The sequence below is a fragment of the Parasteatoda tepidariorum genome, chromosome 5, assembly GCF_982258835.1.
Source record: "Parasteatoda tepidariorum strain Cologne lab strain chromosome 5, Ptep-v5.0, whole genome shotgun sequence".
Classification (NCBI taxonomy): domain Eukaryota; kingdom Metazoa; phylum Arthropoda; class Arachnida; order Araneae; family Theridiidae; genus Parasteatoda; species Parasteatoda tepidariorum.
The window spans coordinates 97758392-97902570 of NC_141759.1; the positions used below are offsets into that span (position 1 = coordinate 97758392).

At 29.4% G+C, this 144179-nt stretch overlaps 3 protein-coding genes across 3 annotated transcripts; 2 read left to right on the forward strand and 1 right to left on the reverse strand.

Annotated features, from left to right (window-relative positions):
- Window positions 1-13063: 13063 nt before the first annotated feature.
- On the reverse strand, window positions 13064-77641 carry Myo95E (Myosin 95E). The gene is made up of 25 exons (XM_043044185.3): window positions 77545-77641; window positions 65118-65180; window positions 61890-61936; window positions 59384-59447; window positions 57800-57813; window positions 55834-55918; window positions 53670-53776; window positions 51036-51183; window positions 49810-49928; window positions 47350-47436; window positions 45255-45320; window positions 43641-43745; window positions 41770-41832; window positions 38350-38544; window positions 37499-37613; window positions 37170-37291; window positions 34058-34125; window positions 32005-32221; window positions 29936-30085; window positions 21189-21320; window positions 19441-19547; window positions 18462-18597; window positions 17161-17313; window positions 15109-15236; window positions 13064-13825 (listed from the first exon to the last, which is right to left on the reverse strand). The coding sequence occupies exons 1-25, from the start codon at window positions 77639-77641 to the stop codon at window positions 13702-13704; spliced, it is 2712 nt and encodes a 903-aa protein (XP_042900119.3). The 3' UTR covers window positions 13064-13701.
- Window positions 77642-77813: 172 nt separating this feature from the next.
- Window positions 77814-82583, forward strand: LOC139426404 (uncharacterized). Its single transcript, XM_087162923.1, has 3 exons — window positions 77814-78023; window positions 79611-79799; window positions 82492-82583. The coding sequence occupies exons 1-3, from the start codon at window positions 77858-77860 to the stop codon at window positions 82581-82583; spliced, it is 447 nt and encodes a 148-aa protein (XP_087019049.1). The 5' UTR covers window positions 77814-77857.
- A 29978-nt stretch (window positions 82584-112561) lies between these two features.
- LOC147809891 (uncharacterized) lies at window positions 112562-116734 on the forward strand. Its single transcript, XM_087162924.1, has one exon. It carries the CDS (start codon window positions 112562-112564, stop codon window positions 116732-116734), a length of 4173 nt encoding a protein of 1390 aa, XP_087019050.1.
- Window positions 116735-144179: the final 27445 nt, after the last annotated feature.

A 144179-nucleotide genomic window follows, 5' to 3' on the forward strand; every position in this document is an offset into this window, starting at 1 on the left:
TCACAGTAAGGTGCTCCAGGTCCCAGAGATGACTGATCAATATGCATTCTGCACTCGACTCGCACCGACCACAGTGCTAACGTAAAATATCCCCAGTGTTAGATGGACCATGAGTTTGATTAACTTTACAGCTGGGCTAACCGTGGGAGGCAATTGCAGGTTAGTTCCATCAAAAATTCTCCACGTATGCTAGTTTTTCCCAATGCTTGATCCAAGAGCTACCTTGTCTTCTGGGTTGGACTTAAGTTTACAAGGCAATGGAGTTGAACATTGATAGTTGTAAGCTCGGAATTGGATCGGCTGTTTATAATATAGAAGTTGAATTTTATAGCAGACTGAAAATCCAAAATTACTATCTTTTCGACCCAATATATTAAAGTAATGTTGTATTTATATTATGTCAAAATGTGAGACGTTATGACCATTATTTGAAAAAAGAAATGAATAAAAATATTACTTACCTTTAAGTTTCTGATATCTGTTATGCTTTCCGTTTCTATACGCATGCATGCATATACATAACATATTCAAATGATTACATTTCCTTGTCTCTACGCTTTCAGAAATGTCGGCGATAAAATATCGGAATTTCACCATTACAACTGACATATTTATGACCGCACACTAAGCATTTGTAGTGAAATTGCAATTTGAGTTAGAGGTGGCCGTTATTCAACGTGGTATTAGTTATCTTGGAATAGTTAAATTTTTGTATGTGTTCCAGAAATAATACGTTACTTGATGAATAGTTAAAAAGTGACATCGAAAACTCATAGGTGGCTTAACATTTTGAAGTAAAATTCAATTTCAAACTTGTTCTTTTAAACTTTCAAAAACTTTAGGAGCAATAGTTTTAATTTGTCTGGAAGATTGGTACAGGGCACAAAAAAATTCTGAATAACTTTTATTCTATCAACTGAGTTTTCACGTACAACATACCAAAATCTTAGTGCAGTGAATTCAAATATGCTAATTGAAGACGATATTTCAAAATACGATATTGGGAAAAACGCACATTCTCTGAAAAAGCATGCATTTTGTTTTCCTCATAGTTGAATTTTTGACTACCAAAATGTAGCCTTAAAATGGAAAATAGTGTTCCAATTGCTCAATCGTTGATATTTTGGGTTTTTGAATGTCAATTAAAGACTTTTTTTGCCTATTGCGACATCTTTGGGATTCTTTAAGTTTGCAAGCGAATGTAAAACCGCTTATAAAAATGTAAAAGCACGGAAAAAATAATTTCTTGTATTTATTTATCATTTAATTTATTAATGGACAAAACAAGTTTTAATATTTAGATAGAAACACTGTGCATTAGTTAAAACTATGTAACTTTACAGGTCAAAATAAAAAGTTTTTTTGTATGAAATTGGTGGAAAAGGTTTCGAGAAATAAAAAATTTAATAAACTGTTTCAATTAAAGTTTTGCAACTGACGAGCTAATTGAATGCTAATTTTAGTCACGGATTTTATCATTTCGAACTAAATCGTTTAAAATTATCTAAAAATTTGTATACTGGGATATTCACAATTTTTCGATCATCTGTGAAGTAAATAATGGTACACTTCTAATAATAACACATCTAAACCAACTCAATTTTTCATATTTAAGTCATGCTATTTCTCACTCATATCAATAAAGTTTAAAGCTTTTAGTTGTTTGAAGAGCCGGCAATAAATTACGAACGAAAATTAATATTTTGGAACACATTATAAACAATATAGCGATAAGCTTGTAACTTTTGTCAATTACGTTAGTTATTATATGCAATCATTGCACAAAATTAACGGAAATATTAATCCTAAATATTAACGGAAATATGGCCAGATTTTCTTGAAAATATAATTTTTTTGACTTACGTTCTCTTACTATAATTGCTGAAATATTCATTAAAATTTTAAAAAAAATTAAGAATAAAATTAATTAAAATTAATAATAGAAAGATTATTCTAAAATTTGAAAATAAATCGCAAAAAAAATGTTGTTGTTAATTTACGTCGCACTAGAACTGCACAATGGGCAATTGGCGACGGTCTGGGAAACATCCCGGAGGATGATCCGAAGACATGCCATCACAATTTTGATCCTCTGCGGAGGGGCAGGCACCCCCGCTTCGGTAGCCCGACGACCTGCGCGCGAAGTCGAGCACTTTACGGTAGCACAGTTTAACGAGGACCAATACCGCAGACTGTTCCAAGTGGTCACTCACCCGCACACTGACCGCAGCCAGTGATGCTTGACTTCGGTGATCTGCTGGGAACCGTGTCTTAACGATCAGTCCACTGCGGGACGCAAAAAAATCGCGCAAGAAATGAGTATTTTAAGTAATCCTTTCATACTGCGCATGCGTTGAAAACATTTAAAAAAGTTTTTTTTCTTTATATTTTGTTTATAATCGTATTAGGTAAGTTATGAAAAAAGTCCGATTGAATATCTTGAAAATGTGAAAAGTTAGCGCAAAATTTCTAAGTAGTTTTTGTTAGTTTGGAAATTAAACTTTGAATGGTAAGGGGTTTTACACAAATCTAATATTGTTCTATTAAACAAGATTTATTAAAAATGAGATCGGTATTATATAGGACCGAACCCTATTAAATTATGTTATATTTCACATGTTTTATTTGCTACTACCATCTCATTTTGTTGTCCGAATCATCATTTGAGAGTATTATTATTTGCTATTAACTTTTGTTTTTGTTACAAAATGGTATTTGTGGAAAAACCCTTATCATTTAGAGCTTTCAATAAAAAAGTACAAAAGCTACTTAGAAATTTGTTAGAAACTTTTTAAATTTTCAAGCTATTCAAATCGAGCTTTTTCATAATATATGATATACGATTCTAAACAAAATTATGAAATGATTTGTGTAATTGTTTTTTGCGCATGCGCAGTAAGGGATTTCTCCTATCGCTATCTTGTGCAATTTTCAACGAATTTTTTTTTCAAATTTTAAAAGGATATCTTTATTATTAATTAAAAATCACTCATAAAATTTTATAATTTTATTAAATTTTCACCTCAGAAAGAATTTATGAAATTAAATAAAATTTTAGCATAATTTTTTATTAACAACAAAAATATTATTTCGAATTAGAAAAATATTTTTTCTCTTTTGTAAAATAAATAAAAATTGAAGAAAAAACATTTCGGATGTGTATAAGTTAGATGAAAATAGATGAGAGATGGCTAATTTAAACATTTCCGATTTTTCAATGTATTGCAACAGGATGTAGTTTTGCAGGAAGCAGTTTATCGATTTAGATAGAGAATTAATTGGCTTTTTGTGACAACAAAAAGAGAGCATTAATTGGCTTTTTATGACAACAATAAGCAAGTAAAATTTTAATGATTATTTTATTTATGGATCAAATAATTTTCATGAATTAAATATTCTGTTGTTTTTTTTCCGTGTGTAAATTATATTTTTTTCAACTGGCTGGACCTTTAAAGAACATATATTGTTCAATTTTTGTACCTGAGTATAAAAAGAGGAATTCTATTGCAAAGAAAGGGTATAAATTTGGTGGTCTCAACAACTATAGAAAAGATCAGTGTTTGGAGTATCGGGCAAATATATACCGGGCAATGATACTTGACCTTAAAAAAATATCAGAGTAGGATATAACGGGCAGTGGCACTTAACTAGACCTAGTATGACTAGACCTTTGGTAAATGTCCGAAATATTTACTAGGTCTAGTTAAGTGCCACTGCCCGGTACATCCTACACTGATGCTTTTTTAAGGTTTAGTGCCACTGCCCGGTGTACATTTGCCCGGTATACCCTACACTGATGTTTTTTTTAAGGTCAAGTGCCATTGCCTGGTATATATTTGCCGATACTCCAAACACTGATGTTTCTTCTAATCTATCGTCAGTAAGTATTAAAATATTGAATAAATGTAATTATATCCACGAATAAATTAATATCAAATTGGATGTAATAAATATTTCGGACATTCACCGAAGCGACAATGTGATTGTCAACATTCACCGGTGAAAGTCAACAACCACCGATTTCGGTCATTCACCGTAACATGCGCATCATTTACATAATAACCTCATCAGGACGTTTATTTCATACTTTATCTAAATAGCATCCGGCATTATACAGAATGCCTAGGCATTATATGCAATGCCTAGGGAAGGTATGTAATACTTCTCATATTTCATACTTTGCCTAAAGGCGTCAGGCATTATATATAATGCTGGCGTTTCATACTTTGCCGGTAATATCTATACTATTTTTCTCCATTTTTAGCAATATGAAAAATATACATTATGAACTGTAATTATGAAACACATTATATTTTATTAGTAAATTCACACTAAATAAAGAACCAAAATATTTTTTTTCGTTATTTTATTAGAAAATTAATATGAAAACTTCTTCATATAAATAACTTATTTAAGGAGGGTAAACTGTACACTTGGTGCGAATTTCTACATAACTGTACAAAAAACCATGCCAACGGGATATTTTATTTCAATTTTGCATTCAATATATAACTGAAACATCTTATACTTAAATGGTTTTAATTTTAAACATATTTCAGTTTAGTAATTATTTTTTTTTATAAAACTTTTATTTTTAAAAAAAATCACAAAAGTAACGCTTAGCTCAAATCAGATAAATATCAAACACTAAGAGTAATTAAAATTAAAATCAAAACATAAATAAAAGGGATCTGATTTTGATCAGATTTATGACATTGTTTGTGACGTCACTTTGAATACGCAGTAAAAACGATGAACTAGATCCATACTTGATTTTAATGAATTTACATTTAAAAACTTCTATAGCTATTATACTTTTATTTTGAATAAATTTCTTAAAAATAAAATATTATGCACACATTAAATTAATTAAAATGAAAGTAAAGAAAATAAATAATTGCAACTTACAATAACTATAAATAAAGAATACATAAATAAAAAACTCGTAACGTAGTATAAAGTTATTCCTATATCAAAATAAGAATGTAAAAATTACTGAATGACTAATTAATTATTTTTCTATCAAAATAAAGTTTCATATAATTTTAAAATAATTGTAACGGCAATTAAAATAAAATTTAATATAACTTCGAAATAATCATGACTGGAATTTCAATAAGAACGGGTATTTGTGGCACTGTTGCGCGGGTTATGTTGCTCGCCTCCGTGACTTTGGTTCACAGGTGCCCAATGGGTAACGATAAATAGCAACACTTCTGGCATCTCTAAGGCGAAGAACGAAAGTTCAGTGCCTGCCATTATTGAAAAAAAAAAAGAATTTAAATAAATATTTTAATCAGTTATAATTCAAAGTTAAATATGTTTCAGAAATAAGCGCAATTAAATCATTACAAGAAAATAAAAGTTGTGGAATGTTAATTTTGTTTTAAAAGTTTTATTTTTAATTCGCAAAAAATAATTAAAAAATATTTGTTGAATTCCTACACGATCAGTCAAATTTTGAGTTCAGAATATCAATGATCAAACTCCTCTTTCAAGCAACATTTTGAAAAAAATTATTATTATTATTCTTATAGGAAATTTCTTTTGTTTAAATATGAACATTGGCAATTATTTTCGTTTTGTGGCTATAAAAACTGTTATTTTAAACTAAAACCTTCAAATAAATTTTATTTTAAGTTTATTAGGGTTTTTTTTCTGATAAAAGAGTATTTATAAATCTTTAAAAAACATTGTTTACCGGAGTTGAATTTTTGTCGATTTCGAATTGGTGTGACGACATAAACTAGTGAAAATGTAAATTAAGGCAAACATTGTTTTTTTTAAACGAAATCTCGGAATTTTCGCCCATTTCGTGATAAATAATGCAGTTTGAATATCATGCTAATTATATTTGTAAAAAAAGGGGAAAATAAATATTAAAAAATTTCAAATGATCTGATGCGCAAGTTCTTGTTTAGCAAAAATATTGTTCTATATCGTACAGTTAATTAGAAACTTAAAACGTATTATTTAAAACTTAGACTTGTTGTTATAAATTTCAGTGCTTCATTTTCAACCTTTAAGAAGGAAAATGTTTAAGTTTGCTGATCAAGGATAAAAGTCTTAAGTTAAAACAACTATTTATAGCTAACAATGATTTTTGTGTGGGGAATGAAAATAACATGGCGAAGGTAAACTTGCAGTTTTTATCATGGTTTTGCAAAACTTTGTCGCTAGGGAAAACAAAAAAGCCACAGTTTAAGTGCATTATGCTAAACTATATTGTCTTGTCACCAAGAATTATCTACTCTTTAAAATGGACAAATAACTTGAATATTTTAAAAGTTATCATTTTGCTTTTAAAAAAAATCACTAATTCGGCAATATTTTCCATTTTAGAAAAAAATTATCAAAATCACCGCCTCATTTTCATTTTTCGCAAATTTTTATAAGATCAGATAATACAATACTGGAGTAATTTTCTAAATATTGAAAAAATTAGACCAAAAACGCTTTTAATTTTCACAAAACGGTGTCTTTTCTCCACATTGACGTTTTGCGCCATTTTCAAAGTAAGCATAGACTACAAAGTAAGCATAGTTAGATAGGCTTAACTTGACCTAACAGTTATGAGTAACTGCTGCAAACTCATAATACTTATGAAATTGCATAATTTTATTTTTGACTACCAACCTATGGGGTCTCATTCGGTCCTTAATAAATAGATATATAATTCTCGATGTGTGTCCATAGAAAAGTATCTGGGATTTAGAAGGAACAAATAATTTTAATATTTTAAGTCATTAATTTAATTTTAAAAATTGCTAATTTACCGAGTTTTTTTTTCAGCTAGATGAAAATTAATTTAAAAATAATTTAAAATAATTAAAATAATTAAAAATAATTTAATTAATTTAAAATAATTTAAAAATTAATTCTGATTTTTTGCCATGTTTTGTAAACCTTGGTAATGCAGTTACGAGTAATTTTATAAATATTAAAAAAAATATAACCACAAGCGCTTTTATTTTTCCCAAAACTGTGGCTTTTCTCCATATTGACGTTTTGCGCCATTTTCTTAATAAGCATAGACTTTAGATGGGCTGAAACTGACCTAACAGTTATGAGTAACTGTTGCAAACTTGCAATATTTATGAAAATAAAGCAGAATTTTATCTATGACATTTAACCTTACATTCACCGTAAAATAACCAATCTGATTTAAGACTAAAATTTCGGGGCCTGTCCTAGTAATTTATGTTGTTGTTGTTAATTTACGTCGCACTAGAGCTGCACATGGGCTATTGGCGACGGTCTGGGAAACATCCCGGAGGATGATCCGAAGACATGCCATCACAATTTTGATCCTCTGCGGAGGGGATGGCACCCCCGCTTCGGTAGTCCGACGACCTGCACGCGAAGTCGAGCACTTTACGGTAGAACAGTTTAACGAGGACCAATACCGCACACCCTCGGTCCCTACGCAGACTGATCCAGGTGGTCACCCACCCGCGCACTGACCGCAGCGAGTGATGCCTGACTTCGGTGATCTGCTGGGAACCGTGTCTTAACGATCAGTCCACTGCGGGACTAGTAATTTATGTAATAATTGAATAATTTAACTTTATTTTATTTAACTTCTAATGATGTAAGTGCATTAATGAAAATTTGCCAATTTTTCTCCTTTTGTTTTCTACTTACAACTGTAAGCCTCATGCTATACTTTGTGGTGCATGAGGAGTTTTAAGTCGTTTAAATAAATAAGAAATAAAAATGATGTAAGTGCATGCAAATTTCGTAGTTTATCAAATATTAAATTTATCTGATTTGAGCCTATGAGCATTCTAAATAAGCTTTTATAGGATTTAATTAAATTTAAAGTCTATAAATTAAACTCAGGAAGTATATATATATATATAAACTATAATACTGCTAATATATAAATATTTGGCAACGCGCACCACTTTGATGTTTACAGCTATATTAAATTAGGCTGATCTATAACATTAATAAATGCATAGTAATTGCTTAACAGTCTTCATAAATTACTATTAATATAGATACTATGTTATTCACCGAACCACACGTTACAATTAATTTAATGAATAATTGTACTCAATTGAAACTATAATTTAGGTATAAACAGTCAAAATAGAAATGTCGCTTAAAACAATGATAATGAACAGTCATAATTAATTCAAACATCGAAATTAGATATCGCACTAGCATTTGAGGTTCGTCTTAAACCAAAATGTTAAACTAAAAAAAAAAATACATCAGTCATAATATATGAAAAATAAAAACAAATTATGTATCAGCAATCAAACCTGAAAGGGGGTTAAAATCATTTGTAAGATTGAAACATAATACAAACTATCAGTCATAATTCATTAAAATGGAATAAAATTTAGATATCATTGAAATTGTAAATATATTTCAAGTAGTTTTTCATTTTAATAAAATAATCTGTAAGTCGGAAAGTAGTGATAGTTAAATTCTAAATATGATTAAAATATCAATTGACTTAAATAATTTGTTGATGAAAAATAAAATTTGCAAATCAGAAGTTATAATTAATTTAGAAACTTTTAAAGTAAATCAAATTAGGTACAGAAATATTAACAGAAATTGTTCGAAATAGTTGAAATGTGTTTGAAGTGAAGAAAGTTTCATGCTATTTGATTCAATATTTTTAATAATTTAATAAAATAAATATAAGGATTAAATTAGAATTTTAGAAGGAAGCTTGCTTATAAACACTTAAACAAAGATGATATTTAGACGTTTTAAATAAATTCAAAAGCATCAAACTCATTAAGAAAATCCTCGTTATTTAAACACAAACAACAGCAATATGTTTTTTGTAAAAATAAGTTTAAGTTTATTAATTAAATAAACTGTTCTGAATGAACAATCGTTTGAACAATCATATTTTTTTTTCAGTTTATCCTTTTTTTGTTTTAAGAAATAAGTATTTAAAAGTATTTAGTATTTAAAAGTATTTCATATTTATATTTGTTCTATAAAACCTTTTAATATCATGATGAATTTACAGAAATGGATTTAAAATTATAATTTAAGTAATGAATAATAGCATAGTGAATAGTATTTACAAAAATTAGTATTTATATTTTTATATTCATTTTACAACTTATCGTTTTTTTATTTTATTGATAGTCTAAATAAATAAAAAAGACAAATACATATAAAATTATATTAAATTAGTCATCATAACTGAAATTTTAACAAATGTTTCACTATATAATAATTGCTATCATACGAAAAAATTAATAAAAATACTGAGATAATTATAATAATTTGAGCATTTATTAGGAAACGTCTAACAGCTTCTAATCATTTGATGCTTTATTTAAACTTTATTAATTGCTATCAAAGAATTTTTGAAATTTGGAAAATTATTTAAATAGTTATCGAAATTTTTAAAAATTTAAAATAATCTTAAAATAAAATTAATTTCAATTATGACTGATAATTTAAACTCAACTTAACTTTAGTTTTGATAACATTCAAATTCACAAATATTTTATTCTATAATCAGGCAAAACAAGAATACATAAAGTTGTAAAAAAAGACTAAAAATATGCACATAAATTAACTAAAAATGTTCAAAGACATGACGATAATTTACTAATGATATTATGTTTATAAGATCCTCTCTTTTTAATAGTTTTTGACCATTTCAAGTGTTAAAACACAAACAATTTAGAGTTCTACATAATTATGTAGTTTTCAAATGAGAAAGAAATACATCACACTTTTTATTTTTAAAAATAATCATTATGTATAATGGAAAAATGTATTGAGCATTTTGATTCAATTTGATTAAAATAATTTAGTTTCTACAATTAATATAATGATTTAATAGTTTAGTAATAGAACAAATTTAGTTGAAAAATACAAATATTTCAAATACTAAAATGGTATAATTTATTCATTAAATAATTTCTCCATAAAATGTTATTTGGAGAAAGCGATCAGTAAAAAACTCAAATAATTAAGTTTTAAACAAATAATTCAATAATAATACAAGTACTTTTGTTTTCTACATAATTATGTAGATTTTAAAGTTAAAAAAAAAACACAACATCACATTTATTATTTTAGAAAATAATTACTATTTATAATGGGAAAAATGTGTTGAGCATTTTGATTAAACTAAACAACAACATATATAGAGTGTCTTTGAAAAATAGATTATTTGGAGATCGTCTCCAATAATTTAAATTTGTTCATCAGTCACATTTTATTACTTATTTAAACCAAATAAACTCAAAAGGTGAAATATCAGGAGACGTCTCCATGCCTCCAAATCACAAAGACACCCGTAGTCACGTGGGCATGCTATAAGCATCAATTCTAAAATAGTTCTTATAAAATGTAACAATCTCCAACAACAAGGAATAATATGCAAAATTCCTTGAAATTCAATAAACAATTTTTTCGTTAAGAATTGCTATATTTTTACTTTTCTAACTTTCGAATTTAGAAATAGCAAAGCCAGCATACCATAGCAAAAATCAATTATTTAAAAATGGCACAACACTTTCGACAAACTTATTTGATCGATTGGCAATTGATATTAATTTTCGTTTTGATCTATTGCTAGTCGATATTAATTTTCATTTTGATCTCTTGTCAGACGATATTATTTTCATTTTGATCTCTTGTCAGACGACATTATTTTCATTTTGATCTAATGCCAGTCGATATTATTTTCATTTTGATCTCTTGTCAGACGATATTATTTTAATTTTGATCTAATGCCAGTCGATATTATTTTTCATTTTGATCTATTGTCAGACAATATTATTTTCATTTTAATCTATTGCCAGTCGATATCAATTTTCTTTTTGATCTATTTTCAGTTGACATTAATGTTCAAACATTAATGTTGATCTACTGCTAATCGATATTACTTTTCATTTTGATCGATTGACAGATGATATTAATTTCTATTTTTGTCTACTGCCAGTCTATATGAAGTTCCGTTTTTATCTATTGTCAATCGATATTAATTATAAAGCTCAACTGTTTCAAGTCGGTTCCGCATTTATTTGTTTATTTTTTGTCTTATTACCAGTTGGTGGTATTGTTAATTTTGTTCATTCATCAGCTTGTTTTAATTTTTATTTCATCTATCATTGTTATTACTCCATTCGTTACAGTTTTATTTGTTTACAATCGTTAAAATTTTGTTAGTTTACATTCGTTACAGTTTTATTTGTTTACAAACGTTGCGGTTTTATCTGTCTGCAGTGAATTTGAAATTTTTTTTTTCATATCAGTGATGCTTTCAGCCAAAACATTTTTTTCCCAAAAAATATTTTTCATTCGTTACTTTTATGTATTCACAGCATTTTCTTAATACAAATATTGTTCGTATCTATATTAATGACATTTCTTCATGTACTATTTTATCATTTTTAAAAACAGTTTTTTCAGTTTAAAACTTTTTTTAATGCCACTATTTGTAGCAGCTATTTTTTTGTACTCTACTTGCACCAGTTTAGAGTGTTATTGAAAGTTAAAACAGCATATTGTATCAGTTAATTTTTTCGTTAGTATTAGTTATTTCTTTCATTTTCTAATTTTTTCCTGTTTAGAGCGTGATTGAAAGTTTCAAACAGCATATTGCATCAATTATTTCTTTCATTCACTACTTTTTTTTCCCGTTTAGAGCGTGATTGGAAGTTTCAAAATGCATATTGCATCAATTATTTCTTTCATTCGCTACTTTTTTTCCCGTTTAGAGCGTGATTGGAAGTTTCAAACAGCATATTGCATCAATTATTTTCTTTCATTTGCTACATTTTTTTCCTGTTTAGACCACTTTGAAAAACTAAGACAGCGTATTGCATTAGTATGCATGCTTTACTATTTCTATAACTCGAAGATCTAAATTTGATATATTACGCATTCTTCTCATTAAATTTTACAGTTTAAAAATTTGTTCTTCGCTTCTAAAATGTTTCACTTGTTATCTTTGGCAGTGAAGTCAACGCCTGTTCATTCATATGGGAAGAATGTATGGGTAAATATTAAAGTGATGTAAATGATCACCCATATTAATATAGTTTATTTTTTTACTAATAGTAAACATACTTTTCTCTAAGTAACGCATTGCAAAGATTAAGAAGCAGAAATCAATATTGTGTCGTTTTATCAAAACTTTTTTAATTATTACTTTCCTATTAAATGAATATCTGAAAAAAAATTATATTAGGTACAATTATTATATTATGTCAGTTCCACGAATACAGTAGTACATTTACAACGAAAATGCTTAAAACTATTTTATAAATTAGTCATACAATTCAAAATAATGGTACAATGATTTTTAATGTTACAATAATTGGTGTAATGTACGTATACTTTTTCAGTATTCACTTTTAATGTTTTGTCTCTAAATTAATTTTAAAACACATTCAATTTCTCTTAAAAATGTCTAAAAATGTTTAAAGTTATCATAATTATAAAGAGTAAGAACTATTACATTTCTTTGTTCATAATATGTTATAGCAATTATTCATATTATTAAAAAAAGAGAGTATTAATGCACATTGATTTTGATTGGATAAATTTAAATTTTAGCATTTATATTTGTCACGCCTATTGACTTAGAGATATTTAAATTAAAAAAAAACTATAAGTTTTGTGGAAAAACTGTTTACGTTAACAATTAATTGTTACTTTTAATTATTGCTTTATTAATTTTATTTTTCTTAATTAATTTATCAAAATGTTCATTTGTGATAACTTAATAGGAAAATTTTTATTCCGGAATTAATGGTAAGATCTTAAACTTTGCTGCATAAAGAATGTTTACGATATCAATTAATTATTATTTTTAATTAATCATTTATTAATGTTATTTTTCCTAATTAATTTATTTAATATTTGTTCGTGATTAGCTTAATATTAAAACTTTTATTCACGGATTAATAACAAGATCTCACGTAAAGAAAAACAATAACTATAGTTTATAAAACAAAATAACAATAATAAAGACATTAAATTAAGTCATAATCGTTTTACTTATGTGTGTACTTTGATAAATATAGATTCCCATAAAATAGGCATTTAAAACAGTGAAAATAAATTTTTTTTGACTAAAAATGTTTTAATATGTATTTATAATTTTACTGTATTCGTGGGATGTCTGTTGTAGAACAATACTGCCTGTAACAAAATACCATAGTGATTTACAACGTATATATGCTTTTTTATTGATAACATGCAACAGTCATTTTCAATAAATCGCTAGTTGTCATTTTAAATATCTCAAATTTTTTATGTACAATATGTATTAAACTTTTTTTATTCGTCATTATACTAACTTTAAATTTCAGAGCACCAAAATTCAATCTCTATAGTTATTTATCATATTTATTTTTTTCCCTAAAAATTGCTAATTTCAAACCCGAAGGTCTTGAGATCCACCATTTTGTTTTCTATGTAATTCCCTATTCCTCCACAGGAGGGCGCTCTCTCCAAGCGATGTACATTTTGATTTGCAAACCGCTGGTTCACTCATGTAGAAGACGTTTAACTGCTTGGTTGCAATAAAAACAGATGGAAATATTGAACCAGACAGAAATTGGTTTATTCCAATAGCGATGGGATGTTTTCCTTTGAAGAGGCTAACTTCACGTTCCGATATTCGAAACACTGCCCACATTTATGGAACATTGGTTGGTTTCATCTGTTATATTAGTAGAACTATACCAGGATTTCTTCTCATAATACTACCTCCATTCGGTTACCTCGTCTGTAGATCTTGACCTGTCCAGGTTGCACTTCTGGTAGACCGGAACATTTAAATGCTAAGACAACGTTCTCTTTGCCAAAGTTGGCTTCGAATCTGGGGAAAAAAAAGAAAACGGCATCACATAGGAACCGAGTAATTGAGGATTATGATTTCTAAGTAAGATGTACTTAAAAAAACACAAAATATGACTATATTACTTTAATATGACTTTGTTTACGGACAAAATTTTCGATAAAAAGTAAATTTCGGGCCAAACGTCATTGCTCAAAGATTTTCTGAGAACAATGTATGCTTTTTATGTCTTGAATTACACCTTTGGAACTGACTATATTTTTTAAAAAAATGTTTTAAGTTTAAAAATGTATGAAACTTGCCATTGCAAGTGATAAACACCGCGTAATTATTAAAACTAAATGGTGTGGAATAAAATGAAAAGTAATGTAAAGAGATAGTTGCTCATTTTTTGCGCTTGTTTTGCTATAACTAGTAAGTTTGTAGATGGGCATTTTGTTTCAGTTTTTTTTATCTATAGGTAGGACTGCAATACTAATTAAAGTAGTTGTTTTTATGTTTCCTTTTATTAGTATTGAGGATCAAATTATATAAAAAACATTTTTAAGAATTTTAAAAAACAGCAACTTTTCTATGGGTTTGCACGAAAAATAATGAATAAAAGTTTGCGCATAATTTATAAAAACGGAATTTATATAGTCCAAATATTCCAAGCATTTCATATGAAATTTCTCTTAAAAAGCATTGTGTGAATTTCTTATAAATTTTTTAACGAAAGCAGATGAAAAGTTGGTGTTATTCGACTAACAATAGTAAATCCAAATAAACCACCAATTTTTCATCTGCATCATGGAAAACTTTTATTTTTCAACGTTTTAAAATCATTTTATTTTATACTATTCTTCTTAGGACTCATTAAGTTTTTGAAGAATTAAATTGTACTTAATGGTTATCATGTATTTACAGTTCTAAGCGCTTTTAATAATTGATAACCACTTTTAGTAAAGCTTTCTTAAGCCTGTTTTTCGAAAGTACTGAAAGTACTGTAGTCGCATGAAATGTTTTTTTGTTGTTGCAAATAATATGCTATTTTTATAAATGATGTGAGCAATAGTTGCTAATGACTGTTAAATCGTATCTTTCATTAGTCAGTTCCTTCTACGTTTATTCTGAAAATTGAGCAAAACGTCAATATGAAGAGGTCAATATTATTTTATGGTAAGATAGCATAAACAGTTTAGAATGTTAGCGTATATGCAAGTGTAACACCATTTAATAAAGATTTTTCTTGGTGAAAGAGATTCGAAAAACCATGTTAAAGGAGGAATCATGGCATCGTTTAATAAAGGATAAATAATACTTACTCTGTGGCGACATTTATTTCTGGTGGTTTCCCAGTGGCATTCTGGATGACAAGAAATAGTTTGGTCACTATTTCTATCACGTGACCCGTTTCAAACAGGAAATCGCCCTTTTTTCGTGTAGCTTCCGACTGTAAAGAAGAACGAAAGCGATAAATTATTTTTATTCCCTTTTTAATGTGATTTTTTTTCTTTCAGAATAACTATAATTTTAACTAAACAAAAATAAGAATTTCAATTTTCCAATGAATCAAGATAATTCATCTTATAAATATACAAAGTAGTAAATACCAGAATTAAAAGGATAACAAAAACATTAAAACTATTGAGGTATGCATCACAACAACATTCTAGAAAAACTAAGTAAGCACTTTACTAGAAAAGTAATTTAAATAAGCTTTCCTTATAATAAACCAATATGAATTCTGACAGTCATGTCTTTTAACACTGTAAAAAATTCCGGATCAAATTAAGGCCAAAAAGTACTGGTATCCTAAGTGCAGCATCCGTAAAACTTATTTCACTGTAAAATTAATTTTTACCGTAATATTCGTGTAATGTAACTACAGTGATTCTGTGATTGTACAGTAGATATTATTGTAAAAATTACAATATATCAGACTTTTTCCGTAAAGTTTTACGATAAAAATGGATTTCACAAAAAGAAGTACTGGTACCCAAATCGTGGATTTTTCTTCAACGCAATTTGATTCGAAATTTTTTTTTACAGTGCACACTACTTTCTAATAATTAAAAAAAAGTAATTTATTATCACTATGAGTATTCTCCTGTCTCTTTACTTAATACATATTTTTTGATTTCTCTTCAGATATAAAAGTAAAAAATATAGACATAAGAGCTCACAAATTAATAGTTAACCGGAGAAAAATAATTGTATATATAATATCTGACAAATCACAAGTGAAGAAGGAAGGTCAGAAAACCCCAAAGCCATTATAATTGCTGGGAGAAAAAGTAAGTTGCTTATGAGAAAAATCTCGAAGTTTCATAATGTAATCAATGGCTTGGATTTACACTCTGCTTACCTCAGTAATGATTCGTAAGATTTCGAAATCGCTTCTTTGTTTTTCTCTTTTAATTTGTAACTCCTAAATTACACCCTTTTTTCAAAGTGTATTTTTTAAAAAGCATTTTAAAAATGGAAGTTAAAGGAGGCCATTTCAGAACACCCTACCTAAATAAGAAACAATATATGCTCCTCTTTTAGTAAGACCACTTCATCATTACTAACTACTAACTTACATTACTAATTACTAACTCATTACTAACTCATTACTAACACATCATTAATAACTAATTACTAACTCATAACGAACATTATTATAATGTGTCATAATGCCGAACATCGCTTCAATAAGAGATTGTAACAATAAATGAAATACAAATCAAAATATACCATTGCAATATTATTAACTACGGATATCATTAGATTACATCCATTAGTTTAAAAAAAATATAGACAAGATTTTGTGGTTCAAACAATAAATCCCTGCATTTTAATTAATTCTCTATGTATATAGTATTAGAAAATGAATAGAGAAAAATTTACAAAAGCACTATATCACTATCAACGTGTCTTATTTAAATGAAAATTTATTTAAAATATTAATCACTTTTTACAGGAAACCAAGAAACATATTTTGAATAACTTAGTAATATATAAAAGTAACATCTAATAGACTTATAATTACAGATCGGAAAAGGAAAGCGGGAAGATTGTCCATAAAAGAACAAAGCCATATCCGGAATATGCCAGGCGGATTTTTAGGTTAGATAGTTATAGTGGAAAAACAAATACCAACAAGATCATAATTTTGTGGCTGAAACAATGTAATTTCCCTACACTTTAATTAATTCTTTATGTGTATAGTATTAGAAAATAAATAGAGAAAAATAGCAAAAGTACTATATCATATATCAGCATACTTTGTTTAGATGAAAATTTATCAAAAAATATACGGCGTCGTTTTTAGGAAACTAACAAATATACTGAGAATATTTTAGAAGTAAGATCTAAAAGTAACATATAATTACAGATCGGATATGGAAGACGGCAAGATCGTCCATGAAAGGACTCAGCGATATCCGGAATATATCAGACGCTGGAATACGATACTTGATTTGAAGCGTCCGCTGGTCCATCACCAACATAGCGCTCGTGCTCACAACAAACAAGGTTTGGAGGCACTGAAAAAGAAAAGAAAGAATAAAATTCAAAAGTAGCTTAATCTTACAAAATTAGAAACAAGAATTAATGTAGGATTTTCTTGAAACCCTGGTCTTAAACGACTTGAGTGATCCATACGCCCTTTGATGAAAAAAGTTTCAGGAAATATATTTGTCACGTTTTTTTAAATATTATTTTGCATTAATTTTGTTCAAAATAAGTGAAAAATGTTACGTTTAGTATTTTTATAATTTATGGTTAGGAAATACAGTAGGAAACACCGGTATTTTTTCTGCGCTAAAGGTAAATTCTTACAAACACCTCTCGCTCAAAAAATTATTTTTCAAATTTGCACTCACTTGTAGTTTATTTAGATCAAAAAGAGACAGTTAATCATCATTGAAATATTTTTAATTTACAAAATCAATTATTGATAAATTTTTGAATATGAATTTTTGAATTATGATTTTATATTTTAGCACAGATGTAATTCCGACAATCTAGTAGTTTTTCCTTATCTGTCTATTAGACTTATTTAAAATTAAATTTTTTTAAAGCTATGTAAAAATTACCTTACAATTAATCTTTTTTACTATTATTATCTATTATATTTATTATCCTCTATTTCGACTATTATAATTTTTTTCGACTAATCTTTGGATAAACTAATTTAATAATTGTAAGCAAAACTTTTTCCATTCGCTGACAAAGTTGTCAATATATAGCAGAAAACGTAAAAAATAAAATTATTATTAAAGTGTTTTAACTTGGGACCGATATCCTGACTAAACAATTCTAACCATATTTCCCAGATATCGTGGTAACCTCTAAATTTTGGGGGTAGAAAAATCAGTTCTGTCGAAAAAGATACATGTTTATTCAGAGAAGGTAAGTTTTCGTGTCTGATTTCGCAATTTAAAATATCAACTGCACTAATTTATTAACATATTTGAGGTCACCCACTCGAATCATTAAGATTAGGTCCTAGAACGTAAAGGTCCGATCATTAGATCAAAAGTTATTCGGTTTTTATTTGGGCACTGCACATTATGAAGTGCAATAAATTGGCATTTGATGACGAACTATTGTCAAGCGGAAAATTATTGATCGAATTATTGTCATACGAATTAAATTATTTAAGCACACTTTAAATGAAATGATTTTTTACCTTTCCGCTCGCGCGAGCGATTTTGTTGATGATGTCCGCGAAAACCACGTACTGGTCACCTGTTTCTTGGGCTATCTTCTTCCATTTCACATTATGACGTAACCGGACATAATCACCTCGAAATGGATGGGAGACACTGAAATTACAGAATAATATCTCTTTTAAACACATACCTATGAAAGAGTACTACAGTACTCTTCGGTAGAAATGTATTTTGACACAAAATTCAAGGTCTACACAGAGAAACAAATCGTTGGGAAATTAACGTAGTGTGTGGTAATATTCCTGTTTGGAAATTACAATAGAACATCTTTTTAACCAGAAAAATCTGAAAATTAAAAAGTTGGGATACTACAGTACAGGTAAATTTCTGGTAAAAAAAAGCAATAATTCTGGTAATAAAAACAAAAATATACGGGATTTAAACCACTAGTTTGCTCATTTTGCCTTTAAGATGTTAAGAGTTTACTTGAAATTCTGACCTTCTTATTATTTCTTGAAAATAAGAACTCGAGTTTAAAAATTACAGCTATTCTTCGTGTACAAAGAGATAGGTACAAATTATAAGTATTTTTATGAATTCAACAAAAAACTTATTCCCCAGCGAGATTTTTTATTTAAAATATGTATGAAATATTTGAAAATATTTATGACAAAAATAAAAGCAATAAATTTTATGTCTACTTGTCAGCGTCATATCATTGACTGTAGTTGAACTCGGGGGGTGCTCTGATAAAATAAGGCCCATAATTTCATTAATTTATTGGTATTAACAGTTTAATTCTTGAAAATAAGTAATCGAGTTTATAAATTATAGCTATTATTAGTGTACAAAGAGATAAATACTAACGATATCCTTTTTTTAGCCTTACTTCAAACTATTCAAATTTTATAAATGCATGGAAATACGTTTTATCATGGAGAATAATTAAACATGGAAATACAATTAATTACGGATATACACTTAAATAATTTTTACCTTTTGGGATAGGAAGTTTTTCTGTCTTTGAAGATTAAACTGGCAGTTACTTTTTCACGCATTCTATTCCTGGCTGTTTGATCAAAACGTAATCGATACTTGTTACACTGCCAAAATAAACAAATAAGTAAAGAAAAGTAATTTAAGGTTAATACAAATGAATATTGGACACGTTGGACTGAGTCAGAATTATATCGCCATACAGATTTATAAAGGAAGGTTAGGAGAGAGCTTCGTTAACTGCGTTTCACAGATTGACTAGTTCACATGGGAACATTTGAAGTGAATATAAAGTTGAACTAAGAAGGATGCGTCCAGGACAAAACCAGTCAAAGTATTTAGAATTTTTTGTGGCCGTGAACAGTCGTACCATTATTTTACTTATGTCAGACAGAGTGTCGTACATTTTTGATTACCTATAGAAGTAATAGGTCCATCTACAACAATAGCAATAGACCGACAGCAGCAATACATTCATCAACAGCAATTGATCGGCAACGATAATACATTTATTGGGATTACGGGGTTTGCTATGAGTCTTGGCCCATCCGATATTGATGTAATGTGAATAAAGAAAAAAAATTGAATCTCTTGAATAACATTTGATCTAATGATATATTTTTACTCTTCAAGATTCGATTTCAATAGATTTAGGGATAATTTTAAGTTACGAAATCCGAGACAGAAACGTATTTTCTCTGAATCAGCATACTTTTTTTCAAGGGTTTTAGATATGAAGGGTATTGGCAATCTGGAAAAAAGTGGACCATATATTTAAAATTTGATTTCTTGAGGACTGTTCGGCCAATTTCGTTCAAATTTTGAATTTTATCTTTTGAAATTATACATCTCTGAAATTTTATAGAAATTTGTATGCCATATAATTCTAATTTTTTTCGATTATAATTTAATAAAATAATTAAATACAGCAAATAATGATAAAATAGAATAATCCTCAAATGTGGAATCGTCTTCAGATAAACTAATTTTATAATTGTGTGTTTAAACTCCTATAATCACTTAAAAAGTTAATGGGGTATTGCAAAAAACTCAAGTGAAATTACCTTTAAGAACTGGGATTTCAGACCGCACTCCTGCAATTATTTTGACCATATATTCCAGATTGCATTTATCCCCAAATTTTAAGGGATAAGAATCTGAGTCCGTCTTAAAAGGGTATGTTTATTCAGAGAAATTGCGCTTTTGCTTCTATTTTCGAAACTTACCATATCATCCCAACTAATTATCCTATTTATGGTTAGGGCTTCCAACCATTAAGATTTAATATCAGTATATGAAAACTCGATTCTTAGATCAAAAGTTATTCTGGTTCTTTAATGCTTTGCGCATTGGACAAACTGCACAATAATTTTTACTTCATTCGTTCTTAATGTCTTACAACCTTTGCCCCTAGTCTATGTTCACCATAAACACTTCTGACGAAGTATTTTCGCATCATGTCTGCTCACTGCCACACACACACGCAAAAAAAAAAAAAACGTTCTTTGCATTGTTCTCTACCTCGGAACGACTTTACATTCAATTTAAATGCTCTCATGCTTATTAATTAATAAGCTATGCGCAATCTACTGTGTACTCCTCCTACCTTGATTTATAATTTTAAAGAGTGGCACAAATATCGTTAATCTATTATGCACTATATTGCGTGTCCATTTTTCATTTGAGCAACTTTTACAATGTATTTTCTTACTTCAGAAATGAGAAAATAAAATACTGAGAACACATACTCTCCACTTATGGTACAATTTTCTGAGATAGTAACTTGTTTCCTGCAAACAGCGGGGAGAAGGTGGCCATTCTCGGCACAAAGGTGATTCTGAAGGCAGGTGCCTAGCTAGCCACAGCAGGTATCGTCGTCTCTGTACAAAAATTAACACACAAAATAAAGAGTAATACATTGTACACATGCATACATCATGTCCTTGTAGCACTATAATTACGATATGGCACGAAACCAGTCATTTTATATCTTTATGGATATCTTAAGATATTGTTAATATATCACAATGTATATGGTTTCGAAACATGTTTTATGGTTATTTAATACTTATTGTAACTTTGAATGTATTCATAGATGGTGCAATTGTTATTGTATCACAATTATGTTTCATGGTTGTTTAATACTTATTGCAATTTTGAATGAATTCATAGATGGTGCAACCGTTATTATATCACAATTTATATGGTTTCGAGATATGGTTTAAGGTTGTTTAATACTTATTGTAATTTTAAATGTATCCTTAGATCGTGCCAAAGTTATTATATCACAATTACGCTTTATGATTGATTAATATTTATTGTAATTTTGAATATTTTCATAGATTGTGCTATTGTCATTATATCACAAGTTATATGGTTTTTGAGATATGTTTTATGGTTGTTTAATAATTGTAATTTTGAATGTATTCATAAAAACATCGCTGTAACTATGCTTATTGTACCTTAATTGTATTACTGTACATTATAATTACGATGTGAGACTACATCTGTAAGTTAACACCTCCTTGGATATTTGTTTTAGAAAAATTTAGCAGTCATTACGAGGCAGAACTTATCGTTTCGAAATTTGCTAGTAATTTTGTAATTTTTGTAAAATTAATTCTTATTGTCTTAGTTAAAATGACATGGTGGGTGAACTATTCTGAAATATATGTATAAGTTATCCATGATGTGGATAATTCATACATATATATTTGAGTACACACACACACACACACACACACACACACACACACACACACACACACATATATATATATATATATATATATATATATATATATATATATATATATATATATATATATATATATATATATATATATATATATATATATATATATATACATATATATACATATACATACATATATATACATACATATATATACATACATATATATACATATATATACATACATATATATACATACATATATATACATACATATATATACATACATATATATACATACATATATACATACATACATATATATACATACATATATATACATACATATATACATACATACATACATATATATACATACATACATATATACATAGCGACGGCAAATTTACCGAGCGACGGCAAATTTAACGGATAGTAGACTTATGTTCCATTGTAAAAAGTTAGAGAAAAAAAAAAGAAACTTACTAAAGTCAGTATCCTCTAAATATAATATGGATAACATAGCACCTTTAATTTGTTATTGACTAATATTCACATGTTTCAATATCTGTTTTACAAATTTTTCTTAAGTTAGTTGCAATTCAATATTTCAGTTTTTTTATATTGTTCTTTCTTTTCCTTACATAATATTTGCCTTTTGGGATATTATTCTATCGAAATTGATATAATTCCTCAAGTTTTATTTTTATATTTTAATTTAAGAAGTGTGATATTATTCTTCCTTAGTTTGTTATAATACTTTTTTTTAAAATTTGCTGTATTATACTTTCTACGCTTGTTATACTTTATTTCAGAATTTGTGATGCTTAGGATATGTTAACATGATATCCCTTTAGATATATAATGTAAACGCAATATAAATTTAACGTTGCGTTTAGAGATATAATTATGATATGCACCTTATCTCTCATTTAGTACATCTGAGATATGCAATTTCTAAACTAAGCATATTAACATTATATTTCGAGATTTATGATGGTATCCAATTTAGATTTGCACATTTCATTTCTGGAATTTTGATACTAGTTCTGTTTAATTTATTTCATTTTATTTTAATATATTTTTTTACCAATTAATCTTTATTGGTGAGTTAAATTATATATTACTAGTGGGCTGTGCCCCCTGCTCGCTAACGCTCGCCAACCCCCAAAAATTGCTACGCAATCTTATAAGGTTTGCTTCGCAAACCAAGCTCGCTTCGCTCGCTACTATCTTAGGTACATTGCAAATGCACAAAATTCTAAGAATTCAAAACAATCATTCAAATCCATATAACAACTTTTTCTTAAAGAAAAATTACATCTTTTTAGTAAATACTAAGTCATTAAAATAAATTTGAATTCAAATAAATGACATGTAATTTGTTAAACCTATTAGAAATGTGCTATAGTATAAAATCTTAAGATAAAATTTCGAAAACTGATATCTCTTTAAAAAAGTTAAAAGTTTGGCTATAATTAAGTCTATTAAAAATTGAAATAAGTGAATTGCAATGGAAAAACCTGCATAAACAAAACATTGAATTTCGGAAATCTCATTTGGTGAGAATGTCAAAAAATTGTCAAAAAATACAAATTACTCTTGTCAAAAAATACAAAATAAACTGACCTGAAATAAAACTCCAAGGACTTCGAATCAAATAATTAAGGAAACTACTATCACGTTTAATATAAAAGGAAGATTTATTAACTAAACAATGAAATTACAGCATCGCAGTTCCAAAAAACAAATCTCACTCTCACTCAAAAAAAACAATTTACATTCTAATTAGTCACCATAGCAACCTAGAAACTCTTCTCGCTACCATCTATAAACTGATATATAATAAATAAATTATTTAACAAAAAATACGATGCGCATAAGCACATACTATTTTACACTCTGGTTATTTCAGTTTCCGTTTTTAGAAGCGCTATAAGTTGAGCCACCTAAGCTAAATTTGGCATGTGACATTTTTAGCTGCAATCATTGGTTGATTTTCTAGCGTTGCCATTCGGGGAGTTGTAATGAGGCTTTTTTTTATCGCCGTGTAAGAGAAATATATATATATAGATTTTTTATAAAAATATGCGGTATTATTTCATTTCTGGAATTTTGTTACTATTTCTATTAAATTCATTTCATTATATTTTAATATATTTTTCATCTATTAATCTTTATTGGTAAGTTAAATCATATGTTATTCCTTATAAATATGTGGTATTATACTTCATAGAATACTGGTATGAATTCTTTTTAAACTAGGACTGACTTCTTTCAAGATTTAATATGATAATGATATTTTTTGCTACTTAGGACATGCAAACGTATGCAAACATATATGTTATAATTTTAATGAAAAATACAATAGAAAATCATTAAAAAAACTTACTTCTAAATTATTTTAAATATATAAAAATAACAGTATTACATTTGCCTACTACTACAAACGAAGGAGCAATGTAAAGTATGGAACTACAGTACAAAGTAGCATGCAAATGTTAATCAATGCACTACGTAGGCTGGAATGTGGTTAGAATTTCATTTGAAAATGATAAAGAATAGTAATAAATCAATTGTTAAAATTATGAAAGAAAATAATTATTTAACAATAAGTAATTAACAGTTATTTTAGAACAAAAAATGTTTAGGTATAAAAAAACAGTCTGTAAAGTTATATTATATTGAGCTGGTATTTGATTATAGTAACTGCTAATATGCTTTTAATTTAAAACTGAAAAATATAACAAGCGTATAAAATCTTACTGCTAGAGAGGAATTCTATTATCTTAAACAATGTTTTGGAAAAAGAAATGTACAATTGAAAAAAAAAATAAGGTCATTTTTAAAGAAATTGACTGACAATTTTAAATTAATGTAAAGCAAATGGTTTTATCAACGACTGAAAGAAGTTTCAAAACAAACTTTTGTTTTGCAATTAAAAGTTATTTTGATTTGTTTACTGGGCGCATTCTTTAATTTCATGTTTTTACTATCAGTCATACGATTGCAATTAAATTCTTACAATGCTTTCTTGACAAGATAAATGTCAATGTAACTGTTTTTTTTTTAAATTTATTTTACTATTATTTCTTGATGATTTGAAGTATTTTGTGTTATTTATTTACGTACAGGGTGGACAATTGCTATGAGTCAAACACAATTTTGTATCACAATTTTTTATGATTACTAGAATTAGTGAGCCAAATAAAGTTTTTGTATGAATATACATTAATCTATGAAAACCCGATGTCTAAAATTCAAAAAATGAAATAATGATAATAAGATAATAATTAAGGATATAGAAATGCACAGCTTGCAAGTTTCTTGCCTTGGAAACTACGTTTTCAAATCAACAATTTAACAATTATTTACAAATTTAATCAGCAGATGTCGCTGCTCAGTGAGAAAAACTCTTTAAGAACCAAAATATGCAGCAACAATATGGTGCAATCAAGGTCAAAGTGAAAATATACAAGTGCAGGTATTTCAGAACAGTCTGATAAGCAAGAGAAAACGTTGTCTTATAATTTTTAGTTTTCTCAGTTATTGGTATTATCTAATAATGAACTTCGTAACTAATTTTTGAAATTGGTAAACATGAACTTTCTTGTTTCCTCAATAGAAGGCAACAAATTGTTCATTTTTATAGCTTTCCGCTTTTTTTCAAAAATATAATTCTTAAAATTGTTGATCATTTTAAGGAATACCCGATATATCCGGAATTTCTAATTAACCAAACCTAAGCATGTTCTGTGGGCCGCATGGTGGAGCGCTACGTCCAAACTCATGCAAATAAAAATTCGTAAAATGTAGTTTTGAAAGATCGTACCTTCAATTAGACTTCTTAATAAGGCTATGATCTTGAAGGGAATAAAATATTTTACTTTAATTTAAATTTTTAGATATAAATCCTGATTTAACAATCAAGTTAAATTTTTAGACATAAGTCTTGATTTAACAATCAAGTTAAATTTTTAGACATAAGTCTCGATTTAACAATCAAGTTAAATTTTCATATATAAGTCCTGATTTAACAATCAAGTTAAATTTTTAGATATAAGTCCTGATTTAACAATCAAGTTAAATTTTTAGATATAAGTCTTGATTTAACAATCAAGTTAAATTTTCAGGTTATGTTTGAATTATGTTATTTAGTTCATTTTTAGATTTTATTTCAGTAGCAGTTACAAGATTTTACTTGCGGTAAAATTGCAGATGCAAGGTTTCGTGTTGAGGAATTAATTTTGCCAGCTCTCCGAAGTGTGTGGAAATAAAAATGAATCCAGAATATTATATTAAAATGAAATCAAATTAGAATTCTGGTGGGTAGGGATAGTGAAATAAAAAAAGGGTGTGTAACGGGGTTTGGATGTTCTCACCTTCCAGCCTAGGTAGGCGCCCCAGACGACGTAGAAGGCCCAAAGTGTGGTTGGTCCACTTCGATCCAAGGAAGAACTTCCGCTCTCTTCAAGTTCCACGGAAAACTTTTGTCAAGACAGTAAAAACAACACCACATTGCACTTTGAAGCCAGTTAACTGACACACATTTTCCACACATTCCATTTGCACATTTCTAATGGGCAAACACTCACAAACACATGATTTATTAAAAACAATAATACAGACTAGTTCCAATTTATAATCTAACTCACTGTGGCTCAGAGAATAAAGTACTCCCTTCCCAAGCAGGCGGTCCAGTTTTGAATTCCAATGATGGCTGATTGATGAGAATTTGCTTCCGGTTGCTAATTTGCAATCTAGCGCTCTTTAACGACTCGTTCACTTTTTTGCAGATTTGCCCCTTGGTTGTTGTTGGTCAGTTCAATGGATAAGGCACTCCCCTCCCAATCAGGTGATCCATATTCGAATCCTAAAGATGGTTTATTGAAACAAATTTGCTTCCGGCAGTTAATTTACAATCCAGCGTTTTTTAGCGACGCAATCGCTTCTTTTTTTTAGTAATTTTTGTGGAACATTGCAAGCAGAAGAGCGGGTCGTTAAACACCACTGAATTGAAAAATCGCCTGCCGGTACGGTCTACCTCAGAGCTGACTAAAAATATCATCAGTGATAGACGGATTAAGTCTTCGCATCGGGATAACCTTAGGAGATTTTCGTGTTTTCCCTTTTCATGTAACTCAAATGTGGGTTAAAAAAATAGAAATAAAAAGAGATTTATAAAAAAGAAATTTATTCAGTTTATTACCTAAAATTAATTTGATTTTACGGCTAATTTTTGTGGAAATAAGTTCGATGAGATTTTCCATTTGTCCGTCTGTTCTTATAAATGACCAAATTTATAAATTCTATGATTAAAACTACTAATAAACTCAATGAGAGCTGATCAAATAAACAAAAGCATAATGCATACGAAATTGCTTTCCAGTGTTGGCCAATCTTCTGACCTACATTTATGCAACAAAGCCCTTCATAGGTATTTTTTTTTTGTCCCGCAGTGGACTGATCGTTAAGACACGGTTCGCAGCAGATCACCGAAGTCAAGCATCACTGGCTACGGTCAGTGTGCGGGTGGGTGACCACTTGGATCAGTCTGCGTAGGGACCGAGGGTGTGCGGTATTGGTCCTCGTTAAACTGTGCTACCGTAAAGTGCTCGACTTCGCGCGCAGGTCGTCGGACTACCGAAGCGGGGTTGCCATCCCCTCCGCAGAGGATCAAAATTGTGATGGCATGTCTTCGGATCATCCACCGGGATGTTTCCCAGACCGTCGCCAATAGCCCATTGTGCAGCTCTAGTGCGACGTAAATTAACAACAACAACAACATAGGTATTTTTTTGTATTCTCTATCTGCAGACGACAGCTCAAATCACAGTTAGGAAAACAGCTTATATATAGTTGAGAAGTTAAAATAGCATGTTAGGGAAGTTAGTGGGGAGAATATTTCCCTAAGCCTTGTAAAGGGTTAACTGAAGCAAATGAATTTAAGGATTTAAGATAAAAAAAGTAAAAAAAATGAAAGAGCGAGTGGTTACCCATTTTGTTCATTTGTTCATTTCATTCATAACCATGCACTACAGCAACTAACACATAGAATATATCGAATGGGAAACTAATAACTAATTAGCATGCAACTACACATGGCATAATCAATACACAGATAAAATAGTAATCAATAGAAATAATATATAATTGCTTCAATCAGCAATAAACATCACTTTTTTTCTATGAAACAATGTAAGTAGAGAAAAATGGTTTATTTTTAAAATTTTTTACTAAGCTTTTGTACTATTAGATTTTATCTTTAAATAAGAAAAAAAATCTTTATATTTTTAGTAGAAATAATCTGGAAACGATTATGTATTATGTGTGGAAGAGGTGTTAAGGCAAAAATTAATTTCTAATTATAATTTTAAATACTGTTCATTTTAATTTGGTGATTAATGTCTCCGTTTGCATACGGTAAAAACAAATTTTGTTGAATTATTATGTCCTAGTATTTCTAATTTGTATGAAAATATCAGACAAAGATGAAGCTTCCAAAAATTTAAATAAAAGTATATTTAAGTATTAAACTACAAATTAAACAAAATAAAAATATTTTAGTTATTTTTAAATGTTGACAATTTTTAATAAATATGTTTCACATTACATTTAAATAAATATATTATTTCTTTCTAATAACAAGTCAGTAGAGAAAACTAAGGAATTTATTTTATTACTTAATAAAATGGATTTTCGGATATAAATATTCATTTTACTTCCTTGTCCAACCTTTGAATCTTACTACGAGTTTATCTCAATTGAATAAATACGGATTTCATGATTATGGTACTCTATACTAACATTCCTCATATTATTTAATAATTTTATCTTTTTTTTGCGTCAGAAATACTTTCTAGCATCCTTTATTTCATTACGTCAAGTTCGCATAATTGCAATTTGTTAAAACTTTAATTTAACACAAACATAACTAAAACTGGCTTTTGCTTTATTCGTAAATAATCCCGATATGTTCAATACTAACAAATTTTATTTACTTCTCAACGTTCATGATTTTTCATATTGTCACAATCAATATGTACTCTATATTTCTCTACCAAGATTTTTTTTTAAATTAAAAGATTATCATTTTAACTTCCATTCAAAGATTCATTGCAGCTTATTTAAGAATATTAAATTTTAAAAAAAATTATTTGATTAATTTAAATACTCATTACAGCGAAAAGTTTATTAATTTTTAATTATTAATAATTTGAAAACTATGCCGAAATACTATTTTTATTAGTTATGTATCATGCTAATATCCATTTTCCATGTTCTTTTCCTTTTGAACGATTATAATATTTACGATTATAGTATTTTTTTTTTTGCGTTAGATTTGCGTTTTTTTGTGCATCCCTTATTCCATTACTTCGAGTTCGCATACTTACGATTTGTTAAACTTTCATTTGACACAGCATAACTACAATTAACTTTTGCGCTATTCAATAATGTGTAAATAATCCCGATAAGTTCAATAGAAAGTCATTTTACTTGCTCGTCAAAGTTTATGTCTCGTACATCGTCACAATAGTTTTGTACTAAACTATCATATATTTCTTGATCAAAATGGTCACTTTTTAATTAAAAAATCTATCATCATTATAAAATTGTAGGCTATTTAAGAATATTCAATTTAAAAAACTCATTAATTAGTTTAATTTAAATATTCCTTACAACGAAAAGTTAATTAATTTTTAACTGTTAATATTTGAAAAATATGTCGAATTATTATTTTTTATATTTGCTAACACTTGTTTCCTATTTTGTTTCGAAACGGATTCGATAATAGCTTACCTTCCAAGCTTGATAATTTGTTGCTAACATGATTTGGCTTCTTCTCATTTGAAGAAAGAGTCGCCTGTGTACCCATCCGCGGAACAACTTCTGAATAAGTGTGGCCAGCTCGTGAAGGCTCTCTTGCCTGAACTGCTCAAGTTCATACAGCTGAAACATGTTCATTCATGTCAACTCAAATTGAACGAAACTTCAGTTGTTTAAGAAACTATTATGGAAATAGTCGCAAACACTCTAAATTATCAAGACCCTCAACACGAAAATAGTGAAAACAAAATAAATTTTAAAGAAATAATAAGGGAAATAAAATGGTGAAAAAAAAACGCGGAATCCGAAGTGAACGATGGCGGCTTTGGAAAGTTAATCCAGACAAGATCATCCATATCCAGGCCGAGCAAGGGTTTGAAGAAATTATGTCATTAACAAAATAACAGGCATTGATATAAATCATATAAGAGATCAGAAGAATAAAATGAGCTGATGTGACAGGGGAGGCGAAAATTTTTGCCTACGATCGGATTTAACTTTATGCCTATGTTTTTTACGATATGCGACGTTCGATGCTTTATCGAATTATTGACGAAAGATATACCTTTCTTATTCCAAATTAAATAACATGACAGGTTTGCCCAATGTAGCTAAATTTGCATTGGCCAGGTATGTGGTAAATGTGCCAACTACTCACACAGGCTAATAAAAGCTTTAGATTAATACTTTATTGGACTTTACTTTGCACTTATTACATCCTGTATTCGGGATGGTATCGTTTCGACAAGCTTCTAGAGTAATTTTAAGTTCGGCGAAACCATGCATTGATCACGAAGATCCTGTAGATTAAATGAAATAGGATATTGCTGTTGGATGAAACTTTTCATCAAACATTTTCCGTTCAGTTAACTTGGATTTTCAAAGCTCTGTCGCCAAGGAAAATAAAAAAGCCACAGTTTAAGTTGTGCCATACAATCGAAGTATTAAATATATTGAAAAAATATATTGTGGCTTAACTACCACTAATTCTTTATTAAATACTATATACATTTATTTATTAAATACTAAATAAATAAATACTAATTCCACTATTAAATACTAATTCTTTAGTATATGAAGTAAATTAAATCCCTAATAATATCATGTTGCGGTGAAAAATAATTTAGGCTTTCGAATGGACAAATAACTGTTTTAAAAAAACTGCCAATTTGGCGACATTTTCCCACCTAGATAAAAATTATCAAAGTCACTGCCTTGCTCTTAGTGTTTGCAAATTTTTATGAGCCCAGATAATGTAGCATTGGAGTAAGATTTTAAGCATTAAAAAATTAAACCACAAATGTTTTTCATTTCTACAAATCTGTGGCTTTTCTCCATATTGGCATTTCGGAATAAGCTTAGATAACACTAACTTTAGATAGGCTAAACTTGTCCTAACAGTTATGAGTAACTGCTGCCTACTCAGTTATGAAAATAGCATATTATTCGCATATGACGACGAAACCTTCGCTCCTTGACGTCGGGGAATGTGCTGCAAGTCAGACTGATGCTCAATGACGTTTCTGGCCAAAGGCATTGCAGCATTATCGTTACCTTCGAAGTAAAAATGTAACATTGCAGACTGCGTTTGATGTGACAATATGAACTAGTGTTGTATGGGTTTTTGTTTGCTCTCAAGATACACCAGGGTACCATTTTCATACCAGTCCCACATCATGATACTCTTGTCAGTCCTTTACATAGTGTGAAAAGGTGGGTTCTCGCCAAATTCGTAAGTACGAAACTAGATGTAGTGTTGATGAATATGAATCATCAGCAATCAGAATAAAACAACAGAGTCGAATAGACCAACAGTTATTTCTGCTTTCTTTTTTTTTGGGTAATTTCAAAGGCTTCTTCGTTATCCCTAAACGAAATTTTAAACTAGCACAGTCATGATGATTCAATAATGTATAAATAAACACTCTTGCTATGTTTTAATAAGCTTTTAGTCCTGAAAATTTATTTTTATAAATAATTATTTGCTCAGAAATGTTTCAACTAGTGTACAATATTGAACGTTCAGTAAGAAAACTACTTACAGTCTTGCTGTGTTTTAAGAAAACCTTAGTCCTGCCGAAACAATATTCGGAGGTATGGACGGGAAGGTCTCTTAATAGGTGGGTGACCCCTTCAACTGGCAGGCCGGACCAAACTGGCCACGTGTGGATGGACAGCATTTTGTACCGCTGCAGAAAAGATTCGTAGTCTTGGCGGTGGGCGTAACCAGCTTTACGCATGCGCGTCGTCTCCAGTAAGCTGTGGAAAAATAAATAAATAATTGAATCGAAATTCCTTCTATCATTAAATTTATTGTATTAATTTCAATTAATTAGAAACAACTAACCTTGTTAACACGTGGTATTAAGCAAAATTATCAGTCGAAAGAGAAAATAGAGATAATAAATTTGTTTGTTAATGCAAAATACGTGCTTTCAACTTCTCATATTATTTATTTTTGGAACGTTCAGCTTATTTTTCGTTGGTTAAAAATCTACGAAGTTGCGATAAATAGTTAGTTATTAAAGATTTCATTCGAGTTAGTTTCATATTTTTTTTTAATTTATTGCCGATAATAATTATATATAATCTAAAATAATTTCATGATTATGATTACAATTATTTTACATTTATTTTATAACGAATAAAGCACTCCTTTTTACGGATATAATCGTGTAAGCTGATGAAAAGATTATATCTTTTATTTTCCGGATTGTTATTAATTTTTTCCCTTTTCAATAGATATCAGGAAAATCCCTCTTCGTTTTAGAAATGAACCCTGTGGTGTTTTGAGAAACTCTTCAAAAGAATCACTTTAAATTTCTAATATCAATAGTTTTTGGTAATTTAAAATTTTTAATTTTTTGAAAAGGTGGACACATTTTTTTCAAGTGTCTAATATTAAAAATAATACTACAGACTAGTAGCCAGTAACAAAATTCCCTAATTTTTCTCTTGTATTGAGTAACGTCAATTTTTTAATTAATCTCAATTAAATTACTTTATAATATTTATGACACCCACCAGTACTTTTTTTATATTTCCCACAAGCATTTTCTCTTTAAATTATTATTTTATAAGTATAGAGGGCTGTTATAAGTTTAGGATTGATATTATCACACTATTTAAAATATTGGTTTATTTCTTATTAAATATTTATGGGATACTTTAAGTCCTTACATAATGCAAAAAAAAAAGAAGCAAATTTGGTTTGAATTTTAAAATTAAATGCCAGACGTGACATAAAACTAAAAAAAAATAATAATAAAAACTGAGATCAATCAAAAATATTTAGTTGAGAAAACGTGGAGTTTAAGTTATAAAGAAACCAAGATAATATGGCAAATCAGTTCTTGAAACCTTACCCTGAATTACAATTTCACGCTGATATAGTAATCTCATCGTATATACTTTCATCGATCCAATTTAGAGTTTACGGAAACCAATGTTCAACTCCTTGTCTTCTGGATCAAGTATCGGGAGAAATCACCTTCGCGGTGGACTTTTTGATGGAACTAACCCGGATTTGCTTTGCATGGAGAAGAAAACGACGAAAACCTATCATGGTTTGCCTGGCTGTAAGGAGACTCTAACCCATAATCCGACTTCCACGGAGAATATTTTACGTCATCACGGTGGTCGAGCACTGTGGTCGAAATTCGTATCGACCAGCTATCTCTGGGATACGAACTTGGGTCACTTTATCGGGAGACGATCAATCCCTCCTCTGATATTTGGTAATATTGTAGTAAAATAATGGGTGCTTAAATAATATTAAAATAACGCTATACTGTAAAAAATTCGGATCAAATTATGGTAAAAGGTGCAGGCACTCAGAGTGTCGGTACTTTTTGCCGTAAAATTCATTTGCACTGGAATGTGTTACAGAAAAAACAAATTGATGTACCGCAATTGTTATAGTAATAATTACATTAAAATCACTGAAACACTGTAATTAAACAAATAATGCGGCATAATATTTTATAATAAAAATGGATTTTACCGATGATGCACCCAAAGTGCCGGTACTTTATATCGTAATTTGATACGGAATTCTTTACGGTGCAGTTTGAATGCTTGAAGACATCTACTTACCCTAAATATCTTACTTGATGCTGCACTAAAGCCATTTCAAAAATCATAGGTTGTTTGAGCTCGTTCGGCTGAAAATTTATGAAATGTCTTAAAATTTATGAAAACTAATAACAAAATATTCATAAACTATTTAAATTATCTATATATATATTTCCGTGAAGCACCGAAATCTGGAGGGTCTCGACTTTCACCGATGAATGTCAACAATCACTTACTCACTTTGGTGAATGTCTGAAGGCATTATATTATTTCAATATCTGATCAGGATAGTTTAGGAAAAACATCAACGTATAGGAATACTGTAAAGTTTATCCTGGTCAGTAACCACGACTGATGTTACTCTTAATCTATTCTAATAGAAAAAAAAATATCGAATAAGTGTTTAAATGTTAATGAATAAATTATCATCAAATTACACCGAGAAAAAAAGTTAGGTCAAAATTACCAGAATATGATAAAATGTACCGTATTTTTGCCTTTATGGGAGCATTAAGAAGCTCGTCAATTTTTACGGCTTAGTATAATGATACTTTAGTAAGAAGTTTGGTAAATTTAACAACAAAATATCGTTTTATAATGCTTAAAAAATATGATAAAATTTGGTAATTTTATCGTATTATCTTAGATTATCACATAATAACCATTTTTTCGTTAAATTTACTCCTAACTTATGTATTTTTTTACAAAATGTGAGGTAATAAGAAATATATTTTGGAAACCAAAATTTTCGGCAAACCGTATTACCATATGAAATGAAAAAATATCGAATGAACGATTTAAATACCGCATATTTTAGTTTTATTAACCAGAATTACGTTTTTTTTCATAATAAATGTCATTACCATGCAGTGAGGTAATTTTACCAGATTTTTTTTCATCTGTGCAGATCCAGCATATATTTACAACATTTACAGCAGTGACTATGTGATTGTTGGAATTCGTCGAAGAAAGTCGACGGTCACCAACTTTGGACGTTCACATCAGAGACATACATATTTGATGAACAAATTAATACATAAACAAAAAAAAATCTTAATTTAAAAATGTATAAATATTAATGAAATCATTTCAGTTCATATGATCTGTTAAACCTAAATTGTAATCAATTTTTGAGACATTTTTGGACGCTGAGTTAACCGAAATTAAATTCTTAACATAAAAAAAAAAAACAAATCTATAAGATAAATACAAATCTGAGAAAAAAGTTACGAAATTATTACACGGTTATGTTAAATTGCTCGAACAGACAGAAAGTTGAAAATTAATCAGATTCAGAGGAAGATCGGGACATCAGAAAATCATTAATTGAGAATGAAAAAACAAAAATCTCAAAAATCATTTCTTCTTATTTTATCTATTTTATCTTACCATAGCAAGTAATGCTATAATTTTAATTTGAAGTATTATTAAAAATAATTTTCTGCACTTATTTTATTTCATTGGAAAAATAGAATTTCATACTTGTGGAGAAAATTGTTTTTAACAAGCGTCAATCTTGCGTTCGACTTGTATATCAGATCTACCTGTCACCGAAAAGCATTGTAAAATTTATCGATTATATTGACCATATTGACAGCTAATGAATCATAATGCATATTTTTCGTAATACATCAAACTAAAAATAAAAGCATTTAATTTTAAGCATATTATGCTTTATTCATCGAAAAAAAAAACAGTTGCAAAAAATAGGTAGAATAAAAAAAATATATATACAAAAAATCTGTACTGGTCAATTACTATACTCAAATTTGGTTTGAGTTTTTAACTGGTTTTTATACGGGTCTATGGATTTTTAAACATTACAATGTTTCGAACAAACTTATATATCCTTCAGTTCCTCTCACTCGTTTATTCACTCGCTACATCGTTTATTATTCCAAGATATCGTATAGCGAACTTAATGAAAAACTTCTGGTAGCCCGCATTGCAAAATTGCGCTGTTTCAGCATTAAATGGCTGCAGAATGAAAAATATTTAATATTGCTGATTCAAAATCGTATGAATTTCATTTCATATTTGCACCACTTAACGATCTACGATCGTTTCGTTCAAAATATTATTTAAATCGAATTGTTAACATATATTATATATTGCCGACCAGGTGGCCGAGTGGTTATCGTGCCTGACCGCGGAGCCAACGGTTGCGGGTTCGAATCCGCTCTGAACATGGATGTTTCTTTCTCTCTCTGTGTGCTCTATGTCCTTTCTCCTTTGTGTGTGTGATTGTGTGAATGTGATCCGTCCTATAAACGGGTTTGTGGTTGTGTGACGTGGGCGACGCTGCTCCACCGCCGTGGCTTCGCCACAGGTGCACACTGGGTAACGAGAAGAGAGTAGCAGTCCTGGCATATGAGGCCAATGGGACAATACATCTCAAGTGCCCACCATTAAAAAAATATTTAACATACAGGGTCTTTATAATTAAAGTTCCATTTTGAAATGGCTATAAAAATAAAACTACCCGGCCAAATGTCATCAAACTTGGTAAATGTCTATAAAAGGTCATGGGATTATAGTTCCCGCAAAAAAAAAAGTTCAAAAATTCACCACCAGCGGAGAATGGCGCTGTATGCAATAGTGTTAAACAAATGTGAAATATGCAAATTTGTTTTACACGTCATGAGACTTTGCAGTTATAAAAGTGAGTCGCCTTGTCTGAGCTGTCAGTGTTCTGAGTCGACAATGTCTGTTACCATGCAAGACCGTGCTTTGCTCGTGAAATGCTACTATGAATGCGACAGCAATGAACGAAGGGCTTTACAAAAGTTCCGTACTGTAAGAGGAAAACGCCGAGGTCCAATGACACCGCAAGGTTTACGGCAAATTTACGGTAAAAGACGTGTAAAACAAATTTGCATATTTCACATTTGCTTAACACTATTGCATACAGCGCCATTCTCCGCTGGTGGTGAATTTTTGAACTTTTTTTTTTGTGGGAACAAAAATCCCATGACTTCTTATAGACATTTACCATGTTTGATGACATTTGGTCAGGTAGTTTTATTTTTATAGCCATTTCAAAGTGGAACTTTAATTATAAAGACCCTGTATATTTTACGTATAGTCTATATAAAAGTTTAATATAATATACATAACACATATAGTAGCATACCTTTATGCAGCGAACATAGAGGGCGTTCCTTCCTTGAAGACTTTTCATAAGTGCACCAATTGAGATCCGAAACTGGGTAGCGGTTGTGGCAGGCCTTTTAAGGGATGTCCTTCTAGGATTACCTGTAAATGATGACCATAATTATATGGGGGCACCATGAAATTGTTCAAGTCATAGGCTGAACAATATCACTAATTAAATTGTCATAATTTTGTGATCGTAAATTGCAACTAATTTCTTGCACTGTTGGACGATTCGTATAAGTGCCAGTGGAAATAAAGCACCGTTTAAACAATAAATGAAATAAGATAGTGTATACGGAGGAATACCTTCAGGGAAGAGTGTTTTGAGTAAAGGTTGTTCTGTTCGGTACATGGCTTGGGAGAGGTCTCTGTGTAGAATATCGTTGTTCTTGTCAATGAATCCAGTCACTGAGTATGTCACCTGCAAAAAAGTCACTTAATATACAACGACCCTCGTGCCAGAGTTCCATATTATGTGATTATTAAAAGTGAATTACAATGTTTGCCCAAACGATATATGAACACATGTCATGGCTTCAGAAATACACTAGTGACAGCAGTGCTGCTATTTAGAGTTACAAAAATAGGAAATGTGCATTGAAGATTTCATATAACTGAATAACAAATTCGCTAACAAAATTTAAAGTGAGTGTAAATTCAATTCGAGTTGAAAATGGATGGGTTCAGGAAACAACGCCCAATAGCAATATTTCTTTAGCATAAAGCGAGCAAAATGCAGACATTTTTTGCTAAAAGTATAGCAAGCATTGTCAAAAATGTAGTGAGAGCTTTCGTGAAAAGGACTCATCGTTTTCGGATTTGCCAAACCACAGACCAAGTCAAACAAGCACGTCTGAGAAGAAAATGTTTTTTTTCTATCTTTGCAGTTAAAATTCGTTTTATAGCTTACTATTTTTTACACTTGGCCACGCATCTCATTCTAGCAAAACTTTACAATAACTCTTAATGCTGTCATACGATCTTGTTAATCAAGTATGCGTAGTCTGTGTTGTTATCATTTTACCTTTATACAAACTCAGCCCTGCATTGTGACGATGCTATTGCTACTGTATTTCTGATGCTATCATGAGTGTTCACATTTCATTCGTACGATCAATATATTATTATTATAATTTTAAAAAAAAGGTGGTACTCACTGCTCCAGCATAATGCCTAACCCTAAAACTGTGGTGAGGGAGTGTGCTGTCGGCTATGAAATTCCTGCATCCCCGACTCTCAAAGTAAGGGTTGTCCTGGCAGGCCTGCGTCAGCTTGTATAAAAAGGTCTCATCACTGACCGGACCTGGCCGAAGGCACTCTTCGTCCAGCATGGCCAATATGCCATGATTATTCTGAAGCAAGGAAAATACATTTTAGCATTGGAATTAACCCTTCATAATTTATAGTGTGTGTAGGTGCCTTGAACAATATCAGAATTAATTAGTTTACAATTTGGATTGTGTCAATAGTTTTTGAACTAGTACCTTTTTGGAATGCTTTTCTAGTTTTGAATTTGAAACATTTCTGTTGAGTAAAATATTTATATAAAAAGTTTTGGTAGCAGATTTGTTTACTTAATTTACTCATATTTTAGCAAAATTTACATAAAATGGCTACAAAATGTTTAGTCAAATAAAATATTAAAATGCATAAACGTATGTGTTTATGCATTTTAATAATATATTTTAATAACACATATTTTATAATGCTTATTGGTAAATAAAATATTGCGTATCATATCAAAATATCTATTAGTTGGAAACAGTTATGGACGGAATGTTGTACAAAACTGAAAACTAAATTTATCATATCTTTCTCAGAAAATATAAAAGCAAAATTCTCCTTATTTTTATCATAAGAGAAAACATCCCTTAAAAAATCGATCCATTTCTCCTCGTAATGTAAAGTTTGAACTCAAAATGATAAAGGTATTGAGTAATGATATTGCACAACAAAATGTTATAGCTAAAGCATTTTTAATGTAGTTAGGGCTTTATATTTTTTCCATAAAAAAAGTTTTGAGCATTTCTTTTGACTCCAACGTTCTTAGTATGTTGACATTGACTAATAGTAAAATCTGAATTCAATACTTGCAGAATTGACAACCCATCTTGGATAAGTTGGGTAAGGATATCATTTCCAAATTGGTTTCCTTGGCCCAGATAAGCACTATATGCTTGTAGTGGGTTCCATCCAATGTGGATGTTTATGGAAACGAAATTATTTATCTGCCTGCTAGGGAGGGTAATGAACTTTCTATAGTTCTATAATTCAACATCATGTAAGGTTCACTCTCTGCTTTTGGTCAATATAAAAAACGCTTGGAAGATTCCCACAGTTCCTCCAAGAATGAGATTCCAAGAATGTCAATGCAGTGCTCTTGTCTCAGATTTGCCTGAACGACTTTATAGACTTTGGATTGGTCATTTAAAAAGTTTAACCTTCCTCGGAATTGAGAAGATATCTATCAACACACAACGGAAACGTGGTAAAGCTTTTTAGGTTTTTAACGTAGGTAGGTATTTTATTTACGTTGCACTAGAGTGTCACAATGGACTATTGGTGACCTTCCCTGAGGATTTTGGGATCGCAATCAGAATTTTGATCCTCTGCAGAGGGGATGGTTCCCCCGCTTTGGTATCCCGACGACGTGCGGGTGGAGTCGAGCAATTAACGGTAGAACAGCTTAACGAAAACCGATAAGCGGAGCCTAACTGTTTGTGTTTGAATATTTATGTTTCCTTATAAGTAAGGTGATATCCGAAGCAAAGGAAAAGGTTCAACCGGATCTGTTACGTTTCAAGCTCTGATATATGTATGTTTGTAAAAGGGAAAACCTCGTCGCACGCTTCAGAGCCGGTTTTTGTTTAGATTTAGAGCAAAAAAAAAAGAACTTAATGAGGATACTTTACGCTTTGGCTTAAATAATCGGTTAACAATTTTAACTACGTCACAAAATGAACATTTGTCGAACTGTCCATTGCAAGTGGTCAGTTATCACGCTTTCCTCTCATATCATTGATTGCATTGATGCCGCTGTGTGGGTAACTGTTAAATCAGGGAGAGACTGCTTGTGACTGGTTAATGCAATATGATCTTTTAAATTTGGTTTAGATGAATAAACCAATATTATAAGCAATGACAACATATTTTATCCAAACAAATTAGTTAAATTTGTGGTAACTTAAGCATTTCTATTAGAGATGGCATCGCACTTAGGTTTTTTTTAAAAAAAAATAATTAAAAAATTTTTTCGCGCATTTTTTTAAAATTGACTTTTGATTACGTATCATAATTTTCTTAAAACAAGATTTGATTTCATACCATTATTACTCCAATAAAAGAGAATGTAAAAGAGTTTTCTTTAATATTTTATTAGAAATTTTTTTTTTAATAATTTTTGTTCTAAAATAAAATAATGCGTACAAAGATATTACTTTGTGGTAAAAATTAGTTTATTTCAATAATCTGTTAGTGGAGCAAAATTTTGAAGCAAACATCATTTCTCCACACTTATTTTCAAACTCTCATAAAATGTTATATTTAAATTAAAGCTAATTTTCCTATACAACAGCTTTATTAATTGCAGGTAAATAGAAATTAACATACTTAAAGTGAAAGTTGCTGTTTAAGAAGAATCCATAACTTTTAAAACATTTTAAGAATAGTTTAAAAACATTTTTCTCATGCCATGGTTCCCCAGTGGCACAAGAATTGGACTCCGATTCCGAGGGGCTTGGGTTCGATTCTCGCTGAGACCCACTGAGTATACGCTACATGCGATATACCTGCTTATAAATTCAGTGGAGTCGAAAGTCCCGTAGTCATTGAGAAATACTGAGGGTGCAGGGATCACGAGAAAATTTCCTTTCCTTTCAATCTAAATTAAAGAAGTGGCCTCATAAATGAGTTGTGCTGCCATCGATCCGTGGGTCTCCAAGCCAAGACGTATTTTCACCCTTGCGGTGCTCTCCTGTCAAACGAAAGGCGCACCTTTCTGACTTAACTCGTAAAGCAAATGGCTGGGGAACTTGGCATGTCCAAGTGTCATTTAAACCAACATGGAAACACAATTAATGCATCACGAACAGATCATGTAATCAGATTTGCAGATCTACAGCATCCGTTTTTTTTTCAATCTGCAGATCATTTTGCTAGTTTCAGACAAATAATGTTACTATCTATTTTACATTAATTATTTCATACTTCGTATTAAATTTAATTATTCAATCTTCATAAATAGAACTAACAATATTTTAAATTCGATACATTTTTCCAGCATATATTCGTTTACAGCATTTTTTAATTCAATTCTGAATTGTAAAAATTAAGCAAGCATGATATGAAATGTAATGTAAATTGCATCGCTCAAGTTCTCACATAATAAAAAACAATTTTCAAGAAAATTATGTATACAGAAAATACAAATATTATTTCAATCTTAATCTATCTCTGAAATAAGTACTTAAGTATAGAGAAGAATAAATAGCACAAAACAGTTTTTTTTTTAAAAATTAAACACAAAAGATTTGCACTGTATATGAAGCATAATATTTCTGATCAAAACTAATTCTTACTTTTTCTATAAGATCACATATAACAGCATTATTGAAATAATCAATGTGCTCCCATTGTATGCCCTTCAAAATTAAGAAAAAGAAATTAATATTATCGTATATTACAATATTACAAAAATAATAAAAACATAGTATATACACAGTATACTCTCATACCTGCCAACTTTTAATTCCTTCAATTATGATTTTTCCCAGTGGTATTAAAACGGAATTAAAATTTCAATTTCAAACAACGAAATACGTTGTAATTGAAAAACCTTGAGCTGAAATAGTTGAGAGTAACGCATAATAATATATATGCGTAAGTTTTTTAAAAATAGTGGTGATCAAAATCCTTTAAAAAACAAGTTTATAAAAGAACAAATAGCATATAATTACTACCACTTTAAATGTAAAAATAAAATTTTACGCCAAATGCGTAAAAGTTGGCAGGTATGTAACTCTCGATATCTCGAAAACCTTGTTACGTCAAACAGCTGAGATAAACTGATTTCTAAGATAAACTGAATTGAAAGGTAAAAAGGGAATAATTCATATCAACAATATGTTATATATTATGTCTTAATTATAATTAAGCAGGTTAAATTATAATAATTGCATTCATTATTATTGTTATCCATTGATAAATGAGAATTAGTCAAGCTGTTATTCTTTTTAAGTATAATCAAGTAGAGCGTGATCGAAAAGCAGAAGAAAGCGTTGATGACAGTTATGAGAGACGTTAGACGTGAAAGAATGCGTAGGAGACGTTTTGTCATACAACTTCTTTTATTGGTCTCATTCAGTCAAACATTTGAATATAAAAAGATTTTATTTCAGTAACTTATTGTTGACATTATATTAATATGTATTATATTATTAAAATATAATATTACGTGTTATCTGATAATATATTATTATATACCTGATGATATATTATCATATGTTATCTAAGTTCTCTAGAACACATTTTAAATGGATTTAAATTAGTAGTAAGTGAAGCGATCGTGGCTAACAAAGCAAACCACACAAGCTTTCATAGCAATTTTTGAGGGTTGGAGAGAGTTAGCGAACAGGGGGTGGAGCCCACTAGTGAAAATAACAGTTTTAGATGTCACAGATAAGAAGAACATTAAGTATAATTATTGAAACATCAGAAGGCCTGTTATATTGACTACTAAGAACTTCATAAAACTTATATTACATTAAAAGCTTAATTTTTATTACTTTTATAGTAACTAAAAGGTGTGGGAGAATAAAGCTACAAGCCACACTTTTTCCTACAGTTTCATTGAGCTGTTCCTTCACATTCTTTCTACACAGATACTCAGCAAATACTCACAACTTTCATAAAATAAAAGCAAAATTCTCACAAATATTTTCAGGCTTGATTTAGAGCGTTTGCCTTCCAATGACGTGTCCCAGGATCAAACCTCAGCGGTGGTTCACTGATACGAATTCTGCTCCCGACTAGCACCTGTACTTACGAAATACTGTGTCATACGGGCTAATAATCGGAGGATTTCGTAGTTTTCCTCTCCATGTAACGCAAATACCGGTTTCCATCAAAACGTTTTCTACGGAGGCTAGTTTGTCAAAATATTTGAACTAGGAGTTTCTTTGTCTTCTGGCTTAGGTTTCAAAATTACAAGGATACGGAGTTGAACATTGATATCGTTAACTTAGAATTGGGTAGGCTGTTCAACGCCAGTTATAAAATAAAAAAAAAAATAAATGATTGGGAAGTATTGTGATTTTTCTCCGAAACAGATCGTCAGAGCAACTTGAATGTGACTTATCATTTTATTGTTTCAAAACTTTTAATCCAATGAATATACACACCATTTCAAACTGAATAAAATATAGAAAATTAACATCGAAAAACTACATACCTCTTTGATATATTCTTCCTGTTCAGCTTTGAGTGTTAATTCAATTAAAATTTGTTGGAGTTTTTCGTTACAATAATTTATTATGAGCTGTTCGAACGAATTAAACTGAAAAAAAGGAAGAGACAAATAATTAATTTGTTTAAAAAGTACTAGAACTTTTTTAAATTCTGAAAGAAATAAAGACACATTCAAATTTTAACTAACATTTTTAAATATTTTTCTATTTTATTTCATGGGAAATAGAGCTTTGAATGTATAAATACTTAATAAACTTTTTCGTACATACATTTTTATTACTTTACTAAAAACTTAATTCACTTCAAAAATGTACAAAAAATTCGAAATAACAGTCGAAATAACAGTTTCAAACTCCCAAAAACAGGTGCCTATTTTCAAAATTTGAAAGACGTGAATGTTAAGAAGAAAAAGTGATTTGAAAATGGAAACATAAAGGTGTGAAACTAAGTTAAAAAACCACAGTAGTCGAGAGAGAAAAAAATCAGCTTAAAATTAGAAATACACGAGGTGTTTCAACAAATTGTGCTCTTTGGTGGGCTAAAAGAGTTGAATTTTTTTTAAAATAGATTTTTGTTACCTTGACGAATAGATGTTTATTGGGATCTCCTCTATAAAATATAACAGATGAATATTTCACTCAAGATTCCCAAAAAAAATTTTTGTTGATTAAAATATTCGATTGTATTTGTATTTGATTACAAATAATAATTACTATATAATTAATTACTAATTACACTATTGGAATTAATCATCACTGATTGCATGCAATCATGATTACTCGAAATCACAAAAAATTAAACAGTAGCATGTAATCAAAATTACAAGTAATCAAAATATATGATTACATACAATCGTGATTACCCGTACTCTTATAATTAAAATAATTATTGTTATAATTGCAAGTGTTTAAAATATAAGAATGCAGGTAATCATGATTATAAGTAATCATATACCTCATCGTATTTTTTCATAATCATATATTTTGATTTATTCTTATGATTACATGCAATAATTTATTTTTATTATTTCTAATTAATTACCTAAAATCGTTTTGTTTTGCTATTAAAACAATCATGATTATCGTTGTAATCGAAATTATGATTAATTGTAATTACCATTTAGATTAATTGATTTCTATAATCGATTATTGCAATTACGACTGCGGTTGTAATCAAATATAAAAAATTTAATTACGGTTGCAAGTAATCAATATAGTCTTATACTGTATTAGATCACATGTTTGTTCAATTTTGTCTATACCTAGTCATGTGTCATTAACACCAATTTTGTTTTTAAGTTTAAATTAATATGAAACAGAGACTAAAAAATATGTATACAATTTCAATATCGTTACGATGTGCTTTTACTTATTTATCCATGACTTATTTTTTATCACATTTTTTTACATTACTTATCATTAATGATTACTTATCATACATAGTTAATTATTATATATTATTGCTTATTTTACATAATTACTTATTAACCCATTATATGCTTTGTAGAACAATTTTATATTGAACAAGAATCTCAAGTATATATTATAAAGGTGATTATTATTTGAAATAGGAATTTTTCAGAATAAACAAATCTCACCTCCAGGACTTCAAAACCATAAATGTCTAACATTCCTATACATTTTCTTTTACCCATTCGTTTTGCCTATGAGAACAACATAAGAATTAGAACACAATTTTTATGAGATAATTATCACACAATGATTTTGAAGGTCACTTTTGAAACAAATTACTGTCAAACGTAAAACAGAATGGGAGGAAAAAAATTTTGAATTTTATTAGGCGATTTATTTAAATTTTTACAGTTGAATACTAATTAATACAAAAATGCACAATAAAGACAAAAAGGATAAAAGAAAAAAGACCGATATTTTTTGGCGCTCCTCCCGCTATTGTTTTGATATATTTTTCTTTGGCTGTATTAATACAATATTAGAAAGCACTCTTTTTTGCTGATATAATCGTATGAGCTGATGAAGAAATTTTATCTTTCCCGTACTTAGATTCCTGCTTTTTTAATTTTGTTTTTAAATATTTTTAAAAGCTCTTCAGTTTGAGAATTTTTTTTTCTTCTCTTTTCAAAAAATCTCTAAATTTGTGACCGCTTTTCTGAATTGCCATGCATTTATATATATATATATATATATATATATATATATATATATATATATATATATATATATATATATATATATATATATATATATATATATATATATATATATATATATATATATATATATATATATATATATATATATATATATATATATATATATATATATATATATATATTTATATACTACATGGCAATTCAGAAAAGCGGTCACAAATTTTGAGGTGGAGGACTTCATAAATATTGAAAATTACTCTTGAATTTTATAAACTTCTTGTTCGTTAAACTTTTGAATCGGTGCTTAATTGATAAAAATTATGCCTCATTTGATTTTTTGTATTAAATATTGTCGGAAACAACAATTAAATAGGCACAAATTTAGCTCTTCTATCATAGTTTACTTATTTGGCAGCTAATTTCAGATATGGGCAACTTATTTATCAAATCAGTAAATAGTGATAAAATAGTTATGTCATTACGGTTTTAATGGAATCAACATTAATTTAATATAATGTAAAAAAAAGGATAAGTTTAAATGCGCACGAACAGCCAGTCCATTATAAGGAAGAGCATCTAATGCAACATTTTACATTCAGCAGTACTTTTTTGCATGCGTAACAAAAGAAAGTTAGCATTTCGGCACAAATTCAGCTTCACAATCATTGTTTAGTTATTTAGCGGCTGACTTGAAGAGATCAGCAATTTAGTAACCAGATCAGAAAATTGCAATAAAACCATTATTTTAATACGGTTTCTAGTAGAATCAATACTAAATTAAGATAATTTAGGAAAAAGGTCGAATGCGCACAAACAGCTAGTTCATTACAAAGAAGCGCATTTAATACAACATTCTATATCCAACAGTGCTTTTTGTATGCATAACAAAAAGAATTTGGCTAATAAAAAATGTTTTTTTTTTTGTAATTTATCTTAACAATAACTTTGAAGGGTACTAAATAAATTATATGAATTATTTTCAATATATGCATTATTTCAATCACTTAACAATTACTTTGAAGGAGACTAAATACATTATATGCATTATTTTAATCACTTAACAATTACTTTGAAAGAGACTAAATACATTATATGCATTATTTTAATCACTTAACAATTACTTTGAAAGAGACTAAATACATTATATGCATTATTTCAATCACTTAACAATTACTTTGAAAGAGACTAAATACATTATATGCATTATTTTAATCACTTAACAATTACTTTGAAAGAGACTAAATACATTATATGCATTATTTTAATCACTTAACAATTACTTTGAAAGAGACTAAATACATTATATGCATTATTTTAATCACTTAACAATTACTTTGAAAGAGACTAAATACATTATATGCATTACTTTCTAATCACATTGTCACTGAAAAAGATTGAACCTGATTTGCAGATGATACTCTTAAAAAAGATTTTGTCAGTCAGTTGTCAAAACATCCCAAGTGCATGAATCCCATGTATACATGAATAACAAAGTATAAAATTTAAATGTAACGAGACATGACTGATTATGAAGAATATTTCAAAGTTATAAATATCTTACCCTGATTGTTTCATTGATTTTGTTTACTAGCCAATTGAATAAGCGACTATACAAAGATTTGCATAAGGCATTTCTAGCATAATTGGCCTGCAACAAAAACACAAAAAATATATAAGATTAAATATTATAATAATTTTTGTGTTTATTACTCCTACCAAGGTAAAAAAAATGCATTTATTTGCCACATTAAAATTTTGTCTTGAAAAACATTCAAAATTGTTCTTAAAAATTTATGTAGGCTAATATAATGGCACTTTGTGAAAGAAGAACATTTTTATCTTTAGTACAAGGTATTGGATTATTTAAGAAGACGCTATTCTACTTGAGCAACGTTTCATCACAAATTCTGTTTCACCTTGATTAGTTCTTTAAAATTTAAGCCATAGAAAAAAAAATAGTTCATGTAAGTCGATAGTTTATCATAAAGCATAAAGTTTCAAATGCTAAAATTCTTTCTTTGCAAAACATCAAAGAGTAGACAAATACTCAGCAAAATGTCATAAGGAAGTAATCCTGCCATAATTTGCCTGCATTTTGAAATTTTGTAAAAAAAAAAATCAGAAATTAAAACTTCATACTAAACGCCAGGTTTACATGAACTTGCTTTTTTCTATACTTCAAATTTTAAACTACCAATGAAGATGAAACGAAATTTGCTATGAAAGATTTCAACACGGTATAGCATCCTAAGACGTATACTAAACGGAACATAGATGTAAAAAGAGAAGATTTGCTGTCTAGACAAATGAGGTTTTATTTCTGATGCGTTTTTTAAACTTAATGGGACGAAACTAATAATCTCAAGTCGATAGGATTAATAGTTTAGACGTTTTTAAGATTTTATGGAAAAACAATACGCATTTTGACTTATACCTACCTACTCAATAGGTATTGTTATCTAGTCAAGTGAAGTCTTAAGTATTATTTTACACTGAATCGAATGATATCAAAAGGAAATCGATCGAGCAAAGTTATACTTTCGAAGCAAACATTTTTAAACTGTTTGATAGTGTTTGATATAGCTCCTTATGGACTCTTCATTCGATTGCAAGCAAAAAATAAATCGAAAACATTAATTAATTTGTCTATATAACAAGGCCAAATGTAAATATAGTAAAAATGTGAACAATATTCATATTTACCTAGATAACTTTTAAATGTAAGTCCTAATGGCATATGTTGAATTTCATTTAGGGTAACTTAAAATAATCATTGAATTTTCTTACGTAAAAATACTCTTGGTTTAGAAAGATGGAATTTAAATCTATCATTCTTCCTTAACCCTGCAATACCCTAGTACTCTGTAAAAAATTTAGGATTAAATTACGGTAAAAAGTATTGGCACCTTGGGTTAAGCATCCACTAGATCCTTTTTACTGTAAAATCCAATTTTACCCTAATTTTATACATCGTATATTTTACAGAAATATTTATTTAATCATAGTGACCCCAGTGATTTTACAGTAAATATTACTGCATAAATATTATGGTCAATCAGATTTTTTGTTCAGTAATATTTTACGGTAAAAAAGGAATTTGCTGTTAAAAGCACCAGTAGTTTTTACCAAAATTTGATACGGAATTTTTTACAGAGCATAATCCTTAGTGTAAACAAATGTAATGTTCCTCAATGTCTTGAATAATAATTATATAGTATACTAACACACAGTGGCTGTCGCGCCACTGAGTTTAGTTTTTTGTATACTAACAATGATAAAAAATTAAATAACAAAATTTTTACACAAAGATATAGCTACTACAGTAAAATACTATTTTAGAAAACTACTCTTCTATAGTAGCCAAGTTTTAGTACTTATAGTTGCGATATAGCTGTTAAAGACAGTTATATAAAATTAGATATCATGATGATAAAATCGGAAATAACTCTCCATAAGTTATAAGTCTATTTAAATTGTGAATAAACAGAAAACCCTATTTTTATTTACATTGAGTTTGTTTTAATAATCTATAAAATGCACAGTTCAACCAAAATTATTCAACAAAACATATTTTAAAATAGTTAAATTTTAAAATGTGCATAAATTCTGTGTGTTGTAAAACAATAAGTATTTTTTTTTTTTTTTACGATTTACGAAATATTACTTAAATATAGAAAAATTAAGAAACCCATAAAATAAAAAAATAAAAAATTAATGATTTTTTTTAAAATTAAGAAATACGGAGCAAATTTTTCAAATAATGCTGAGAATGTCTACAGAATAAACATATAAGTAATCATTTTTAATATTATAATTTTTTTAATCCGCCATTTTAAATTTTTAAAAAGGTATCCTTCATTGGGAATAAATTTACTAAAGCATTATTAAAAATTTCTTTATTTTATTGATTTAAACAAATTTTAATTTTTTTTAAATTTTTTCTATACTTATTATATAATTTCTTCAAATATGGAGCATATTTAGTTCATTTACAGAGCAACAGATGGCAGCAGTAAAATACCTCCGTCGCAGACAAATCAGTGACTATCACATCATGCCTCGTCTCGACGGTTCTTTGTGTTAGAGCGGCTTGTAGAACTGAAACATCTCCCTGCAACAGTTCAGCTATTTCATACATTTCTGAAAGAAAGAAAGAAAAAATAAATAAATAAAATGTAAGCAAACTTGTACCTTATACCTGAGTAGGAAATATTTAATTTTAAAAATTAAAATTTGTGTTCTTCCTCCATAATGACCGCCCTCATTATGCAAGGTGTTCTGTAATTATCACCCGTATTTTGCAAGGTGTTCAGTAATCAAGAAATACCAGGTAATCAAGTAATCTAATATTTAGGTAATGCAAGGACATTGAATTTTGGTCAAAATTAAGGTTACAAAATATATTAGCACATTAGAGGTTACAAATTAGCATTTTAGCGAGAAAGCTGCAAAGATGATTTTGTCAATGCATTTTTTTTCTTCATTTAGATCTTCAAGTATAGAATTATATTTGAAATTAAAGGGAACACCTGGTATGAATGAATTTTAAAAATGTGAATGAAGCAAATTTTGCTCCATTACGCGTGCTTTATTCATGGAATTACATTTTACAGATTATTAAACAAAGAATTTTAAAAAATAAAGATTTCCTAGGTAATTAATAAAAAGTTACTCACTGGATCAAAATTAATAGAATCAAACAGGAAATTAGGTAAAAAGTCAAAAATTAAACTACTTACTGACAATAGCTTGATTCAAAACTAACTGCGTGACAGTTTCTTGTAATTATTTTTATTGTATTGCTTTAGGAAAAAGAAGACTCATTTTATTTTCGAAGATTATTGGACACATAAAGATTTGTTCATATAGTGACGTTGAATATGCCCAACATCAAAAGAATATTATTTAGACTAGCAAAAACGAAATATTTATTTAAATTCCAGAGAATCACTATAAAGGAAGGCGGTTGTAAAAACATCAAAACTTCTTTGGTTCAGTCAAGAATCAGAAAGGAGCTTACTAACGATTCAACATGAAGTATCAATCGACAATCAAACAGGTTTTGGTGTTTTTAAATCTATCTTCTTTAATAGTGATTTGCCAGATTTTAAAAACGTTTCTCCTTTTTTCTCGTTTAAATATTTATTTGCGATCCATAATGTGCATACATTTTTAACTATAATTTTTTTCAAGCATTCTAAATGTATGCATCAAGAGCGGTGATTATTTAACACCCTGTATACTCACCATAGTCGTTGACCAGAGAACAACTCTCCGTTCCGTCCATATTTGCCCTTGGCAGAAATTGAACGTTCCCTAATTTGAGCACTGATGAAGCCACTTGAAAAGTTGAATGCATTTCCTCCGCGCTGAAGCCTAGCATCTCCAAAGCCCTCTGCAATAAAGAGGTATACAATATAATTTCTGCACTGAACTAGTCAGTAGCCAGTTAAATAACATTAAAAATACTATTTAGATTAAATTATTTAGTAGACAAACTATTAAAAATCTGCCTGCATATGTTTCGTTACTCAGACGCAAGTGTTCAGATTTTGTTACAAATGTTTAGATTTTCATGTTAAGAAAAAAAAATATTTTTAAAAAAATTTGTGTAATGAAAACTTTTGAAACACAGTAAAACATTTCTTTCTTTCTTTTATTCCCTGCTATCAGAAAAAGCTTTTTTCAAGAACGGATAAGATGTTTAGAAGCAATAAATAAAAATATTATTCAGAAATCAAAGTATATTTTAAGATATCTTATCTTCATATAACATTATATTGATAAATCAGTAGCAAAATTTTTCTCCTGTCTTATCGTAATACAATATTACACTGACAAATCAGTAGCAAATTCTTTTTTCTCATTTCTTATCTGTATACAACATTATACTGATAAATCGGTAGCAAATTCTTTCTCATGTCTTATCTTAATACAACACTAAACTGATAAGTCACTAGCAAGTTCTTTTTTCTCATGTCTCATCTGTATACAACATTATGCTGATAAATCAGTAGCAAAATCTTTCCAGCATGAACAAGTCTTTAAAGTAGTCTTGTTATAAATTCTACGAAATGCTGAACAGTGTTAAATTTATTTTGTCCCTATAATTTCCAAATCTATCTTTCAATTCTATAATTGTTTTTTTTTTTTTTCTGATTCCTCAAATTCATTTTTTATCATTCCCCACAAATTCTCTAAGAGACTGAAAGCAAGGGATGAAACAGGCTACTTTAAAATATTTTGTCCATTATCATCTAGCCATTTTGAGGTTCATTTTGAAGTGAGAGGACTAGCATTGTCTTGTTGTAACAAAAAGTTATCTGGGTAAAATGTTTCTATAGTAAGATGGGGAGAGGAGGAAATTTTGCTAATTCTTCAGATCTCCAATGATTATATTTTTCGTGCTAAGTATGATATTCTACGATTATCATTTGTTAAGAAAATGAGAAGTCCTCCAGATCCTGGGTCTTCTTGAGCGCTTCCGGTATTATTTAGGAATATTTTCATACTAAAACTTTTATCACTGCTCTTTCCAGACATTTTTATCAGTTTTCAGGCGGCAGGAATACCCGTGCTTGTTAAAGTTTCAAGTTTCTATCTCTGTCTTACCAAGACATAATACTTCAGTCAAATCAAATTTTTTAAAATGAAATATACTTTTAAACAGAAAATGCTGAATTATATTGGGTAATAATGTATTCAGAAGTTTATTGCCCTCATAGCATCTTTCAAAATAAAACGGTGGCAAGAATAACAAAAAAACAAATTTAAAAAGTCTAAATATCTTTGATTTGTACAGCGCAAAAAATTTCCACCGAAAATTATTTGTAATGTAGATAACTTGCATAACAACAAACTATGACCAGTAAAACAATTATTGAAAATACTTATATTTTTACCCTTACTAAAATTAAGGTGTTTTAGAAGTAAAAATACACTTAAGGTAGATGTTTACACTTAAGTCTAATGTCTTGCACCAAAAATAAAATCATCAATAAATCTACATTTCAGCAATTATTTTCACCTCAGAAAAATCAATCTCATATTTAGCTCAGCTGTACTTTTAGTTGAAATTGGGAGAAATTATTCACAACTCAAACATAATTATTTGCTTGAAGTGTAGAGAAAATAACCTGTTTACCTTAAAAAAACCTAAGCTGGTTGTGCTCTACTGTAGATTTCGAGAATGAATAAAGCAACTTCATTCACTTTGATTATAAACCTTAGAAGGATGATTTTTTTTAATTCGAGTTCAAATAAACCTCAAAAACACCTTAAATATTTGTAAGAGAAGTCTATAAATTTTTTATACATCGACAATATAATATCTTATTGTAAATTCTTATGACAGAAATTTGAACGAAATTGCTAAATATTTTCTGAAACGCAAACATTTGAAAAGGTCGTTTGCTAAATTAATATTTAATATTTTATTGTAATATTGCAATCTTGAATTTTAATACTTTATAATAATTTATATTCAGGTCAAAGAAAACGAAAACTGAGACACTCAGGTTCCACCTGTTTTATCCTTGTTTGTAAAATATACTGAAAACCTAACTATTTTATCCAATTTACTTTACAATTTAAACTTATAAATTTGTTCTGTTTATCTCTAATTTATAATTATACTTTGCTTACTTACATCTGGAAGCCTCATGTTATACTTTGAGGAGTTTGAGAAGATAGTAAAAAAAGTCATACATTTCTGAAATTGTTCAACTAATGATAGTACCTTTTTCTAAAACGATATATAATAATTCAAATAAGTTTAAAGAAATTCGAAAAGTTGAGGAATACAAAAAAGACGATATTTAAAACTTAATGAATAGTATTACTGTTTGAAAAAAGAAAAAATATTAAGCATTATAAAGTTACCTTTGTCGTGAGGAAAGAGGTCTTATCGTCGATGTTGTTGGCTTGCAAACACCGGCTCTCATGCAAGAACTGGTATTTGTCCGCGTTACGTTGCAATTTCAAACTTTCTGTAAAAAAAGGAGCAAAAAAAATACACATTATTCCAGAGAGAATGAAGATTCATTGGTAGTAAGTTATAAAAAATCGTCGATGAACTTTTCATTCTGGTCATGGCTGTAAGTGCGTAAATTATAAAATGGACACAGCTCACAAAGCGTATTTAAGAAAATAGACACTGCTCAAAATGCGTATTTAAGAGAATTAACATTCCTCAAAATGCGTATTTAATAATATAGTCTCAACTTAAAAGCGCAATTAAAAAGGACAAACATAGCATAAAATGTACATTAAAGAAAATGGACACAGCTCAAAATGCGTATTTAAAAAATTGGGAGCAGCTCAAAACCGTATTTTAAAGAAACAAAACAAAAATAGCTTAAAATGCTCCTTTACAACAATAATCATTGCTCAAAATACATATTTAAGAAAATGCACACAGCGTAAAACCGTAATTAACCCTCTAATGGGCCCTTTATTTCTAGTAAAGGTAAATTAAAGTATTTTTGGAATTGAAATTGTTTTAAGAACAGTAATTGATATAAAGGAAAAACAACTCATTTAGTTTATAAAAATGCCATTTTTTTGGTGGTGAATATATTTAACCTGACCTATAGGAACTTACTGACTTTTATTTTTCTTTATTTGTAAAATAAATTCCTTAAATGCTGCAAACTTCAAAAAGAATTATGCATTTTATAACTTTAATGCGTTTTTTAAAAGTGATAAATGGTTACCAATTTTATTCAAACTCACTTCAAGAAAGCTGAAGTTATTGAAAAATGGAAACCTAAATTAAAAGTGGTAAAACGTGGTGGTAAGTATACTTACCACGGCCTTCAAAAGGGCTAAGAAATCAAACATAGCTCAAAATGGTGTATTTAAAAAATAAACACAACTGAAAAATAATATTTAAGAAAATGCGCATTGCTGAAAATGCGCATTTAAGAAAATGGAGACAAGTCAAAACCATAATTAAGAAAATAAACGTGTCTCAAAATTCGTATTTAAAAATATATATATTAATAAAATATATTTTGATGACAACGTATTATTCGGAAGCACATCTTTTAAGAAAATTGAAACTAAGGTGGTCATTTTATTAGAGTAAAAGAACTATCGCTTACTAATTTTAAGAACTTCGATGGGTTTTTCCTCAAAAAGCAAAGAAAAAAAACAGGTTTGTGGTTTTGAGAAGCTAATTTAAAACTACACATTTGTCAGTTTTCAGATTTTTTAAATTATAATTTTATTACAATTTAAACTGATGAAAGTTGATTTGGATGATGATAAAAATTTCTTTTAACCTTAATTGCTCCGAAACGAAGATATTTATCAAAAATCTAAAAACAACTGTGCACGATTTATTTTATTTTAGTCTGTAACCGACGTTGAACAACCTACTCAATTTTGAGTTAGTTCATTTCCGTAGCCCTATAATTTTTAACATAACCCACAAGACAAGAGAACTCCCTCATCAACTAGACAAACTAGCCGCCGTGGAAGACTTTTTTTATGGAACTAACCCACATTTGTGTTACGTGGAAACTAAAACCACGAAACTTTCAACTGTTAGCCTGACGGCAAGGAGATTATAAATTATGGTCCACCTACCATTAAGGATATTTTACGTCATCACGGTGGTCGATACGAGCCGAGAGCAGAATAAGCATCAACCAGCCACAGTTGAGATTCGAACCTGGGTCGTTTCACTGAAAGGCGAACTGTACACTAATTAATTACTTTTCAAAAACTGTTTATTACTGAATTGTATTAGCATAATTTTATCATAAAACACTGATAGATAATTTAAAATTGTGAATGCTTTTTATTTCAATTTCTTGTTGGGCTACGGACATGCATTTTACATGCTGTGAAATACAAAGCCGAATAAATACTCGAAATCAGTTTACTTATGAAAATTAAAGTAAGAGAATTCAAAAGATATTTGGAATATTCCTCCACTGTCTCCGCCGCTTCAATAGTTGAGTTCAGTCGAGAGGAAAGATACCTTTTAAGGAAATAAAATAATTAATTAGAATAGGAAAAAAAGAACTAAAATACTCACTCAATAGATGTACGTCTGCACCACTGAGCAGTTGATAAAATATATGAAAATTTCTCTCCCCTTGAGCCTGAACCACAACCCTAGACTAAACAACAACACCAATTCAAAATAAATTATAATTCATTTACAGCACTTGAAAAATTATAAAAAAAATAATTAGGATATTTAAAATAGCAGCTTAATTTTATCATTTAAATAAATAATCATTTAATCCTTAAAACAACTTTAGTCTAATAACTTATAAATTAATAAAACAATTTCTAAACGGTTTCTTGTGAATATTAGGTTTTTTTTTCTTATAGACCACACATTTTAAAATTAAAAGATAATACAAACTTGAAAAACATGTATGTTCTCTTGATGTGGTTAGATTGTTATTGCATAGTAAAACCATACCAAAGTCAAAGAATGGAACTAGATTCACCATATAGATACTTGAAATATTGCTTAAAGTCGGTTTATTTCCGGATGGAAGTTTCTTTACAAAATCAATACAGTTAGCAAATAAAAGACTGTTTAAAACTTCCTTTATTAAAAATAACTCTATAATTTTGGTTCCGGTTAAATATGAATATGAAATTTTCATATTTAACCGAAATGAACTTGAAATTTTTAAATAAAATATGAAATTTTGAAAAGAAAAACATAGAAACATTAAGTACTACAGATCGCATATTTATTAACAAACAGAGAGATAACTTTTCTGACTAAAATAAAAGCTGCTTTCAGCTGAAGCCCAAGTTCAGTTACCAAGAACGAGAGAAAAAGTTCACTGACAAAAAAAGTATGGTCAAGGTTGTTGTCTGAGAAGAAAAAAAGTATGGTCAAAACCAGAATATGGTAAAATTTACAGTGTTTCTGGCTCTATGGGAACATCAGAAATTTCAGTAATTTTAACCGAAGCGCATTGCTAATGATTTTGACCAAATTAACAATAAAATATGGTTTTATAATATGTAATAAACTTTAGTAAATGTGGTAAAATTTGCTATTTTTATCATGATAACTAAGAGTATGGCATAAAAACCATTTACTAGGTTAATTATTTTTTGTATTTTTATTACATGTGCGGTAATAAGAACTAAAATTTTGAGAAGCTGAATTTTTGATAAACCGTTACCGAGCGGAAAAATTACGATGAATGGTTTAAATACCGTAAATTTTAGTTTTATTATCAAAATTATGTTCTTGTTTTTTTTTTTTTTTTTTTTTTTTTTTTACCAGAAGTGTCCTTACCACGTAGTACGGTCATTTTACCAGATTTTTTTTTCAATTTGTTCCATTCCTTGCATAAGGATGTTTCGAGTTATGCCTAAGTCTTATGAGGTTTAACACAAACTTTTGTCTCCATGCTGAGCAAAACGGAAAATTCATTTGAATTTAAGTCTGGTGAATAAGGTGGTGATTCAAGGGTTGTAAAAAATTTTGAAAGTGTGCTTTGCACTTTACTTGAATTTATTTACTTTTTAGTTTTAAAATTAATTCTAGTAAACAGGGAAGCACAAAATCTTTATAATTGTGTTTGTGATACGTTGCGATAATAATGTTTGGTTTTAAAATTGCATTCAACCCACTGACGTTTCTGCTTGTAAGAAGTCGTATTTTAACCTGCAGTCTTCTCCGCAAAGCAAAAACAGTTTTTTCGTGTTATTAGATAGGAAGAAAAGTGTATAAAGGAAAAACGTCCTCCCTATTTTGCACGCTTACTAAACCGCCAGTGGGTTAATTAATATCTAACAAAAATATCTATTCCCATAATAAATTTAAAATGAAGAAGGATTTTGTACAACAAAAATAGGATGTAGTAATAGATTTAAATAAAAAATTCACATGAAAATATAATATTATATAAAAAAAAAGATCACGCAAAAATAATTCTTGCTTAAATTATATTACGTTAAAGAAATAAATTCTTCAAATTCGCATAAAAATTTTTACCAATAAAATGATAAATATTCATACTTGCCTTTTCCAAGAGGTCTAGGAAGGAAATAAAATAAAAAGGAATGTGAATAATAAAATATAGATTTAAAAAGCATTCGAATAAAGTTTTCATTTATGAGAGTTAGAAATAATCTTTGAATCGAAACGTTTTTTTTTTAAATATTGATCGCATAAAATGTAACGAAGTAAACGCTTAAAAACTTATACTAATCATACCAAATCAGAAATGAGTTTGTTTTGTTAATTACGATGTTAATTTTAAATTCTTATTTTAATTCTTATTACAAGTTTGCAATTAATGCATGCTGTGGAATTCTATGCTGACTTACTTAGCCCTCAGCAAAAATATTCCGTAAAAACGTCTAATTCGAATAAAATAAGATTGTTTATTTTAATACTTATACTAATCATGCCAAATCAGGAATGGCTTTGTTTTGATATTTACGATGTTAATTTTAAATTTTTATTCTAATACCTTACTACATGTTTTTTTGTTGAATTATTATATGTTATGGAACTCAATGCATACGAACTTAACCCCCAGGAAAAATATTCCGTAAAAATATCTAATTCGAATAAAATAAGATTGTTTATTTTTATAACAAAATACTAATAAATGAAACAATATAAAACTAATGAAAGATGTAGTATTACTTAATTAAAGACTTCATTCGGTTCTAAAAAAAACAAAATGTTAATTAACAGTCGACATGTTTCAAATGATCAAAAATAGGCTCCCATTTTTAAGACTTGCCTGGTGTGAATATGAGAAATCATAAATTGCTGCACATGGTTGGATTCTTGGGTATAAATTCAACTTCGACAATGCCAAAATTATTCCCCCTCCCAGCCACATCAGCTCATCTTGGTGCCTTCGAATCTTGTTTTATTCACATAAATACCGATTCCCTTGTTAACGACCTTACTTCCTCACCACCTCTCGATAGCGCGTGGAAATGCATTTAACCCTGATTAGCCTCTTTCGGCCAATGCAGGTTTTTGTTCTGTTTTCCATCTTTTTTTCTCACTCGGCTACTGTGATTTTTCTAATTTTCTTTCTCACCTTTATTTGTCAATTTTTTGTTGGCTTATGTTTTCTATTATTTCAAATCACTTTTGCTTCTTCTCATTCATGCCAGCCAAGTCTAGATAGGGGCCGCCTATTTTCGACAGCTTGAAACATGTCGACTGTTATTTCAATTTTGTATATTTTTTAAGCGAATGAAGTTTTTTATCGAGTAATATCTTACAGCTTCAGTTTCTTGGGATTATTTAGTTAATTGATTATATAGTATTAACAGTTTCTTAGGATTAACATTTAAGATAAAATTTAAAATTATTTGTGAAGTATCATTGTTCTTTAAAGCTTCTTAAGTCCAAAAAGTCGACATTTGTAACATAAGCAGAGTTTTTTGTTGATGGTTTTTATCTTAGTCTTGAAATAAAATTTAGAGAAAATAAATAATTAAAAAACCGCAAAAATTTTCGCGAAACTAAATTTTTAAAATTTTTCTTACTTTTCTAATATTCTTAAGCCTGAACAACATTTAACTATTTTTAATTAACGAATTAATGAATAATATGAAAATGGAAAGTGACAACTTACAATTTGTGATTGATCCCCCAACAGGACAACCTTTGAAATCAAACTCTATTTCCATATACTTGCCCTAATAGAGAAATTAAAAATTAGCATACTTTAGAGAAGCGCTAAATTAAATTAGCATTTTTACATCGTCGTTCAAGGTTAATTGTATTAAAGGTTCAACTAGGTTATTTAGATTAATCCTGTCGGTTTATTTAATCTATAAATTTATTGAAAGCAGCTTGAAAGTTTTGAGGGGAAATTATTTGAATTCGGTGTCTGACAATAAATCACGTGTGTATACAACTGCATTTTATTCAAAATCTTTTGCTATTGATAGAAAATATTGACCAAAATACTAGTATATTGGTCAATATTTTCTAATAATTTATGCAAATCAAGCTTAACAATACAAACGATCGTATCGTTACGATGATAATCATGATATAATCGTGGTTGCTGATAATTAACAGCCATATTATCGCTTTCGATACCACTTACGACATTGTTGCTTTCGATATATAGCGTTGTATGCAATAATTATTATGATAATAATAATGATATTAATATGATATATCATATATTAATATGATATATCATATATTAATATGATATATCATATATTAATATGATATTATCATTGTCAATTAGTCTCCTGTATTTGATACTCATTTTAAAGCGTGGTATTTGCGATGTATCAGGGAATACATTTTAATATACAAGATGTTTCGTAAAGAAGACCCTTAATATACATTTTTAAATTTTTTAGAATGAAAGGAAAAAAAAGGGTTGCAAATTAATATTTACTCAAGGAAAAAATAAAATTACTTTTGAAATCTGCTAAATCACAGTACAGGTGAGAAATTTAATGAACAAAAAGTAACAAAAGTATAACTGGGCACTTGCAACCAATCACATGGTTGTATCTAATCACGTGGTTGAATATAACCTGTTAACGCTACAGCTTTAAAGCTTCGGTTTAGTATCACTCTGAATAAATTTTCTGATAAGATTTAATCGAATAACTGCACGTGACGTCATCTATATGTGCCATACTTGATTGGCTGACCCACGCGTGACGTCTCATGCGGATATCTAATTACCAAAGAAAACAGAGAGGAGTTAAAATACGATTGTTAGAAATACTTTCAAGTTTAGCCTCTACTAAACATGTTTTGATACTTAGTACATTTAATTTACTCTACTACAATTTAAACAAAAGTAAAACGTCATTAAGTCAAATGTTATTATAGAAATGCATCATTATATTAAACAGTATTCAAGATAAATTACATTAGTTTAAATGTCATTTAAGAAAAATATTCTGTTGATAAAATGTTATTTATTGAAAATAAATTGCAATTAGATCAGATTTGAGAAAAAAAAGTTTCATTCGATCAAATGTTTTTTAAAAATAAAGTATCATTAAATAAAATGTCATCTCAAAAAAGTAAAATAGCATTTGATTAAATGTTTTTTTTTAAATAAAACTGGACTTAATTCATGAGAACAAGTAACGTTCCTCCCACTTTATTATTTGCTTCAACTATATTTTAATTAATCCATTAAAATTAATATCACAATTGGCTAAACAAAATATAGCACACTGTTAGAATTTTAATTCTAAAATTGTGGTTAAATGACAGGCAGCAAGAACCAACTAACTGTAAAGTTTAAGGTAAAGAGCAAATTTTACCTTTACGATTTTGAAACCGTTCGAAACTAGTATGGTTAAAATACAGTGAATACAAAACTATATACTTTTTTTAAACGTTTACAACTAGCATGGTTTCAAAACAGTAAAAAAATTTATCTGGACATTGGAGCTAGGCTTTTCGTTATATAATGGGCATAAGAGTTAAGTTGTAGTTGAGTTGTGTTTAATCAATCGAACCATGGAATGCGTTTTAAATAATTTATCTGGTTGTTTCACCTATCGTTAGAGATACTAGACTATTTTGCTTTATGCAGCTTTCTGGTGCTGCCATCTATACGCGATTGAGAGTATCTTATTAAAATAATCAAGTGTCGCAAATTGGCTAGCGTGGGACACTGGTAACTCTTCATGTGAAAGGAATTGAGGAAACATTATGTTGTCAACGCTTGGATTCGAACCTCCGTTCTGTCGGTCATGAGATAAGCAAAATAGCCTTCTCGGCTATAATACGTAACCATCAGCAAGTGGGTTCATTAGGTGGGCGTAGTTGTTGCGATAAAATTCTGGTCGTTTAACTGTATTAGGTAAAAGCAGTTAATAAACGGTTTCTCTCACAGTTTGAATACCGTCTTATGTACGGTTATTTGACTGTTTTGTTTGAATATGGTGAGACAATTAAATAAATTGTTATTCAACCAGTTTTTTCTATAACTTTCTAACAGTGAGTGAAGAGTTGGAATAGTGGCGTATAAAGTAAATAGATACCAAGCGCATTTATAATACAGTGTATAGAGTTAAAATATAGAGTTTAAAAATGTGACGACACTATTAAAATAAAGAATTAAGTGTACGATACCGTTGCTTACTTACAAATCTTGAAGAGTTGTCGTTCCGATGAGTCTTGGCGTTTCCAAAAGCTGCAAAAACATAGACTTGTTGTTAGTATGGATTACAAGACTATATAGTCTGTAATGCAAGTATCATGTGAAATAAGCTGTACAAAATCTGAACAAATGGTCAAACTGTTCCAAAACTGATATAAAAATAATGAAATATTTTTCTACAATTTACCCAAAATTAGAAATAGGTTTTTTAGCCATTTGAAGCAGAATTTTCGTTTAATATATCTGTTGCCTTTTGAATTATTTTGCATTAATTTAGGTCAAAATAAGTGAAAAAATATTGTCACGTTAAAGTTGTTTAATACAGATGACAAGATGAGGTTTAAATAATGAATATAATAACGAGAAGAAAGTACAAATGACGAGAACCAGTCAGCACTAAGAACTGTCTGTTTACAATGAAGAGATCGCGTATAAACTAACAAAGAACGTTCTAGAAACTTCCTTGAAATTACTAAGGAGGAAATGATGTAAACTGAATGTGCCAGAAGCTTCTGGAATGCTCATAGAATTAAATAAGAAAAAATGGGAATTAGTGTCCGCGTCCCGTATCGAACCTGGGACCTTTTGCTTTGCAGATTCGAATTATACCAATGAGCTACTGAGACTCAGACTGCTCGGCAATATTACTTTCAGAATTCTAATAGTTTTCGGTTATGAAATACAGCATCATACACCTGCGTCTCCTTTTGTTTTAAAAGTAAAATTTTTTTAACATTACTCACTACCAAACAATAGTTTTTTTTTCTTCAAATGTTCGCTTATTTGAAGTTATTTAAATCTAAGAGAAACAGTTCATTTTTTTTTTACTTTGCAAAGTCAATTATCGATAAATTTTTGAACACGGATGAAAAAAAATCAAATTACTTTCTTTGGATTTTATAGTTTAGAACAAATATAATTCCGAGGACATAACAAATAATTTTTTTATAAATAACAAATATTTTTTTTAAAAAATACCAATATATTTTTTTATTTGTAATTAGAAGGTCAGAATATAAGCAAAATATATAAAAGGGTCACCGGTGTTTAATCTGCGACAAAGAGTTAAACTTAGAGTAAGATAACGTTTAAATAATTCAAATTAGTTATTTGAAGGTTCATGGCCTTACGGAAATCCTGTTTTGAAATTTATAAAGTAACAACTTACTTTTAAATAAAAGCTCTTTCGAATGAACGGTGCAAAATGTTGCTGGATTGACGTAAGTACTGTTGTAAAATTCTAATTTTTTTTTTTTAAATACACTGCAAAAAAGGGATTCTCAAAATTTAGCAAAATGGTGTCAAAAATGCTCAGAATCAAATACAGTCAAATTAAAAAAAAACGTGTTCTCATTATTAAGTACAGTGTCAATCTCACAATTAAAAAAAGTCCTGGGAATCCATTTTTTATTTGTTAATGGATCTGGTGGCAAGGAAGGAAAGTGTTGATTTTACTAAACTGAAAACATTCTTAATTCGTGAAAAAAAAATTTGAATAAAAATAAGTGTAGTAACTTTTATACAGTCATATTTTTTTCGAATATTTGATCGTTATAAACTAATAAAATTTGAACTTAGTCACATATGAGTATGACGAGTCATTTTCCCACGATGTGTCATTTTTGAGACTATTCACTTTTAAGGGTGTCACTATACTTAATATTGAGTAAATTTTTGAGACTATTTAATTTTTTGCGTTTCATTATACTCAATAATTAGTACAAATGAGTTGATGTACTCATTATTGAGTATTAATGAGTTTTCAAATTTGACTATATTTGATTCAGAGCTGTTTTGACACATTTTTGCTCAATTTTGAAAAACCCTTTTTTTTACAGTATAAGTTGCAAAAATGCTATTGTGTATTATGGCTTTACTTAAATAGTGTTTTAAAAAAACACTTTATAGCTACTTCCTTTTCAATAAATGTTTTTTCAAATACGCTGTGAAAAGTGTTATTGTCACTTGTCGCAAATGCTTTTTTTTAAAATTCGCACAGTTACAATCTAGTAAATAAATTGCACCGTTAATTAAAAAGTACTTTCAAAATTAGCTTTGAAAGGTGATTAATAGATAAAAGTTATTAGGTATTGCGTCTTAACATAAAAAAATTTTCAAAATCCATAACGGAAAAAGCTAATTTTTAAATAAAAGTACTATTAATGATACGTTTTGCAAACCTTTTTTTTTTTTAAGAAAATTTAATAATTTTTTTGTTGTAAAAATTAATTATGGCTTAACATAAATACTGTTTTAAAATTTTACACCTTGACGCGTTATTTTTTAATAAAAGTACTTTCAAATGAGTTGTAAAACGCTTTGACCCTTTGACGCAGATGGGATACAGGTGTCCCTTATATATTTTTTTCTGGCGCTCTAATTACAAGCAAAAAAAAAACATTTTAGTGTTTTTCAATTATAAAAAAACCAGTTTAACAGTTTCTAAAAAAATTTATACTATCGGAATTATATTTATATTAAAATATAAAATTAAAAAAAGCAGTTTAAAAAATATTTTTTATTCATACTCAAAAATTTAACAATAATTGATTTTGTAAATTAGAGAAAGTTTACTGATGAATAACTGTTTCTCTTAGATCTAAATAATTGCCAATAAATGCAAATTTAAAAATTATTGTTTGGAAGAGAGTCGTTTTCGGAAGATTTTACCTTTAATTCAGAAAAAAAAAAAACATTTTCCATGTTGTATTTCATAATCATAAATTATTAAAATGCTAAATAAATTTGACTTATTTTGACCTAAATTAATGCAAAATAATAAAAAATAGTATGAAAATATGTTGAATAAAAAAACTACGTCAAAGGGTTAATGGGTATTATAGCATGACTTGTGTTTTCTTATAAATGTTTCATTATTGCATGACGTATATCCTCTTATAAATGTCTTTATTATGGCATGGCGTATGTGCTCTTATAAATGCGTGCTCTGACCCTCTGAGCTAGTTCTCTCATGAAGCGAGTGGATCATGTGCTACAGTATAAATTAGGAATTTAGGCCATACATAGCGAAAGGCCACACATTGTGAGCGTGTTTATAAGAAAAGTTTTGTGCTTGGCGCTTTAAGTGAATAATTAAATAGTTGTTACAGTCCACATTATGTTATGTACAATAGTAAATGAATATTATAAATGAAATATAAAAAATGAGAACCTTCTAAAATAAAATTTGATTGTAACAGTTGCTCTTTGATACAGTCCATATCACTGGTAAACCCGGAAACCATGGCTAAATACTGCATAACACATTTGCAAGCTTCTGTAAATAGAAAAAGAAATATTATGTAATATTATATAAAATGCAATAGGTGAAACAGACAATACCAAACGAATTTTAATGAAATTGTTTTTTTTTTAAACCAGAAATGTCTTTATAGTACTGTAATATTACCAGAATTTTTTTCTCTGTGTGCCCTAACCTAAACTTCTTATTGAAGTATCCAAAAAAGACAACAGCAGCAAATAATTCCAAAATACTTAATCATAACATCCTCTTTTTATCGTAGATACTGCAAAAATCACTTCATTATTAAACAGTTGTTTTCAATTAATCTTATTAGGCAGGGCAGATCGCGTGACTTAGAATAATGATTCGGAAGGAACGAAGCAGATTCTACTTACACTAGATTGTCATCAACAGGTAATTAATCAAGGCTATGCTTTGACTCTTTCACAATATTCACGCATGCATTCTTCAATGTTAGGTGCGTTTTATGTTAGCTTTCAACTTTTAAAACTCGAACGTTCGTTAGTTTTATCGGTAACAGTCGAATCGAGAATTTTACAAATACTTTAAGTCAATCAATTTGAAATAGTGAAGACTATCTCCAACTCCAGCAGTAATCAAACGCACGAATTATAAAGTAGTTCTTATAAACAAAATTATTTTTATTTATTTATTTTTACCCGTATCAGCTTTTGATGTAAGGTATAATAAGAACTTGATGTGATAAAAATCTAAACTATTTTTTAAATAAATAGCCGTCTCAAAGTAAAGTGATTTTTTCTCTCCTTTTTGGACAAAATTACAAGAATGCATACGCGTTATTTCAATGATGTCAAACATATTTTGCCCTGAAACAATCATGTAACTTAATATAAACATTTGATAATTTTTCATAATTTTCTTTGAATATTTGCTGTCAAGAAAGGCATTAAAATGAAGTCTGAAAGCAAAAATTCTATAAAAACAAAAATAATAATAAATTGGCTTATTAAAACATAAAAAGATATTTTTTATATAAATTTCCATCTTTTAATAAGTTTATTTATTATTCAAAACTAATTTCTTACAAATTGTTTTTCAATATTTTAGAGCTTATATATCGATTACAGTTAAGTAGTGATTGAATTTTGAAAATTAGTTTGTGAACACTACATTTGAAAAACAACTCGTTGCAGTTAATTACAAAAAATTGTGATTTTTTGTCCAATGGTGCAGACAAGGCTAAGCTAACATCCCAAGAAAATGGATTTAGAGCCGTAACAGTAAAGATTAGGCAGACGAAGCCTGTAGTAATCCAGAGAAACATGGTTTTTAATTTATGTATTTAAATCTGATCAACTAGTTTAACTTTTAAACGTTGCAAAGGAGTCAAATTCAAAACTATTTATGATTCTTAATTTTAGAACCCCTGCATGCTTATCTGCGAAGAAAGGTCATTGCATTAATTTAATTCCTTAAACTATTATGTGTTCTGGTAAAATTATCGTACTGTATGGTAATGACCTTTCTGGTAGAAAAATCATAATTATGGTAATAAAACCAATATATACGGTACTTAAAACATTCATTTGAAATTTTCAAGCTCATATGGTAACCGTTTATCTGAAATTCTGGTTTTCGAAATTATAGTTCTTGTTACCACACATTTAGTAAAAAATACAAAACTTATAAGTAAATTTAGTCAAATAACTGTCTTTTATGCTTTGCTGTAAGGCATTATGCTAAAATTACCAAATTTTACCGCTTTTATCACATACTATAAAAACCATATTTTATTCTTACCATATTACCAAATTTTACCGCTTTTATCACATACTATAAAAACCATATTTTATTCTTAATTTTATAAAAATAAATACCAAAGCACTTCTTTTAAAATTATTGAGCCTTTTAGTGTTTTCATAGGTCTAGAAACAAGGAAAACATTTTCATATTCCAGTTGTTTAGACCATACTTTTATTCTCAGTGGAGAATTTTTACATCTTTTTACTATACAATTCATACAACGAAAAAAGTAAAATAGTGGACAATGGGTGAACGAAAGCAATCTGAAAAAAACAGCCAAAATTTCTTTGAATCGAGCAACGCAGAGAAAGGTGATGCTAGTAAAATAAAATAATCGTTTTGATAGATATTTTCCTTGTTTTATATATCAAACAAACGGTAGAAAATGTTGTTCGAGTATAACTTATAAACGTATAACTTATAACTATTTCTCTACTAAATGCTTAGAAGAATAATCATTTAAACAACTATTGAACTGGAATTTTCTAATACTTATACTCTATTCTTATATTTCTAACCGAGATAAAAATGTTAAAAAAAGATAAATGAAAAAACCCAAAGAAGTCTTAACCTTTGTTACATTACAAATCCATCACTTGATTTGATGGATCATGAAAAGAATAAAAAATGAAGATTGATTCTTTTATTTTCTGGTGAAAAGGGAAGTATTTAATCTAGCAACGAAGAATTCCGACAGAAGAAAATAAACGATTTTACCAACAACTAAAAATTTTAATTGCATATGTTTTTTTGAAAGCTCAATCGTCATTGATATGATACTTTTTAACTAAGATGTAACGTTTGTAACTATTGTTATTTTGTAACAGTTTTTCTTGACTGAAGAGTTAAATTTCGTCGATATTTTAGCCAGTGCCTTCTATGCTTTATGAAAAAGATGCAAAATCTAAATGAAAAGCGTTTCTAAACTAATTTCAGATATGATGGATCACGAAAGGAGCAAAAAATGAAGAATGATTTTTTTTAAAAATATTTTTAGTGAAAAGCTCTTTAATGTTGTAACGAAGAATTTTATCAGAAGAAAATAAACAGTTTTACCAATTTTTAAAAATTTAAAAATTGCACATGTTTTTTGAACGTTCAATCCACTTTAATATAATCCATTTTAAATAATAATATATAACTTTTGTAACTATTATGATTTTGTAACAGTCATTCTTGACTGTAGAGTTAAATTATGTTCATTTTTTAGCCAGAGCCCTCTATGCTAATTATAAAAATGGTGCAGAATCTAAATGAAAAGCGTCTGGTGCAAAATCAAATTTTTGATTTGATGGCTCACGAAAAGAACAAAAAATGAAGAATGATTTTTTTTTAGTGAAAAGATAACTATTTAATCCAGTAACGAAGAATATTGACAGAAGAAAATACAAATTTTACCAACTTCAAAAAACTAAAAAATTACAGGTTTTTTGAACGTTCAATCTTCATTAATGTAATTCGTATTAACTAATAATATGTAACGTTTGTACCTATTATGATTCTGCAACAGTCATTCTTGACTGTAGAGTTAAATTATGTTCATTTTTTAAGCCAGAGCCCTCTATGCTAATTATAAAAATGGTGCAAAATCTAAATGAAAAGCGTCTGGTGCAAAATCTAATTTTTGATTTGATGGCTCACGAAAAGAGCAAAAAATCAAGAATGATTTTTTTTTAAGTGAAAAGATAACTATTTAATCCAGTAACGGAGAATTTTGAGAGAAGAAAATAAATAATTTTACCAACTTCAAAAAATTTAAAAATTACATGTTTTTTGAACGTTCAATCTTCATTAATGTAATCCGTATTAACTAATAATATGTAACGTTTGTACCTATTATGATTTTGCAACAGTCATTCTTGACTGTAGAGTTAAATTATGTTCATTTTTTAGCCAGAGCTCTCTATACTAATTATGAAAATGGTGCAAAATCTAAATGAAAAGCGTCTCTGAATTAATTTTTGATTTGATGGCTCACGAAAAGAACAAAAAATGAAGAATGATTTTTTTTAGTGAAAAGATAACTATTTAATCCAGTAACGAAGAATTTTGACAGAAGAAAATAAACAATTTTACCAACTTCAAAAAATTTAAAAATTACATGTTTTTTGAACGTCCAATCGTTATTAAAGTAATCCGTTTTAACTTATAATACGTAACGTTTTTAACTATTGTGATTTTGCAATAGCTATTCTTGACTTTAGAGTTAAATTATGCTCATTTTTTAGCTCATTTCTATGCTAATTATGAAAATGGTGCAAAATTCAAATGAAAAGCGTCTCTAAACTAATTTTTGATTCGATGGATTGCGAAAGAAACAAAAAATGAAACATATTTTTTTTAAATTCTTTTAGAGAAAAGAGAACTATTTAATCTAGTAACGAAGAGTTTTGACGGAAGAAAATAAACGATTTTACTAACCTCTAAAAATTTAAATTACATATATTTTTTGAACAGTCATCGTCACTCAAATAATCCTTTTAACGAATAATCATTTGCATTGTAATTTACGATAGTTTTCAAAAGGAAAGGTTTTAAAACGTCTGTTCGAGCTAAAAAACGAAGTTTTGTTCCTTCAGAATTAACACCCACAATAAAATATGCTATTTAAAAAAATATACTATTCTTCCATTTAAGGATAAAATCCACGATTTTGAGTGGTTAATAAAAGTAGCTTATTATTTGTGCGACACATTTGATACATTTAATGAAGCGAATTTATATTTGCAAAGCTTTGGTTTAATTATTTCCGAAAAATTGGAAAAAGTCGCTGCAATAATTAAAAAAAATCACTGTTGAATCAACGATTTTCAAAATTAAATTTTAAATCTTTTGAAACAGTACAAAAATTTATTGAAACCCATGCAAACTATGATGAAGATTTTTATATAGAAACACTGTTTCAATTCAAGATTATCTTTCAGAGCTAATAAATAATTATAAAGACTACTTTCCGAATATTCCTTCAAATTATATGGGGATTAAAGATTCATTTTCTGTTGAAATTGAAAAGGAAGAAACGTTTAATCTTAGTGAACTATAATTTGATAATTAAATTTAAACTTTATGCAACACTGATCTAAAAAAAGTGTTTAAAGCTGTACCACTAACTAAATTTTGGTTGCTCTGTCAAAAGGAGTGTCCAAGCGTAAGCGAGAAAACGATACAATTTTCAATAATTTTTCTCACCACTTAAGCTCGCGAGGATGCGTTCTTATTCTTAAAAAATAAGTATCGAAACAGATTGGGAGTTGAACCTAATTTGAGAATAAAATTAACATCATTACCCCCAAATTTGAAATCGTTATGTGATGACAAATAACATCTAAAGCACTAGATACTGAGATAAAGTATCGCCACTCTGTTCCTTAAGTTCCTTTCTGGATAAGTTTGAAAATAATTTATTAATTCATTTGTTACATATTTTATATGATATTATTATTTAATTAAGTAGAGCAAATATGTTTCGCTTTTTTCAATTATAGGTTTAATAAATTTAATTGCATTAAATATATTTCCCCCAAAGAAATTAAAGTAGACTACCATTATTGTCATTAACTTAAAGAATTTTTTCAATAGAAAGCTTAAAAAATAAATTTTAATAGCATTTAAATATGGAGTGTTTTGTTGCCCGAATTAAAAATAAACTAGCGTAACATATTAAATATTTTTCAAATGAATAAATTTTAAAATGTCTACGTTTTAATAACATGATTTAATTCCTTTGAACTGTTAGTTAATTTATTTTTCATTATTTTAAATATTTCGTACATTATAGCAAAAATAAATTTGTTATATTTAATATTCAGAATTTGAATAAGAATTCTCAAATAAATATTTATTAATTTTTAAACAAATCAGAACTCATCTATTTTGTTATTAAGTATGATAAAGCTCCCATTTACTAATTATTGTAAGTTTCATCATATGTATTAATTTTAAAGTATCTAAAAAATTATATTCTTATGATTATATTTAACTATATTTAACCCTTTGAACCTCATAAAAAACCAACTGCTAAAAATTTCAAATAGTTTAGAAAAAAAATCATATCACATTATGCATTATGATAGATGAAATGAGAAAGTTTTAACTAATAGTTTATGCATTATTTTACCCTGAAAGGAATAAAAACAAAATATAAAATTTTCGAAAGAAAAAAAATAATTTAAAGAAAAAATAATAAATATTTAAGTTATCTTTAAGAATAGGAAGATATTAATAAATAGAAAGTTAATAAATAAAAAGTCGCGTTTAAGAATAGAAATTCAGTACTTCTACATTGTAAGTTGCGGTCACAAGAGAGCTGCAATCACCAAGATGGCGGCAAGTTGCTACTTTAACTGTCCAGGGCTTTAACAACACCATTCTTCGCAGTAAGGACAAAATGTGTGGAAACAAACTTTACTTCATTTAAAAGTTTTAAATTAATATAATTGTTATTTTTTTAATTACCTTTTCTTATGTAATTATTTCGCTGTTTTTGAGTGTGAAATAAACAAACAAATAACTTCAATTTTACTAAGAAATTTGTTTAAAATTTGTTTGGTCACTAAATTGTTTTTTTTCTTCATTAAGATGGGTTCGAAAAATTTTAAAACCTCGTACTGGGTCACGGTTAAAAAAAAAGTCTTTGGGAAATGTTCTCATCGAAGACTATATTTTTTGTCGTATAGACTATACTTTTTTACTCGCGCTAACTACTATTCCTACAACTTTTACGGCTTTTTATTTCTTTTTTGAAAGGGATAAAGGACTGTCCTTTTAAAAAGGCGCTAGTTACACAAATGCGTAAAAGGAAGAAGTCTATTACATATTTTTTTCTATATCACTAAATAGAAACAGTTTTCCAACAGTTATCGTTCCAAGTTTTTATAGAACACTGCACTGTTTTCTTAGATTCTGAGATCAACTGTAATTCCCTAAGAGTCTTACATTACAAATCCATCACTTCAGATGATGGATTATAGCCAAGTGAAGTAAAAGGCGAATGATTTTTTCGATTTTTTTTTTATTATCGAAAGTGGAAGAATTTAGTAACGAAGAATTCTGAGAGAATAAAGTGAATTGATTTCATTTCTACCAACTGTAATCATTGTTCTTTCCCCCTATAAAACCAATCAGATCAACCAGCATTTGGGCGAACTTCCATTAATAAAATTTTTAACTTAATGTTTTTCAAAAATGAATCATTTTTTTGAACAGAAATCAAACATTCTTCAGATTTACGAATACTGTAAAAAAAATGGATTCTCATATATCACGATACTACTAATATATGTGGGCCGGGATAGCCTGGTCGGTAGGGCGCTGGGTCCATGACCGAGAGTTCGTGGGTTCGAACCCCGCCGACCGAAGACTCCCCGTGTAGTAAAGTGACTGATGCACGTTAATCTGTCGAGTAGCAAAAGTCCTCCATGTTCCCATAACAAATCAATACCTCTGGGGATACTGGATTGGAGATCAATTGTCCTCTGATTCAGGTCAAAATTACGATCTGTGAATGAATGAATGGATTTATGAATGGGTCTGACGGTGTGACGTACGGTGTGGCAGAAGTCGAATTCTTGGACACAGATGGCGCCACTGAAAAACAAGAAACGCACACTCTGCCTTAATTTGCTCGGTTTTACCAAGCAGGCTTGCCCGTGAGGCAAGTAGCATTGGAAACAACAACAACTAATATATATTGCACCCCGGCAAGAAAAGTGACACAATTCAAAAAACAGCTATTTTGAGATTATGTCAATAAAAAATATGTATTAAGTGCCCAATCAAGCTCAAAAAGTGCCTCATCTCTAGATTATGCTATTTCAGATTGGGCTCAAGATTGTGGTATTTCAGAATAAGTTTTATAGTATTCCTTAAGTTGATTTTTCTCAAATGCTGTTTTTTGATTTGTGTCGCTTTTTTTCCCGCAATAGGATATGATCCGAGCAAAAATTTTGTCAAATTGACGAAATTAGTATCGTCCCTTCTTCAAGGAACAAATTTCGTCAATAAAGAAATATTTCGTCATTTTCAATAAAAAACAAAAACGTAGTTCCTAATGTATCTTAATTTTCTAATGATCACTTTAACGTAAGCATTATGTAGGGCACAAAACATATCAAGGACAGACAGAACAAAGAGATAAGTTACACCCTTGCCCGAAGCAGGATTTGATCCTCGGAGCTAACTCCTTGACCGCAGTCCTGTTGGTCCGCTTAATTCGTCCCTTTATTCATGATTCTTTATTCTAGCTTAGTCCTTCTAGTTAACTCTCTCCCACAATGCATTATGATAAGGTTTCGAGTTGAAGAAACTTTTTCGTTATATATTTGAGACTTCGCGTTTCGTCACAAATCACGTGATTTGGTGACGAAATGATTCTGAAAATTTATGAAATACAGCTCAAAAGTAGCTAAATCGTCAAAGGTGAGAACTTTATTACTGAGAGTGTGAAAAGCCAAAAATTAAAAATTTGTGAATTAATTAAACTTTTTGCGAAGATAATTGAAATAAAAAAATTTTGAATAATAAATGCAAAGTATCTTATACAATGGTAAAATATTAAATAACCGAGAATAAAACATGTTTTTGTATTACCATTCGGTTAACAAGATTTTTTTTCTAAACACTTGGTTCAAAATTCATTTGCCCATATCCAAAGTTCAAAAAAGTTGCTTTTAAGAAATCCTTGAAGAGTTTTAAACCAGAAATGAACTGTAATGCAAGCATTCACAACCGTATGATTTAGCAAAATATCTCCATATACCTTATGATTAGTTAATAAAATAATTTTCACGTATAACTGGGTTACTATATTGCAATTCAAGCATTTGAAGTAAGCATTTTTATAAGTTTATTCGTATTAAAATTTAATGTAGGAAAATATATCGTCATATTCTTACTTAAGATACATGTAGATTGCGTGTGTTTTGTACCATCGTAGGTAAAGTAACTTTGTTACTGTGAAGCATTTGTTCTGATCCAGAAGAAATTTCGAATTTCGTACTTAGCAAAATCTTTTTGAATTGTTATTATTACGATTACTTTTTTGTTGTTTTTAAATGTAGCCCTTAGAACTTTTTCGATGCTTGGCTGTTTCTTCATTATTGGTTTAGAAGATTTTGCATAATGCTCTTTAATGCGCTTTAATTCATTCCTTATCGTTCCCCAAACAACATATGCAGTTGGATTTGTAGTTTTGAGTAATAATTAATTATTTTGCATGCAGCATTGTCTGTTATTAAGACACTTTAAATATCCTACATAAAAACTAAATTAGGACTATATAATTATGGATTAACAACCTTGTTTAAAATGTGTCTAATAATTGCTAGAAATTTTGAAGTAATGTTAAAATGTTATGATATTGTTGAATGTAACAAGTGAATGCGAAAAGCAAAAATTTAATCATATTCCATTTTTGATAAATTGAAAATTGCGTCAAAAAAAAAAAATTACTTCTAAAAATGTTCAAAACTGGAAAATTAAAAGATATTCCAAATGGAAACTTTGTAATATAAGTTTTTTTTCTCCCTTAGTTTATCATTTTTCAATATTAATGTCATATATTCTTAAAAATAATAATTTTACTTCAAAAGACTAACTACTTAAAATTTTAGAATTCTTTACTTTATTATCATAAACTAATTATCTGATATATTACAAAATAATTTTTTATGTAAACGAAACGTTAGTGATAACATTATTTAAATTATTTTTAATTTAAATCAATTGCGAGTAATAATTGCAGCGTTTGGAAGTTTATCAAATAATCAATAATTGAGTGATTAAACTAATTCTTTTAATATTACTGTAATCATATATATATATATATATATATATATATATATATATATATATATATATATATATACAAATTAACATGAAAAACATGAATAAAATAAAAAGACTAAATTGTAGAGAAACAAGAATGGTAAAAGCAATAGTCGTTATCAAGACACATCTATTGCTATAAATGCGATATTTCTGAATAAAACTCGGATATATATATATATATATATATATATATATATATATATATATATATATATATATATATATATATATATATATATATATATATATATATATATATATATATATATATATATATGTAAATCTAATGATGATGCTGCACTTTCTCATTGTTGTCGGTGAATTTTTATTCGCAGGAAAATCACATGGTAGGATCCAGTTTTCCCACATTAAATTTCTTTCGGTTTGGTTGTCATCAGCATAAAATTGAATTACAACAATATGCTTTCAAAAATGATTATTCAGAAACATAATTTAAGTTCATTAATCGATTTTAATTGTATCATAAGGGAAATATTTGGATGCGCGAATTGGCGGGACAAGTGTTCTTTTTTGTACATACATTTTTAGTTCAATAATTTCAACTGTCTTATGCCAAGAAAGAGCTATTATTTCGCATAAAGGTTGTGGAACGTCATCAAACAGGGGGCTTTGCCCTCTAGTATTTATTTATATTCATCTCATGTGGCACCAAGAACACAGATATTTCTCTTATGTGACACCAAGAACACGGGTATTTCTCTTTCTAAATTGGCAACACTATAGTAATTCATTTTTTAGGTTGTCTTAAATACTAGTTAAAATAGAGATAAATAATTATTTATACGTTAAGTATTTGTTTCACTTCATTTTGTAAGGTTGTCTTAAGTGATAATTTAAATAATCTTAAATGATTGGTTATGCTGTCAGTGTTTATTTACATTCATTTTTTAGGTAATATGATAGTTTATAATTTAGATATATAGTTAATATAGATAGTTCGAGTTAGTTATACATTAAATATTTATTTAGAAAAATTTCGTATTATTATTGAAACAAAAACTTAGTTACGAAGTAATTATTTAGATTTATTTGCGACCTTTCCTAAAGTGCCCACAGGAATTTTATACTTAAACTGTGCTATGGTGTCGTATACTGTCATACCAAATATTGGTGATGTAGCTTAACTTTTTTGAACAACTGTATATATCTTATACTATACTCAATTTATGGTTGGGAAGGTGTGTGAAGAAATACTACATTACGTAGTGGAGAGCTAGGATGAGTCATCTAACGACAGAGATTGAAATAATTTGAATCTTTTTGCTGCCTACTATGCGGAAATGCCCCGAATTGACACTAATGGTGGTTTGTCTGATTTAATGGCTGTAGAACAGAATTTAAATTATTGCCTTTAATGCAAAGAGTACTTTGATAATATCAAAGACATCTATTGAGAATAGTTAAAACTGAATCATTCCAAAGCCATGGGCAACAGCTTAGAGTGATTCTACTGTGAGTTGCCACGATAAATGTCTAGTTTATGAATATAGTACTCTAAAAAATATAGTATTGTTTGCGATTCTACAAAAAAGGGCATAATACTAATTTAGTTTAATAGAATATCACTTAATAAAACATTATCTTTTTTGCGATTTCGTTCAAAGAGGGATCATTGTTTTAAGATAGTAGTTTAATATATAGTAATTAACGAGACATTGTACTTTTACTAATTCTACTGAGAGTTGGCATGGTACTAACATAATTTAATCGAATATCACGTAATAAAACATCCTTTTTGCGATTTCGCTCAGAGATGGATCATTTTTTAAGAAAGTTTAATGTATAGTAATCAACGAAACATTGTAATTTACTGCAAAAATTATTTTCTTTTTGGTGATTGGGCTGAGAATTGGGTTGATTTCTAAGCTAATTTAATGAAGAGTACTCAATCTATTCTTATCGAACAGTACCCAAGTATTGTTCTTTCAGCGATATCACTAAGATTTGGCGCGTTACTGTTTAATCTTAATAGAATGAAACTTACACAAAAAAAATTTTTTTAATTTTTAAAAGTTGATATAACAAGCTAACCAAATAAAGTGGTATTTAATTCAGCATTGCACTTTTGCTAAAAATTGTTACTTTACTAACCTAGTTTAGTACTGTAGCATTCAATAAGAAATTCTCCAAGAAAATAAATTTTAAAACTATCAAATAATAAATTACCCAATAAGTGCATAGAACATATCGAAAAAAGGAATCATTGTTTTACACTATACACATTCAAAAATTAACGTCAAAACAAGCACTCCGAATTAAAAAAATCTGTATATATTTAAGAACTTAAAAGGAATACGAAAAAATATTATGTTGTTTTTCTACAGCCCTGTAGGTAGTAAATAAAATTTCTATTATTTTGCATAGATTAACTAAATTTTTATTTTTTATTTTTATGTAACACCAGCCTCTCAATTTCGTAATAAAACCTTTATAATTTATTACATTGCAAATAAGCGAGCTTTTAAAATGTGTTAAAAAAAATAATGTAATCATAATCATATAATAATATAATCACAATTCCCGTCCTATAAATGGGTGCGACGTATGGTGCGGCAGAAGTCGAATTCTTGGCCATAGATGGCGCCACTGAAAAACAAGAAACGCACACTCTGTCTTAAATTTGCTCGGTTTCACCAATCAGGCTTGCCCGTGTGGTAAGTAGCATAAGAAACAACAACAACACAATTAATAGTGGCCTTACACTGTTCATAGCAATCATAGCATTAAAAAATTCATAGCAATCTCACAATATTCCGTTACAAACTTGCTGGGTTGTCACGGAGATCAAAGCTCCACAAAATCATGATCAGCGATGATTGTAGCAATATGATCAGCACCTTTACTTCCCAACTGGACTTCATAATACGACACTGGGTAAAAATACCAGTGTCAAATGCTCCAGCCGCCACTTAGCCTCAAACTCTTAAAGGTACCCAAATTTATAGAAAAAAAATATTAAAGTACCAATATGCTAAATTTATATTGCAGAAAATTCTAGAAGTATAAATCTTTTGGTTTGAATTTGGAGAAAGATTTACTGGTGAGAAAATTGAGAAAATGAAAACAATGCTAATTCTATGGATTTGAAAGAAGGTAAAACTGCTATTAATAGTTCTTTGGACGATTTGTTTACTCTCGAACCTTTGCCTTTGGATAGCAAACTTGATGTTGATGATGAACCGACTTACAAAGAGCAATTTGAGAATATGATATCTAAGAAATCCGGACGAGATTCAAAGAAAGGTAGTTTATTAAAAGTATTTTTCGTTTTGTTCTATAATATTAAGTTTTAGTTTTTATTAATTAACATTTACGCACACAAGACTGCAAAAATCCAAAAAGTTTTCCCCTTCATAACTTTAGTTTTAATTAATTAATATTTACGTACAAAAAAATGCGACTGTGAATATCCAAAAAGTTATCTCATTCACCAAATTTCAGTTTTAATTAATTAATATTTACGTACAAAAAACTGTGAATATCCAAAAAGTTATCTCATTCACCAAATTTCAGTTTTAATTCATTAACATTTACGTACAAAGGACTGTGAATATCCAAAAAGTTTTCCCCTTCATCAAACTTTAGTTTTTATTAATTAACATTTAAATACAAAAGACTGTGAACAAAAACATCGCAAAAGTTTTCCCCTTCATCAAATTTTATTTTAAATTGACATTTACGTACAAAAGACTGTGACCATTAAAAACATTTTCTCATTCATCAAACTTAGGCTATTAACTCAGTATAAAAGGTACTCAGATAAATTCGTGATATATTTTCAAGGTTGAAATGAATAAATTTACTATAAATTGGGTATATATAGATAAACAGTTAAATTAATCAGATTAAACCACCGCTTAAACACAAATCATTAAAAATCATTTTAACATAAAATGAAATCTGAATAAAAATTTTATATCAAAAAAATTCTTGATTAAAGCTATAATTAGGTAAATTGAAACTATCGTACTTTGGTTTATGCATGATAAAGAGCTTTGATTATTTAATTAAAAAACAGGAATTAAAAACAAATCTTGACAAAGGAATTGTTGAAAAATTTATGAAATTTATTTAAAATGAGCATTTAATAAATATTGACACAATTGTTGTTTGAAGGTGCACTGATTCATAATAAGGTGAATTATTAATTTAGGAAGCCTAATCAAAAACAATTTGGTCAATTTGGTCGTAATTTCAGAAGTGTTCCTACTCACAATCTTTCGGGTTGTTCTACACTAGATTTGGTAAAAAGAGTACACCACAGTTTTTACAGTATGTTATATAATGAAGTGATTTTTTTAACAATTTTTAGAAATTTATATATCACGTGTGCTAAGCTTTCAAATATGCTGTAGTCTCTTAAAATTATTTTACTTATACAGAGAAAACCTGACCTCTTCGCATAAATTCGTCATCCACTAACTCCATATTCTAATTAATTCATCATTCGTTTGCTTTCTTTTTCTTGTTTAACGTCAAGGGTTGATCAGTATAGAAGTTATAAGCTTAGAAAGGATGTATGGTATATCATATGGATTGAGAATTGTACGGCGACCCATTGCCAAAATTGCCATCGTAAGCTGCTTGGTCACTCCCCCTTTTTCAAAAGAAAATTTTTGAGATGTGCCCGTTTCCCGACTCAATTTTTCACGATAAAATATTTTTTTAAGGACACGATTGAAGGAACAAAATTCAATTTAATGTCCACCAATAGATCCAAATTTCTTCTGAACTCATACCTGATATTTGTTTGTAGCTTCTTAAGTAGTGTTATTTTAAATTTATTTAACAGTATTACTTTTAATTGTTCTTCCGTTAATTTACTTTTAGATGCCCGTAAAAGTTGGTTTGGTTTCTTCAAAAAAGAGAAAAAAGAGAAGTCTGGTGTTAAGAGAAAACAGAATGCCTCTACAAATCTTGGCATGAGTGACTATGAAAAACTGTTAATAGCGTTTGATAAGAGATTGGCTGAATATTTTGCAGAGAAAAGTGATCACATTGACTCTTTTAAGCAGAAAAGTAAGTTTAAAGGTACAAGTATGAAATTGATAAGAATTTAGCATCACCGCTGTGATGGATAAAAAAATTTGACAATTTTGATCGAAGCACTTGGTAATGGTTTTGGTAAAATTATCAATCAAATATTGTTTTATAATACGTAATAAAATTTGGTAAATCAGGTACAATTTGGTAATTTTATCATAATACCTTGGAGCATAACGTTAAAACTATTTATTCTACTAAATTTCTGTTTAAAATTTGGTATCTTTAAATGTGTGGTAATAAGATCTATCATTTTGAAAATCAGAATTTTCGGTAAACCTTTACCATATAAACGAAAAAATTACCCAATGAATAATTGAATAATCTAAATACTGTATATTTTGATTTTACAAACCAGTGCTATGTTTTTTTCTTTTTTTTTTTGCTTTGTAATACCAGAAATGTTATTACAGTACATTGCGACAATTTTACCAGTTTGTTTTTTCTCCGTCAATAATCTATACTATTAGTATTTTCAAAGGAAATTAATATCTATTTATTTTTCATCTCCTCGAATGCTAATCTATATTTAAGCAAAATCAGAAAAAAAGCTCGTACTGATGCTATTTTTCCAATAGGAAAAAAACCCTTTGATCTCGAAAATGGTTTATATAGTTTTGAGGCAAAGGTATACTTTATGTATTGTAGAACTACGATACGGGTACAAATACGGGTGATGGAAAAATACATGCACTCATCAAGTTAATAATACATGCACTCACCAATTAATAAAAAATACCAGTCAACGTGTTTCAAGCGCCTCAAAAATAGACACCCATTTTCAAGACTAGCCGGAATGTAAAGAAACAAACTTGAATGCAAAGAAACAAACATGATTTGAAATAAAAACGTAAAGCTGCCCATGAAAAATGGAAAAATAAAGGTGAGAAACAAAACATGAAAAACCACAGAAGCCGAGAGAGAGAAATGAAAACTAGAACAAGAAAAGTCACAGTAGCAGAGAGGCAAATCGGGGCAAAATGCATTTCCATGTGTTTTGGGAAGATGGGGAGGAACTAAGGTTGTTAACAAGGGAATCGGCATTCATATGAATTAAACAACTGGGTGTTTCTGTGGTATAGTTAATTTTGCATCCGTCGAAATTGAATTTATGCCAAAGATTTCAACCATATGCCGCAATCGAAGATTCCACGTATTTTTGATAACGAACATATATATCGTGCTCCTTAAGTCAAAATTTAAAGCGCGTTTAGTTTGCCCGATGTAGCCAAGGTCGCACTGACAAGGAATGTGGTAAATGCCCAGTGATTATCAAATTTATTAATTATCAAGAAATTTAAATTTGATTTTTTTAACAGGCTTAAAAATGACTTTAAATCCAAAACGGGAGAGGGTATTAGCAATTTTAAAACAAACCAGAGAAAAAAAAACGTTAAAGTCTCTTAACACTAGAAAGACTGAAATACCTATATTGCCCAAAAGCAGTCAAAATGACTGCATTGTGAAAGAATAACTAACGTGTAAAGAAATTTGCTTAAAATTTATTTTTGATATTATTTTCAGTTATATAACAAGTTATTAGTAAATATTAACGATAAAAAAAATTATATGTTGTACGAAAAGTCACGAAATTCTAAGAAATTGTGTCATCATTGTTTTTCTAATTGAAATTAAAAAGCAGTCAAAATGACTTCCTTGGGCAATCTAGTGTTAAAGATCCTATTAGCTTTTATAATCACTGGGGCATTTGCTTTATTTTATCCTTACACAGAACTTGTCACCTTCAAGTTTTTTTTTTTCTCCCGTTTGTTATAAAATTGCTAACATCCTATCCCGGTTTGACTTTAAAGTCATTTTTAGGCCTGTTAACAAAATTAAATTTAAGTTTCTTAAGGATCGTATTATCTTGATAATCACTGGGGCATTTACCACATTCCTTGTCAAAACGACCTTGGCTACATCGGGCAAACTAAACGCGCTTTCAACTTTAGACTTAAAGAGCATGATAGATATGTTCATTATCAAGAATACGTGAAATCTTCGATTGCGGCATATTATTGAAATCTTTGCATAAATTCGAATTCGACGATGCAATTATCTATATCACAAAAACATCCAGTTGTTTAATTCATATGAAAGCCGATACCCTCGTTAACAACATTAGTTTCTTCCCATTCCCCCAAAGTGCATTTTACCACGATTTGTCTCTCGGCCACTGTGATTTTTCATGTTCTATTTTCGTGAAGAATTCGTGAAATCCTCAATTGCTTCACATTGTTGGTATCTTGGGCATAAATTCAATTTCGACAAGGATAAAATTATTGCCAACCTAGTTACATCAGCTCATCTTGATGCCCTGGTATCCTGTTTAATTTATGTGAATGCTGATTCCCCTTGTTAATGAAATTAGTTCCTCATCATCACTTCATAATGCATGGAAATGCACCCTGATTTTACCCTTATTTGTATCTCGAACACTGTGGTTTTTCTTGTTCTGTTTTTTTCATTTTTCTGTCTCGGCTTTTGTGGTTTTTCATGTTTTGTTTCTCACCATTGTTTGTCCGTTTTTCATTGGCAACTTTACGTTTTAATTTCAAATCATTTTTATTTCTTTACATTCAGGTCTGGCAAGTCTCGAAAATGGGCGCCTATTTTTAATGCGCTTGAAGCATGTCAACTGTTATTTCTTATTTGTTAATTTTTGAAGTGAAAGACAGATCTGGACTTATAATTCCAATTATCTGGCTTACATTATCTGGACTTATAATTCCAATTGGTTATCTGACATATCTAACGTAAATTACTGTAATTAAAAAACAGTGCAAGATTTGTTCAAAAGAATTATTTTTGATCATTTTTTTTTTCAGGATTGAATATTATTTTTAATATAAATTTTTTCTCTCGGTGGAAAAAAAAATCATTCGCCAATACTTTCACCAAAACATAGTTTTTCTCGCCAAATTTGGCGAGGCGGCGAATGCTTACCACTGCCCCTGGGTAATAGCCACACAGTTTAGTTTAAAAGCTCACTAGAAAATCTAAGAATAGGGAATATTAATAACACATTTTTTTAATTATTTCAATCATTATTTCAGATACAAAGGTAAAGAAAGTTATTGATTTTTAAGGGAGTTATGAGTTCATAATAAGCAATGTTTGTTAATATGTTATTTGATTATTATATTTTACTTTATAAATTGTTTCACTGTGCGCCCCAAAAGGTTTTGTACATAATAAAACCCTTTCAACCTTAGTTATTGTTTGAAATTGGTGTGATCTTTGGTTTTTATTTTTTTTTAAATTCTTTCCAACAAAAATAGTTTTATTTCTTCGTCAAAAAATATCAATTTTACTTAGTCTAAAATGGTTTAAAATAAAACTATTAATTTCGATAACATCAAAAATGTAGTTCTCTGTTAATATTTATAAGTCAGCATAACTTTATTGAATCATAATAACTTTTGTATCACAAATAACACTTAAATAAATTGTTATTTAACCATTTTTAACGAAACATTTCTGTGTTGTTCCCAGCGAGCATCGACTTTAACGGCTAGGCTTATTGCATCCACTGCGCAAGCGCAAAGGAGTAGAACTTGGAAAATCTACGTCATGAATCTATTATTCAGTTGTCCAATATGCAATGCACTGAGATCTTGACGTCATCTGCCATCTTGAAATCACTTTCAACCCAACTTGATGGATTTACAACACGCTAACTACTTTCATGTAAGCTCATTAGAACAATATTGCGATTTTGGTTCTCGTTGATTAGAAAAAGACGATTTATTAAAAGCTGTAAAATATTTTTTTATTAATGGCTGACACAAGCATATATTATAATGGGAATACACCTAACTACTTATAAAAACAAATTAATTTTAAAAATAATTGATTACCGCAAGATTTTTCTGAATTTATGAAGATGGTTTTAATTAGCAATTTCGATACCAATCCCATCTTCAACGACACGGACTTGTTTTCAATTCTGTACAACAGAGCCAGTAATTCAAAAGATATAATAAACGTTTTGATTGAAATAAAATTGAAACACAACTTGAATCTAACCCAGTCCGAGCTGTCCGTTGAAATTCTAGCTCTGTTATGGTGCATGGAATTAGCGATGCTATGCAATAACGACAGTTGTGATACAAATCTCAAAGATTGCATGATGAAAGATTTCCTAGACACTATTTACTTGCACGAAAACTCGTTCGATGTTCTGGCCATTTTACTTCTCAGCCAAGACAAGATGCAAACAAACGTCTATGGCATTCTGTGGGAAATATTGAGTTTTGCATCAACTTCTGGCCTTAAATATTTGAACAGAAATGGAGAAGCTGTCTATCCAGTAGATTTCCCTTTCAAGTTTTGGGGAGACTGCCATGAATGCAACCGACCATTACGAGTGGCTGTAATATGCAGCAAGCCCGATATGGTTCACCAATTGCTCAATCTTGGAGCTCGTTTACCCTACATTAATGACGCTTGCCAGGCAAGAACACAGGTTGTTTGGAATAACGACAAGCATCCTATATTTTATTTATTGAATGGGTGTTCATTTTGTGTATCTGAAAGCTTTTTATCTGGCAAAGACCTTAACGACCCTTTTGCTTACAAAGACGCCATTGTTTGCCTAAATATGATTTTAATAGATATACCATACTATAGCCAGTTTTGGAAGAGAATAAAAATGGCGTTAGAGCAGCTTTCGAATGGCCTTGCCGAAGATAAAGTGCCCAGTTTAAAGCATATCTGTCGATTTCAAATCCGGTATATTTTAAAATTGAATGACACCATACGCAAACCAAATGTTTGGAAGAAGCTGAATTTACCCGTTCATCTTGATTCCTATATTGAAATTGACTTGCGTATGGAAATTGAAGTAGTGGAAATTAAGCTTAGAAGTGGAAATCAAATCCCAGCCCCAAGCCTTGATGAGTAAATAAATCACTGATCTACTTTTTTTTAATTATTTACTTGCCAATATCAATAGGTTAATTCCCAAATGAAGAAAGTCTAGAATAAATTGTATTGCAATTTTTCTTCTTCCTCCTTCCTTAAATAACTTTGAAATAACCTAAATCAATAATTTTTAATCATATACAATGGGACCATCTGCAATGACCAATTAAAAAAGATCAATTAATACGTCATTCCGTTATTGACTTAAATATCACAATACCTCTTTGATCACCAAATTAAAACCTACTAAATACACCATTTTTATTTTTTGTAGTGATTCATACATTGAAAATGGAAAATATGGAGAAGATCAATGCATACATCGTTTTGATTTAGTATTCGTAATTTCCTAATATCCATAACGAATGTAAGTAAAAAGAAAATTTGTGATTTCTGAATATAATCAATGATCTATGAATTCGTGATCAATGGAGATATCGTTATGTTTTGGTGATTCATAATATCCTAGTATTCATAACGAAAATAAGAAGAAAAGAAAAGACTATTTGTAATCCTCAATAAAAAAATTTTTAATTTGGACACCATTTTTCATGTTGTAGACATTTCTTATGTCTCATAAAAAATTATTCATAACAGAAACAAAATAATATCGACCATTGGGGATCAATGGAGATATCGTTTCGTTGAATTTTTAAGATTCGTAATTTTCTAATATTTATAACGAAATCAAGGGGAGTCTACCAATTGTGATCTTCAAATAGAAAAGATCAATGGAGATATCATTTTGTTACATTTTAAAGATCATAATTTCCTAATATTCATAAAGAAAACAAGGAAAATTTACCATCTGTGATCTTCAAATAGAGAAGATCAATGAAGATATGGTTTTGTTATATTTTGACGATACTTAATATTCATGAAAATAACAAGAAGGATTTAACATCTTAATCTTTGAATAGAAATGAAAAAAGGTGACATTTTCTCGTTAACTTTTTGTGATTCATAATTAATAACAATATACAAATAAATAATAACGATTCATAATGAATAAAATCATGATTCATAATGTAACTAGACCATTTGTGATAATCAGTTAAAAATGTTTAATCCACACACCATTGTGTAATAATGTAACAATTCCTAATTTTCGGTACTTACGTATTAACGCAACCAGCAAAAATTCGTATAAATCGCCAAATTTGGCGACCCTACTTACGCCAAATTTGGCGAACCTACTTACGGCAACCCTACGTGTTATACGTTGTTTTTCGTAAAGAGACAAAATAATAATAAATAATATTGTTTTAATAATAATTTGATAATTTTAATAATAATTAATTAATAATAATTTTGTTTTAATAATAATAATTTGTTTTAATAATAATTTTGTTTTAAATAATTTTAAAACAAAATAATGTAAAAAACTGTATTAAAAATTATCTGTAATTAATAAATGTACATTTTCTTACTATTCATACTTTCTTACTCAAACTTACAAATCGCGCCAACCTGGTTGCGATAATACGTAAGTACCTAATTTTCTAATATTCATAACGAAAGCAAAAAAAAAAATAGAAACGATCAACGGAGAAACTATTGCATTGCGTTATAAAGAAAACAATAGATTTAGACCTTGAGTTATCGCCAAGAGGAACAGATCAAATACTCTAGGAAGATTTTGCAAATTTATGTTGAATTCCGTACGCTCTCGTATGTAAGATTTGATGCATCTGAGCATGCTCGTAATGAAAACACGTATTTTTAATTTTTGTTGGTATGGTTTTACCAAGTTACAAGCACGCTGTCCAAAGCTGTTAATTCTTGGTTTCTGTTTAAACCTTCCTTAAAATTAACAAATTAAGCGTCATGCAGATAGATAAAGAACTCTAACACAAAAATTAGGATGAAGGATTCATAATTAGAAAATATTAAAATGAATCGTGTGATTTTACAATAGTTTATTCAATAGATATAGTTTAATTAATAGTTTAACTAATGGGTTGATTTAATAGAAAAAATAAATGTAATAGATTTTAGTTTAAAATTATGGTGTAATTACACTAGGTCCATACGAAACTAAATATTTTTTCATTGCTAATAATTGGGTATAATATGAAAAAAACACAACTACTTCGATTTAGTAGGAACAACATATGACGCAATGCTAAACGAATGGAATTTAGTTGTTGTTTATTTAGTTATTGTTATTAGTAGTTGTTGTTATTTGTTTTAGTTGTTGTTGTTTATTTAGTTGTATTTAGTTTCAATAACTTTTCTTTATAGTGCAATAAAATCTGGCGAGCAGCTATTTAAACGATCGAACACTTCGTTTGTTTATTTGTGGCTTGAAGTTAGGCTCGCAGAAAATGCCGTTCATGGGTTAAATTTAGTAGGAACAACACAACCTGTGACGAGGCAATATTATACCAAATTGGGTATACTATAGCCTACGTCACAGATCGTGTTATTCCTACTAAATTTAACTAGTAAACAGCATTTTCTGCGAACCTGATTTCTAGCAATAAGTAAAAGCATCAAACGAAGTGTCTTGTTATAAGTCGCTACTCGCCAGGTTGGAATTGTATTAGTCTAGTTCCTTTGGAAATAATTTATATTGTTGTTTTACCGAAGTTTATGAATTTAGTAATCATATTTAAAACTCAGTTTATTAATTAAACTAAAAGGTAAATGTTATTCCTAGTAAGTGGAAGTAGTTGTGCTTTTTTCATATTATACCCAATTGTAGAATATATTTACTTTAATTATAAAATTTAGCTGAAAGAAGTTAAACTTCCATAATATACACGTCCATTAAAAACGTTAGTCCAGATTTTGCTGTCGAAGTCAAGATAATATTCTATTACGTCTTTAGCTTACAGTTTTCTTTTAAAATCCTTTTTTTTCATTCAAGTTAGATATTTTTTCACGGATTTCTAGAGAAATGACGCATGCGCGTCAGTTATGCTACAATTTCATCACATCTTACGTACATCACATATTACGTACATCATTACGTATCATCTTGTCTGTTTTCAATCAAATCTTTCGTAAGGTATCGTATGGAAGGCATGTTAAATTGCAAAATCTCCCAACTATTTCGAAAATCTTTGGAAAAATTATTAAGTAAAAGAAGTTTAGAATTAATATTTAATGTAAAAAATATTTTTACTCATTTGTTTCTAAAAAAATCAAAAACTCTGAGAAATGTTAAATTATAAAATAAATTATATCGAGTAGTTATTTTGAATCTAAATGATACACTAACTCCAGCTTCTGATGCACTAAAAATCCTAACTTATAAAACTGTTCTATTCAAGGCATAAGTCCTTTTGAAACAAACTACGTGGCTTCTGCTCAAGTGCATGAGAGTTAGAAATAACTATCATTAAAAAGCCATTATAGAATTCCGTTATGCAAATGATATTTCCCGCTCTATTTCACTTTAGTTTTCACCTGATATCTTTTTGCTTGCATTCAAATATCGATATCACATTCTGTTTGGATAGCGAAACTTTATAAAAGTGTTAGTTGCTGAATTAGTTTCGCAATTACTTCATTTTTGAGATATTCGAATTGTTCAAACTTCAGCTTTTTAGTCTTATTTTCTTAATAAGTATTTCATTTCATTTCTTTTTTAAGATGGCGCTTAATATTAAAAAAAAATAACATTTAAAAAATATTTGCATTTATATTGAACATATATGTTCCGGGCGCAAAATAAAAAACGATCCACTCTGAATAATTTTTGATCTAATGATCGGATCTTCACGTTCTAGGACTCAATCTTAATGGTTAAAGAGGATGATTCTAAATATGCTAATTACTTAGTGCAGACGATAATTTAAATTATTAAAACAAACACAAAAACGTACTTTCTCTGAACAAATGTATTACTTTTTCTAAAGACTCGTATTTATGACCCCCACGATATTGGGGGAATAAATGAAAACGTTGTATTTTTAAAATTCGATTTCTTAGGTACTTTTCAACCGATTTCGCTCAAATTTCGTATTTTGCTTCTTAAAATTTTATTTCCAAAATGTTGTAATGTTGTAAATGTTTTATTTCTAAAATGTAAAAACTTGATTACCCCGCATTTAAACTTTTTTTTAACCAATATGATATAAAATAATAAAAAAATAACAAATATCTGCTGAAACTTATATTTTGCATGGGATTCTCTTTAGATAAACAATATTTATAATTGGGTGCAAAAAATTTTTAATTCATTTTTTAAGTTCCCAAGATATGGTGAAAAACGCAAAAAGTAAAATTAACATTAAGGGGCCCAAAATCGCTCTCCTGACCAAACTATAAGGACCATAATTCCCAGATTGCGTCTAACCCCTACATTGTGGTGTCAAAAATCCGAATCGATCGAAAAAACGGTATGTTTATTAATAGAAAGTACGTTTTTGTGTTTGATTTCGTAATTTATATTATCGTCCGACTAATTAATTAGCATATTTGAGGTCACCCCCTTTGAACCATTAAAATTGAGTATTAGAACGTTAACATCAGATCATTAAATCTAAAGTTATTCAAGTTTGCCCGTTTTTTTTTATTTTGAGCACTGTACAATTGAGAAAATTTCGTATAACGTTTATAACTTATGAAGTACGGGTAGATGTTTCCTTCTGTTAAGTGTTGCAAAAACATCACGTAGAAACGTTCAATTTCTTTAACATGCATTTCGATCTAGGTTCAGAATAAAAATTTATCACCAATGAAATGATTATATGTAAAAAGAAAAAGAAGATAAAAACCAACCTGTCTTTCCAGAGCCGCTTTCACCCGTGATGATAACACTCTGGTCAACGTTGCGATCCTTCATAGATCTGAAGCAGTTGTCGGCAGCAGCGTAACTATATGGGAATAAAAAGTACCATTGTTATTCAAGAGTCAAAAAATATATGTATAAGGTACAGCGGTTATAATGGGGAGCACCATAAATATTCAGAATCCATTGCAACGCAACACGTCACCGTACACCTGCGTACTCGTGCTAGTACTTTTATTTATCCAAATTGTCTTATTTTTAAGTTTTCTAATTCAAACGTCGAAAATCACATCAAAAAATGCCACGAAATAACTGCTTTTTCGTAATTTACAAAATTGGTACTCAAATGAGTAGACTCTAAAAAATAGTCACCAGTTCAATAAACTGCTTTAAGCATTTATATTTAGGCCTATATGAATAGTATTTTTCGATAATAATTATTAGGAAAGAATTAGAAGAATTTAGGTCCAAATGCGCACAAGCAGCCAGGCCATAATAAGAAAGATCCCCTAGTGACGTTCAATGATGTTACTATGCATTCTCAATCCTTACGATACCGCCTACCTAACCGCCGTACTGAATCATCCTGTTTCTGGGTGCCATGTACTTTTAGAAGCATATACCAATTTTGTAAATTCATATACTTTTATATACTTTCGTATACTTATAAGTTCATATACTTTTAGAAGCAACAGAAAAATTGCTTCTAAATGTATTTTTATTGAGCAGCTGTCAGCTATGAGTATAAAAATTGATGTCTATGTATATTAAAACAGCCTAGCGGACAGCATACCGGATAATGAAATCTAATTTTTAAAAAAAAAACATAAACGTCGGGAATAACGGGCAATAGCATAAACTATCATACTCTATCTTAAATAATCAAAACATTATTAATAATAAGTCACATTATTAACACCCCACTCCGTATTCCACAAATTGACGTACTACCTAATCTATTCTCGCTCTATTTTTAAAAAGAAATTAATCTCAACTTCTGAAAGTGGAAAGAAATATTTTAATGTAAAATATAATTCATTATTATATTTGGCATAAAAATGATATTTTCATATTTTTTTGAGGCCAAGCTAGCTTTTTATCGCCAAATCATCATCTCAACTTAAAAAAACTTGATTTGTTTTTTTTAATATGGTTGTTTTTATGCAAACTAAAAATGAGAGCTTATGTTTATTAAAAAATATACAATCTGGTTAAAAAAGATGCACTAGTAGGTTTTCTGTAAATATTTACTATAATTTTACAATAATGAGTTATTTTAAGTGTGAAACTTACATGTGTGGAGGTAGCTCGTATGTACAGCACCGTTGGTAAGCCAGAATAACTTCTGTTGTGTAAAGGGCTAACTTCTTATAAGGATTCACTGAAACGACCACGCTTCCAATGTAAGTCTGTAACATTAAAAGAACGAAAACTCATTATACAGTTTCAACAAAATGCACAATATAAAATTATTTAGTCCAATATAAAGAGGTTTTCTGTTTACAGCGTATTTAAATAACACAATGTCCAGGGAGTAATTGCTTTTTTCCCTTTATGTAAAAAGATTCAATTCAAAATAACTTACGTTTTTATCTTAACCATAAAAACGAATTACCAATCTTTATCATTATTTTCGAAACACATATTAAATTCTAGCTATTTCTAAGAAATTGATTTTCCTAAATGTAAGCCAGACAGGTTAAATGTGGGCTTAAGCAGCTTCATATAGGCTATATCAATTAAAGCAATGTAACAACCGAATGTCATGATATATAGCAGGTGCTAAAACATGAATAACCCTCCACAAAGATATTAATAGCTGATATTACAACCCGCTTTTATGGAAATGTTTGCTTAACTGTTACTGAACACAATAGTTGAAGCAACTATTTGCGTAAAACCTAAGCATCTAATTGGGCGTTGTATTAAAGCTAATTAAAGGCAATGGCATTTATATTACTTCGAATATCGGTTTAAGTTCCTGGTTTAAATGCTTTATTTCAAAATATAAATTTAATAACTTATAATAAATAAATTGATTTATGTCAAATTTAGTGCGAACTAATTTAATATTAAAATTGGTTTACGTAAATTTAATATAAAATTAATTAATATTGAATTTGATTTATGACAATTTAGTTTGAAATATTTAATGATAAAATTGATTTATTCTAATTTAATGTAAGACAATTTAATGTTAAAATTGAATTAGATTAATTTAATTTAAAAATTAATTTATATTAATTTAATGTTAAATTTAATGCATGCAAGATTAACGTTAATTTTTTTTTGAATTAATTAAAAGTAGAATGATTAAATTTTGAATTATAATAAATTTGGATTTAAATTTTGAATTGAATAATTATAAATTTGATTAAATATTTAATATTGGTTTATACTAATTTAATGTAAAATTATTTACTGATAAAATTGATTTATACACATTTATGAAAAAATGCAACGATAAAATTAATTTATGCAAATATAAAATAATTTAATGTTAAAATTGAATTATACTAATTTGATGTAAAATGATTTAATGTTAATTTTAATTCACACTTACTTAATGTAAAAATATTTAATGTTAAATTATAATCGTTATAAATTTTTTGTCACATGCAAATTTCATGTTGACATTGGTTTATATCAATTTAATGTAGAATAATTAAATTTTGAATTCGATTTATACTAATTTAATGAAAAATAGTTCAAGCTAATTCATGCAAAATAAATTATACTGAACTATATAAACTAATTCAATGATATAATTGATTTATACTAATTAATTATAAAATAACTTCATGTTCAAATTGATTTACATTAATTCAACGTAAAATAATTTTTAATATTAAAATTGGTGCATCATTTATTTAGTTTAAAATAATATTTTTGTTTAATTATGATACACACAAATAATTTCACAAATAATTTTAAGGAGAATATATAACTCATTATATAGTAATACTTATACTTTTACTCATTATATAATAATATATGTACTCATTATATAATACTTTTACTCATTGTATAATAATATTTCTGATGGTAAATATTCTCAAGTTTTTAACATATCTATCTTTCTTTAAACATATTTAAAATACAACATTTTATCAGTTGAAAAAGAAATATAATTTTTCATGGATGAAAAATGTCAGCAAGCCGTCTAAAATTTCAAACACTTGAAAATACCTTTTTGTTAACATAATATTTTTTTATGTACTCAAATGTCTTTTTTCACACCAACTTCGAAAAGATCCAAATATGTAACCGAGTGAGCCAACTCTGAGGCAAGTTTGACACATAAAATACGTAAAAAGAAAAATAAAGAATGATTTTCCGATATTTTTTAAAACAAAAATACAGCTTTTCTTCAAAGAAATTATATTCTGAAGTTATAACGCTATGGTAGCTTAAAATGAAGTTTGAAGCGTTATTTTAACCTACCGGATGCAATCCCTCCCCAAATTTTCTAAATTAACACCGATTTTCTCAACTTTAAATCTGCACTCCCATCTACAAAGTAGTTTTAAATATTTGGTTACAGAACGAGTCCTATTATATTTTCATTGATATGATTGTTCATTTTAATTATAACATTATTAGAAATTTATCGCAAAATAATTATTAAATAACAATTTATTTGATTGTTATTTTATAATATTTAAACAAAACATTAAAATAACAGTAAATAAAATTCTATTCAAACTGTAAACTGCGAGAAAAAACCGTTAATAAACGGTTAATTAACTGCTTTCGTCTAATACGGTTAAAAACCAGGATTTTGCCCTGCTAAGGAAGCAACTTAGTTCCATGCAGCTAGGTATAGCTCGTTCACCAGGAGTTGGCACTTGGCTCCTCCTTCATCACGTGGTATGCGACGATACTATTTCGCTATTTTTGGGAGAAGGTTATGAGCAATCTTCAACAAGGTTTCTATTTGGCGATCGTTTGGCAAAAATATTTATTTCGCAAACTTTATGTGCATTTTTTTAACAATAAATATCTCATAAATTTGATGATATTTTGCACCATTTCTTATGATATTTCTTTCTTTTGAGTGAATAGTTTGTCCTTTATGAGACATTTTGCTGGGAGAACAGCATTTTTTAAATTTAAAAACTATATTTAACTAGCTAGAGTAACAAAAGGTATAATAGGAGATGATAAAGCGAAGTAAGTGACTGAAAAAGAATTCACTGTTTGTGTTTGGCGCAAATTAAGGGTTGTCTCAATTTCAAGCACGGAGTTGTTTCTGTTCTGACTCCCGCGCTGAAATGAACTCTGCGTCCGAGGAGGTGGAGCCAAGTGTCAACTCCTGGTGAACGAACTATACATATTATATCCGAAATGGCTAATCATTCACTCTCTTGACCGACAAAATGGGGGTACGGGTCCCAGCATTGACACAACGATATTTCTTCCATTCCCTTCAACATATGAAGTTTCCAGTGTCTTACACTACCCTACTTGTGACTCACACTATTACAAGACGATACTCTCACTCACTCATAGATGGCAGCACCATGAAGCAGCGTAATAGCTTACCATGTCGACGAACTGCAACTACCATTTAAATATTATTTTTACAACAGTTTTAAAACCATGCTAGATGTAAATGATTCAAAAATAGTATAGTTTTGTATTTATGTTTTTTTTTACCATACTAGTTATAAATGGTTTAAAAACCGTAAAAGTAAAATATGTTCTTTACCGTTAATTGAATGGACAGACTGCTGAAGGTTACTTTACCCTAATTTTAGAATGGAAATCCAAACAGTGTAATTCAAAATTGACAGCCGTTCATCAAACTGTAAATAAGGATTCGGGTTGCAGGGATTGAAAGAATTTGCCTTGTTGTTTGATTACAGATAACTTAAAAATTGACTCTGATTTTAGCGGTATTTTAACTTACATTGATTACATTTTTTTAAAAGTTGGATTTCAAACATTTTTAATCTCCTCAATTTTGATAAATTCAATCATTATAACAAGCTAATAATTGCTATTTTTTGCTGTTGTTACTTTAGCATAAAATGTATACCTTTTAAGTTAAATTATAATTACAAAACAACTTAAAAATATTAAAGGAATGAAGATTGACATAAAAAGAACAAATATTATATTTGATTAACTATTATAATTTGATGCCTGCAAATAACGTCATCATATGCAAATCAAGGCATGTTTCAATTCAGAAGAAAATCAGGTTCGACACACGTACTCGACGTCGCTTACAGGTATCCAATTAAATCTTATTTAAATCACATGGTTAGGCATAATAACTTCACTTCCTCTCGAATTGCAAGTGGAAACATGTTTTAAAAAGTGGCCACAGTTAAATGTGTTGTAACTAAACACTGAACAGTAGTGAAATTTCCTAATTTTGCCCTGAACCTCTATTTAAGGGGAGAATTCTCTAGTAGTACAGGGAGCATGATTACAAATCAAGAAGCGTGCAGCTATAGTCCTGTAATTCCAAGCTTCCTCCCTGATTAGGGCAAAATGCACACCACCCGAGAATGGCCAAGCACTTAGCCCTGAAGGGATTCGGCAATTGCAATTTTCCTGAAACAGATAAAGCAGGTAGAATTTATTTTAGATCTCAAAATTCGAAAATCGAAAATAAAATACGACCTTCATTAGTAACAAAATGGATTTAAAAGCTTTTCAACGATTCGAGTTTGTCACATTAATTGTAATTTTTCTTTTATATATTTCTATTCATTCATTTTGTTGCATGGGATAAAAAAATTTTCCACCTACAAATTACACATTATTTAAATTAGAAAAAATGTCTGTCTAGGAATTAAAGGGGAATTAATTTTACACTTAAAAATATATATCAGTGTAAAAAATACCGAGGAATGGCATTTTACTTAAAAAATTATCAGTGACGAGATATATACCTGCCTTTCTAAACATGTAAAAATAAGACGATAGTCCACTTCCCTTAGCTTGGAATAATGTAGAATTGTATTACATTTTATTTCATTAAAAATTGAGTTTAAATATTTTGTTAAAATTAATTACTTTACTTTAGTTGATTTTGAAAAACAAAAACCGATAATAAAATGTCGGAAACTGAATTTCTTATTATAATGCTTAAAGCATTTTTTTTTTTTGAAATTCAAACATCTAAATCTCTATTTAACAAAAGCTTAAAAAATCGATTGTACAAAGTTTCGTTCTTTTCGTCTTCTTTTCCACGAAGAACACTCATGCATTTTATTTTCCTATTTCTCTAAAAAAAAGTATCGAAAAGAAAACACGTATGGATTACATGTTTTCTTTACTCTACTCTGAAGATCTTATTTACTCTAAACAACTTCGCATGGCACGAATTGTTTGTATTCCGTATCTTATATCATTTCAAACATATGCTTTACTCACACATCTTTCAGTTGGTTAAAGTTATCAAAGTTTGTTAGAAAAAAAATTACTTCAAAGAAGTTCGAATTAAACAAGTCGAAAAGAATAAAATTCAAAACTTCTTGGCCGGTTTCCAAATCCTCGTCCAACTTCCGTTTTTTCCAATACTTCGTCTGCTTTCCTGCTTCTCTCTTTCGCTGTCTAAATTCCCTTGCGTGTGCCTTAATCTTTTGCAATCTCTTCGATCAGACTCTTTAAGCTAGCGACCAAGCCACTCGTTTCTCCTACAGACGATATCGTGTAAAGAAGGGCAGTTGCAACTAAACTCTCCAGCTTGGATATGTTTCTCTTCCGCTGGTACCGGCGAGAAATAATTTATAACTTAAATACAGACGGTAAGGGAAAGAAATTGAGCTTTAGATGGAAACGAGTATTTTTTTTTTCGTTCGTAAATATATGCTTTCCGATTACTTTGTTAAAAGTAGAAAAACTATCGTTTCAGAATATCTGGGTTAGTTTTATGTTGTGATATCATAAAAAGTAAATAAAATTTTAAGGTAATAAATTTTAAAAGTAAATAAAATTTGGTCCATTCGACATTATATATTCACACTATTTAAAATCCTTAAGTATAAACTCCAAAATTGTTCAAAAACTTAGTTTTGAAACTAACATATATTTTTGAACACGTATTCTTAGAACCCTTTTCAGATAGAAAGAGAAAAAGCTATATCATTAAAGGTCCCAAATTAATATTTAGGTAAAAAAAGGGGGGGTGGATCCTAGAATAGCCCACCCCGTTACGATTTTTAACAACCTCGCCAAGCAAATTTAGAAATATTGCCAAGCAAGTTTAGAAATATCGCCAAACTAGGTTTCCGAAAGATATTTCGGATAGATTATTTTGAACACCCAATCACACCACTGAAATTCTTAAACCTGATTGGTTATTTGATATGTATACCTACGTGAAAGTAGGATTTCCTTAAAAAAGAGTTAAAAGGGTTTATTTTTTCGCCATTTATGCTTCTAATCTCTTGCTGTTAGAGTCATAGTTATTATTTTATTTTTTAACCGTTATTTCATTTATTACTGTTTTAAATTTCATTTTTTAATTTTTTTGTGTGGTTTAACGATTGAAAATGGCGTACGAATAGAATTGGCGATCGAAATTGGCTGCAGGTGGCGTAGAGCAGAACTCTCTACCTATGGCAACACTTTACATGCTTTCCCCATTAGCGTGTGGAGAGTCATAGAGGAAGGAAGTACGTTAGTTTCTCTCTTGATTTTCATATGGATTAAAATCTTTTGTGTTGGGAAACTATATGGAACTGAAAACTACATTAGACATAGATCTAAAGAAAAGCACCACGGAGATTTCAAAAAATATTTTTATTGACTAAAAAGGAAAAATATTAAGAATAGGGAAAATATCGTAGTACATTCCTATACAACTGAAAAGAGGAGGAGAGGGCCAAAAGCATGAAATCGGTCTCTCCGCAGATGGCGTATTCGAGCGTTGCGATCGCCGATAATCAATGCCATTGCAGTACCGTTGGAATACCATTTTTAATGATCAGACAGCAACATTGATCCCAGTAATAATCGCCAACTTGGAGAGATTTCAAAATGTCGCCAAGTGGTCATGGATTTTCCCATGGATTTTCCATTTTGGGAAAATCCATGGACCATGGATTTTCCCAAAAAGAAATACTTGCAAAATCTCAATGAATCACTATTGAAGTATATGGGACTGAAAACATCAAAAACTGATGAAATTTGATTTTTTCTTTAAGAATCACCTTTCAACTCCTCTTTGTTTCCTCTAGCAATCTAATATTTGGAAAAAATACATTTCAAGATACACCTTAGCAAATATTGGCATTTTTTTTATTGGTGGCAATCATGTTTACCTGCCAAACAAAATGGCACTGGAAACATGATGCAATAAAACACTGTTAAATCATAAAAATATTAACTTAATAAAAACATCAAAAGATAACGAGATTCTTGATAAAAACATAAAATATAAAAACGTAATACAACCATCAAAATTCTCGAGTTGCCATGATTGAAACATCAACCATAAAGGTGGCCAACTTGGCGATAATCCAAAGGATACCTTGAAATATAGATTACCCAAATATTTCAGTATCAAGGCCCAACTTCCTCGATGATTTGTTGAATTTGGATAGTGCTTCCATTTTTCTTCCTCTCTTAAATATTTCCATTTTTCTTCTTTGTTTTGGTGTCTCCTAATTTACTTTTTTTTTGCTTTATCTTTGACTAAGGCTCAAAAACTGGTAATTACAAAATAATCTGTACAATTTAGAATGCTTTCGAAAAATTAAAAATAAACAATTCTTACATACTACATAATAACAGCTGACAAACGCTTTTATTGGACTTTTTTACAGTTTTTAAATTATATTTATTTAGCATATTTTCCGTTTGAGAGGATTTATTTACCGACTATGTCATCCGTCATCTATCAAAAGATACCTCAAGTTAGAATCCAGTTAACATGTCTTATATACTAGTGATTTGGTATTTAATATTTGTAGTGGTAGTTACGCCACACGTTTTACCTTGAATTCCTAAACATAGTTTAAAAAATTGTTTTTTTTTCCTTCTTTTTTTTAAATACTTTTAATTCCTAACTTCAGTTTAAAAAGAAGTGTGCAAATATTTTTAGTGAATAACATTGCTGGCAACAAGCAATAAAATACGGATGTGATAGCCTCGAACCCCAGAGCGGAAGTCAATTACAGCTATAAAAAATAATACTTTTACGAAACTGGAAGAGCAGTTTCCGTATAAAGTGGGGACCTCTTTCGAAGCAAGTTCCTGAATCGATTAAAACTCTAGTGGGTATCGATTTTCAATCTTTATCTTAACCATGGCAGGAAAAAAAAACAGGAAAGTTTTAATTAGATAAAACGTATTATAACAAATGTTTTAAACTGCTTTTCCTTTTTCGATTGGGATAGTTTCTATTACTTTTTTATTTTATTTTTCAGAGAGATTAAACAAAATTAAATATTTTGTCGTTAAAAAAACTTCTGATAGAATAGAATTAATTGAATTACGCCATAAAAACCAAAGTTTCTAAAGTGTATTCCAAAATAAACATAAAATATCAATTAATTTAAAATGTAACAATGAAATCAAATATTGAGAGCAAACAGATCTTTTTTTTTCATCAAACTAATAATAAAATTGCAATTAGCTGTAACTTAATAGAAATTTAAAACAAAATTTTTAAATTGGAAACCATTACTTTCAGAGAGATTTTACATAGAGATTTTATGACTTTAATCGTAACGTTTACCTTATTTTCTACCAGTAAGTGATACTGTAATCAATAGTAAAATTTTTGCACATGCGCGAAGAAGTTCAATATGCTTTTAGAAGTTCATGGTTCAATATGCCTTCAAATATGCCTTTAGTTTGAAGCAATATCCTGATTGCATTTCCTGAAACAAGATTTGCACATTGCGGACCACAATTTTAAGACCGATTTCTTGTGAAATCTGCCTTTAACTTGAAGCAATATCCTGATTGCATTTCCTGAAACAAGATTTGCACATTGCGGACCACAATTTTAAGACCGATTTCTTGTGAAATCTGTCTTTAACTTGAAGCAATATCCTGATTGCATTTTCTGAAACAAGATTTGCATATTGCGGACCACAATTTTAAGACCGATTTCTTGTGAAATCTGCCTTTAACTTGAAGCAATATCCTGATTGCATTTTCTGAAACAAGATTTGCACATTGCGGACCACAATTTTAAGACCGATTTCTTGTGAAATCTGCCTTTAACTTGAAGCAATATCCTGATTGCATTTCCTGAAACAAGATTTGCACATTGCGGACCACAATTTTAAGACCGATTTCTTGTGAAATCTGCCTTTAACTTGAAGCAATATCGTGATTGCATTTCCTGAAACAAGATTTGCTTATTGAAATCCAAACTTTTGTTTTCCATTTCTCTTCGAATATATGTCTGTAGCTTCAAAATTCATTTTTTTTCAAATAATAATTCATTTTTTCTGAATCTCTTCTAACAGAAACAGTTTCGGATGGGTTTCATACTAAATCTAACTCCCCAATGGAAAATTCAGAAAAGTATTCCATGAATTTTGAAAGTTTTATTGAAGTTGCAGGCAGGATTCATAGCAAGAAGAAAGAATAATCAAACTGACTTCATTTAACCTTGAAATTATAAAGTTCCTCTTGGTACACTGCTATAGACTTAAACGTTCAAAATAACCGTTTTCTGAAGTTTTTGGCTAAAGAAAAAAAAAAAAAGGAAAATGACAGGATATTTGAACCTTTTAAACTGGTTTTTTTATGATATTAAAGGACGAACGTCACTGTAAATGTGTTGCTTTTCTAATGAAATTAGAAAAGCTACACAGGTTGATTGAAAAATAAAAGTGCCATTTTGAAATTTTAGTAAGAAATAAAGTTTGGAAAAGAGCATATTCCAGCAGTGGATCACATGAAAATCAAATATCGAAAAAAATGTATGAATAACTCAAGTCACCCAAATATAGACCTTTTGAGATTTTTTGGTCTAGAATTTTTTTAATTCTGATAAATATCTGTATTATAATGTACTGAAATTCGATATTAAATGATTAATACAAACTTTTGAATTGCAGTAAGATGATTGAAGACTTATTTTAAAAAATGATCTTCAACAGCGTACAGCTTTAATAGAAATTATTGCTTTTTAAATTTTGTTTGCTCTATTGTCTTTGTAATTACTGAACTTTGGGAATTAATTCGGGATTAGACACAATATTAACTTTTTGCGACTATTAGTGCAGGTTAAATATTGTTGCTGTAATTTGTTTGTTAATAAGTATGAAATGTTATATCCTAGCAGAAAAGCCAGCGTGAACTATAATAAATATCTGTTGGTTCCAGAAAAAGTAGTAGTATGCCATGATGCGTATTGGCGCACTTTATTGCTTGTCCAGCATACATGAACCAGCTTGTGTTGCTGAACTATCTTGCTGAGCTAGAAACAATGAAGACTTGCTTGCTTTTTCTGCTTTTCTAGCAATAATTCACAAGCAACAGATATCAGCACGAGAATTCTACCATTAGTTGCTCTTAATCTCTGCTATTGAAGCATTATTCTTCAACCTTGAGTTGCTTTAAATTTTAGCTATTCCAGCGTTAGAATCCTACCAGCAGTTTGCTTTAAATCTTTGTTATTCTAGCATTATTTTTCTACTACATTTGCTTTTAATTTTTGCTGGTGCATCATCATCTTTCCGTTGCTTTAAACTTTTTATAATACTGTTTTTCTAGGTGCAATTGCCTTAATTTTTTGCTATTTTATTACTACTTTTCTACCAGTCCAGCTGTTACTTTAAAAACGAACATTGTTTGATAAAATTAGCTGTAAAATAAAAAAATAATTAATTGTCCTATCAGTAATCTATTGTGTAATCTACTCCTTACCTTACGCAAAACCTGTGGTGTGATTTCTAAAAAATTAAATCTCCGAATTGTTTTTTTTTAATCCCCGAATTTTTTCTTCTTTTTTTCCGAACTTGGATAAACTCCCAAAAAATGTGTGAAAGAACATTTTATTAAACTAAGTAATGAATCAAGCGTTCTTATACGTTTTGAAGGGTGGGAAACATACGTACAAATATATGTACCAATGCACCAATAATGGTAAATGCTTACACCTATTTTACAAGCAATAACACCATTCGTGAATTATTTTCGCTACCGAAAACAACAATTTTAATAATTCAAAATTTTGGGGCAGTTTTGATATTATCGGATGACAATACTATAAGTTTAAAAGGCGTATATTTGTACGCGGCTATACATTTAGTTGCGCTGAGTATAACAAAAACAAATGAATAATTTTGATAATTGTTTCTTATTTAAAAAAGATGTGTTTATAATTTTAGTTGTATAATAATAATTATATATTTTAATAAGTTTGTAAAGTTTATTAAAGAATTTTTATATAATTTAATTTCTATCCGTTTCTGTTCTATTAAGCCTAAAAAGTAGTTGCCAATATTTCTATTATAAAAGTATTCTAAGCTTCTTTACAGGGTAAATATACGTGATAAAGATAAAGAGAATATGTAATGTGGAAGAGATAAAAAATGATTTTTTAGAGTAAGAATAAGAAGTTCAGTGATTTAATAAAAATTAGTCTAAATGAAACTAAGCGGTTATCTCAAATATTAAGATTGACTACACTGTTAGAAAGTTCTCAGAAAAAAATGGTAGAATAACAAACAATTTGTTTAATTGTTGTTTTAAGGCATTAATAAAAACAGTCAAATAACCGTAAATAAAATGGTATTCGAACTGTAAACTAAAAGAAAAACCGTTTATTAACTGTATTGTCCTAATATGGTTAAACAACCATAATTTTATCAAACCTCCAAGGCTCACCTAATAAAGCCGCTTAATTCCTTGTAGTTGTGTATATAATATAGTAGAGAGGGCTAATCTGTCAATCTCATGACTGATCAAAAGGAGGTTCGAGTTCCAGAGTTGACACCACAATAATTCCATTTCTTTCAATTCGTGAAGAATTTTCAGTGTCCTGCACTCCAGAACACGATACTCTCAGACACGCATTGATAGCAACACCATAAAGCTCCTTACTGCGAAAAAAGTCTAGTATTTCCCATCTCCTACGATAGGTGAAACAACTAGATACATTTATTAAGCCTATTCCAAGGTTCATTTGATAAAACACAACTCAATTACAACCTAACTCAAATGCCCATTACCTAACTTGAAGTCCAGTTTCAATGCCCAGCTAAATTTCTTTAATGCACATGAGTACAAAACTAAACGGTGTTCTAACCAGGCTAGTTGAAATCAGTTTCAAAATCGTAAAGATAAAAAGAATTTCTTCACTGTAAGCTTTACGGTTAATTGGATGGACCGACAGTTGACGATTACCTTACCGTAATTTAAGAATGAAAGTTTTATTTATCTGAAGACTGTCAAATCGTGAAGAAATCAATTGTTTGAAAAACTTTTATTTCATTTATCCTTAACCGCTTGTTCGATAAAAAAAAATGCTCTAATGTTTGAACAATACTAAAAAAAAAAGCACAATTTTTATTTTGAATAATAATAATAAAAAAAAAATCCATGGAACTTTTTTAAAATAATTCTCCGAGCATTACAGAATAAGAATTCAGGGATTAACGAAGTATGGAATTCAAATTTACATATTTGATGCAACATATGCTTTTTAAATTCAAAGTACACGCGATATGCATTTAAAGTTCTAAAAACCCGAAGAGTAAAAACATCCTGTTCTAAATTTCATATTTCCTTCTGTGTTCTATTTGCATCAAAATATCAGTTAACTTATCTTTTAAAATTTCCAAAAGGAATGCTAAATTATACCGCCAGCTGTAATGCGAATTTCCTCTTTCCTCTGTATACACATCTACTTAATCATCAGCAGGCAAATTTTCTAGAAAATATTAAAAGGGAGATGACAGGGATTTTTTTTATGCTGAATTTTTCCTCTTCTGAGATTGTTTTTACCCATCCTTGTTTCATTTTTCCAATTTTCCTTTCCGTCGTTTCTTTGATTTTGAATCTTTTATGGGAAAACTTTTAAAATAAGGAACACTAACGGTTCAAATTTATGTGTTTTCAAATGTTTTGGGGTGCACCTTATATTGCAAAAGCGATAGTTATAAACTAACTGATGCTTTACGTTCCATGATTTTTGCTGCTTTAGCTAATGAATAATTTTTTACCTTAAGTGATATAAATTTTTGAATATCTTAGTTTTTCAAACTCTAGATTGAACTATATCTCGGTGCTATTTCAAATGGAACTAATACAAGAATTTATTTTACACTGTTGTAAAAAATTCGCAGCCCATTACTCTATAAGGCACTGGCAATACAATAAAATAATTTAAATGACATATAACTTCAATAACTGTTCGCTTCTGCTCACCAAATCCGATTATTACTTTGCAACAATTGTTTCTTGGCAAAAAAAGCTTTTTCTATGAAAGTTAAAATTATTCACTTGAAATATTTGCACTAAAAACAATTCTGTTTGTTTACGCTTGCGCCTCCAAGAAAAATTTCATTTTTTTTATCAAACCATATACATTTTATATTAAACTATGAAATTTTATGCATGTTTTTTACATTTAAACAACATTTAGACAGCATTTAAACATTTAAACAACATTTAGACAGCATTTAAACATTGAAAAACAACATTTATAAGATTGTTGTAAGATTGACGGTTTGTACGATTTGTAAAAGATTGTAAAACAACAGCTTCTATCATAAAATTATGGAAGTTGTTGGCCTAAGAATTTCTAACATTACTTGTTGGTTGACCATCATATCGTAAAATATCATCTTTCAACGTGAAATGATGGAAGTTTGTAACTCAATCAAAATCCATTACCACATGATGTAAATTGTTGGATGTTGTTTACCATTAATTAGTGTTGGGCCAACAAGAAACCAACATGAACCATCTCAATATCTTAATTAATGGTTTAAGCGTTAATTAAATCATTAACGTTACTTAACTAGAAAAGGCATTTAACCATTAATGTTAACAATTAACGGAACTTAACCATAAGCGTTACTTAAACCATTTAAGCGTTAGCAGATCTAAAAAAGAACGATAGCTAAAAACACTAGATTAATTAGTTTAACTCGATTTTCTCTAAAACAAACTATAATTTCCCTTTATTACTAATGACTCTAATTTAGTAATGCAAAACTGCTTTAAAATAATTAGCAACAAATTAATAAAATTAATGAAAAAGTTAGTTAGAAAAAGTGAGTTCCTTCTTTGAAAACTGCATTTTTTTAAAAAAAAAAAACATCTACAAAATTAAATTTAAAAACAAAGTGTAAAAATACGAAATCATTATTTAAAAAATTATAATTAATTGTTTAAACGTAACTTAAACCATTAATGTTACTTAACCACTAACGTCATTTAACCATTAATGTTAACAATTGACGGTATTTAACCATAAACGTTACTTAAAACATTTAAACGTTAGCAGATCTAAAAAAGAGCGATAATTAAAAACGCTAGATTAATTAGCTGAATTCGATTTTCTCTAAAGCCAACGATAATTTCCCATTATTACTAATTACTCCAATTTAGTAACGAAAAACTGCTTTAAAATAATTAGCTTAATGTATATTCATTACAGTTTAACAACTTAATTATTCGTGCTTATTTTATAAAAATAAATTTTCATTTTGGATTCAGCCATCTTAGCTCAAAAAGCAACGGAGAACATTTGCATTTGAAAGGAAACATCTCTGAATGCATCTCGGTGTTTGAATATATCTTTTAGTAATAAAACAACTTTGTTCCAATTTTTCTCTATTCAAACTCGCCAGAGACTTCGGCTTTATTTTTTTATTTACTATTTTTATGCCATGCTCACTAATTTAGTTTGTTCCAATTTGAGTTGAAAATTTTCTACACAAAAACTTAGTTTTTTTTTTTTTGAAAAAAAAAGGGAAATAAAATAAAGATTCACATCGAATCAAATTATATTTTGGTTGAAAACATAAAAAATCTTATTTGAGTTTGTACTACAGCAACGATATTTTAATAGATAAATTGGAAAAACAAGAATTCATTGTTTTTTGTGTATATATTCAGTACTAAATTAAAATAGAATTTTTTTAATTTTCATTTATTCATTTTTCTTCTTTTGCAAGAAAAAGATACTTCATTAAAAACAAGAATGTGTTAAGAATTTTAATGGATCTTTTTTTTGTACATATAATTAGCGAATCAGTCAGTTTTCTATTGCACAATTTGGTGTTAAGATTCGTGAACAAAAATAAGATAATATAAAATAAATATAAGGTACGAGTAATAAGAAAGAATCATTTCGAGATGAAGCAAAAATTAAAAATTAAATTAAACCGAATTTTTTTAAAACTAAAATATATGTTGCATGTTTAATATATGAACAAAAATGAAATCATTTTTTTAAGATCGATAACTTATTCAATTCCTATTATTAGTTCATACTCTCCCTACATCTCGTTCAAATTTTCAATCGTTAAAAAAATACTTTTATTCATACTTTTATTAAATACATTTGTCAAGCTTGTAGTTGATGACATTTGGTGTTCATATAGTTTTTTTTTCTTTCAAATATTAATTCATTAATTAAACAGAGATGACCGAAAAACAAAATGGAATTTTCTGATTGGTTAAACGTTAGTCATCTATATATATATTTCTCTTACACGGCGACAAAAAAAAAGCCTCATTACAACTCCCCGAATGGCAACGCTAGAAAATCGACCAATGATTGCCGCTAAAAATGTCACATGCCAAATCTAACTGAGGTGGCTCAACATATAGCGCTTTTAAAAACGGAAACAGAAATAACCAGAGAGAGCATTCTCACCAAATGTGATCTCTTCCGAATTTCACCCTATCAGTTGCGGCAATCTCATACTATTAAGCTCGGCAGAAGTGAGTAGTCTTTGTCGATAGATCTCTATTTTAGCATTTTGTCGAAAGTGCTTTTTTCACAAATTTATATATTACGAATTTATTTGACGATTTTTGATTTATATCAGGAATTTATTTGTTTAATTATAGATTGTTATTAGTTATTCATTGAAAAATGAGTCTCAGTCGTGCTGTTACGCTTCAAGATTTTATACTATAGCACATTTCTAATAGGCTTAACGAATTACATATCATTTATTTGAATTCAAATTTATTTTAATTTATTTCAATCATGAATAAAATACTTTTTTTTTCATCCCCTCAAGTTTAAATTCATTTATTTTAAACTTGTAGTGGATGACACTTGATGTTAATACAGTTTTTTCTAATATTGAATCATTATGAAAATGTAATTAATTAATTTCAGTTTTATATGGGAGAAAAAAATTTAATTATTCAATAAAAAGTAAGAAAAATAAAAATTTTCTTTGCTGACCTAAGTAGGAGTTGACTGTTATAAAAAGCAAATATGCTTTTAAATGTAAAAAAAATATTTATATTCTCATAAGATTTACGTAAATATGTCAATTGTACAAAATAATATCATAATATTTAACTTTTACTCACTTTCAGTTTTGTTGGAATTCATCCTGGCTGTTCAGTGTGCGTGTTTGATTAATAAACTATTCTTTATCTTAAGAAATATTATATATACACCGAAGAACCAATACATTATGACCACCCTCCATCTATAACAATGGGCTCGCCCAGGTTTTCATGGTTTCTCGCCCAGGAACAATGCTTTCATGGAGCACATTAGGACCCATAATCCTCATAGAACAATCCCTGACGTCTGTAAGCTACTTGAACACATTTGCAGACCAGGTGTACCCATTCATGGCAACAGTTTTTCCTGCAGGGAATGGTGTTTACCAACAGGATAATGCACCATGTCATAAGGGTCGAATCGTCGAGGAACATTCCAGTGACTTTCAAGTCATGTCTTGCCCCCCAAATTCACCTGACCCCAATCCAATAGAGCATTTGTGGTCCTACTTGGAAAACCAAATTCGTGCTGCCACGCTACTCCCACGCAATGTGAGGGAATTGCAGGACCAGTTAGTGAGCGCTTGATACCAGATACCTCAGACTACCTATCAGCACCTTGTGGAATCAATGCCACGGCGGGTGCTAGCAGTTTTGAGAGCTAAAGGTGGTCCTACATGTTATTAGCAGGTGGTCATAATGTAATGGCTCTTCGGTGTACATGCATTCAAAATTTATGTTTCTTGCTTTATAAATCTTCTTTTCACAAGAATCAGTAAGAATAACTTTATTGACTCTTATGTATGTGATATCGTAATGTAATTATAAATTTTAGTGCTACTGAATAAAAAAAACAAGGTGGTGGCTACTTTACACCAAGTAATAGTATAAAGGAACAATCTAGGTCTTTCACCACACCAAAAATAGTGATTTTGAAATAATACACTTTGTGAAACACCACTTTAGTGGAAACTATAGTTTGCCTACGGTAAGAACTCCCCACGCCACTACGTCTGAAGCCATCTACTGCTATGGAAACAAGAATAGTTTATTTCAGGGAGGGTAGTTTCTCTTCACTCTAGGGGCTAACACAATAGACCGATAGACAATAAAAAGATTTAATTCTTTTCGCCGACAGGAGCCAAAAACTGTAATAAGCAATAACCACACACCCCTACTTGAAACAGTTATACCTCGTTGGCATAGTCAGAGCTACGGGTCCAGACAAATGACTGGGGAGTTCTTACTTTAGACAAACTGTAGTTGCCACCACTTTTGTTGATCAGATACACGATTCTTTGTATTTCCTGCCCTGTTGGACATTCCCCCCTCCCAATTCAGCCTGCTTGTTTGTCACATAAATGTTTAATATTATATGATGTCTAAATCGTATTGGCAACCTTGATTTTTGCCAAAATTTCATCACAGAAAAGAACAGTACTATCATTAATAAAAAGCGTTTGAGTGCGGTAAAAGTATATGAAATTTCTCATACATTTGTTCCAGTAGTCAAACGTAAACATATTATCGACTCTGCAGGATATCCAATAAGAAAATACGTACTTACTAATTCTAATTAGTTTTGTCTTTAAACTGAAAAGAAACACTAAAACATAAACTTCTTTTCTGGTATATTTTCAAATCAATAGCATTCCATAAAAATTAAAATGATCGTTTACCCATCTCAACAGTAACATCTGCAATCAACACGTGTGCAAAATATAATGCTAGTAGTTATAAAGTTACAGTTGAAGAACAGTAGGTGATGCTATTACTTACAGATGAAGTTTTAGAAAGCAAATTTCGAGATACATAATTGGGCAAGGGCCACTTAAGAAAAAATTATGCCTAACCACGTGATTTAAATAACATTTAGGTACACTGGTGTAAAAAATAAAGAGAATTTGCAGACTTTGCCTATTATCTCTATAACTACTGGACAGATTTTAATGAAGTTTGATATGTACTTGCATTGATACAATACAAAACAAATAATTATTCAACAATTGTAATTCACACTCATAATCATGCGTAACACTCGTTGGAGTCGGATGCTATGAAGTTGCCACGGGACAATTTAGGCCGATTGCCACAGGAAATGATAAACAGCCTTATTTCAAGTGTGAAATCACGCTGCAAGGCCTGTAAGAGAGGACCATACAGAACAAATAATTATTCAACAATTGTAATACACACTTGTGTACAACAATTGTTGAATCACAATGTTGTGTACAACAATTGTAATACAATTGTAATAACCCTTTTTTTTGTTAAATTATAAATCCGCTGTTTCATACCTTCCGACTCCAACGAGTGTAGCTCACGATCATGGGTGTGTATTACAATGCTGAATGGTTATTTGTTTTGTATTGTATCAATGCATGTACATAACAAATTTCATTAAAATTGGTTCAGTAGTTCTAGAGATAATCGATCAAGTCTGTAAATTCTCTTAATTTCTTATACCAGTGTAGATACCTGTAAGCGACGCCATGCTTGGAGTCTGAATCGACAAATTCCTCGATTTATATACGATAACGTCACTTGCAAGTATCCAAACATAATAGTCAAAAAAGTATAATATTTGTTCCTTTTATGTTAATCTTCAATCTTTTGATTTTTGTAAACAGTTTTGTAATTATCATTTAACTTTAAGGGCGTGATTTTACGCTTAATTAACAACAACAAAAAATAACAATTATCAACTTATTATAATTACTGAATTTATCTAAACTAGGAGGCTCCGCCCCCTGCTCGCTAACGCTCGCCAACCCCCGAGAATTGCTACGCAATCCTATGTGGTTCACGCCGTGAACCATGGCTCGCTGCGCTCGCTCGCCAATGAACACAATGTTCTAGCACAAAGACTGTAAGAATCGTCGACAATAGATGGCGCTGCGAGATAAAAAAAAACTTAAGAAAAAAAAAGAAGCTGGGGGCGGTTCTCTAGCTTGGTGTGAGAAGACTGGAATGTTTTATGATGGAGCGCGAAGTTTCATTGATTATGTGATTAATTACTATTATTTTCTATATACTTCATGTTTGTTCCGTGGCATAAGTATGCATCTAAATAAAATCGTTTATGCCAAGAAAGGTTTATGGTGAAATCATTTCACATTGAAAGGTCTGAAAAAGAACCTGCGAAATATTACTAAGACATAATATATTATCATCAAAGACATAGTATTTTATCATCAAAGACATAGTATTGTACTTATGTAGAAGAATTCTACCAATGTTCTTATTGGCTTTTAAAAAAGTATATTAGCTATTTAGATTGTACATGGTGAAAAAATCAAAACATTAGCTAAATAAGAAACATATTAGCAAAATAAATTATCAAATATTGCTTCACTAATATTCTGCATTTTAAAGCGTGAAAATTCAATGCATAAATAAACGCGAAATATAAAAAAATTCAATGCATTCAATACAAACACTTAAACGTTTTTTAGACGTTTAGGTAGCTCCCAGTAGAAAAATATCAATTCAACAGCGGCCTTTTAAAGCATTCTCACTTCAATTAATTAATTAATTCCTAATTGAGTTTAAATTAAATATTGTCATGTTTTTAGTGCATGAATCTGAATTGAACAACTTGATAATGCTCACTCTGGTTATTGTTATCTGGTTGCTCACTACGTGCTCTCGCGCGTCGAATCCAATCAATTAAAAATGAAAACCTATGTGGAAATCCTATGTGGTTCACGCCGTGAACCATGGCTCGCTGCGCTCGCTCGCCAATGAACACAATGTTCTAGCACAAAGACTGTAAGAATTGTCGACAATAGATGGCGCTGCGAGATAAAAAAAAACTTAAGAAAAAAAAAGAAGCTGGGGGCGGTTCTCTAGCTTGGTGTGAGAAGACTGGAATGTTTTATGATGGAGCGCGAAGTTTCATTGATTATGTGATTAATTACTATTATTTTCTATATACTTCATGTTTGTTCCGTGGCATAAGTATGCATCTAAATAAAATCGTTTATGCCAAGAAAGGTTTATGGTGAAATCATTTCACATTGAAAGGTCTGAAAAAGAACCTGCGAAATATTACTGGCGCAGCCGGCAGGATGATGCAGAACCAAAAACCAGGTGAGAGCTCACTTTATATTTGTAAATGTATGCTCCCATAAATAAGTAATTATAATTATTTGGGCGAAAATTATACAAAATGGAAATTAAATGTTTGTGTTCCGACATGGAACATTAATTTAGTTTACTCGTCAGAGTACGAACACGCCAGTGTTCTAAAGTGAATTCTTTTACTCGCCAGAGTACGTAGATAGCATATTTCTAAAAAGAATTTGGTTGTTCTTGTTGTTTTGATTTTCGTCCCAAATAATTGAAAATTTTATTTCATTATATTGAATTTATTGTGGTTTTTAAGTTCTGTTTTGGAAATTGTTGGAAGCACGCCAGTGCATAACATATAGCGTGGTATCGTAATTGAAAATTTTATTTGATAAAATTGAATTTATTGTGGTTTTTAAATTCTGTTTTGGAAATTTTTGGAAGCAGCATAAAATATAACATTGCAATCGTATTTCGAAAATAAAGAATGCTGAATGATCTATTATTTATATCAACTAAGATTTATTAAACCAAACAAAAAAAAGCATAGGTTGTATCAAATAACGGAATATAATTTGGCGTCAACCAACCTTGGAAGTCTCATTCTAAAACGATTGTTTTGTTTCTTTTATTTTTGCATAAAATGTTTTTTTTTTATTTCTGAAAGAAGAGGCAAGTGTCTTTTAATAAGAAAAAAAAATACAAAACTGAGTTTGTTTTATTCTATTTGATTATTTTGATATTGAATTGTATCATTGTTGAATTTTTTTATACGTATGATATATTTTGTTTTCGTACATTTTAATGAGAAATTTATACGAAAGTTATTTTCTTATTATTCTTATCGCATTTAATGATTTAAAATATTCAGTTAAAGTTTTCATTCTCACGTAGAATTTGATTTTTGTTCTAAGAATAATTATTTTGGTTAAAATAATTTTTATGTTTTGAATTTGTGAACTTGTAGGAAAGTATATATTATATCTAGTGTAAACAAAGTATTGATTTAAAATGTTCATAAGTGTTAAGGTTTATTATATAAGGTTTATTATATAACAAATCGATAACTGAATATTACAAAGTATTCTCAGTATTTTGAGGTTGTTAATTTCGTTTTGAGGTTGTCAAAAATAGACATTTTCTATAGATTTGTGAATGATGTTCATTTATGTGTTTTCTTTTAAGAAATTATTGGAATATTAATTAGGAAGTAGTCAATTTTTTCCGTTAATTTTTTTTTATGATTGAGAATTATTAAATTTAAGCCATGGCATTTTTGGGAAAGGGTAAAAAGGAGGATTTGATAACGTTGGCCACCGAATTAGAAATTGATGTGGATCCAAGTATGAAAATTATAACACTAAAAAACAAAATAACACAAAATGACACATATGATGAAGCGTTTGCCAGAGAAATGTTTTTCTCAATTGTGGAAGAGAGGAAAAGGAAGGAAGAAATTGAGGAACAGCGAAGGAAGGAAGAAATTGAGGAACAGCGAAGAAAGGAAGAAATTGAGGAACAGCGAAGGAAGGAAGAAATTGAGGAACAGCGAAGGAAGGACGAAATCGAAGCTCAGCAGAAAAGAGAACAAATGGAATTTGAGTTGAAAAAACTTGAAATTGAATCCCGTACTCAACTAACTCAAACTTCATCGCCCAATGGAAACGGACAACATAACGTTGACTTAATTAAGCTCATTCCTAAATTCAAGTTAAGGGATGATGATATCGTGATTTATTTATCTTTATTTGAAAGACAGGCTAAAAGAACAGGGATTGATTCTAAAGACTGGGTGTCATGTTTATTAACTTTATTGCCTTCTGAAATCATTCAACTAATTGGTAGAGAATCTGAAGAAAAATTTGAAGACTACGAATACATTAAGGCCATCTTATTAAAGAGATTTAAATTGAATCCTGAAAGTTTTAGAAAAAAGTTTGTGATGCACCAGAAAAGCACTGAAAAATCGTGGAGGGATTTTTGTTATGAAATCACGAATTATTTCGAAGAGTGGATTGATGGACTTGAAATCAAAGACTTTGCCAGTTTAAAAAATCTCATTATCACTGATCAACTTAAGAAAAAGGTACCTCATGAAGTAAGAGACCACCTTCTTGATGAGTGGGCAAATTTCGTTTCTCCAACCAAATTAGCGGATAAGCTTGACGAATATGACAGTGTACGTAATGATTCAAGGAAAACAACTGGAATTCCCTCAAAAGACAAAACTAATGAAAAGTGGCGACCTCGTTCTCCACCTTCAGAAAGAAATTCAAGAAACAAATCATTCTACAAACAGGGCTCATCAAGCGCATATACACCCCGTAAGAGTGCTGAACTACAGAGGTCGTTTTCCAAACTATCTTGTTATACTTGTGGAAGAGAAGGCCATACATCCAGATTTTGCCTTAAAAATCGGCAACCTAGAAACACTCCTACAACTGCCCAAAACAATCTAATCCAATCGTCACCACTCCCTTTAGAAAAAGAAAAACCAGAAGTGCTAACTGCCAAGATCTCTATTCCTGTCTCAAAATCCGTGGATATATCTGGAAACATAGATGATTTAAAACTCGTCAGAGTTAAATGCGGAAACGTGGTTCTAAATGGCATTGTAGACACAGGAGCCCAGATATCGGTAGTCCGCGAGAAGTTAGTCGCCGACATACCTTGTGAAGGAGAAAGTAAAATAGAGATATCTTCTGCTTTCGGAGAAAGCGAAGTCACTCCACTGAAAATTTTCCAAATGAAAATAAATGACGAACTTCATGGTAGTGTACCTATCACCTGTGCTGTTTCAAAGAAGCTGGTAACCGATTTGCTGCTAAGTTCTTCAGCTTATGAGATACTGTGTGAAAATATTGAGCTTTGTCACAGTAATCTTCAATGGAATACCTCTTCAGAGGGGGAAGACTCTAGCGACGAACCATCACCATTGAAAGAAAATACTTCAAATTGTGCTGTCATTACCCAAATTTCACAAAAAGACATTAAGAATGCAAGAATGGAAAATGACACTAAATTGGATTTTAAGACTCTTCAAGAACAAGATGAGAGTCTAGAAAAATGCTTTGAATGGGCGAAAAGGAACAAAAATGCTTATACAGTTCAAAACGAAATTCTACTTCACTCGGAGAATATTTGTGGCGAAAACATCAAACAAGTTGTGTTACCCTTAGAGAAAAGAACAGAAGTTCTGAGAATGGCTCATGAAATTCCTCTTGCTGGTCACCTCGGTGAGAAAAAGACAACTCAACGAATTAAATATTCATTCTTCTGGCCTACTATCAAACAAGACGTTAAGAAGTTCTGTGAAAGCTGCAAGGAATGTCAATTGAAGCGAACAATCACATATAAAGATAGAATTCCAATCCAACCTATCGTCAGACCAGAAACACCCTTTGAAGTATGGAGTGTTGATTGCATTGGACCGTTAGAACCACCATCCAGAAGAGGTCATCGGTTTGTGATATGTGCAATTGATTTATGCACTAGATGGGCAGAAGCCATCCCTGTTAGAGAAATAAGTGCAAAGACCACATGCAACGTCCTGATGAAGATTTTTTCTCAAACCGGATTTCCAAAAATGATTTGTTCTGACCAGGGAACTAATTTCACAGCCAAACTCACACGATCTTTTGAAGAGTTACTTGGCGTATGTCCCCGATTTTCCACTCCCGGACACCCCGAGAGTATGGGTGCTGTCGAAAGATGGAATAGGACTTTAAAAGAAATGATGAATAAAAATATCCAGGAACATGGAAGAAATTGGGACCTACACCTTCCCTATCTTCTGTTTGCCTACAGGGAAGTGCCACATAGCACCACTGGTTTGTCTCCCTTCCAGATGGTGTATGGAAGACTGCCACCGGGACCTTTATCCTTATTGAAAGAGATCTGGACAGGCGAACGTAGCGTTCCAGTCACTGCATCCCGCTCAATTGAAACTTACCTACATGATCTTATCGGAAAAATAAGAAAAGCTCATGACATTGCAGCTGAAAACTCCAAAATCTCTCAAGACGGATACACATCAAGATACAACTTACGGTCTAAGGATAAGACTTTGAATGTTGGGGACAAAGTCCTCGTGCTAATCCCATCGTCATCTCACAAATTGCTCAGTACTTGGCAAGGACCAGCTACGGTAATCGAACTTACCAGACCTCACTCTGCCAAATTCGAAATGGAAAACGGGAGTATAAGGGAACTCCACATAAATAAATTAAGGCCTTATATTGTTCGAGTGGATCATATTGGTATCATTTTCGACCAAGATGAAGACTTTGGAGATATCCACTATGCACCAGCGGATCTTATGGACAAATCTACTGAAGACTTATGGACCCACTTGCAAAATATGAAAGGTGACCTGAAATATTACCAGCGAAAGGAACTATTCAATATGTTAAAATCATACACCGATGTTTTTAGTAGCAAACCAGGTCAAGCCCATGTCGATGGTCATGACATAAAAGTTACAGCAGACTGCAGTCCGAAGAGATTAAAACCCTATCGTGTCCCCATTTCGCTACAAGACGAAGTTGATCGCCAAGTTAAAGAATTACTAGAATGGGATCTAATAGAGCCCAGTGACAGTGAATGGGCACATCCTGTGGTATGCGTTGCAAAAAAGGATGGTAGCGTTAGACTGTGCATTGACTTTAGACTTCTGAATAGCTTCACAGTTCCTGACGCATATCCAATGAAGATCGCAAAAGACCTACTTTTTGAAATAGGTAAAGCCCACTTTATAACAGTAATCGATTTAACGAAAGGGTACTGGCAAATCCCGATGAAGGAAAGCGCCAAACCATATACAGCATTTGTCACTCATGCTGGCCATTACCAGTGGAAGGTCCTTCCGTTCGGTTTAAAGAATGCTGGAAGTACCTTTCAGAAATCCATGGATAAAGTACTAGCTCGCCATAGACGCTACTGTCGCTCATATATTGATGATGTGGCGATATTTTCTGGATCCTGGGATGAACATCTCTACCACATCGACCAGGTGGTTCAAACTCTGCGAAGTGTTGGTCTAACCGCAAATCTAGAAAAGTGTGATTTCGGAAAGAGTCACGTGAAGTTCTTAGGCCATATAATAGGTTCTGGCACTCACTCTCCAGATCCTGAAAAAGTAGAAGTCATCCAAAATTTGTCTAAGCCTATCACCAAAAAGGAAGTTAGAAGTCTATTAGGGCTGGTGAGCTATTATAGAGAATATATCCAAAATTTTTCTGAAATAGTTCTACCTTTAACGAACCTTACTAAAAAGAATGTTCCGAATAATATTTCATGGGACTCGAAAGCAGAAGCATCCTTCAACAAACTTAAAGAAGAGCTGATTAAAATGCCATCACTACATACTCCAGACATCGATAAACCCTTTCAACTCTATACTGATGCGTCTGCGTTTGCAATTGGAGCATGTTTAGCTCAAAATAATGAACAAGGGAAAGAGATGCCCATCGCATTTTTTAGCAAAAAACTGAATCCTTGCCAACAACGATGGTCAACCATTGAGAGGGAAGCGTTTTGTGTCATCGAAGCGTTGAAAAAGTTTGATACTTGGATTTTCGGTGCCAAGGTACAAATTGTATCAGACCATAATCCCCTTACTTACCTGACCCGAAGTACCCTTCATGGGGCTAAACTCTCTCGGTGGGCCTTAGCCTTACAACGCTACAATATGACTTTAACATACCGTAAGGGCAGTTCACATGGAAATGCCGACGCATTATCAAGGTTAACAGTTAATTCCTAAAGAAATCATGTATATATATTTGTCTTAAACTCGGAACAAAACTTAAATGTCAGGGCTGTTTAAAAAAAAAAAAGTGTTTTTTTTTGCATTGATAACGTGTAAAAGAAAAAATATATAAATAAATAATTTTTTTTTGTAATATTTTGAATTGTTTATATTTATGTTTTTATTTATCATAAGGAATATAGTTTTTTTTATATACTTATATATATATTTATGATTTTTGGGAGCTGCATATTTTGGAGCTCTCACTTGAATTTCATCACCTGAATAGAAGCTGTGTTGCTGTTTTTTTTGTTTATTGTATTTTTCAGGTTTTCTCTCTCTGTCTCAGCAGCATTGTCTCTAAGGTGACGAATGTGCTTCCTTTGGGGGGACTTGTAAGAATCGTCGACAATAGATGGCGCTGCGAGATAAAAAAAAACTTAAGAAAAAAAAAGAAGCTGGGGGCGGTTCTCTAGCTTGGTGTGAGAAGACTGGAATGTTTTATGATGGAGCGCGAAGTTTCATTGATTATGTGATTAATTACTATTATTTTCTATATACTTCATGTTTGTTCCGTGGCATAAGTATGCATCTAAATAAAATCGTTTATGCCAAGAAAGGTTTATGGTGAAATCATTTCACATTGAAAGGTCTGAAAAAGAACCTGCGAAATATTACTAAGACATAATATATTATCATCAAAGACATAGTATTTTATCATCAAAGACATAGTATTGTACTTATGTAGAAGAATTCTACCAATGTTCTTATTGGCTTTTAAAAAAGTATATTAGCTATTTAGATTGTACATGGTGAAAAAATCAAAACATTAGCTAAATAAGAAACATATTAGCAAAATAAATTATCAAATATTGCTTCACTAATATTCTGCATTTTAAAGCGTGAAAATTCAATGCATAAATAAACGCGAAATATAAAAAAATTCAATGCATTCAATACAAACACTTAAACGTTTTTTAGACGTTTAGGTAGCTCCCAGTAGAAAAATATCAATTCAACAGCGGCCTTTTAAAGCATTCTCACTTCAATTAATTAATTAATTCCTAATTGAGTTTAAATTAAATATTGTCATGTTTTTAGTGCATGAATCTGAATTGAACAACCTGATAATGCTCACTCTGGTTATTGTTATCTGGTTGCTCACTACGTGCTCTCGCGCGTCGAATCCAATCAATTAAAAATGAAAACTGTTGCCAGCGCGAGAAATGAAATATCATCGGTTTTATTGATACATACATACGTACGTATTAGCGTTTTATGTAATAAGATTGTTATGATTAGTTATATTTCAAATCTTACTTTTAAAAAAAGGAAATTGATATAAGTAAAAACACTTGATACCGCTGAAACAAGAACCAATTGTTACATTATCTGTAATCAAGCAACAAGGTAAATCCCACAACCTGAATTACTATTTACAGTTGCGTGAACGGCTGTCAATTTTGAGTTAATTATTAAAATGAATAATTATCTACAGAAGCAGGCATAACTTTTAATTATGATTTAATATTTCATTTCAGCTTTTACTTCATTTTCTTATAATTGGTACTCAAAATTTAAGAACAATGAAACTACAATATATAATTCATTATCACTTGTGTTTTAGATTAAAATTAGAGATTTTTACACAAATCAATGTAATTTGCATGACCATGAGGGTCCTCTTATATTCTTCTTATTTAGCTCTAACTCCATATATATTTTAAAAACAAGAGAATGTAAAAAAAGTGGAGGAGACCCACGTATATTTAAAATAAATAAATGTTAACACTATATTCTAAAAGATGATCAACTTGACGTTAAGGATCTCCATTAAGTTTAATTGAAAGTGAAATTTTTTTCATTTGCTACTTAAACATACTCAAACAGACAACACACATATTATTAAGGCAACTTATTAAGTATAAAATTAACTTTCTACTCAAGATGTTTTGCAATATTTTTATGTCAGATGGGAGTAATTTATTCTTTTCGGTCCCTCATATACAAATTTGGGGGGACAAATGCTAACTAAAATGGAGGAGACCACGTGACTGAACAAAAGGGTTCCGCTGTCGGCACGCAATTAATCAAAGTCTAATTTTATGCCGTAAAGCAAGCATCACAAAGAATGCCGAGGTCTTGACGTTATAAAAGAGGTCTCGATTGAAAAGGTTATCGGGATGAGGGACCATCCACAAATTGAGCGATTTTAAAACATTAGTCTTTTATATAACAGATTTTTTTTTTAATTGGTAAAGTTACCAAAATATTTGTTGTTTTGTATTTACTTGGTGTTCTGTTTCTTTTAAAGAAATAAATAATTACATCAGACCTTATATATTTCCTTTATAAATATTAAAGCTGGGCTGTAGAATTTTATATCGTAAATTATCGATCCTTCTTAAAATATCCCGATAAAGGTATTGATAAAATTACTTGCATGATCTATCATAAATATTTTGCATAATTCTAAACATTGGATACACGATAATTATTGATAATAATGCTGCGACCAGTATTAAAAATTATCGGTATCTTATATGATAAATACACAATATACAGATGTCTTCGATTTTTTCTCTTCATTTAAACAACAGTAGTAATGGATTCCTTAGAAATGACGTTGTTTACTTATTCAAAAAATTAGAGGATGCATTACCTTGCAAATGTTTACGGATTTTTTTAATGTTTATTTGAGGATGATTTAAGGTTTATTTAATTCAAAGTTTATTTTTAACTTATAAAACAATATTTAAAAATCAACCTCCCAATACAAAAAAGGCGTATGAAGTTGTTTTATTAAAACTAGAGGCTGTTTTCGGGTTAATAAAAATCCACCTTAGAGCAACCAGCTCAGAGAAGTTGTTTTTGAGGTGTGCATGCTATTTTATTCTATATTTCAAGCAAAAAAGTATATTTTAGGTGCAAATAATTTCACCCGAATACAACTAAAAGTATTGCTGAGCTATATATGAGGTTGATTTTTTGAGGTGTAAGTAACGTGGAAATTAAGGTTTATTGATATTTTTGGGAGCAAAACACAGCCTCATTTTCTTCATCAGGAATATTTTTTTTACACCAGTCAACCTCAAAAACGCCATATTTTTCAAAAACTTTTACACTTTAGCCTAAAGCGCTTTACACCTACACTAAAACCTTCGCCTTACTTAATCTTTACTTAACCTTTTTTTTTTACACAAAAAACTTTTACAAACCTATTCACAACCACAAAAAATTCCTTGTGCCACAAAAAAATACCACTACTGTCATTTATTTTGTTCTGCCTTCATCTATCTTTCCACTATTTTACATTTAATTTTTAACTTCATCTTACTTAATCTTTACTTAAAAAATTTTTTTACACAAAAAACTTTTACAAACCTATTCACAACCTCAAAAAATACCTTGTGCCACAAAAAAAATACCACTACCATCATTTATTCTGTTCTGCCTTCATCTACCTTTCCACTACTTTCCATTTAATTTTTAACTTCATCTTACTTAATCTTTACTTAAAAAATTTTTTTACGCAAAAAACTTTTACAAACCTATTCACAACCTCAAAAAATACTTTGTGACACAAAAAAATACCACTACCATCATTTATTCTGTTCTGCCTTCATCTGTCTTAACACTACTTTACATTCAATTTTCAACTTCGCCTTACTTAATCTTTACTTAATCTTTTTTTTTTACACAAAAAACTTTTACAAACCTATTCACAACCACAAAAAATACCACTACTGTCATTTATTTTGTTCTGCCTTCATCTATCTTACCACTACTTTACATTCAATTTGTATGTTCGCATGGAAATAAACGTTTATCCGTGATGCGTAGTTTGTGGCTCAATTCCCTTACGGATAAACCTCCGCATGGCTTTCTGGTGCAGTCACGTGTTTCCGCCTTTATTTGAGCAATGCTTATATATTTATAAAACTGGATACGTACGTATATCTGGTCCCTCTTGAATCTCTGGTGGAGGTTTGCAATGAATGCTTCTTCAGTGAGGGGATCTAACAGGACGGCGTCGCTCGCACCAATCTCTTGATCCAGGCTCAAAACACCGATGCTCATCCTGATGACTCACACGCCGATCCTCTGTAACAATGCATATTATTAAGCATTAAACAACAATGCATATTATTAAGCATTAAACAACAATGCATATTATTAAGCATTAAACAACAATGCATATTATTAAGCATTAAACAACAATGCATATTATTAAGCATTAAACAACAATGCATATTATTAAGCATTAAACAACAATGCATATTATTAAGCATTAAACAACAATGCATATTATTAAGCATTAAACAACAATGCATATTATTAAGCATTAAACAACAATGCATTGCAAATCATTGAATTAAAAAACAAAGGAAAAAATGCTACGTAACATTATGCAACAATGCACTGAATTTGCGCAATCTGAAACAAACTTCCGAAACTGAACTTGATTGTAACAGTGTCTAGGCTAATTTACCACCTAAATTTATTCTGATGTAACAACTGAACTTAGTGATCCAGAGGTTACTACCAGGAAAAATAATCGTTTACGTTACTTAAGATATTTGATTTGGACGCTAAAAATGTATACCTGGTAATAAAATAATAAGATAATTCATATTAAGAAATTTATGTTTTAACTGCGTGCTTGGGATGTTTTCTTGCGGGAAAAAAAGGAATTCACCATTTAGCCTGAAAATAAAAAAATCCTGCTGGAAGTCTTGAGGTTCTCTTCTGACGTCATAGCATTGATGTGACTATTTCTTTTTTTTGACGTTCCGGGTTTATTAATATATACTCGGAATACTCAGTTGTTCTGACTTAAATTTTTTGTGTTGTGTTTTCGGGGAAAATGTGCACTTCATGTTTTAAAATATCAGATGAAGATTAAAAAAAAAGTACTTTTTGAAATTGTCCTACATTGATATGCAATTACCTGATCGTTGAGATTTATGTAATTTAGTTAATACCAGCAGAAACTCTTTTACCTGAATCCTCTACTGGAAGTTGAAACATCCTTTGCAATTACTGCCCCCTACCATGGAGAACAGGAATCACGGTGACTAGACTTACTTATTACTTAAATTTAATCTCTTGTAACACCTCATTTTTGGAGACCCAGAGGGAGCTAACAAGATAAATAATCGTTTACGTTACATAAGATATTTGATTTGGGAATTAAGAAGCGTGTTTTAGTTACCATGGCAACAAAAGAATAAGAGAAATCATATTAAGGAATTTAGGTTTTAAACGTTGTTTTTACTGTGTTTTCTTGCGCAACAAAAGATATGTTTTTTGTTTTGTACTTATGATTGCTAGGTTATATTAAGATTAGATATTAAGCAACAGCCTTGGAATTGGAAACAAGATTTTGAGATTGTAAAGAGTAATGCTCCTTTGAAATTATTCAATGCAGTACAATTATAATTTTTTTTAACTGAATAAAACAATGTTTGTTTCAATCCGTTTTTATTACTTCAAAGGTTTTCATTGATTTTATGAGACTAACCGATTTGCCATCTCAGCTACACTATTTATCCGGTTGCACGGTTCATAAGGCATGCCTGGTAGACGTAGATAAAATTCTGGTTACTTAATCGTATAAGGAAAAACAATCAATAAACGTTTTCTCTCTCATTTAACAGTTCGAATATTATCTTTTTTCTGGTGATTGGACAGTTTTGGTTGAATATGGCAAAATAATAGTAAATAAATTGATATTCAACCATTTTTGCAGAGAAACTTCAAAGAGTGTAAGCAACATATCGGAATATAGCTTAGCATTTCACACTGCTAAGCTATATTCACAATACTACATACTCACAATGCTATTTTGTAATGTACACCACAAGAATCTGGGTTTAGTGTTTTTCATACCGCTTTCTTCGCCAGTTTTTCGAAAGATATTTAGAGTGCCATTGTTTCTCTCGCTTCTAATTATTATTTAGCTACAACTTTTTTTTTATTTTATTTCCAATGGCAGGGAATACAAACAATAACACAGAGGAACATTAAAAATAGAAAATAACAAAAGACTGATGTCATCTTCCCAAAAGCTCTCTTGCACGCCAATATCTTGCAGTCTCCGAGTCAAGTCTGTGGAGCCTCCTACAGCAATGGAGGTGCTCATTTAGTTACAACTAAAATGCACAATTTTTTGATCAGAATTTTAAAATTATATATTAAGGGATAGCATTACGGAACACCTTGTATTATCTCCATTAGCTCTTAGGTCCCCGAATAACTATTCTTAATTTTTTAAGCATGTTTGTAATTTTAGTATTTAATAAATAAACTAGTTTATTTAACACCAATCTATTAAGAACACATTTTACTTTAACTTAAATTGGCGTAAAATAATTGCTCGCCAAGTCACAAATCGAAAAATGTAATTATGTAGAATTCTGAAAATAAACTATCACTCCAATTCAACCGGAAAGAATGGGGAGGTGAAATTCTTCGGTTAAAGACACAAACACACATCCATTCATTAAGTAGCAATTTAAAATTCATTTAGAGGATTGGGCGAAGTAAATAGCAGTTTTAAAAATGAAGAAGAAAAAAAAGAATATTTAAATCAAATTACTCGCAATCTGAATTAATTTTTAAATAAACAATGAGATTTAAATTGCGTTCACTTAATTTTCGTAAAAATGGTTCAGTTAAAGTTTTCCGCTTTTATTAATGTCGCTTTATAAATCTAAAGAGGTAAACCAAGAAAGCACTTAAAGATTCTTTTTTGAAAAAAAGTATTTCTGGAGAACAAATATTTGTCTTAAATCACCTTTCTGGAAATATTTACGCACGTAAATATTGGAAGGCTAAACTATTAAATATTAGTTGTGTCGCTGTAAATAAATACTTCTGAAATACAAGGTATTTTCATTGAAATTATTATGGAAGTTAATTATGGAAATGAATAATAATTTTAAAAAAATATTTTTATTTTATAATTGTTGTTAAACAGTCAACCCAATTTTGAGTTTACAGCTGCCAATGTTCAACTGTGTCGCGTTGTAATTTTGAACCCAATCCAGAAGACAAGGGAACTCCTGGATCAAGTATTGGGAGAAATTTGCTGCTAACCTGCATTTTGAGTTACATAAGGTGGTAACCGGTCACGGTTAACCGGACGGAAAGGGGACACCAACCCACGTTACGTCTACTACTAAGAGTATTTTATGTTAGTACTCTAGCGGGTACAAGCCGGGTACGGAATTCGTATCGACCAGCCATCGCCGGGATTCGAACCTAGTGTCCTCATTAGGAGGCAAGCGCTCTATCTCTTGAGCCACCACGACTAAAAAAATGTTGTAGTTGATTGCTGTATTACTTTTTGTACGTATGTAAAATATTTCATCTCGCTTTATTGAAAAATAGTTAGGGCCGCCGACGTTGAAACTGTTTTGAATGCTTAACTTAACATAAAATTTGTATAGCTACGCAAACATTATAAAACTTCGAAACTTGAAATTTTCAATGTGTATAGAAAAATATACAAGAATTATGATGGAATAAAAAAATTTAAAATTCTATAATTAGTTCGAGAATAATTAGCAATTAAACTTGTTGTAAAAATTACCATACTTGCAGCTCTGCCGGAATGCAAGTTCAGAATTGAAATTTTGCATGGTTATTTTTTATGCTATTTGTATGATTGATTATACTATTTGTACGCTATTTGTATGATTGTGTATGACATTTGTTTATGATCTTAATTGTTTATGATCTTATCTGATGATCTTATAATGAGTTTTTTTTCTTCAAAATTCTAGTATTTTTCTAACGTTATTACAACTTTAGGTGCTTTTTACGAATTATTTCTCTTTTCCATTTTTTTAACTTTACGTTACATTTTTTTTTTCATGAAATCTGTAAGACTTAGAAATGTGGAAGTATGAAGCTGTGTACAAGGTGGTCAATGGAATAAAAACATTACGATTTTATTATTAGTTGAAGAATTGTTAACTGTTAAACTTATGGTAAAAAATTGTTGGTCGATCCCAGTGAGAAAAGCAACTGCAGAGTGGAAATTTTGCGAGCTGATAGCATTTTACGAGCATTTTGTATCTTTTGAAGCTCCAATTTGCTTGAAAGTTTTTGCAATTTAAATAATTTTCTTTATTTTGAGTTTTAGTTCCTTTAAATAATAATTATATACTTATTGTTGTAGAAAAATTTATAGCTATAGTAATTTTCATTTTATAAACTGGCGCTTAACTTGATGTAAAAAAAATGAATAAATAAAAAAAATAAGAGAGAGATAAGATGTTACCATGTATAAATCATAATATTTATATCAAAACTTTTAAAAATACTAGGAATAAACAGAGAAACACTAAGAATGAACAAATGTTATAGTATATGTAGATTGTTAACAAGCAAAATTGCTTCTAATTTTTTATTGTATAGCACGTTCTGTATTCCCAAGTTAAATTTTTTTCAAGAACAGTTTCTTATTTTTTACAAATCCAATTCTCATTTCATTTCTTTGTGTTTAATATATTGATAAAATGTACTTCATAGAAGTATAATAACTATATGTTTTATAAACAGAGTGTTTTTTTTTATCGACTTTTAAAGAGAAGCAACTACGGAGGTTGATTAGCTGTGTCTCTTAGCTTATTCACAAATTAAAAATTGATTCGTTTACTTAAGGATTCGCCTATTCACTGGTTCACTTGTCATTGAATCATTTCATTGATTGCCTTCGTTTTTTACGAATGCAGCCTTTCACTGATTTAAACACTTCTCTATTTTCCATTTAATTGTTTTCTTTTAAACTACGAGAGTAATTTTTTGTGATATCAAATTTCATTGAAAACAATGCATAAAATCACGAATATTTTAAACATTAAAACCTATATGAAACCCCTTTAGAGTTTTGATTTCCTTAGGATAAAATGCATTTCAATCCGACAGATGAACGTCAAATATGGGATGACCGTCAATGTAGGATAAAATGTTCATCCGAAAGATAAAATGCATTTTATTATACGGATGAATCTGTGCCATTATGACACCGAAACACGTATATGTTTCAATAAAAGATAATTTACTATTTGTGACTCATAACGTTGTTTTTAATATGAAATTTAATAGTTTCTTCGTCCAAATAATGATAAGGTATGCTTTTCACTGCTCATTAATAGAGTAAAACAATGAGAATAAAGCAAATTATGTATCTTTATTCGCGATTTTTTCAAGTTGTTTTACGTCATTAAACTGTTTCTTTGATGCTCTGATTCATTAATACGATGAGTCACCAATTCTCCCAAAGAATAATTCACCTTTTTTATTTATTTGAGACTACACTGTTATACATAGATTTAATGATTTACTCATTCACTAATTCACCCAATCACTGTTACTTCGATTCACTTAATTCTTTGACACAAAATTTTTATTAAACATGTTTTTCTTATTTTTTTAATTATTTAGTATTAATTTATGTCAAAGTAAGGGAGAAATATTATATTTCGCATTTTAATCATTTATAGTTAAGAAATACAGTATGAAACACCGGTGCCTTTTTCAGTGTTAAAGGTTAAATTTTCCAAACACGGATCAGGGGTGAAAGCGAGACGGAAAAGAGGAAAGGCTGGTAGTAAAACCATTTCAGTTATAGCTAGTTTTGGGGAGGAGTTTACTTATTCTTTTTTTAAATTTTTCAACAATATCTACTTTATCTTGGAAAAGAAGCAGCTTTATATATATGCCAGAATTATAAAAGAAATCTTGATAGTTACAGATATTTCTTTTTTTTCGAAAAAAAATGCTGGAATGAAATGTTTTACGTACCAGGTTTTTCTCTTTTCCGTCTTGCTATATAAGGGCTTTCACCCATGACACGGATCACTTCCAAACGATAATTTTTAAAATTTGCACTTTTTTGCAGTTATTTAGATTTAAATATTCATCATTTAAATTTCTTTAATTCCCAAAATATAAATTTTCAAATATGGGTGAAAAAGTTTCCAATTAATTTTTTTGGATTTTATATTTTAGTACAAATTGAATTCCGAGAAGCCAACAGTTTTTTAGTAGCTGATAAAGTGTTTTTTTTTATAGTTAAAAATGCTAAAATATATTTTTACTTGTAATTCTATGTCAGAAAAAAATTTCTACGTCCGCAAAATAATATTTTAGGGACATCGGTGTCCTATTTACGTAAAGAGTTATCTTAATGTTTTTAGCAAAAACAAAAGAGTAATTCTCTTTAAATAAAGGCCCCTCCTACGCACATCCCATGTTCCCAGAATGAAATAACAGGTCCAGCGAAATTTGAACAAATAATAGAGAAAAAAAACCCACAAAAATAAAGCTCTGACCTCCGCGGTAATTGTATCTATCACATATTTGATTAAAAAGGAAATAAAAACTCCATAGATTTTTCGAATGTGCAATGAGAATAGCACGGGGCAATCTTTCTCTTAAGGCAACATAAAATTTTATTAAAAAAATAAGTAACTTAAGAGGTATTCAAATATCTCTAACATGAATAACATTTTTGAGTTTAGCATTTTAAAATCTGTAGCCCCTTGACAATCTTATTATTTTCAAGAAAATGGTCGCAAAAGTGCTTTTTTTATAATCAAAAAAACTATATAAAAAAGATGTAAGTACAATATGTGTGTTCATTTTTTGAGTTTTGACATTTTTTAACCTGAAATTTAAAAAAATAACATTTTTAGATGAAGTAAACATTTAGGGTAATTGAGATTGATTGTTGGTTTTCTAGTAAGCGACGAAAATTAAAAATATGCGCATTTAAACATTAAAGCAGAATTTCATTAAACTTAAGCATACTCTTAATAAATATTAGTATTTCTTTCTTGTATGACAAATTTTAAAGCATGAGATGGAAGTTTCAAATAAATTAACAATCTCCAGTTGTATTAAAATATCAAAAAAATAGCCCGGTGCAGCCATCAAGTGTGTAAAATAAGAACTAAAAAAAATTTCTGAGCACAAGAAATAGATATATTAAAACCTTTTTGGTGCAGTATTTTTCAATTCTCTAGCCCAAAATGTAACGAGCACGAGAAATAGGAGAAATAGTTACAAACAAAAATATATTTTGTGATTTTTTAATTATAAAAAACATTCAGATAGTTACTAAAAATCTATTAGGTTATCGCAATTACATTTGTGCTAAGATTTAATATCCTAAAAAAGTGGTTCGAAATTTTTTTTTCATTCATATTCAAAAATTTATCAATAATAAATTTTGTAAATTAAAGAAATTTCAGTAATGAATAACTGTTTCTTTTATATCCAAATAACTGCAAATTTGAAAAATTTTTGTTTTGGGAGACAGCTATGCTAGAAAGATTTTACCTTTAACGCAGAAACAGACGCCGCTGTTTCGTGTTGTATTTCATAACGATGAATTATTAAAATGCTATATATATTATTTATCATCTACTTTTATTTAATTTAATACAAAATAAAGAAAAAGTATGAAAAATATGTTTAGTAAAATTTTTGCGTCAAAAGGTTAAGGAGCTGATTTTGACCAACTTTTCTAAACGATAATATGGTACAGCTTAATGTTAGTATCATATTATGATTTCAGCAATTCTAAACGATATGTAGAGCTTGTTACAAAGTCATTAAACGTGTACTTCCTATCCGAATGTCTTACAACTTCCTATCCAATCCAAATATTATCCTTTCTATCCTAAGCTGTAATATCAACCTTAAAATAAATCAATTCGTAATTTTTTCTTGTTAAGTAATGACACAATTTCAGAAAGAATCCATCCTTATTAACAGATCTGCTTTTCCCCTCAAACTGAATAAAATAGAGACATTTGCAAACAACCAATAAACAATGAAGTTAAAAACTAGCACCACATTGTTATCCATCTGTGTTCGTTTATTTGATCAGCTTTTCTGGAGAACTCTTGGAGGCATTTTTACTCGCCCCAGATGTTGCCATCGAACGAATCAAAACCTTCCCGGATTTTTCTCGAGTCATAAACATAGATTCCTTTTAGCGTTCTAGAATAAACGGGATAAAACTTTTAGAGGGTAAAGACTTCAACTTCAACCTCAAACTTATAATCGAGAGGGGCAACTTTTCAAGCAGAGACGAGAATTGTGACGTCATTGGCACAAAGGCTCTTCGAGTATCGGGATTTACAAGCCTAGCTTCAAGCAAACCACTCCATTGATTTATCGGATGAAGGATTTTTACATAAGGGCTGACGACAAATTAAATCCCATATTAGCAAATTTAATAAAGTATTTTCTCTTATTAAAACTATTAGACATCGAATTGTTAAGATTATTAGAGTTTTTTTGCATGATTTCTTAACCTCTTCATTACCTTGGTACACATATGTGGTTCCTTCGCTTTTTCACTTCTAAAAATAAAAATATACCATAAAAAGTTATAGTTTTAACTTAACTGGAACATTCATGAACGTTCAAGCTTCCTGGGGATTCCAATAGATGCAGAACATGTAATTTATTTGGGTAAAACTCCATTTAAGCAGAAGTGATTTTCGAAAAATGACGCTAAATCTACGTATTCGAAAACGTAAATAATTTTAACTATTATGCAATTTAGTTGCTCTAAAAATATGTGTATTTCTGTGTGATCTGTATGAATCCTTTAAATTTATATTTACTAAACATTTAAAAATAATACAGTCAAGAACATGCTGGTACACGTATGTGTATCTTGGTACGCATGGCGAAATTTATAACAGCATAGCAGTCAAATGAAATCTCATAGTATTACGAGTATTTAATTTTATAACTATTTACTTATTTTATGAGCATTTTAACTATTAAAAAATTAATTAATTAATTGTTTTACATTAAGGTACACGCCTTTATTTAATAACTTCAGCTTTCGGTGTTTTTTTCCATAATTTTGAAATTTTACCAATATTTTTTTTATAATTAAGGTTAAATTATTTTCAATAACTATTTTTTTGCGGTTCGTGTAATTAAAATAGTTTTGAAACATAGATTTAATGCGTGTATTGCATTGTATTTAAAATTCATATTTTTATAAAATTTGTTTCTGTTCTAAATAATTATTAAATCTATAATTATTAAATAGACCATAATATAACAATGTGTATGTTTGTTCCTACATTAGATACAATTTAACATATGAAATATTTATATTCGTTTACTTAGTTACGCCTGAGGTCCACGTATGTGAACCTAAGATTATCAGACTCCTGTCTGTATCATTCATATTTTGTTAATCTTATCATGACTCAATGCAGTAAAATAGAAACTTGGAACTGTAAAACATTTATTTGCTATATTGCCTTTATACTTCAGTAGTGAAGAGGTTAAGTTGCTTGGCCAGACTGGCAAAGATTTTGGTGTAGAGACTACCACCAAATAAAACAACTTTACCCCTAAGTATTAAATATTATTTTTTATAATTAATGCTAAATTATTTTCAATAATAATTTTTTTGTGTGATTTACGTGATTGAAATAGTTTTGATACATAGATTTAATGCAATGTTGAATTGTATTTAAAAAAAAATTCATATTTTTATAAAATTTGTTTCTGTTTTAAATAATTATTATGTCTATAATTATTAAATAGACCATAATACAACAAAATCCATGTTTGCTCCTACTTTAGGTGCAATTTAACATTTGAAATATTTACATTCTTTGTTAAACGAGAGGTCCACATATGTGTACCTAAAATTATTATCCTCCTAACAGCATCATTCATATTTTATTAATCTTATTATGACTCATGGCAGTAAAATAGAAATTTAGAACTGTAAAACATTTATTTACTATATTTCCTTTATACTTCAGTAGTGAAGAGGATAAGTTGCTTGGCTAAACTGGCAAAGATTTTGGGATAGAGACTACCACCAAATAAAATAATTTTACCCCCAAGTATTAAATATTATTTTTTATAATTAATCTTAAATTATTTTCAATAATAATTATTTTGTGGTTTGCGTAATTGAAATAGTTTTGAAACATAGATTTAATGCAGTATTGGATTGTATTTAAATAAAACTTCATATTTTTAGAAAAAAAATTTCTGTTCTAAATAATTATCAAATCTATAATTATTAAATAGACCATGACACAACAATATGCATGTTCCTACTTTAGCTGCAATTTAACATTTGAAATATTTATATTCTTTGTTAAACATGAGGTCCACATATGTGTACCTAAAATTATTATGCTCCTAACAGCATCATTCATATTTTGTTAATCTTATTATGAGTCATGGCAGTAAAATAGAAATTTAGAACTGTAAAACATTTATTTGCTATATTTCCTTTATACTTCAGTAGTGAAGAGGTTAAGTTTCTTGGGAAGACTGGCAAAGAATTTGGGATAGCCACCAAATAAAATGCCATACGAGGAAAATTGACAAAATTATTTTATATCTTATTTTATATTATTACCATCGTTGAACAGTCCACACAATTTTGAGTTTACCAGCACAAATATTCTGTTCCGTAACCTTGTAATTTTACTGTGAACTAAAGTTTATTGCAATCCGAAATTTAAGTTTATATCCTGTTACTAACCCATCTTTTGAGTATTGTCCATTACCCGTTTGCCTCTCTAAATCTTACATATTACAATTATTGGAACATAACTAGATCTTTCCATTTATGAATTACATGAAAATGATTTTAACTGAAATTATTGGAATATAACTAGATCTTTCCATTTGTGAAGTACATGAAAATGATTTTAACTGAAATTAGTGTCATATGTAATTTCGACCAAATTGCATGTTCCAATAATTCCAGACTGATTATAAACTTATCAGTTCAGAGAAAAGATTAAATAATAATGACTTCCTGAAAATCAGATTTACCCTTAAATTTATCTTTTTCTACAATGAAAACTATTTCATTTAGTTCTAGTTACTTGACGATAAATGGCAATTATAATCACTAGCCAACAAAATTGTGGTTACTAGATCATGAAAACTATCGATTAATTACTGCAGTAACATCGATATGATGACGACCTAGTTTCCTTCAAGCGACAGATACGAGTACCTTTAATTAGTCTCTCTGCTAAATACAAATGATGGAAAAGTCGAAGATAGTTTATAAAGTCCTTTAAATATGTATGTTTTATGGGCTTACATTAGACTTAACGAACTAGTTTTTTTTAAACCGTTTGTTTTTATGTTTCGCCATGAGTTTATCTGTTTTTAACGAGGGTAAATTGCGTTAATTATTATTTATATAACCAATATTTGCCCGTACATGAAGGATAAATGCCAATTGATTAAATTGGATACTTTCTTAAATTATTTATAAAATAAATGTCGTAAGCTAAATATTTTAATTAATTTTAATTTTTTTAAAACTCTTTTTCCAAAATAGGAACCACTGTCGATAAAAAATGCTCCTAATAATCTTTTTTTATCGATACGCATTTTAAATGTCCTTGTTAAATATAAAATAAATTAAGTATTCACATTAAGGTTCGTTAATTAATGTTGAGTCAGAGAAAAATAAAAAAAAAAACATTCGAAATTTAACGAACCGCTAATGAAGAAAGGTTTATAGTAAACACCAAAACCAATTTGATTATCTTTAGTAATTTGACGCTATTTTAATAATCCTCTTTAACTCCTTTCTGTTTCCTTCGACAATCAACCATGTTTTAATGCCTTCAGTCTCGTCTTCCTCACTTGTGATTTATCAGATTTTTAAACATTATGCTAATTTTTTCCTCGTTTACAGCTTATTTTGTCTTTTTAACAAGGTTCTAATACTGTTTACATTTAGAATAGTCATTATAGAACTTTTTATATATATATATATATATATATATATATATATATATATATATATATATATATATATATATATATATATATATATATATATATATATATATATAAGTTCAAAATGAAGAATAAAACAAAGAAAAATAATAGACAAATGAAAAAAAGGGGGTGGGAAATAATAAGTAAAAAAAAAAAAAAATATCTTAACTTTCTTAGTGTTTTCTTGTATTTATTTTTTATTATATATATATATATATATATATATATATATATATATATATATATATGTAATAACAGGGCTCCAACCCTGTTATCAGTGTTGTATTTAGCTTGAAATAATTGCAGTCATAAGCCATCAGACGTTCTAAACAGGTTTATTTAAATATAGGCTGGTATTTCTAACAGTTTACGTCCACACTCCCTATGGGAGGGGAATGGACAAGACTTCTGACAATTCCTGAACAGCTTAGCAGGATCAAATCATGATGAAAGGACACGCAAAACTATGCGCTCTTACGTTTTATACCAACATAGATTTGAGGTAAAAAGGCACGTTTCGTACATTCCTTGTATCCTTACGCAATAAGGAAAATCATTTCTGCTTCCTTATATGGAATTGAAAAAGGGAACGATTCTAAAAATAACTCTTCCTTTGAAATATAAATCTATTTATATTTCAATGGTATGTTTTCAGCCTTGAATTCCCAAAATAGAATCTCTCTACGCTTATTCTTTAACAAAGACATTTTATGAAAACGAAAGAGTTTTAATTCTTTTATTAATACAAAAGTATTTAATTTTTGTATTACATATATATATATATATATATATATATATATATATATATATATATATATATATATATATATATATATATATATATATATATATATATATATATATATATATATATATATATATATATATGTATATATATATATATATATATATATATATATATATATATATATATATATATATATATATATATATATATATATATATATATATATATATATATATATATATATATATATATATATACAAGAAGAGAGTGAAATGATACATATAGCCAATCACAGAGGACTTGAGGTTAGTAACGCGCAAAACAGCCAATTAAAGTTGAGAATGCATGCGTGTGAAAAGGTAACAATTTTTAATAATGCTGACTGCTGAAATGTTACAACTAAACTTACCAGCTATAGCTTGTTGCAATTTTTATTTTGTTTTGAGTATGTCTAATGACAACGTGTCATTAGACATACTCAATATATATATATATATATATATATATACATATATACATGGTTTCAAATTTGTATATTGCAACACAAAATAGACTAAAAACGTCAATTCAAAAAAAATCTCTGAAGCTTTAGTAACAAAACAAATTTCAGTTTTGGATTCCCCACACCCGCATCAGACAAGATCAAGCAATTGTAAATGTAACAAAAAATTCCAGAGTGAAATCTAAACGAATGAATGGGAGAATTAGTTCAACTATAATTGTTTAGAAAATCATTATGTTAACTAACATCCAAGGGCAAAAAAATATTTTTAAAACGCTTTCAAACAAAAACAAACATCTCAGAGATTTCTGGAGGGTTAGAATGAGTTAGTTGACTTATAACACCATCTTTTTTAAATCGTAAAAAGATCTGCTTTCTTAATTTCTCCTTTTTTCCTTTTATGCAAATGAACTTGATGTCGGAGAATGTCGATCGAAATACACTTTAGTATGTATTTACCTTCTTTACACATTATTTTCACGTCTTGTTCACACTATCGTTCAATAATGTCAAAGTTGATTTTTCCCACTTTCGTAAAATAATAGAAATTGGAGGAACAGTTGAGGATCTCAATTCAATAAATATCGACGGATTCGTTGGCTAAGAGAAGATTGATATCATCTGTTAGTTTTACGCTCGAGCCTTTTGGATCTCAGAGTTCCCTGTTATTAATATAATTGTACTGCACTTTCCTATTTAAATACAAATATAATCATCCCAAAAGTCATTATTTTAAATAGGAACAAAATCTAAAAATATTTTGAAAACACAACATAAGCAAGCACCTTTTTAATATCTATTTTTTTAAAAGTTTATTTTAAGTTGATTCCTTTAATTGCAGATTTGCTCACTCTCCTACTTCGATTAGTGATTAAATCTAATACGCCTATTGCTGTATGATTTTTTTAAGTTGATTCCTTTAATTACAGATCTGCTCACTCTACTACTTCGATTACTGATTAAATCTAATACGCCTATTACTGTATAATTTTATTTAAGTTGATTCCTCTAATTACAGATCTGTTCACTCTACTACTTCGATTGCTGATTAAATCTAATACGCCTATTACTGTATGATTTTTTTAAGTTGATTCCTTTAATTACAGATCTGCTCACTCTAATACGCCGATTACTGATTAAATCTAATACTCTTATTACTGTATAATTTTATTTAAGTAGATTCCTCTAATTACAGATCTGTTCACTCTACTACTTCGATTGCTGATTAAATTTAATACGCCTATTACTGCATGATTTTTTTAAGTTGATTCCTTTAATTACAGATCTGCTCACTCTAATACGCCGATTACTGATTAAATCTAATACTCTTATTACTGTATAATTTTATTTAAGTTGATTCCTTTAATTACAGATCTGTTCACTCTACTACTTCGACTGCTGATTAAATCTAATACGCCTATTACTGTATAATTTTTTTAAGTTGATTCCTTTAAGATCTGCTCACTCTAATACGCCTATTACCAATTAAATCTAATACGCTGACTGTTTAATTTTTTAAGTTGATTCCTCTAAATATAGATTTGCAAATACGCTGATACACGTGCAAATACACTGATTACCGTTTAATTCATTAACAAAATTATCCTCTTTTTTTCTCATTCTTCGTTTTATTCTTGTCTTTGTGCATTCACTTGCCAATAGTAATACAAATAATAGAAGTAATAAAAATAACCATGCGTAAAATAAAGTAATTAAAGAAGCCCTAAAAAACGTTCTGCTGAAATGAAATGGCTATAAAGTAAAGTTCCAATACTTAAAGAAAGAAAGTGATTGAAATTTTGGAATTTTGCAAATTTGGAATTTGGAAATTTCGGACAAAGTTAATAATTATTTATACATAATTATGTATACATTGCTGTATTTTCGGATATTAGGAAAAAAAAACCTAATTAACATTTTCTTCACTTTTTATAGGGATGCTCTTTTTTTCAAAAAAATATTTTGAATGTTATATTAAAATATTTCTGGGTTTAGGATAGATTTAAAAACCGAAACTCATTTAGCTCAACGCATAAAATTAATTTGATTTTAAAACCAGCTTTTAGTAAGAAGGTGGGGAGGGGTTCCACATTTTACCTGTTGTAAAAAAATTGGTCATCAATGTGAATATAAATAACCGAATTTTTAAATTTTGTGTTTATAACTACCAATAAGAGAAATACTCAAACGAACAAACACGTAAACTATAAAAGTAATAGCTTCCTAATCCTGGCATCTCTTTTGAATCACATGCTAACCTTTACTGTTACCAGAAACATGTAAACAAAGCCCTTCAGTAATTTTTCTTCTGTTTTTGTATTTTCCAAAATTATCAGCTGATGGCAGCACAAATAATAAATGAGCAAATTAGCTTCCATTCAACATTTAAACACACAAAATCACACATCCGTGAGAATTATACTTTTCACGGCCCTATAAAATGCAGACTCAGAATTTTAATTAAACCTATTTTTCATTAATTTAAGTTAAAATAATTTAAAAATATTATAGTATTTAGTGTTTTAATAATTTATAATTATAAAATACGGCATGAAACACCGGTGTCTTTTTCTGCGTTAAAGGGGAAATCTTTTCAACACGGGCTCATTTCCAAATAATAATTTTTCGCATTCACACTTATTTCTTGTTTACAGATTCTTATTTCTTATTTAGATAAAAAAGAAAGAATTATTCATGAAAATTTCTTTAACTTGCAAAAATGATAAATTTTTGAACATGAATAAAAAATAAATTCAAACTATTTTTTCTAGATTTTATATTTTAGTACAAATATAATTCCAATAATCTCACAGATTCCTTTAATAACTATTTCACTGTTTTCTTTTTATAAATTGAAAATACCGAAACATCTGATAAAAACCAAGCAGCTGATAAAAATAAAGATAAAATAAACGCCAGTAGCTAAATTACAATCCAGCAGACTTTAACAACTCGTTATCTTTCTTGGAGAATTTTCTCTTTGTTTGGTCACCGCAGGTGTCCAGCTGCCCCTTCGAAGCGGCTTTGCAGCTTTTTGTGACCACTGCGTAGAACTTTTCTCTTTGTTGCAGTTGGTCGCAATTATAATACAAGCTTTTCTTAAAAAAATCGGCTGGTGGATACGAATTCAGCACCCGGCTCGCACCGACCACAGTGTTGGCGTAAAATATCCTCAGTTGTATACGGATCAAGAGTAAGAGTCCTCTTGCCGTCCAATTAACCATGGTAAGTTTTCGTGATTTTCCTCTCCATGTAACACAAATGCGAGTTAGTTCCATTATAAAGTCCTCTACGAAGGCAAATTTCTCCAATACTTGACCCAGGAGTTCCCTTGTCTTCTGGATTGGGTTCAAAATTAGAAAGCTGCTGTGTTGAACACTAGTTGTCGTGAACCCGAAATCTGAATCGGCTGTTCATTGACGGTTATAAAATAAAATCTGTTACCTGAACTAAAAAAAGTCACGAATCAAGTTTTTTTTCGTTAATTAAAAAACTTTCCAATCCTGCGAGTCGTTCAACTTCGCTGGATTGGAAAATCGCACACCGGTGTGTCATCCGTGTCAAAGGGTTAAGCAAAATATCATTGTTATTATTAAAAAAAAGGGTAATAAAATCGCGTTTTATAGACCGTCTATGGAAATAAAATTAAATTTGAACTAAATAAAATTTACAAATAAAGTCCCACCTTTCAATTTACCCCATTTATATTGCTCGAGCACCTGATACTATATTTAAAATCCACTTTATTGAAACTACTTTAACCTGATAAAAACATCATTTCATAAGAAAGCCATTCTCTCTTAAAGACATTTCTTCACGATTTGAATCCGGCTAAGAATTCGAGATTGCACTTTTAAAATGCCCCGTACCTCTCCTGCAAAGGGCAATAAAAGAAGCATTCAGATAAAGAGGATGGGGCATTTTAAGCGAAATTCAATACAAGTGACGGGGTTTTGCATGTTTTTGGAAAGAAATGTCGACTTCCAGTCGATTCTTGCATCCCACTCCAAAAAAGAGAAGTCCCGGATATATTTAGACTTTTAAAAGGAATACTGTGTTAAAGTTTATTTAAACTGGTGTTTGTAGTAGTACATTTAGAATGATTTGCTCATTTCGGGTATTTTCAATTGTGGTTTGAATTGAATTTCATGTCTTTTGAATTTAAGTTAAAATACTTTAGTAATTGCGTTCTTCACGCATGTTTTGAATTTTCTAATCTACCGTGTCTGTAAAAATATAACCAATGGTTTAAAAAATGAATTACAGAAAAACAAAAGATTAAAATATATATTTTTTGCGTTGAGCCTTATAAACCAGGTAATTTATTTTCTATCAGATTCAAATTAATTACGAAAGTTTATCAAGAGATGACGCTGAGGACAAAGTTGCCTGTCTGACCACTCCAACTTAAATTTTTGCACGAACGTTTGTTAGATTTGTCTTCAAACTATTCCACGTAGCCGTAGTAAAGAACGATTTTTTTTCAAAACATCTTTAAATTGTTTGCACATTCCGTAGACGCCATCTAGTACAGAAATTTGTAACTGACTTTAAAAATTTATTATAATAAAACCTAGTTTCCATACAGAACGTAGAAAACCGTATGTTTTTATTATAAGATTATACGCATATAAAATATACGTTATATAAGCTTTTAAACATTGTTTTTTAAGACACTATGCTTAATATCGATTATATTCCTTGGTGTAAATCATTTACGTATTTTGTATTCTACTTATTTGGTCAAAGTGTTGAGTGGAAACTTGCAGCATTGATTCAAAAAGGAAAAAAAAAGAGAAAAGAATTGGAAAAGTTGAATTGAGACGTGCTGGTTTCGGATTCGGATCGTATGCATGATTCATCGCGTTCTATAACAACTTATCTTTCGAATAACCAAATATTTTTGAACAAATTGTCAAAAATAACACAAAAAGTAGCATATCAAAAGAGGCATATTGATATAAGAGCCAGGAAAAAAGGAAAACTTTATCCAAATTTAACGTATCACTAGTAAGAACGATTATTTTTCAAACATCTTTTCATAGTTTGCACAAAAAGTAGGCGCCCTCTAGTACAGAAATTTATAACTAACTTTAAAAATTAATTATAAATATATTACTGATATTAGTTAATTGGTGCTGTTTTAAGATATATACCAATGTACGTGTCACGAAACTCACTATGATAGGTTTCGTGCATATCATTTCCCTATCAAGGAACCTATTTCCCTAGTACTCCTAGGGAAATTGGTTTCTTATAGCTTACTAAATGCGATGCGTACTGGAGAAAATTGTTGATTATGGTAATTTTTAACAATCTGGAGTTGGTCTCGAGCGAAGAATTATACCGTATGATTGCATCCGCATATTTCTTTATAATTTTGTGCGTGATTTTGTAATCCTGATTAATACCGATTTATTGATTATTTAGTTTTATTTCAAAAAGAAAAAAAGATCATTCAACTAGTGGCAATTATAATAAACTGAAAAAGTTGTTTAAGCGCAAAGTAATAATTATTTTCAACGTGATTTTGCTGAGGAAAAAAAAATTTTTTTTTTTTTACTTGGCCAGTGTGTCTGAAACTATTGCGAAAAAGAAGCAAAAAAATTTGTATATTAAATTGCTTAAAGGATTATTTTTTCTTGTCTTTTTTAATTATTTTTTTTTCATAAAGCAATAATCCTCCTTCATGTATGTAAGCTGCTGTTTCAAAATTTTCATTTTCGCCAATTTTTTTTTTCTCGCCACGTCTTAGCTTTCGATGCCAAGCAAGAGATTTTCTAGGCTTGTTTATTGACTATTTGTCGCCAAAACACAAAGCCGGTTCTTCCGTTCAACTCTTTAAATATAAGTACCCCTTAAAATACTGTAGATAGATTAGGAATATACTTTTGCGTTTATGAGTCATTAGATATTGAATCGCACAGGATATAGCTAACTCAATGCAAAATAAATCTAGCTTGAAACTAACGAAACCTAAAAATATAATAAAAGATTCCATACTAATATAATGAAAAACCAAGTCAATTTTCTCAGGTGAAATAAAATAATTATTTATGCTTGTTCTATGGAATCTACGCAACACGCAATGGAAAAGACACTTTCAGTTTCTTTTTCTTTTTAAGTTCTCTAAGAAATTAAGAAAATTATTAGAAGCGTTTATGTCATGTGATTTCTCATACATATCAATAAAGTTTGCCAGACGAGAAATATGGCAAAACTTGCAAACGGGTGCCTACTTTTGAGTGCTTGAAACAGGTAGATTGTTATTTCAAATTTGTATATTTTTGATGCAAGTGAAGTTTTTAATTAGAAATATCTTACCACTTTAGTTTCCTAGGATTATTTATTTAACATTTAAAACGTGTTTCAATTAAACTAAATAATTTAAATTGAACGGCAAATGAATTTAAAAAACAAAGTTCCTGGTGTAAATGTATTCATTAGCTTAGAGGAACCTTAAAATATTTGCCATACCATTATTAGCTTGATTAATTTTTTTTACTATGCACTAATTTAAGTAACGAAAAATACAAGAAAAATAAAACGGAAACCAGTATAACAAGAAAAATTAAAGGAGAAAATTATGTATTTCTTTAGTAGAACCAAAAAAAACTGACATTGCTTCATTAATTTTTCTAATAGGCTCTGATTGAAGTAAAAAAAAATAGGTTATGCATTAACAAGAAAAATTAAACAAGACAAGTTATTTTTTCGTCTAGAGGAACCGTAAAACATTCCCATTGCTTGATTAATGTTTCCGAAAGGCTCTAATTATAGTAAAAATTGTAGTATGCATTAACTAGCAAAATTCTAATCGATTAGTTGTCTAATTGTAGTATGCATTAACTAGAAAAATTAATGGAAAAAATTACTTTTTCGTTTAAATGAACCGTAAAAATTCTCCACACCACTTTGCGCTAATGATAAGTTAATTTTAGTAACAGGCATTACTATGGTATTAATTTAGTAGGTGTCAAATATATCAATATGGTTCAACTGGTGAAAAATTTGATTTAAAATACCAAACAAAATTTATCAATATTATTGTCATACATTTTAAAATTTCAGCAAATTACTATAAAGTAACTGTAATTTTATTAAAAGTATGTGTTGTATTGAATTGCACAAATACATTATATCGGAAAATGTAATAAAAAATTCAAGAGATAGAAGTTTCAGGTTAAATAACCTTAATATCTTTATTTTGAACAATGGTGGCCCAGGGCAAAGAGCGCTCGCTTTCCAATGAGGTGAACCGAGCTCTAATCCCAGCGAAGGCTGGTCGAAACGAATTCCGCACCCGGCTCGCACTGACCACAGTGCTGACGTAAAATATCTTAAGTGGTAGACTGATAAAAGGTTAGTCCTCTTGCCATGAGGCTAACCGTGGGTGGTTTTCCTCTCCATGTAACGCAAATGCGAGTTAGTTCCATAAAAAGTCGTCCACGAAGGCAAATTTCTCCCAATATTTGAGTTCCCGTGTTTTCTATATTGGGTTCAAAATTACAAAGATACGGAATTCAACATTATGAGGCGTAAACTCAAAAAATTTGGTCAGCTGTTAAATGATGATTATAAAATAAAATATCCTTATTATGCTGCCGGGGCTCACCTCACAATGTGATCCAGGTTTGATGCCAGCGACTGGTGGTCGACATGAATTCTGCTACCGGCTCGCATTGACCACAGTGCTGAAATAAAATATCTTCAGTGATAGACGGATCATGGGTTTGAATTTCCTTGACATCGGGCTAACCCGGGGAGGTTTTCATGATTTTTCTCTTCATGTAACGCATATGCGGGTTAGCTTTATCAAAAAGTCTTCTGCGAAAGCTTGTTTGTCCCAATAATAGATCCAGGAGTTCCCTTGTCTTCTGGATTGGGTTCAAAACTACAAGGTTAAGGAGTTGAACGTTGGTAGTCGTAAACTCAAAATTTGGTCGACTGTTCAACGACAGATATTAAAAAAATATCTTTGTTAACAATAACAATTCTCTAAAAGTTAATTGTTTCAAAAGTCCTTAAATTGTCATTCAAATTCAATTTACAATTAAAAAAGGAACTTTAAATCACTTTGATACGCAGTGATTAAATTCCACGAAAGAAGTAACAGATATAAAAGCAAACAACAGATATAAAATAACAGATACAAAAAAATATATCTGTGACTATGATTAAAGATGTTGTTACATTCGATCCTAAGGAGCTCGAATTACGCCACTGTCGTTATTTATGATTGTGGTACGCATTCCCTCTTCTTATTGTTCTTTTTTTTTCTTCTTTCTGATAATCAAAGTAAACATTGCTTCCTGTGCGATGAGCTGTGGTATATGATAGGAGACTGGGCTTTGTTTTTTTTTCTTCTTCTGTGTTCCTCGCTTCTGTGTTTTTTGCACCCAGATGAGGGTGGAAAAGAGATGTTTTTTCTTCGGTTGAGGAATCAGCAGTAGCGTGTGATGATGGTTTTGGTCGAATGATGTTTCTAGGTTTTATGATATCTGTTTGCACTGAAGGAAACTAGGTGTATTATTAGTCTTAATGATGATTTATTCTTTGTTTTTTTTATTTGTATCCTCTGTGGAAAGTGAAAATTTCTTATCTCTTAAAATACGGTTAAGAATTTCAAGTACACTTAACTTGATCTTGATTGAGAATAGAGTTTTTACATTAAACTTGACCATGATTGAGAAAAGAATTTTTAAATTAAACTTCATCTTGATTGCGAATAGATGTATACATTAAACTTGATTATGATTTATATTTTTTTACATTAAACTGGATCATGACTGAGAATATATTTTTTCACATTAAATTAATGATAATGATTGAGATTAGATTTTTCAAATTAAACTTCAGCTTGATTGCGAGTAGATATTTTACATTAAACTTGATCGTTATTGAGTATAGCTTTTTTTTACATTAAACTTTATTATTAATAAGAATGTTTTTTTTTAAAATTAAACTTGATCGTAACTGCGAATAGATATTTTACATTAAAATTGATCATAATTGAGAATATAGTATTTACATTAAACTTTATCATGATTACAGTTTTTTTTGTTGCATTAAACTTGATTATGATTGAGGAAAGATTTTTCAAATTAAACTTGATCTTGATTGCGAATTTATATTTTACATTAAACTTGATCATGCTTCAGGATGGATATTTTATGTTAAACTTGCTCTTAATAACGAATAGATTTTTAAAATTAAACTTGATTATGACCAAGAATAGATATTTTACATTAAACTTAAACGTGACCGACAATAGATTTTTTACATCAAACTTGATCGGGGTTGAAAGCTGAGTTTTTTTAACATTAAACCAGACCTTAATTGATAATTAACCTTTTAAATAATTAAACAGATAAAGATAATTGAAGTCTGGTGCTTTTACTGACATTAAAGTTGAAAAAGAGTGGGAAATGATTTTTTAATATAAAAATTATTGGCAAAATGATTGACAGTTGTTTTTTTTTAAATTAAACTTGACTAATATTGAGAACTGATTTTTTAAATTAGACACGATCACGATTGAGAACTGTTTATATTACATTGAACATGAACTTTATTAAGAATTGATCACGATTGAGAACTGTTTATATTACATTGAACATGAACTTTATTAAGAATTGATCACGATTGAGAACTGTTTATATTACATTGAACATGAACTTTATTTAGAATTGATCATGACTGAGAACTGTTTATATTACATTGAACATGAACTTTATTAAGAATTGATCATGACTAAGAATTGAGTTGTTGTTTTCTTTCAATAGATCTGATCTTGATTGAGAATATATTTTTCACAGGATTAAAAATTAATATTTTAATCAGATTTTGGAACTAAAGTGATAGATTTGTTAAAAGTCTACGAGGAAAAATATTTTTGTTAACCTAAATGTTTGTTTCGAATTCTACATCTCTTCGCAGTAAAAAAATATATGTATTACATTTTAATGAGTCAAGCAGGAAAATTCTTATCTTTGTAAAGGACTTCCATAAGGTAAAAGTTTGAATACATATTTAGAAGATAGCTCTTAAAGTTGAATCTAAATATAGAAATGTATATACCTAAATTTATGTTCATTGACATAATAGCACTTCACCTTTAGTGTCGAAATTCCATGTTTATAGAAAACAATGCTGCCAAAAACAGAACATTTAACAGTCTTAACGAGTGGTATTTCTAGTAAAACTGGAATGAAATCTGTCTTAGAATTGTTGGAATCCGAACTTTTTAATCAAATAAGAATTGAAGTGCATAGTTTTTTTAAAGTTTTCCCTTTGAACTAATCCGCTTTACATACAGGGGAAAACCACAGAAAATTTCTATGGTTATACTGAATTCACCTCAAAAATATCAGTCTCTGGATATC

What these genes read in the sequence shown, in the direction of transcription:
- Myo95E (XM_043044185.3), bottom strand. Translation starts at nt 77,641, where the DNA reads ATGAAGTCCAGTTGGGAAGTAAAGGTGCTGATCATATTGCTACAATCA. An exon ending in AGGAAGAATATATCAAAGAG is followed by an intron (nt 41,833 to 43,640) that starts GTATGTAGTTTT and finishes TTAATTTTGAAG; the next exon opens with GGCATACAATGGGAGCACAT. An exon ending in TATGTGATCTTATAGAAAAA is followed by an intron (nt 38,545 to 41,769) that starts GTAAGAATTAGT and finishes TCCTTGCTTCAG; the next exon opens with AATAATCATGGCATATTGGC.
- LOC147809891 (XM_087162924.1), top strand. Translation starts at nt 112,562, where the DNA reads ATGGAATTTGAGTTGAAAAAACTTGAAATTGAATCCCGTACTCAACTA.
- LOC139426404 (XM_087162923.1), top strand. Translation starts at nt 77,858, where the DNA reads ATGGATTTGAAAGAAGGTAAAACTGCTATTAATAGTTCTTTGGACGAT. An exon ending in CGGACGAGATTCAAAGAAAG is followed by an intron (nt 78,024 to 79,610) that starts GTAGTTTATTAA and finishes ATTTACTTTTAG; the next exon opens with ATGCCCGTAAAAGTTGGTTT. An exon ending in TGACTCTTTTAAGCAGAAAA is followed by an intron (nt 79,800 to 82,491) that starts GTAAGTTTAAAG and finishes TAATTTTTGAAG; the next exon opens with TGAAAGACAGATCTGGACTT.